Source organism: Dipodomys spectabilis, unplaced genomic scaffold, assembly GCF_019054845.1.
Source record: "Dipodomys spectabilis isolate Male_0828 unplaced genomic scaffold, ASM1905484v1 ptg000613l, whole genome shotgun sequence".
NCBI classification, from domain to species: Eukaryota; Metazoa; Chordata; class Mammalia; order Rodentia; family Heteromyidae; genus Dipodomys; species Dipodomys spectabilis.
This window is the reverse complement of record NW_024871290.1, coordinates 251338-392739: the sequence shown is the minus strand read 5'-3', so window position 1 is coordinate 392739 and position 141402 is coordinate 251338. Positions and strand designations below refer to the sequence as shown.

The 141402-nt window shown below is 47.6% G+C and overlaps 9 protein-coding genes across 9 annotated transcripts; 4 read left to right on the top strand and 5 right to left on the bottom strand.

Annotated features, from left to right (window-relative positions):
* Positions 1-9995: 9995 nt before the first annotated feature.
* LOC122100984 (PRAME family member 12-like) lies at positions 9996-11438 on the bottom strand. Its single transcript, XM_042671362.1, has 2 exons — positions 11192-11438; positions 9996-11098 (listed from the first exon to the last, which is right to left on the bottom strand). Exons 1-2 carry the CDS (start codon positions 11436-11438, stop codon positions 9996-9998), a joined length of 1350 nt encoding a protein of 449 aa, XP_042527296.1.
* Positions 11439-21820: 10382 nt separating this feature from the next.
* Positions 21821-23383, bottom strand: LOC122100983 (PRAME family member 8-like). Its single transcript, XM_042671360.1, has one exon. It carries the CDS (start codon positions 23381-23383, stop codon positions 21821-21823), a length of 1563 nt encoding a protein of 520 aa, XP_042527294.1.
* Positions 23384-31338: 7955 nt separating this feature from the next.
* On the bottom strand, positions 31339-78231 carry LOC122100982 (inositol 1,4,5-trisphosphate receptor type 2-like). Its single transcript, XM_042671359.1, has 14 exons — positions 77867-78231; positions 77598-77754; positions 63905-64000; positions 59538-59730; positions 57623-57748; positions 52739-52914; positions 48053-48217; positions 45024-45219; positions 41940-42032; positions 39197-39327; positions 38010-38175; positions 37342-37502; positions 32133-32294; positions 31339-31758 (listed from the first exon to the last, which is right to left on the bottom strand). The coding sequence occupies exons 1-14, from the start codon at positions 78229-78231 to the stop codon at positions 31696-31698; spliced, it is 2250 nt and encodes a 749-aa protein (XP_042527293.1). The 3' UTR covers positions 31339-31695.
* A 2356-nt stretch (positions 78232-80587) lies between these two features.
* LOC122100981 (PRAME family member 12-like) lies at positions 80588-82066 on the bottom strand. The gene has a single exon (XM_042671358.1). The coding sequence runs from the start codon at positions 82064-82066 to the stop codon at positions 80588-80590; it is 1479 nt and encodes a 492-aa protein (XP_042527292.1).
* A 3738-nt stretch (positions 82067-85804) lies between these two features.
* LOC122100979 (PRAME family member 8-like) lies at positions 85805-86833 on the top strand. The gene has a single exon (XM_042671357.1). It carries the CDS (start codon positions 85805-85807, stop codon positions 86831-86833), a length of 1029 nt encoding a protein of 342 aa, XP_042527291.1.
* A 2753-nt stretch (positions 86834-89586) lies between these two features.
* Positions 89587-91068, top strand: LOC122100978 (PRAME family member 12-like). The gene has a single exon (XM_042671356.1). The coding sequence runs from the start codon at positions 89587-89589 to the stop codon at positions 91066-91068; it is 1482 nt and encodes a 493-aa protein (XP_042527290.1).
* Positions 91069-108726: 17658 nt separating this feature from the next.
* LOC122100977 (PRAME family member 12-like) lies at positions 108727-110205 on the bottom strand. Its single transcript, XM_042671355.1, has one exon. The coding sequence runs from the start codon at positions 110203-110205 to the stop codon at positions 108727-108729; it is 1479 nt and encodes a 492-aa protein (XP_042527289.1).
* Positions 110206-115152: 4947 nt separating this feature from the next.
* Positions 115153-116634, top strand: LOC122100976 (PRAME family member 8-like). Its single transcript, XM_042671354.1, has one exon. It carries the CDS (start codon positions 115153-115155, stop codon positions 116632-116634), a length of 1482 nt encoding a protein of 493 aa, XP_042527288.1.
* Positions 116635-118637: 2003 nt separating this feature from the next.
* On the top strand, positions 118638-120080 carry LOC122100975 (PRAME family member 12-like). The gene has a single exon (XM_042671353.1). It carries the CDS (start codon positions 118638-118640, stop codon positions 120078-120080), a length of 1443 nt encoding a protein of 480 aa, XP_042527287.1.
* The last annotated feature ends 21322 nt before the right edge of the window (positions 120081-141402 follow it).

Genomic DNA, 141402 nt, shown 5'->3' with positions numbered 1-141402 from the left:
CCTCAGGACCAATGGAATGGAACCTAGAAATGAACCTACAGACATATAGCCATCTATTCTTCTATAAGGAAGCTAAAAAAATAGATTGGAAGAAAGACAGCCTCTTCAGTAAATGGTGCTGGCAAAATTGGTTAATCGCCTGTAGAGAGCTAAAGCTAGGTCCTTCTATATCACCCTACACCAGAATAAACTCCAAATGGATCAAAGACCTCAGAGTCAAAGCAGACACCCTGAAAACATGAAGGAATAGGAGAAACTCTAGGGCTCCTTGGCAGAGACCTCAGATCTCAGCCTCCAGAGTAGCTGGGGTTACAAGTGTGAGCCATGGGTGGCCATTTGGAAACGTTTTAGGTATAAAATTGAAATGCTGCTTTGTCTGAAAGGTTAAAGTGTGAGGCAGTGACCACTTGTTGCTTGTTTCTGTCTACCAAAGCAACACATGGTGGTAATCAAAACACCTGGTTGATTGTGTGCCTATATAAGACCTGCAAATCCTTAGCTCAGGGCTCTCCTCCTGGGCTCCACTGTGTCGGAGTGTAGGAGGAGGCCCGAGCTGCAGCCCATTTAAATAAAACAGCTGTAGAGTCTGACTCTCGGTGGTCTTCTTGTGTGTGTGGGGGTCCTGTGAACTTGGCATAGCGTATTAGTGGGGGCTCATCCGGGATAGCCCTCGAAGACCCCTGAGACCTCAGACTCCAAAGGTAAAACAGCGCTGTCTTTGTTAATTTGTCTTGTGCTGTCGTTTGTCTGTTTTACTTTTGTTTTCCCTTGTGAGGACGGCTGCTCTGATTCGTAAAGGGTTGTCGAAGCCGACATGCTTGCACGACAACCCTGGAGGAACTGGGAGACATCCCAGATCCTCGTGTGGGGCGGGGGTCCTTGGAACCCCACCATGTGGAGCGGGATGGGGTCCTTGGAACCCCGTGATGTGGGGCAGGGGGGATCTTGGAACCCCACCCATGTGAATTGTGGGGCGGGGGGTCGGTTTGGTGTTGGGCCGGAACTGACCAAGAGGGCCTCCTAACCGAGGCCCAACTCCACTGTGGGTCTGCTCCTTCTGCTGTGGGGCGTGGGTGTCCCATTACAAGAGTCAGCGGACCAATTCAGGAGATCTCCACTTCATAAGCTTTTTTTTTTTTTTTTTTTCTGTAACTGTCAGGCCTGCGTGTGTCTTGTTTGTACTGTTTATTGTTTTTTGGACTGTATGACTGATGGGACTGGAAACTATCGGCACCACTCCATCTAATCCCCTAGACTTACAAAAAGAAACTAAGAAAGAGGAAAAGAAATAGTACCCCCTGGTTTTTCAGGGAGATAACCTAGAAGAAGAAATGTTTCCTCCCCCATACTCCCCTTCCCAGGTTCCTTTTGCAGAACCTGAGAATGATCAAGAGGAGGAGGGAGCTATGGAACCCTCAGTACCTGCCTTTAAAGTTTCTGAGGGGCCAGTCACTCGACGCCGCAGTGGGATCAGCCCCCCTTCTAGTACAGCTATTTTTCCCTTACACACTGTAGGTCCTGTGGATGCGGATGGTCAACAGCAACTCCAATATTGGCCATTTTCTACCAGTGATCTATACAATTGGCGCACCCAAAATGCCCCCTTTTCTGAGAAACCCCAGGATTTAATTCGTTTGCTTGAAACTATTCTCTTTACTCATCAGCCCACTTGGGATGATTGCAGTCAGCTTTTACAGGTTCTTTTTACCACTGAAGAGAGAGACCGTATCTGAGAGGTGGCCCAGAAACATATCCCTGGCCCCACAGGAGCACCCATCACGGATCCTGCCCAGATCGCTGCCTATTTTCCTGAGATCGGACCAACATGGGCTACAATACGGTTGAAGGTAGGGAGCGACTCCTCATCTACTGCCAGGCTCTGTTGGCAGGTCTCAAGGCGGCGGCTTGCCAACCTACTAATATGGCCAAAGTTTATGATGTTAGACAGGGAGGAAGTGAAAGTCCGGCAGCATATCTTGAGCAGCTCATGGAAGGTTTTAGTCAAAATACCCCGTATGATCTTGAGACCCAGGAGTCGGCTCAGATGATTGTTTGCCTATATAAATCAAGCTGCACCAGACATAAAGAGAAAGTTGCAGGCTCTAGACAAACTTGGTGAAAAGTCTATTAGGGATCTAGTAGCCGTGGCAGAAAAGGATTACAATTAGAGAGAGACAGAGGAGCAAAGACAGGAAAGGAAGGACAGAGAACATGAAATTGAGCTTGAAAAGAGAGACTGGGCCAAGGAAAAGAGGCCAGACTTGTTGGACTATCCACTATAGCATGCTGAGCATACCCGGGTCACAGACGGCATTAGTTTCATTCGAGATGGAAAAAGGTACGCGGGCGCAGCAGTCACCACGGACACTGAGATAATGTGGGCAGAAGCACTCCCCCAGGGAACGTCTGCACAAAGAGCAGAGCTAGTGGCACTAACAAAAGCCCTACAAGTGGGAAAAGGGAAGAAACTAAACATTTACATGGACAGTCTTTACGCTTTTGCCACCGTGCATGTCCATGGAGCCATTTACCAAGAGAGGGGGCTGCTGACAGCTGAGGGAAAGACTATTAAAATCAAACAAGAAATTTTAAGCCTCATCCGGGCCATATGGTCACCAGCAAATATTGCCATTATGCACTGCCCTGGCCATCAAAAGGGAACTGATTCTATAACCAAAGGAAATAACTTGGCCGATCAGGCAGCTAAGGAGGCAGCTCTCCAGCCCAGAGTGAAAGTACTGACTCTAGTAGACCCAGGACCATGAGCTTTGCCTCCTGACCCTCAGTACTCCCAAGAAGACTTGGAGTGGATAAAGAAAATTCCCATGGCCTATAAACCCCCAGACAGAGAAGGAAACAAAGACTGCTGGAAAACTGTTGAGGGGAAACTTATCTTGCCACAAAGATTGGGCAAGGGGATTCTTAATAGAATCCATCGGGTCTCTCACATGGGAACCCGAAGAAAGCAGGACTTGCTCCAACACTCAGAAGTAAAAATTAGGCAAGGAAATCAACTCATTGAGGACACTGTTAAAAACTGTAAAGCCTGTCAGCTCACCAATGCCCCCAATCAACCGGTTCCAAAAGAGCTCGCTTCCGTGGAGATAGGCCAGGTGTGTAATGGGAAGTAGACTTCACAGAAATTAAAACTGGAAAATTTGGATATAAATATTTGCTAGTTTTTGTAGACACTTTTCCGGGATGGGCTGAAGCCTACCCAACAAAGCACGAGACCCCAAACGTCGTGTCTAAGAAGATCCTGGAAAAAATCCTACCCAGGTATGGCTTACCATCCACCAATGGGTTGGACAATGGACCGGCCTTCGTCTCAAAAGTAAATCAGGGAATAGCCGCGGCACTAGGGATAGATTGGAAATTGCACTGTGCTTATAGACCCCAGAGTTCAGGGCAGGTAGAAAGAATGAATTGGACTCTAAAGGAGACCTTACCTAAATTGGCCTTGGAGACTGGTGCAGACTGGGTATTGCTCCTTCCTTTTGCATTGTTTAGAATCAGCAATTCACCCTATTGGCTTGGCTTTACTCCTTTTGAAATAATGTATGGACAGCCTCCATCCATTATCCCTAGCCTTCAGACTGAATTGCTTGCTGATTTGGATGATACTGAATTTCTGTGAAAGCTTGACTATTTATAGCTGGAGCATAAGAGTATGTAGTCCCAGCTTAGAGCATTATAAGATTCTGCTTCTATTCCTACCCCCCAATTGTTTAAACCAGGGGACTGGGTGTTTGTTCGAGGGCAGAACTTGAGATCTCTGGAACCATGGTGGAAGGGACCTTACATAGTGCTACTGGCTCACCTACTGACCTTAAGGTGGATGGCATTTCTGCTTGGATCCACTGCTCCCACGCCAGACCAGCTGACCCCTTTGCCTTGGACGACCGTGGGGAAACATGGGAAGTCTCCAAGCATCCTACCCAACCACTCCCCATACGCCTCAAGAAAAGAAAAATGGACTGATTGTTATTGGTATACTCATTCAAGATCAAGAGCTGTTGGAGTTTAGTTTTGGGCCAGAGCCACAAGATTGTGGCTCAGTACCATAAGTCAAGGGGGGGGAATGAAAGGTTAAAGTGTGAGGCAGTGACCACTTGCTGCTTGTTTCTGTCTAGCAAAGCAACATGTGGTGGTAATCAAAACACCTGGTTGATTGTGTGCCTTTATAAGACCTGCAAATCCTTAGCTCAGGGCTCTCCTCCTGGGCTCCACTGTGTCAAAGTGTAGGAAGAGGCCCAAGCTGCAGCCCGTTTAAATAAAACAGCTGTAGAGTCTGACTCTTGGTGGTCTTCTTGCGGGGGGTTCTGAGACTTTGGCATAACATTTCTTGTGAATTTAATGAATTTTTTTGGTCCCCCACCCCATCCCACCCCACTTCCTGGAACTACAGGAAGATGAAAATAAATTACTTAAACATTAGTCAAATGTGTTTATTCTGCATTTATAACGGAAAAGGAAGTTTGCCTTCATAACTTTCAGTTATGTTTCAGTTTACCTTGAAGCATTCCCAATCATTAATCTGAGTATTGTACTAGACATTTTTTGTGGCAGTATTGGGGCTGGATCTCAGGACCTTGGAGATGACTCAGGTTTTTCACTCAAGATTGGTCCTCTACTGCATTAGCCACAGCTCCACTTCTAACATTTTGATGATTCACTGAGGATAAGACTCATGGACTTTCTTGTTCCTGCTGGCTTTGAACTGTTATCTTTAGATCTCAGTCCCCTGAGAATCTGGGATTACAACAGTCAGCCACCTGGACAAACATCAGCATATATTGATAGATACACACCCTCTCAAAGAATTCTTGCTTGGGGATTATTTTAGCAGCCTATTTCCTACAAGTCTTTTACAATCTTCTCCTGTACCTGTCTTAAAACCCATTCTTCACAACTTATGCAGAGATAAACTTTTGGTTGAGCACTCACAGAATTCATTTGCTTTCTGGCAAAAGCCATCTCATTCCAGTTCTGTGGTCGGCTTAAGGAGCTACGCACCAAATGCTAAATTGGAAACAATTGCACACACTCTCTCTTTCTCTCTGTGTGTGTGTGTGTGTGAGTGTGCGTGTGTGTGCCAGTACTGGGGCTTGAACTCCAGGTCTGATTGCTGTCCCTTATTTACATTTCTCCTTAAGGCTGGTTCTCTACCACTTGAGCCACAGCTCTGCTTCCCTCTGTGTGCTGGCTAGTTGGAGTTAATAGCAGAATGGATTTGTGTGCCCCAGTTGGCTTTGAATCTCATCCTCACATGTCGAGCTCCTGAGTAGCTGAGCTTACCTGAGTGAGCCACCAGCACCTGACTAGCTGAACCCTTTCTCTGCGAGTCTCCAGTGATTTGCCTTAGCAAAACGTGGCCACCAAATTTCTTCCCCTCGACTCTGATGAAAAGGTAATTCCAGCCATATAGTGCCATTTGTCTGTAAGACAAGATGTCACAGTCCCATGGATTAGCAGACAGTGTTTCTGCCATCCCTGAGCCTCTGGCTGTTTGGCTCCTCCACCCTCCACATCCCTGTGAGCAGATTGCCCCCACTTGCACTGAGTGCAGGAGCTGTGTTCAAATTGCTTGTCTTTTTAGCTGCTGCTTCTCCACCATTGAGAACCAGCCACCAATTGTTCCTGAAGCTCAGCCACTGTTTAAACAATAGGCACCGATCATTTCCTCATCTCAAGTCTTCTTTTCAGGGAGGAGGAAGGACCCCATGAGAGAAGCCAGCCCTAATGCCCCCCTGCGTTCAGCATGGGGCAAGTCACGTGTGGGGGCCGGTTTTTGGAATCCAGTAAGTCCAGCCTCTGTTCTTGTTTTGTTCTGTCATCTGGGGAGGAAAAGCCACAGGAGCCTCAGGGCCTGGGTGCTGTGACTGAGCTTTTGTGCTGTGGACTAGTGCTCTACCACCTGAGCCAATGCTCCACTTGTGGGTTTTCTTTTTTTGATTAATTGAAGATAAATGTCTCACACACTTTCCTTCCCAGGCTGGCTTTGAATTGTGATCCTCAGGTTCACTGATTCTTCAGAGCATGGGTATCCAGTAGTTTCTTTACTGAAATTTAGAAACATCATTGACTCCATCAATACCCCCTGAATCTCCAGAAACCATAAGGCAAGGTGGAGGCGACCCCACCTCCTCCCCCACACTCCTCACCTTTGGCCCTGTCCCTGAATCACAGGCTCTTCCCCAGCACTCTCCACCTGAAGAAACTCCCCCTCTGCTCAAGCCCCTGCCCCAACCCTCACCTATCCCTGAAGCTGGGCCAATGGCCTGACAGCTGCATCACCAGGTTCCTGGTGGCCTCCAGCTTCTCCTGAAGGTTCTGAATCTCATTTTGCTCACTGTCACCTTCATTGCTGACAAGGATCATGCCTCATATCTAAGGAAACCTGTGTAAACTTCTTTCCTAACAGCAAAAAACGTGCAGAAATGTCAGAGGCAAAGTGAAGAGATGTTGCTGCTGGAGCCCAGGGATTAACTCAACGCCCCCTGACTTTGTGTCTGTGCTCTGCGATCTGAGATTTTTCTCTGGTGCATCCACTTTGCCATCACATATTTCCAGAAGGCCCGAGAAGATTCTCAGACAAGCATCTTATGGAACACAAACAGCCCCTCACTTGTGCAATGCCTTCTTCTGCACATCTCAAAACAGCCCAAACTCGGGAGCTCACCTCGCTCCTATTCATTCTTCAGACCTTTATCACCTCTGAACCCAAAGTCTCCCTATTGAACACGAAGCCCATGTCTGCACCCCTGAGGATGCTGAAGACGTCTTCAGGCACTGCCTGTCCCTGGCTGCCCTGGAATCCAGCTCCTTTCTCTGCCCTTCACCAGCTCTCTTTATTTGGCATATGGGGATGAATGGCCAGAAATAATGTAAGACTCTCCAGGACTGGGCCTGGGGTCTAGAAACCTGCTTATAGAAACTCAGGAATAAGAATGGAGACATACAATGAATAATCCTGAAATTACACAATTGCATTATTGCATCTATCTATCTATCTATCTATCTATCTATCTATCTATCTATCTATCTATCTATCTATCTATCTATCTATCTATCTATCACCTATCTATAGACCTATTGATCATGCCAGTAGAGGAGTTTGAACTCAGTCTCACACTCATGCTCATTTTTTTGCTCTCATAAGTGCTCTACCACTTGATCTACACATTCGCTTCCAAATTTTGCTGGTTCACTGGAGTTAAAAGTGTATGGGATCCTAGGCTCCCAGCCACCCAAGTAGCCAGGACTATAGGTATGAGCCTTGTGTGCTAATATTACAACATCTAAGCCACACACTAAGGCAACCTCTGTCCAGAGGAGGGGCAGAGCAGGGCCAAGGGAATCAAATGGGGTTTTGACACTGGTCCCCAGGAGTTGGGGAAAGATTTCAAATGTTCACACAAATGTGGTCTTTCAGTTAGGTCCTCGAAAGATCTAGGAGAGAGAATGTTGCTGAAGCATGAGGTAGGATCAGTGGGGTGGGCTGCAGAAATGAGGTCCAAGTAGGGGTACAGCAGAGGTATGCACTGCTTCTCTTTCCCCTGGTATGAGAGAAAAGGCTTCTAGAATAAGAGGATGGTCAAGGAAATGTTTCCACTTGAGCTGCCACAGGCTCTCCTCCAATGTCCACCCCAGGTTTCCTGGCAGCTCTCAGCCTCCTGCTGTACTCAGGGAAGAGCACCGGCCCTGGCTTGCTCTCTATGCTTCCCACAGAAACAGCTGTTATGGAGAAATGATTTGCCCACACAGCAATCACTTGTACAACATCTGTTTTCCTAGGCAGATTGTGTATGTAGTATGGTGTGTGTGTGTGTGTGTGTGTGTGTGTGTGTGTGTGTGTGTGTTTGTGTGTGTCTGGCTGGCTGGCTGTCCGTCTGGCTGGGTGTTTGGGTGTGCTCATATTGGGGCTGAACTCAGGGCCTAGTCACTGGACCTGAGCTTTGTTGCTCAAGCTTAATTCTTCTAGCTTAGCCACAGCTCCACTTCTGGAATTATGTTGGTAAATTGGAGATAAAAGTCTCACAGGATTTAAAGTCCGAGGTGGCTTCTACCTCTGATCCTCAGATCTCAGCCTCAAGAATAGCTAGAATCCGAGTCATCATTTTTTTTGCAATCATTATTATAAAGTTGATGGACAGTGAAATAAATCAGTTCATGAGAACATTTCTTTTTAGACAATGACTACTCTTGGACTCTTGGCATCGATTCTCATTTGATCTGTCAATCACCCCTCATCCAACATGAGACATGCCATCAGTCAATGAAGATATGCCATCCTAGCAATGAGGAGAAGAGACCTCCTAGACCCACCAAGACAGAGCTAGTCCTGGTGACAAGGGTCTACCAGAGGCACTTGGCAAAAACATCCTAAATGGAGTCACTCTGTGCTTGCCCTTTCAAAATTTACCAGAGTCAGGAGATTAAAAGAAAATAGATCATAAGTATGCCTATTTAATGCCCATCCCTGTCTTGTAAGTCGACAGGAACTTACATTCTTGACCATGATACCTGCTATTTCTACTTATAGTGTTTTTCCATCCATACTCTGTAGTTCAAATGTCTGTAATCCAGGCATTTTTGCCCATTTACAGGAATGATGCAGGACTCCCATTAGGCCCTTAACCACTCGATTCCCCCTAGCTTCTAAATTTTTATTCTTAACTAGTCCCTGTGCGGTTGCCAGACCTTAATCAGTCAGATGTACTCAGGGACATGATCCACCAGCTCCAGGATCATCTGGCTTACAAGAGAGAGGAAGTATCCATGCCAGCCAACATCTTTCCTTTCCACTGTGAATTAATGGCTGCCCTTTCATCTGTGTTTGTGTGCCTTCTGATAATGTTTTGTCTTATTGTTCAGTTGCTACCTTATAAGATGTCTATCAGATTTCAGCCAAGGATATATACATGCATTCACCACCCAGGAACGGTTACTGTTACTTTTCCTGGACCAGATGAAATCCCGCCTTCTACCCCTAATGTCCACTCTGCTTGACAAAAGGAAGTAGCTATAGATAGTCAGCGCCCCTTTGTAACTATCAAAATGTTGGAATGTTAAGTCTGCTCAGGGAGAATGGACCCTTCTCTTTTCTCTTCTCCAGGGGATACCGTAAGAAGATGCCCAAATGTTTGTTCTCCCCAAAGGACAGCACATGGACCTGCCGAGAAGCCCCTGCCCAACACCTTAAACCCATGTAAATAGGAGCATAGGGAGGCCCCCACGTCACCAGGTCACTTGAAGCAACCCCTCCTCCCCTCCCTAAGTTGGCTTCCTGCACAACAACATATCTTGCAAGCTGCAAGAGGGGCTCTCCCAAATGAACTCTTTCTACCTGAACCACGTGGCAGTCTCCTCTCAGAAACCTGTACACTTTGGTTCTGAGAAATGATAACCTTCTTATTCTTTTTATTCTTTTGGAAATGACTTTATTGATTCATTGATACAGTAAATTGTGGACAGTCAGGGACTGCCCCAGGCCTGGGGGGATTTCCTCACAATCATTTAGCCAAACAAGAGCATGGTCAAGTTCTTTCCAGGCTGAATTCACTCCAGATTCCTGAGGATGTGTACCCATGTAGAACAAAAGTGCTCAGCATCTCCTGGAGTACCATAGCTACGATTGAAAAGAAAAGCTCAGAAACAGAGGTCTCTCTCTTCCACCCACACTGACTTATTGGGGTCTATGCCCCCCTGGAGAGTGCTTTTACACCAAAGCCTTCATTTCTTTTTTATTTTTATTTTGCCAGTCTTGGGAGTTGGTCTGAGGACAAGGGCACTATCCATGAGCTACTTCTGCTCAGGCTAGTATTCTGCAACTTGAAAAACAGCATCACTTCTTGCTTTTTCTGAGTGGTACTGAGGAAATGAACTCAGCGCTTCATGCATGCTAGGCAAGCACTATACCACTAAGACACAATTCCAGACTCCAACTTTCATTTCTGAGTGCTCAGAAGAGAGCCCAGGAGAGATGCACCTGACTACAGAGGCAGAGCAGAAAGGCCAGGAAGACGCTCCATGGTGACCACCCAGTTGCCTTCGGGCCCCAGGGTATAGAATTGGCATGTTTTGTGACGATGAGAGAAATTGGTACAGATCTGGGCCTTCTGAGTAGTCCCCATGTCTCTCAATGCCTGTGCCAACCTAGCCTGAACCTGGGCAAATCTCTGAGAGTCAAAGTTCCCAACCCTACAGCCTTGAGGGTGGTAGCTCTCCAGAGGGGCAGGGTAGAGCCCTCGTCTCAAATGAGGCAGCCTGGCTATGTGGCTCAGGAGGCTCTGCATGGCAGACATGGAGATGTGGTTTCCATAGAAACTGAAGACGCAGAGCTGGGAGCACAGGCTCAGGGTGGGCAGGATGCACAAGAGCTGGGGATCCGTGATGGCACAGTCCTCCAGGGCCAGGGTCTCCAGGGTGCCGGCCGCGTGCTCCAGTAGGACTCTCAGGGGCTCAGGACTGAAGTTGTCCAGGGGCAAACTCCTCAGACGCAGGTGCTTGAGCTGCCTGGAGCAGGGCCACTGGGACAGGAACCACAAGTCAGCCTCCTTCAGTGGACACGAACTCAGAGACAAGGTCTTCAAAAGGGTGAGGTTCCTGAGGATGGTGGGCAGCTGTCCATAAAGGAAGAAGACGTCATGCACATACAGCTCCTGCAGATGCTGCAGCTGTCCCAGATGTACAGCGTATTTGCAGGAATATGAGAAATTCTTGTGTCTGGAAGTGTTGAAGTTGGCACTCATCCTGGAGAATTTGAGGATGCGAAGGTTCTTCATCTGGCTCAGGTAAGGAGCAAATTTTTTCATGGTTTCTCGATGCCAGAATTTATTTACCTTTAGTTCCTGGATAGAGTCCAGCTGCACTGTAAGGAGAGCCTTCTGGATTATGTAGATGGAATTGGAATGAATCTGCAGCTTCCTTGAGCAGAGTTGGACTCTTTCTTGCTTCTCCCTGGCCCACTGGAGCAGGTAGGCTTGGAGAGCATTCTGGGAGCCATCTTTGATGGTCAGGTTCTTGTGTATAATCAAGGGCTGCTCTTCAGTTATCAACAAACTACAGCTCTCTGTTGGCCTGTCAGTCAGGACATCTGGATAAGAGATTCAGGCTATTGAAGGGTAACCCTTTATCCAGATGTTGGGGTGCTCCTTCCGCAGGTTGATGACTTGCAGTTTCCACCGACTGGGGCGCTCCTTCTTGGCAAGTAGCAGATCGAGCCCATCCAGGACAGCGTTGAAGGTTTCCAGGTCTGGAGACTCTGCCAGGTCCCCCAGGGGGAGGCAGGAGAAGGGCCAGGCCTGCACCAGGGCCTTCAGCACCTCTGTGTGGGCCCTGGCATAGACCTCCACGAACAGCGAAGGGAACAGCAACACCGGTAGATCCTCCAGGGCAGCAATGGCCAGAGCCTGGTTGCTCAGCAGGCTCTGCATGGCCAGATGCTGGAGCGAGGGTGGGGTCCTGTGGCTCATCTTCATGGATGGGATGTGCACCAGATTTGAGCCAGCAGTGCAGGCTCTCTGCTGGACACTGATTGCAGGCCCCAGGATTCTGTTGCTCTCCTCTGGTCTCTGGGCATCTTTATAACTAAAACCCACACTCGCCCTTACATATCTACCAATCAGAGAGCAACCTCTGATGGGATTTCTGAGACACGCCCATCACACCTGGTCTGCTGGATTAATTGAAGCAATGGTTCTACCCAGACTGATAGGATTATAGGTGTGACCGGGTTGGTGAGGCTTCCATTTAAAATTTATAACACAGTCAAACAAGCATTTCCCACACTTACATGTTAATCCGTTGAGAAACATTCACAGATATTTCACTATCCTGAGCCTGTAATGATTCCAATAATATTAACCAGCCCAACGTTATAGCATCCACCAACATATCTCTAAGAAATTTTCTTTTCCTTTCCTTCCTTCTTCCCTTCCTCCCTCCCTCCCTTCCTTCTTTTCTACTTTCCTTCCTTCCTTTCTCCCTCCATCCCTTCTTTCTTTCCTGGCTGCCTTTTCCTTTTTTTAAATCTTGTGCTGGACTGGGACTTAAACCCAGGGCCTACGGGCTGCTTATGTGTTACTTTAAGTCAAGGACAGTGTTCTACCACTTGAGCCACAACAGAAATCCTGAATCCAAAAATGTCTCACTGGGCTGGGAAGGTGGCTTAGTGGTAGAGCATTTGCCTTGTGTGCATGAGGCCCTGGGTTCGATTCCTCAGCACCATATAAGCAAAAAGAAAAAAAGCCGGAAGTGGCGCTGTGGCTCAAGTGGTAGAGGGCTAGCCTTGAGCTGAAGAGCTTAGGGACAACGCCCAGGCCCAGAGTTCAGGCCCCACAACCGGATCCCCTCCCCCAAAAAACAACCAAAAATGTCTCACCTGTTATTGGCCTAGTGTGTGTGTGAACTGTGACCCTCAGATCTCAGACTTCTTGAGTAGTAGGATTCTAGGAATCCTAGAATTTTTGTGAGAAGTTTCTTGGTGATAATATTCTCACATGCATTCTTGCCTGGCTGGTTTCTAACTGACATCCTCAGATCTCAGTCTCTGGAATCAAATTAAAAGCAAGAGACAGCTCTTTTTCTCTCTCTGTTCGTTTCTTGCTCTTGCTCTTGCTCTTCTTTTCTAGCTCTCTCTGCTCTCTCTCTGCTCTAGCTCTTTCCTCTCTCTCTTTCTCAGCCACGTGGAGTGCCAACCTTGCCTGGTCCCAGCAGGTCTACTGAATAAACCTACCCCTTACCTGAATACCACGTGAGTGCTACTGTTCTTACCCCTCTCTCTGCTCTTTTCTAGCTCTTTCCTCTCTTTCCCAGCTCTCTCTCATTCCCAGGTCTTTCTCAGCCACGTGGAGTGCCAACCTTGCCTGGTCCCAGCAGGTCTACTGAATAAACCTACCCCTTACCTGAATACCACGTGCGTGCTGGAGCTGTTCTTACTCGGCTACCTCTTTTTAAAAACCTAACATAAATGGTGCCGTGACTCGGATAAAGGGCTTAAAGTCAGGATAGCTGGGATTTCTCTGTTTTTTTTCCTCTTTTTTCTTTTTTTGTTCTTCCCTTTTTGCTCTGAGGAATACCCACAGTTCTGACGGCCTTTTGCGAACCAGTCTGTCTGTGGCGGAATCAGCGCATCCATACCATTGCTGCCTTCACATCCACGTCCACACCACTTCTCTACTCTGGTGAGTGAAAGTACTCTCTAAGGCTCTCCGTTGCTCAGTCTCTGTTCAGATGTGGCGCCACGCCAGAGAGCTCCTACGGCCTTTAGCTGAAAGGCCGGTCACCTCTGAAGCCGAGGACACTTGGTTTGGGGGCTTGGCCATTTCTCTCTAGAGGGCTCTGGGAGAAGTTGGGATGCCGCTTCTGCCTGGTTAGCTCTCCTTCACTCACCAGACTGACCCCATTACTCATTTAATGGGGTGCTACGAATCACACCTGAGCCGTGAAACCCCTTTGAAATGCCTCCTGCGCTCCCTGGAAAGCCAGAGAGCCTAATTTTATGCCGTTCTCAGAAGTACACAGTTTTTGCTACTGCAATGGTAAATGGTCAGAAGTTTGTTTAATTTCAGGCTCTCTTTGCTCTCTTTCTGCCATTCATGTCCAACTTTCTACCCTTTTTTCTACAACTTTTTGGCTTGTGCCTTGAAGAGTGCGACGCAGGCTGGGTCCCAGGGACCCCCCTCTAGGTTCCCTCTCAAAGGCTAGCCAATGTAGGCTTGGTCTATTTTTTCAGGCTTTCTTTGCATTCTTTCAGAAATTCTCCATCTTGGCCACGTGGTGGATTAAGGGTTTGGCCCCATCTGACCCTTAACCTTCCACTAAGTTTACTTCTTCATCTATTCTAAGGTGCCTTGCTAACAAGTTGCTCTTTTCACAGGCCCTGGTAACTGAGGCCCAACCATCTAATGTGCTTTGTTAGCAAAGATGTCTAAATGTCAAAATTTTAGGTTTTGAGTTTTGCCTTTTTTGTTCTGTGTTGTGTATTCTACTACTGACTACATGGTACTAAAATACTGGGCATACCTATGCTAAAATTCTCATCACATCTAATGAGTTTTGTCATTGCAGAATATTTGTTGGTCAGTTCTTGATAGGAGCGGGTAAGCTCTACTTATTCTACTTGATCTCCTTGTTGCTTTAATTGGAAATAATAAAGGGCTTTTGTGGCAAAGATTGCAGTTCAAAGCCCGCCCGGGCTGAAAAATCCCTAAGACTCCATCTCCCAGCTAAACTTTGCAAGTGGTACTATAACTCAAAGTGGTTCAGTGCTAGCCTTGAGCAGAAGTGCTCAGGGACAGTGCCCAGGCCTTGAGTTCAAATCTTGAATACCAACTGGGACAAGCCATCCCTGCAACGAGCACCTAGACTCAGCCAGTCTGGGGAACAAGGGAACATGGAGAGGAGTAAGAGGAGATGTCACATCAGCTACTTTGTGTCTGCCCTTTCAAAATTAACCTGAGCTGGGAGGCCAGTAGAAGTAAGAAGCCTGCCCATCTAGTGTCCATACCAGTCTACCTATTAACTGGACAGGAATTTATATTCTTGCCTTTGTCACCTGACTTCTCCACCTAGTCGCCCGATGTCAGAAGTAGCGAGGGACATTTCTACCAACATTTTCAGCCCCAAGTCCTTCCTCTTGCCATTTATTTGCTGTCTAGTATTTTTTTTTCCAGCCCCTCAATGCTCATGAGACTTCTCCAGATTTCATCTAAGGACTCACGCCACCAAGGGACAGCTGCTGCTCACTGTCTTCTCTGGGAGGAGACCAAATTCCAGCCTTTTACCCCTATTGTCGACGCCCCTTTTCAGCAGGAAGTAGCCAGAGAGAATCCTTGCCCTATTTCATGATTATTAAAAGGCTGGAATGTAAGGTCCGCCCCTGGATGGCAAGCAGACTCCACCCTCCTCGCAGCAAAGTCTCCACCCAGTACCTGCGTTACCTAGGCAACTGAGACACCTGGAAGAGGTCACATCTGCATCCGCTGAGGTCACATCTGAATTTGATGTGGCCACACCTTTCCCCGCCCATACCCAAGATAAGGCCTAGCCCAGGCCCAGACTCTCTCTTTTTCTCTCTCTGTTCGTTTCTAGCTCTTGCTCTTGCTCTTCTTTTCTAGCTCTCTCTGCTCTCTCTCTGCTCTAGCTCTTTCCTCTCTCTCTTTCCCAGCCACGTGGAGTGCCAACCTTGCCTGGTCCCAGCAGGTCTACTGAATAAACCTACCCCTTACCTGAATACCACGTGAGTGCTACTGTTCTTACCCCTCTCTCTGCTCTTTTCTAGCTCTTTCCTCTCTTTCCCAGCTCTCTCTCATTCCCAGGCCTTTCTCAGCCACGTGGAGTGCCAACCTTGCCTGGTCCCAGCAGGTCTACTGAATAAACCTACCCCTTACCTGAAAATAAATAAATAAATAAAAGCAAGAGACATGTGTCTAGGTGAGCACAAAGTGAATTCTTCATGTAGAAGTGCGAAGGAACTGTGATCTGCATGCTTCAGACACATGGGATCAAATCTCAACCAGCACAGCTTTAAGTACCGAAAATTCTCATCCCCAAATATTGGAGAAAGAGAAAGAATTCTCTTGGCTTTAGTGGGATGTCATTTGGAAAGGAATGCAGGATGGGGTGACACTGTACAAGAAGAAACGTAGTCATTACTTGAATCATGAAACTGTAGTCCTGTACCTCAACTTAAGAAAATAATTTAATAATCTAAAAGAAAGAGTCTCCGATTTTCCTGCTAGACTAGCTTCTAACTGCCATCCTCTGATCTTAGCCTTTGACTAGTAGAATTACAGGCAGCATCTACTGTGGAGCACATGGGCAGCAAAGATGGCGCTGGGAGAGAGTAGAGTGGGCAGAGCCCAATTGACCTGCCGATCAGTGCCTAACCAGCCCGTGAAGGCTCAGGTGCATGATAGGGTGTGACCTTGACAGTGATTGGTTCCTCTTCCTCCTTTACCATGCCACCCACCCTTTTTGTCTTTAAAAGGGGCTGCTCTCAGTTAATAAACGAGTTTTCAACCTGCTGGATTTGGCTCCCCGCTGTGTCTGATGGTCTCCCGGGCTGAGGGAGGCTGGGGAACGGGCAAGCGCCGCACTTACCTTTCCTCGGACCCCGTCCGTCTTTTGTGGGACGGACGAAGACCCAACCATCTACCAGATGCAAGTGTGAATCTTTCTTTCATTTTTTTTTTAAAATTTTTGGTGTTTCTGGGTGGACAGGAATTGAATATTTCCAGTAGAAGAGCAAATGAAGTGTGGCCTGCATTCTCGAGGCAAATTTGGCCATATCTCAATCACTATGGTGTAAACTACTAAGAATACTTACTCCAAAAGGTGTGAGATGTGGAAAGGGTTCTCTTGCCCTCAACGGAGGCCATATGGTAATTGATGTTGAAATTTACCCTGTAACTTTTCCACAGAACATGATCTATATCTGTTTGTCCTTATTCATAGGCTTGTTTGTTTGTGCCAGCTTTGTCACGAGGGGCTGTCCCTGAACTTTTGTGCTCCATGTCAGCACTACACTACTAGAGCCACAGCTCAACTTCCAGGTTATTTGGAGGTTTACCACAGATGATAGTCTCAAGAACTCTCCTCCCCAGCCTGATTTTTAAATGTGATCCTCAGTTCTCAGAATTGCTGAGTAGCAAAGATTCTAGCCACAAGCAATACTCTCTTTGGTGACAAGAAATAACATCTTTCTACTCATAGTTTTCCATTCTTTTTAGTTTTCATTGACTGATACAGTAAACTATACATATTAAGAGATTGTCCCACAATGGAGAGCTTTGCTTACTTAAAACCATTAAGAAAAACAAAATCAGGGCTGGGAAGGTGGCTCAGTGGTAGAGCGCTTGCCTTGCATGCCTGAGGCCCTGGGTTCGATTCCTCAGCACCACATAAGCAAAAAGAAAAAAAGAAAAGAAAAACAAAATCAGCTGGGCGCCAGTGGCTCACGCCTGTAATCCTAGCTTCTCAGGAGGCTGAGATCTAAGGATCACAGTTCAAACCAGCCCGGGCAAGAAAAGTCTGAGACTCTTATCTCCAATAAACCACTAGAAAACCAGAAGTGGCACTGTGGCTCAAGCAGTAGAGCACTCGCCTTGAGCTGAAGAGCTGATGGATAGCGCTCAAGCCCAGAGTTCAAGCCCCATGACTGACCAAAAAAAGAAAAAAAAAGAAAAGAAAAACAAGATCATGTTCTAGTTGTTTCCAGGATGCATTCACTGCAGATTCCTGATGCTGGGTGCAGAGAACAGATGTACCCCATGGGCACTCAGAAACTCCTGATGTTCCAGAGCTACAATTGAACTGATAAGCTAAGAACAAGACCCCCTGTTTTTTCCACCTGTGCTGATCTATGGAGTTTGTGCCCCCTAGAGAATGCACTTCTGTCCAGGCTTTCATTTCTGATGACAAGAAGAGATTCCAGGAGAGAGGCACCCTACTACACTGGCGGAGTAGAAAGGCCAGCAAGACCTCCTCTGTGACCACACAGGAAACATCTGGGCCAAGCTGTAGAAGTGGCATTTGTTTTGTTAATAACAGAAATTGATACAGATCTGGACTTTCTGGGATATCTCCATGCCACGCAATGCCTGGACCAAACCAGCCCAAACCTGGGCAAATCTCTCAGGGTTGATGTTCCCTAGACACCAAGCCCCTCAAAGGTGGCTCTTCAGAGGGGCAGAATAGAGCCCTTATCTCAAATGGCCTCGCCGTGTGGCTCAGGGAGCTATTCTTGACCTTGTTACCTGCTATTTCTGTTTACAGTGGGTCTCCTGTCTGTACACTATAGTCCTGACACCTGTAATCCAAGCTTCTAGCTAGACCAGTTACAGGAATGATCAAGGCCTCTCACCGGATCCTTGCCTGCTCCAGTCCAGCCCTAGCTTCTGAGTGGTTATTCTTACCCAGTACATCATGCTCTTGCTACAAGTTGCCAGGCCTGACCCAGGCTCTGAGGTCACTTCCACATTGGTTGCAGCAACGCTCCTCCCACCCTCTCATATATAATCAGTCTCCCCGAAATATGTTGGCTCTCTACACACCAAGATATCCTGCAGGCCAGAAGATGGCCTCTCCCAAGTGAACTCCCTTCTGCCTGAACCATGTGGTTATCTATCCTCAGAAACCTTTACACTTTGGTGCGGAGAAATAATATCCTTCTACCTATTCTTTTCTTTCTTTTGAAAGTAAGTTTATGGGTTGATTGACAGAATAAATTATGGACAGTTACAGACTGCCCAAGGACTTGGGGGTTTGCTCACAATCATTTAGAGAAACAAGATCATGTTCCTGTTCTATCCAAGTGGAATTCAGCACTGATTCTTGATGGTGTGTGCTCAGGACATATGTAGCCCCCAAATGCCCAGAATCACCTAGCAATCCATAGCTAGCCGAAAAGCTCAGAACCACAGGCCCTGTCTCTTCTACCGACATTGAATGTTGGTGTCTCTGCTGCCTGGAGATTGCTCTTGTGTCCAGCTTTCATTTCATTTTTCCCCCTTTTTTCCAAATCCTGAGGCTTGAAATCAGGGCTAGGCCTGAGCTGCTTTTGCTCAATGCTAGCATTCTCCCACGTGAGCTACAACACCACTTCTGGCTTTTTCTGTGTAGGAGGTACTGAGGAATCAAAAACAGGGCTTCATGCATGCTAGATAAGCACTCGACCACTTTGCCATATCTGATGCCAGCTCTTGGCCATCCTGCTACCCCCTCACACAGTGCTCCCAAACCTGGATTAAAATCGATCAAGCAAACAGCCCATAAACAGGCCAGAACAGCAATACTAAGAGAATATACAATAGACTTCAAATTCAAATTAGTAAGAATGGACTAAGAAGGACATAACACACAAATAAATGGATCTTTCCTACAGGAGTATATTACAATGCTAAATATTTATACTGTAAATGCTGGAACACCCACCTTCATCAGACAGGTACTATTTAACAATACTCTGGACGGGTTCCCAATATTCACATGCTGGCGATTATGTAACTTCTTTTAGAGTTTATTTTGGTTTTTGATTTGTGCCAGTACTGGGATTTGAACTCAGTAAGCAAGTTCTCTGAGCCCCATTTCCCTGATGATCGTTAGATATTTAGATTGTGTGTGTGTGTGTGTGTGTGCCATATGTTTGTGTGTGGGGGGGCCTGGGTATTGTCCTTTAGCTTTTTTCCCCCAAGCTAGTGATTTAACACATGAGCAACAACTCTAGTTTCAAGATTTTGGTGGTTTAATGGAGATAAAGTCTCACAGACTTCTCTGTCTTAATCATGAAACTATAATCCCTCCATTCATCAACTCCACAATAAAATTTCAAAAATTTACCAGAAAGAGACTCAAAGAAATATTGACCTCCTGCTCACTCAGGGACACACACATACTTACAAAAGCGTTCACATTGGGATTCTGTGACTCCTGCTTTTAACTCTACTAGTCAACAGGCTGAGATCAGAGGATGGCAGTTCACAGCAGGAAGCCAGAAATTTCTGTGAGTCTCTTTATTGTAAATTTTTGAAATTTTATTGTGAAGTTGATGAGCAAATGAAGTATGGCTTGTATTCTAAGGGTGTCTTTGATCAAATCTGAACTGGCTTTAGTACTGAGATTTGTCATTCCAAATATACTGTTGAAGCAGAAAGAGTTCTCTTGCTTTCATGGGATGTATTTGCCATTAAGTTTTGAATTTTTTCCAAACTTTTCTCCAAAACTTGATCTATGTATGTTTGATGTAGATCATGTGGTTTCTATTGTTTGTTTTGTTGTGTTATATTGTTCTAGCTGTGGTGCTTGAACTTGGGGCCTGGGAGCTGTCCATGAGCTTTCCTGCTCCAAGCCAGGACTCTACTTCTTGAGCCACAGCTCCACTTCTGGCTTTTCTGGAGGTTCATCAGAGATGAGAGACTTAAGGACTTTCCTGCCCAAACTAGCACTGAACTGTTATCCTCAGATCTGAGACTTGCTGAGTAGCTAAGATTGGAGAAAAGAATAATACTCTCATTCTATGGTGCTGAGAAATGATGTCTTTGCACTTTCTCTTTTCCTTTCTTTCATTTTAAAATAAATATGACTGGCTCATTTCTACAGTAAATCGTCGAAAGTCAGGGACTGCCCTGGAATTTTGGGGTTTAGAAAAACAAGATCCTGTTCCAGTTCTTTCCAGGCTGAACTCACACTAGATTACTTTGGTGTATGCACAGGACACATGTACCCCGCAAAACCGACACTGCCTGACTTCTCTTGAAAATGTATAACAAACTGAATACAAAAGTTCTAAATGTACCCTAAATCCTCAAGTCATTTCCAAGGATGACCCAATGCCCTGAGCCTACAAAGGACCCAACAATAGCAGCCAGTCCAACTTAGAGCGTCCAACAAGATACCTGGAAAATCTATCTTTACTGTTTTTTCCTTCTCTCTCTCCCTCCCTCCCTTACCCTCATTCCCTCTTTTCCTCTTTCCCCTCTTCCTTTCTTCGTTTCTTTCTCCTCCCCAGCTGCATTCTTCCCATTCATTTTTTTCTTCCTTTCTTTTTTTTATTTTGTGCTAATCTGCCATGTGAACTCAGGGCCTTTGGCTGTACCTGAACTGTTTTATGTCAAGGCCAGTGCTCTACCACTTAAGCCACAACACTAATTATTGAATCCAAAAACCCTCACCAATTTAGAGCCCACCTTGAGTTTGAACTGTGACCTTCAGATCATACTTCTTGAGTACCTAGGATTCTAGGAATCCTAGAAATTTTGTGAGGCGTCTCTTGGAGATAATACTCTCAAATATTATGCTTCCTGGCTGGCTTTTACATGAGATCCTCAGATATCAAACTCATGAATAGAATTAGAGGCCAGAGATGCTGGACCCTGGAGTGAGCACATTTTCTTGCTTTTTGTTTTGGATTTGTTGTCTGGTGTGCCGGAGTGGCCCAACGTGAATATTTCTTATAGAAGTTCAAATGGACCGTGATTGGCATTTTTTAAGGCCCATTTGATCAAATCTCAACCAGTACAGCATTAATTACAAAAAATTCGCATTGCCAAATATGTTGGAGAAGTAGAAAGTTCTCTTGGATTTAATAGGATGTAATTTGGTATTGGATGTTTAATTTTCTCTCATACATTTTTCTCCAGAAATTGATCTATGTGTGATTGACTTTTGTTTAGGTTGGTGTGTTTTTAGTTTTTTTTTTTTTTTTTTGCCATTTCTGGCATGTTTGTGCTCTCCCTGAGATTTTGTGCTCAATGCCAGCACTCTACTATTGAGCCATAGCTCCATCTCTAGGTTATTTGAAGGTCACTAGAGTTGAGAGTCTCATGGACTTTCCTGTCCAGGCAGGCTCTGAACTGTGATCCACAGATCTCAGACTTGCTGAGTAACTAGGAATCTAGCCACAAACAATACTCTCATTCTATGGTGCTGCAAAATGATCTCTTTCTACTCATGCTTTTCTGTTCTTTTTATTTTTGATTGATTGATACAGTAAATTATAGATAGTAAGAGATTGTTACATGATACGAGTCTGCTTACAACCATTAAGAAAAACAGGATTGTGTTCCACTTTTTCCAGGCTGAATTGACTCCAGATTCCTGATGGTATGTGCACAGGACACATATAACCCCCCTCGCCCGAAACACTCCAGAACTCCTAAGGCTCCGGAGCTAGGATTGAACTGCAAAGCTGAGGCCAGATGGCCAGTCTCTCCCACCAACACTGAACTTCAGATTTTGTGTCCTCTGCAGACTGCCTTTCTGTCCCTGTTTTCATTTCTGAGGCTAAGAAAGATTCCAGGGAAGAGAGGCACTTGACTTACATAGGCAGAGCAGGAAAGCCAGGAAGACCCTCCTTTGTGACCGCCCAGGAACCATCGAGGGTCAGGCTATAGATTTGGCACCTGTTCTGGCGATGACAGAAATTGGTGCAGATCTGGACCTTCTGATTTGTTCCCACATCTCTCAATGTCTGCACCAAGGCAGCCCCAACCTCAGCAAATCTCTCAGGATCGAAGTTCCTTTCAAACCCAACTTCAGGGCTGTAGCTCTCCAGAGGGGCAGGATAGAGCCCCCTTCTCAAATGGCCCATCTTGGCAGTGTGGCTCAGGAGGTTCTGCAGGGCAGCCAGGGAGATGTGGTTTCCATAGAAACTGAAGAAGCGGAGCTGGGAGCACTGGCTCAGGGTGGGCAGGATCGCCGAGAGCTGCGCATCAGTGATGTAACACTCCTCCAAGGCCAGGGTCTCCAGGGTACCGGCCACTTGCCACAGGAGGGCTCTCAGGAGCTCAGCATTTCGCATTAGCAAAGTCCTCAAACGCAGGTGCTGGAGCTGCCTGGTGCAGGGACACTGGAACAGAAATCTCAGGTCTGCCTCCTGCAGCGCACAGGCGCTCAGAGACAAGGCCTTCAAAGGCCTCAGGCTCCTGAGGATGGCGGGCACGTTTACATTTAAGATGAACACGTCATGCACGTGAAGCTCCTGGAGATGCTGCAGCTGGCCCAGCTGCTCCCCAACCACCCAGGAATACTGGGAGTGAGTGAAGAAGTCACCACACATGCTGGAGCACGTGAGGCTGCGAAGGTTCTTCATCTGGCCCAGGTAAGGAGTAAACATTCTCAAGGACCTTTGAAGCCAGAATTCACTCACCACCAGTTCCTGGATGGAGTCCAGCCTCACCATACGCAGAGCCTTCTGGATTTCAGAGATGGAGCTAGTAAGAATCTGCAGCTGCCTTGAACACAAATGGACTTGTTCTTTCCTCTCGCTGGCCCACTGGAGCAGGTGGGCTTGGAGATCATTCTCGGCGTAACCTCTGATGGTCAGGTCCATGGCGATCATCAAGGGCTGCTCTTCAGTCATCCCTGAGCAGTGGCTCTCTCTTGGCTTGTCAGTCAGGACATCCAGAAAAGATAGTCGGGCCATGGAGGGGTAGCCCTGTATCCAGATGTTGGGGTGCTCCTTCCGCAGGTTGAGGACTTGCAGTTTCCACCGACTGGGGCGCTCCTTCTTGGCCAGTAGCAGATTGAGCCCATCCAGGACAGCCTTGAAGGTTTGCAGGTCTGGAGACTCTGCCAGGTCTCCCAGGGGGAGGCAGGGGAGGGGCCAGGCCTGCACCAGGGCCTTCAGCACCTCTGTATGGCCTCCACAATAGACCTCCATGAAGAGCGAAGGGAACAACAGTAGAGGCAGATCTTCCAGGGCAGAGATGGCCAGGGCCTGGTCGCTCAGCAGACTCTGCATGGCCAGATACTGGAGCGAGGGTGGGGCTCCAGTGCTCATTTTGATGGACCAGATGTGGGCCAGGTGTGCAGGGCTCTCTGAGTCCCAGCAGGGCCAGGCACTGACTGCGGGATTCACAACTCTGCTTCTGTTCTCCATCCCTAGGCATCTTTAAAGCCCAACCCCAGCCTCACCATGCATACCTGCCAATCAGGGAGCAGCCTCTGATGGGATTTCTGAGTCACACCCAGCACACCTTGGTTGGGTGTTGCACTCAAGATTAATTCAAACAGAGGTTTTGAGCAAAAGGTGATCGGAAAAAAGGCTTGACCAACACAGCCTAGCTTCTCTTTGAAATGTACCTTAATCCCTTCAGATATTCACACAGATGGGCTGGGAAGGTGGCTCCGTGGCAGAGTACTTGCCTTGCATGCATGAGGCCCTGGGTTCAATTCCTCAGCACCACATAAGCAGAAAAAGCCAGAAGTGGTGGTGTGGCTCAAGTGGTAGAGCACCAGCGTTGAGCTGAAGAGCTGAGGGACAGTGCCCAGTCCCAGAGTTCAAGCCCCACGGCCACCAACAACAGCAAAAAGATATTCCCACAGATGTTCCACTGCTTCATCAAATAGATACTACTTACCCTAAAACACACATAGATCCACACACATTGACGGCTTCATTGTACCTGACGCTGGTGTCATTCCTAGGGCTTGAGGGCCAGAGGGCTCTCCCTGAGGAGGTTTATATTTTTCCTCACTCAAGGCTAATGCTCTACCAATTGAGCCATAGTTGTACTTCTGGATTGTGTGTGCATGTGTGTGTGTGTGTGTGTGTGTGTGTAGTTAGTCAGAGACCAGAGTCTCACAAATTTTCCTTCTCAGGCTAATATCAAACCACAATCGTCAGATCTCAGCCAGCCTCACTTGTTCAGATCCAGGTGTGAGCCGCAGATGCCTGGCACCGACTAACTCTCAGAAATGTTCTCTTCTTATATTCTCTCTTCCTCTCTCTCCCCCTCCCTCCAGCTTTCCTTTCCTCCCTCCCTGACCCCAAACTTAGGATCTAAATCTGTCCTCAAAACTCTTCCAAGTCCCCCTTCCTAAAACCATTATGTCACTGGCTAGCATTTCAGCCACATCCAAGTATTGTTCACCTCTGTCTTCTATTTGTCTTTCAGAAATGTCACGTGCTCCACTTTCCTGATGGCGGGACACAGCTGACTCTTTGCCAGTGAGGCTGATTTTGTTGTTGTTGTTGTTAATAAAGAAGCAACTTTATTGAGAAGGTTCCTACACTGACCAGCCAGGGCCACAGCACAGGCTCGGGAGCTGATACTGCGACCCTGAGCAGCCCATGTACTTAGGTTTTTAAAGGCAAAATTCACAAGGTCAAGCCTGGTCACGCAGGTGACCAATGAGATTGTCATACACTCAAAAGATTGCACAGTCCTACCAGACCACATGCAGGTGGCCAGTGAGGTTACACTTTGTCACATAATGGCTGTTTAAACCAGCCTATCATTTGGTTTAAATGATTCACGAACTCAACGGTAAAGCGGAGTTTATGGTAAGCTCATGATATTGCCAGTATGAGCCAGATTACAGCCAGCCAGATTACTGGCTATCTGTTTACTCCGTCAGTCCTTAACAGAACAATGAAGGTGGGTTAAGTTGTTAAGGGGAGGGGGACCTAGAGGCATTCCAAGAACTGGGCTGGTTGGAGCCAAGGTCATGTTAACCTTGCTTAGAGGTTTTTTTCCCTAAAATCCCTAAAACAAAGGCAAAGCCTGGAAAGAAGCTGTACTAGCTCGAGTCTCCTCTCAGGGCCTACTTGACTCCCCACTTTGACTTGTTCCTGAGTCAAATCATTGACTCAATTTTTCCATTGGGATGGAATCATATTGAGTTCTCATTACCATTAATTTTATGGCCCCAATCCTCTTTTGTATGAATGACATTAATGCATTAATTACACAAGGGCCAATTTATAGCATCAGGAAGGTAAGAATCAAGGTGGGCAGCAATAGCTGAAATCAGGGTCTTCATCCATGGAGACCTACAGTTAATGTCAGAAGCAAGAGAACTACACCAGCCAGGGCAGTTATTAGGGTTGTTGCCCATGGGGACCATGAGAAGAGAGGCTGATAGCATGACTCAGTCCCTCAGACTCTTCTAACCTAGGCCAAACTTTCCCTAATAGGCTACCTTGCTTCATGAGAAGTCCAGTCCCCGGCGATTTCAGAGAACTACCTGGGCCAATGAGTCTACCTGGGGGCTCTAACTGAACCAGCATCTAGATTGCAGTAGGCATATAGATAAGACAAAGAATATTCCACATCAATACACCAATCCTGACTTTATGTATAGCACAAGCACAGCTGTACTCGTAAGTTCCAATTTCAAGACATACTCATACCATTTGCTACATACTTATACTTTCTGAGGTTTGTCTTCTTTCCTTTTAAACATTTAAAGACAATCCTTACTTTTCAAATCCTTTCTTATCCAGGATACCAATTTTTCCCCAATTCCTTCCCCAAGGCTTTCTTTACCACCCTCCTCTTCTTTTCAGTTTCTTGAGCATCTTTGTGGCTAGAGTTTAAAAATGCCCAATTTTCCTTTGGCTTGCGGAACCTTTATCTTAGAACAGCCATAAGGCACCACTGTGATGCAGAAGCTTGCTAGATTTAAGGCTAAGAGTAGGGCTGGGTCTCATTTACCATACCAGAGTCAAACTAGGCTGTGACAATAGAGTGGATTTCCAGTCAGTATGCACTGAAGTGCCTAAGGCAAGCAAGCCAGTGTCCTTGTCCCCAATATCCACTGTGGGAATAGAGAGGGTTTCTGATATCACCCAAAAGAATGTCCCACAAGATCGTAGATTTCGCAGCTTTCAACCAGGAAGCAGACTCAGGTGATGGAATCAGGCAGGAGTTCCTCCAGGTGACTGTCAGGCCATCGTTGAACTTTACCCATTAGGGTGTATAGCAGCAGCAGCAGCAGGGTCTCTCAGTGCCTCCAAGGGACTGTTACCTTGTGCTGGGCTGCAAATTCCTACACAGACTGGAACTTAAGAGCCAAAGTTACATCTGACAAACTTGTAAGAATCCTCTGTGCTTTGCTCTGGGCTTGCTGGAAATGGAACTCTGTGCTGCTCCCACTCAGCAAGTTGAATCCAGAGTCTGCTGAATGAGCCTGCCATGCTCACCCAAAACTTCCCTACCTCGCGAGGCTTTTCTCAGATCTTCTCTCCAAAAGCTGAGTGCCCACACACTGTCCTCCCGGCTGGGGATCCCGGTCCCCCTCAGGTTGGAGCAGCAAAGAGCTCTATCCCGGATGAGCCCCCTTTAAATGTAGTAGGAAGACCCCTACTCAGGCAGGCAAGCCCACCTAGTCGTCCGGAGTGACAGAGCCCACCGCAACAAAGTTGTTAATAAAGAAGCAACTTTATTGAGAAGGTTCCTACACTGACCGGCCAGGGCTGCAGCACAGGCTCGGGAGCTGATACTGCGACCGTGAGGCTGATTTTTGCACGCACATTTCAATTTCATTTACTGAATTAAAACCCAGAATAAAGAGTCCTTCTGTTTTATTGTCTTAGCTCCTGACAGTTTACATTTTGCTCATGCCTCTCCACTGTGGGTGGTGGAATCCAGGCTGGAATTCACAGTTGATGTGGTAGGAAGAGAACAGAAGGCTTTGGGGTCAGAGTTGGCCACGTGTTTCCATCAGATTGCAGTCTGCTGCTGGGAAGTGTTTCTTCGGTGTGGGCATGATGCGCCCTGGCATTAATAGGCATTGAGGTCTACACTGAGGTGTTCAGGCTTTGCCCACTTTATTGGGCCAGAGCGGCGTTTCTCAGGATTCCCTTATCCAAAGTCACCTCTGTCTCCCTGGGACTTGGAAGGCAGAAGGGGAACAGTAGCTACTAGGCTCGGAAGGCACAGGTGACCCAGTCCAGTGCAGCTCACACCTTGTCCCCTCGATCACCTGGGGACAAGTCAGTAGCTGCTCTACCATCCTCTGAGTCTGCATCCACTCAGTTACTATGGTGAGCTCGGGTTTCTGATAAAACCCTCTCTGGTTGGTAATCCTTCCAAGCAGGGTTCTGCTACATGAACCACAGTGCCATGTGCAGCTATTTACAAGTGGTTAACTGGAGATAAGAAGCTCACTGATTTTTTTCTGTCGGGGCAGGCTTTGAACCATGATTCTCAGATCTCATCCTCCTGAGTAGCTAGCATGACAGGTGTGAGCCACGGGCACCCAGCTTGGGTGTTTTCTTCTGCTAAAATGGGGTAACATTGTCAGTAATTATTTCAGACAAAGCAGCAAATGTGTGACTAGAGCTCCAACAATTTCTAAAACCTGGGGTTGGCTGTGGGGTTTTGAAAACGGAGAGGGAGTGGGCTTTTCAGCCGTGTTCTCCACCAGCGCTCCATGAGGCTCCCAGCTCGGTTACCCATCTGGCTTCTGCAAGCATCTGTCTTCTTTAAATGGAATTACGTGGTAATTATTTTCGTGCCAATACTGGGATTTGAACCTAGGCCCTGTTGAACATTGTCTTTTCACTTGTTTTTACTCAAGGCTACCACTCTAGCACTTTCAGCCTTTTCCTGATAATTGGAGATCAAAGTCTTATGGACTTTCCTGCCTGGGCTGGCTTCAAACTGTGATCCTCAGGTCTCAGCTTCCTGATTTCCTAGGATGATAGGCAAGATACACCAGTGCCACTCTATTAATATGATGGTGAAGACAGTCACCCAGGTCAAATATTCATTACCATAAAAATATGTACATTGGAAACAGACATTTATAGCAAATATCAAATTGGTTCCGTGTTATCTTGCTCATGAGTCTAATGTCCCAGAAAACGTCTCTCTCTCTTTTTTTTTTTTTGCCGTTGTTGTTTGATTGCTTTTATTTTGCTTTTGGTTTATGCATTTAGGCAGGAAATAGAGACATTAAAACACAACGAAAGCCAGGCACCACTGGCTCGTGTCTGTAATCCTAGCTACTCAGGAGGCTGAGATCTGAGGATCGTGGTTCAAAGCCAGCCCGGGCAGGAAAGTCCATGAGACTCTGATCTCCAATTAACTATCAGAAAACAGGAAGTGGTGCTGTAGAGCACTCATCTTGAGCTGAAGAGGCTCAGTGAATGCACCCAGACCCGGAGTTCAAGCCCCATGACCAACCAACCAACCAACCAACCAAGCAGTGAAGAAATTCTAAGTTTTGGTGTCAGTAATGGGGATTCAACTCAGAATCTAGACATTCTTGCTTTTGTTTTCACTCAAGGCTCATGCTCTACCACTTGAGCCACAGCCCCACTTTTGGCTTTGTGTTGATTCATTGAAGATAAGCCTCACAGACTTTCCTGCCTAGATTGCTTTGAACCATGACCCCAGATCTCAGCCTTCTGCAGTGCCCGGCTTGTAACTTTAAAAAAAGAAAAAAGAATCTGGTTTTGCTTCCTCTTTTGGATCTTTCACAAAAGAAGAAGCAGACTGAAAATGATGACTTCCTTGTGCTACCCCTGGGCTGGGAGATGATCTTTGCACAGATGATCTTTGTACCCCGTGGCTTATTCTCTACAGACTGAACCATCAGAGTCAGCAAAGACCTGATCACCGTCTGGGAGACGGATGGGCCACATCTCTACAGATTAATTTATACTCTGGACTTTTCAGATAGGGGAAGTACGATTTGATTTTGCACTTTGAGATTGTGGGTAGGCACTTACTCTCTTCTGTCTCTTCTCAACAAAATTTCCCAGATGGAAAGATTATAGTCCTGGGGCTCTCTGTCCGTTAGCTTCTTTTGCTAGAGTAGCATTTTACCACTTGAGCCACAGTGTTGCTTCTGGCTTTTTTGAGCACGTTATTGGGGATAAGAGTCTCACAGAGTTCCTGCCCAGGCTGGCTTCAAACCAAGATCCTCACACTCAGATCTCAGCTTCCTGAATAGCTAGGATACTAGTTGTGAGCCACTGGTGCCTGCCTTAAAATGCATTTTTGTCAGGCTACTCAGGAGGCTGAGATCTGAGGATCATGGTTCAAGGCCAATGTGGGCAGTATGTCCATTAGACTCTTATCTCCAATGAACCACCAGAAACCCACATGTGGTGCTGTGGCTCATGTGGTAGAGCACCAGGCTTGAGCAAAAGAGCCCAGGTACTGAGGAAAAGCTCCAGCACCAGAAAAAAAGAAAGACAACATGAAGTGCAGATTTAATCAAGATCTGAGATTCAGTGATGACTTCTACACACGTTATATAACTCCTACCTTGTGACTGTTAGGAGTGCACAGTATTTCTAGATGATGGATATCAGGTTTCTTCAACAACTAGTCAGGGAAAAATCATGTCAGAGCGAGCGACCACAGACTTCTTACTTTTGCATGTGTGTCAGTATTGGGGCCTAGGAGCTGCCCTGGAGCTTCTTCATTCAAGTCTAGAGCTCTACGACTTGGCACAGCTCAACTTCTGGCTTTTTGGTAATTGAGAAAAGAATCTCATGGACTTTTCTGCCCTGGCTGGCTTTGCCCGTTAATCGTCAGTTCTCAGCCTCCAAAGGAGGTAGAATTACAGGTGGGGGCCATCAGTACCTGGCCAGAGTGAGAGATTGCAGGGATCCTGTGGGTTTGTGTTGGGGTGTGGGGTATCAGTGGATTCACTTTAGAAATTCCTTGTTCTAGGGTTTAAGTCTATATTTGAATATCATGTGGGAGGCTTGGTTTGGAATTTCCTGTAGATTGTGTAGCGGACAGGACTTGGGATTTCTAGACACCAAGGGCGTGTATATATATAAACTGGGATTTGAACTCAGGGTCTAGTTGATGCCCCTTAGCATTTTGTACTAAAGTCTGATGCGCTATCACTTGAGCCATAGCTCTACTTCTGGCTTTTGGTGGTTCACTGGACATAAGAGTCTCGTGGACTTTTCCACCCAGCCAGTTTGAACTCAATTCTGAGATCTCAGCCTACTGAGTAGCTAGGGTTGCAGGTGTGAGCCATTGGTGGCCCTTTTGAACATTTTTAGGTATGCAATTGAAATGCAGCTTTTCCTTGTGAATGCAATGAACTTCTCCATTCCTCCCCAACCGCCCCCCCCCCCCCCGCGCCACACACACACTGGAACCACAAGAACATGATAAATGGTTACTTCAGCACAACAATCATGAGTCAAACTGTGTTTATTCCACATCTACAGAAGGCCAGGAAGTCCGCTTTTGTCACTGCCTCAGTATTTCATGTCACCTGAAGCATCCCCACTGACCAGTCTCAGTATCATAATATACGTATTTTGTGCCGGTATTGGGACCGAACTCCAGGCCTGGGCGCTATCTCTGAGCTTTTTCATTCAAGATTGGCCCTCTGCCCCTTGAGCCACAGTTCTACTTCTAGCATCTTGCTGGGTCACTGAGGAGACTCTCATGGACTTTCTTGCTCATCTGGCTTTGAACTGTGATCTTTAGATCTCAGTCCCATGGGAAGCTGGTTCACACCAGGTGTGAGCCACCAGGCTCAGCTTCAACCTCGGGATTAGCAGCCTCTTCCCTGCAAGTCTGTTACAGTTTTCACCTGTTCCTCCCTTAAGACCCATTCTTAACAAGTTACACAAAGATCACCTTTTGGGCTGAGCACTCCCAGAGTTCATCTGCTTTCTGACAAAAGCAGTCAGATTCCAGTTCTGCGGTGAGCTTGAGAAGCTACGCACCAAAGTGCTAAGTTCTCAGAGCTGTTTTTCAGGTTATAAATAAAGACCAGTAAAACCCATGGATTGGGAGCATTTAAGTGTGTGTGTGTGTGTGTGTGTGTGTGTGTGTGTGTGTGTGTGTGTGTGTGTACTAGGGCTTGACCTCAAGGCCTGATTGCTTTCCCTTTCCCCTTAAGGCTGGTTCACTACCACTTGAGCCACAACTCTGCTTCCGGCTTTGTGCTGGTTAGTTATTGTTAATAGCCGAATGGATTTGTCTGCCCATGTTGGCTTTGAACCTCACTTCTTAGCTGAGATTTCCGGTGTGAGCCTCCGGCACCTGGCCAGCTGAACACCTTCTCTGTGAGTCTCATTTTGAAGCCATCCAGTTATTTATTTGCCTTAGCAAAGTTTCTTCCCTGACCACAATGAAAGGGAAGAAATTCCAGCCACGCAGTGCTGTCTGTAGTTCAGTCGAGACATCGCCCGTGGATCCAGCAGACAGTGTTTCTGCCATCCCCGAGCCTCCAGCCGCTTGGCTCCTCCACCCTCCACGGCCCTGGGAGCAGATTGCCCCCACTTGCACTGAGCATGTGAGCTGTGTTCAAGCTGCTTGTCTTTTTGGCAGCTGTTTCTGGGCCAGTTTTTTTTTTTTCTCAGCCAGTTTTCAGCTCCTCATCTCAAGTCTTCTTTTCAGGGAGGAGAAAGGACCCCAATGGGAGAGGCCAGCCACGCTGTCCCCCTGCCCTGCGTTCAGCGTGGGGACAAGGGACGGCTCACGTGGGGATGTTGGAGCCCAGGAAGCCCAGCCTCTGCTTGTTCTTCCTCTGTTCTGTCATCTGGGGAGGAAAAGACACAGGGATTCAGAACACCAGCGCTGTCACTGAGCCTTTATGCTGAAGACTAGTGCTCTAGCACATGAGCCACAGTGCCACTTCCAGTTTTCTGGTGGTTCATGGGAGATCAGTCTCCCAGACTTTCCTGCCACGGCTGGCTTTGAACTGGGATCCTCAGATCTCAGGCTCCTGAGTAGCTGGGATGACAGGCGTGAGCCGTTGGTGCCCAGTAGTCTCTTTACTGCAAGTTAGACTCCTCAGATCACACCGCAGCTCCGTGAACCTCCAGGGATCATAGGGTAGGATGGCAGACTCCCCCCCCCCCCAGCCTGTCCCCAGCTCCTGCACCTCCTTAGAACCCAGCCCCTGCTCCGCACCTGCTCCTTCAGCTCGGCCAGCTGCCCGGACAGCTGCTTCACCAGGCTCATGGTGGCCTCCAGCTTCTCCTGCAGGCTCCGAATCTCATTCTGCTCACCATCACCTTCGTTGCCGATGAGGGACATGGCGCGCATCCGAGGAAACCAGTCCAGGTTTTTCTCCTAAAAGCAAAGACACGTGCGGAAGCCTCAGAGGCAAACCTGAGGTGCTGCCGCGGGGCCGGGGTGAGCTCAAGGCCCAGCTCTGCATCCGCGCCCTGCCATCTGAGAGCTCGTCAGAAGCAGTGAGAAGATTCCAGAAGCGTCATGCGGAGGGCATGCCACCCCTCACAGGCCTTCTGAGCTCAGACGCAGGAGTTCCTGCTCACGCTGCACACCTTTCCCACCCTGCACCCGCATTCTCCTGTTTAACCAGAAGCCCGTGTCTGCACCCTGAAGACGTGAAGATCTCCTCGGGCGCTGTCTGCTCCCGGTTCCCAGGAATCCAGCTCCTTTATCTAGCATTCACCAGCTCTGTTTATTTGGCCTATGGAAGTGAGTGGCCAGAACTAATGTAAGACTCTCCTGGACTGGGCCTGGAGTCTACAAACATGGTTTCAGAAACCCGGGAATAAGAAAGGAGACAGACAAGGAATATGCCTGAAATCACAAGCTTGCATCTTGAAGGGAACCTCTCCCACTAGCTGAGATGAAGGCCTTTTTTTTTTTTTGTCGGTCATTGGGCTTGAACTCTGGGCCTGGGCGCTGTCCCTCCGCTCTTCAGCTCAAGGCTGGCGCTCTACCACTTGAGCTACAGCACCACTTCCAGTTTTTCTGGTGGTTCACTGGAGATAAAAGTCTCACAGACTTTCCTGCCTGGGCTGGCTTTGAACCACGGTCCTCAGATCTCAGCCTCCGGAGTGGCTAGGATGACAGGCATGAGCCACCAGTGCTGGCACAGAATAAGGGATGTTTGAAACGCAATTCCCCCAAACTGTGCTGACAGCCTTGCGCTGTCAACCATGGCCACCACTGCTGTAGCTGCAGCTTTCATCCTGCCTGTCCCAGGGTTGCAGATGCCCAGGAAGAATGTAGCAGTCTAGCTTGTTTTTTCAACAAACTAACAAATGTCAAAGCTCTAATTCTGGAAGAAATCAATCAGGAGATGAAAGAGTTAAGAACAGCTGCCATAGGTTATTCGCTGTTCAATCGTTTAGGATGTGAACAATTTAAAGGATTGTCCTGCTTTAATATAACAATTCTCAACATATTCAGCATCAGTTGCACTTGCTCCAGAAGGCGCTGGGCAAGTTAAAATACAGCTCTATCTGGGGCGTCCCAGAGTGGCTTTCCCAGTGCTGGGCTTTCCTGGGCCAATGGTTTCTAGACAGGAACTCTGGGATCTGAAACTGTTAGCGCCCCAGATCTCAGCTACACGGTCGGGCCTGTTCCTGCCTTGCTCCTTCTCACGATGGACCAAGGAGCCGGCAGCAGGCTGCAGCCTCGGTCCACCCACCGAGCATCTGTCCTCAGTGCCAGCACGCTACCAGTTCAGCCACAGTGCCGCCGCTGCTGGGTTATGTGGCAGTTCACCAGAGTTGAGAGTCGCGAGGACTTTCCTGCCCAGGCTGGTTTTGAACTGTGATCCTCAGACCTCAGCCTTGTTGTGCAGCTAGGATTCTAGTCATGAACAAGGATCTCTTTCTTCTCACACTTTTGATTGATTGATACGGTAAATGATAGACAGCGTGGGACTGTCCCACTGTTTACAACCATTGTTCCAGTTCCTTCCAGGCTGAATGCACTCCAGGTTCCGGCTGGCCTGTGGCCATCACGCCAGCTTCCATCCTCAGCTCCACCAGCCCTGCCCTGGAGCTCCGCCGTGCAGCGGCCGCCTCTCCCCGCCCAGACCCACCTGAGCTCCCGCCGGGCTCGCCCACCCCCAGACCCTGCTGCTGCCTGCATGGCAGCGGCCGTACTGCGCTCTCTTTCTGGGGCAAATATGGCTCCTCTTCTAACCCTTGTAACACTGTCCTACGCCCACCCTCCGCGTGGTCCCCTGGATGGACGTGTCCACCGGGACGCAGTCCAAGCCCTGTGGCTCCAGAGCCAGCACAGAGCTGAGAAGCTCGGGACCAGATGCCCTGTCTCTTCTACAACACTGGACTCTGGAGCTCTGTGCCGCTTGCCCCAGCTTTCCCCTCTGATGTGGAGACGTTTCCAGGAGAGAGGCACTCGCCCACCTCGGCAGAGCAGGGAGGCCCTCCTCCGTGACCACCCAGGACCGCCCCAGCCCAGCCCTGACAGCTGGCACTTCTTCTGGAGATGACAGAACTTGGAACCCCGTGTCCCCCCCAGTGCCTGTGCCACACCAGCCCACACCCAGGCAGGTCTGTGAGGATCAATGGCACCAGCCACCACTCCCAAGGGGGGACTCTCCAGGGGGCAGCGTAGAGCCCTTGTCTCAGATGAGGCAGCCTGGCCGTGTGGCTCACAAGGCTTTGCACAGCAGACATGGAGATGTGGTTTCCATAGAAACTGAAGACGCGGAGTTGGGAGCACTGGCTCAGGGCGGGCAGGATGGCCGAGAGCTGGTCATCTGTGATGGCACAGTCCTCCAGGGCCAGGGTCTCCGGGGTGCCGGCCACGTGCTCCAGTAGGACTCTCAGGGGCTCAGGACTGAAGTTGTCCAGGGGCAAACTCCTCAGACGCAGGTGCTTGAGTTGCCTGGAGCAGGGCCACTGGGACAGGAACCACAAGTCAGCCTCCTTCAGTGGACACGAACTCAGAGACAAGGTCTTCAAAAGGGTGAGGTTCCTGAGGATGGTGGGCAGCCGTCCATAAAGGAAGAAGACTTTGTGTACATACAGCTCCTGCAGATGCTGCAGCTGCCCCAGAAATCCTTCAGGCTAGCACGGAGTCCCCGGTCACAACGGGGAAGGTGAGGATGTAAAGGTTCCATCTGGCCAGACTCACTCACCACCAGCTCCTGGATGGAGTCCAGTCTCACCACACGCAGAGCCTTCTGGATTTCAGAGATGGAGCCAGACAGAATCTGCAGCTTCCTGGAGCACAGCTGGACTTGTTCTTGCCTCTCCCTGGCCCACTGGAGCAGGTGGCCTTGGAGAGCATCCTGGGCGCCATGTTTGATGGTCAGGTCCATGAGTAAAATCAAGGGCTGCTCTTCAGTCATCATTGAACCACAGTTCTCTGTTGGCCTGTCAGTCAGGACATCTGGATAAGAGATTCGGGCCACTGAAGGGTAGCCCTCTATCCAGATGTTGGGGTGCTCCTTCCGCAGGTCGAGGACTTGCAGTTTCCACCGACTGGGGCGCTCCTTCTTGGCCAGTAGCAGATCGATCCCATCCAGGACAGCCTTGAAGGTTTGCAGGTCTGGAGACTCTGCCAGGTCCCCCAGAGGGAGGCAGGAGAAGGGCCAGGCCTGCACCAGGGCCTTCAGCACCTCTGTGTGGGCCCTGGCATAGACCTCTATGAAGAGTGAAGGGAACAGCAGCACCGGTAGATCCTCCAGGGCAGAGATGGCCAGGGCCTGGTTGCTCAGCAGGCTCTGCATGGCCAGATGCTGGAGCGAGGGAGGGGCTCCAATGCTCATCTTGATGGACCAGATGTGGGCCAGGTGTACAGGGCTCTCTGAATCCCAGCAGGGCCAGGCACTGACTGCAGCTCAGGAACAAACTGCTCTTTGGCGGCCCACTGGTGTCTATAACTCAATCCCACCGCACCATTGAGTATCTATCCATCTGAGAGCAGCTTCTGATAGGATTTCTGAGTCACACCCATTACACCTTGGTTGAGATTAATTCACAGAATAATTTCAACCCAAAAGTGCTAGGTTTAAAGGTGTGACCCACACAGGCCAGCTTTTCTCTGAAATGTAAAACACACTGGAGCAAAAAGACCTCTCACCCTTAACCTGACATCCCTCCAGACATTACACGACCCCGAGCCTGCAGAGGGTCCAAGAAGAGCAACCAGCGCAAACATATAACACCCACGAGACTGCAGGAACTTCCGTGTATTCCTTCCCTTCCCTTCCTTCCTTCCTTCCTTCCTTCCTTCCTTCCCTCCTTCCTTCCTTCCTTCCTTCCTTCTTATCTTCCTTCCTTCCTCCCTTCCTTCCTTTCTCCCTTTCTCCCTTCTTTCCACCTTTCTTTGTTGTGCCAGTCCTATACTTTGAACTCTGAGCTGGACGCTGTCCCTTAGCATCTTATTTTCAAGCCTAGCGTTCTACCGCTTGAGCCATAACAGTAAATTTTTCTGAAGAATTTCTTGGAGATCAGAGTCTTGACATGGACAAGGAAGTGGCTGCTTACCAGAACAAAGGCCCCTAAGAAGGTAGTAACTTGGCCTGTATGATGAAAACACGAATTCTTAGGAAAAGCCTGCAATAAATGCTTCCTTCTATCATAAGAATGCTGCTACCTAGAGATGCTAAAGCACAACTTGAGCATAACTTCCCCTCGGGCTTGTGAGTTCTCATTTTGCGTAACACAGAAGAAACTCTGAGTCGTAGACAGCTACATTTTCTATTGCTTATCTTAAATGAGCAACTAGAGATGCCAAGTGTCTTACCAACCCTGGTAAATCAACGCAGAGTGCGCAATGCCAGGAAACCAGTGTTCTCCAGTTCATATCAAACATTATGTCTATTCTTCACACACGCACAACTTAATTTTTATTTCTGTGCCCATAGTGGGGCTTGAACGCAAGGCCTCTTACTTGCTTGGCTTTTTAAAAATTCCTAGTTAGCCCTCTGCCACTTGGGCCACAACGTGTACGGGGGCGGGGGCGGGGGGAAGGGGTTGATGGTGAATTAGAGACAAGTCTCTCAGACTCGTCTGCCCAGGCTGGCTTTGAACTGTGATCCTCAGATTTCAGCATGAGCCACCTGGTACACCCTGAAAGTGTGACTCGGCTGCATCTGCTCATAATGGGCAAGTTCCAGGGACTGAGAGCTTCAAGAAGGGCCTGCGGGAAGGCTGGGATCCGCGGGGACGGCCACCACGGGGAGGTGCTGGCACTGCCTACAGAACCAGTCAGCAGGTTGTCACTGCAGATGAATAACCAAAAATCCAATGATTTTCAGCAAGGCAGGGCTTCTCCAGCGACTGGGAGGCCTATTCAAACATTACCAACAGCAACAATAGAGAAAAACATTGCTAGAAACGTCGCCACCTGGGAGCAGCGTTGCGAAAGTCTGATCACTCACCGCAATCATCTGCGCCACGTAGCTCTCGGGGCCGGTGTACTCGGTGGGGTCCTTCACCCTCACCAGGACGACGAAGTACAAGTAATGCCACATGTTGTGCTCTGACTTAATGTGCTCCTCGAAGGAGACGGTCTTATTATCAAACTTGTCCCTCTCGAGTCCTGCAAGACACAGGACACACGAGAGATGCGACCTGCCATCCCGCACCACCTACTTCTAGATAATCGCGACTGTGCACCAGCGCTTCCATTAGAGGGTTATGATAAACGGGGCGCACCAGGCTGGGAAGGTGGCTCAGTGGTAGAGCGCTTGCCCGGGCTGGCCTTGAACTGTGACACTCAGATCTCAGCTCCCCCAGTATCTGGGATGACAGATGTGAGCTGCTAGCAACGCAGCCGGATTTGTCTTTCTTAAAGAAGAGAAATGAGCATTCTCACTCTCGAAACGGAGCATGCCAGCACTGCTATATTATCTGGGTTTTTACCCAGCTTTCAATATGGAAAACAGCTCCCAAAGGCATGGCAAGTAAGAATCATCCCAGCCGCACTTTCCTGAGAAATATCTGCTTCCTGTGTGGTTTCTCCATGTGGAGGGGCCGGGCCACAGATGGACAGCACCACCTGGACAGCACTGTCCCGTGGACAGCACCGCTACACATGGACGCTCACCACAGATAAAGCAGGTCGTCTTCAGGATTTCTTCTTTTTTCTGCTTTTCGCTTCTGAGATCAGCAAAAGTATCGATGATAACGCCAAAAATCAATTTCAGCACGATAATGATCACGATGAAAAAGAAGAGGAGATCGTACACCACTCGAGCCGCGAACAGGGGCTCCTGAAACCAAACCACAACACTTGCACACATTTCCCAGCATAAAACCATCCGTGTTTGCTCCACACATAGAAACAATGGGACGTTATTTATGCATTATGAAAAATACACTACCGAGTGGACACTGACTTCTACTTCAGCAACTTTAGAACGCACACGAAGTCGTTGTTTAATAGCTGAGGGTCTGGGCCTAGACAGGTGAGTGAGAACACCATAACACGGCTGGCCAGTGGCAGGGTTAAGGATCTGCTAAGCTCCGAGTGCAGTAGTTGAGATTTTACACTGACTGAAGACACTGTCTAAACTGCGGCTTTAATATAGGAAATGCATTGGAATTCACTATTCATTGCAGATAAATCATGGAAGTTATTTGTATGCAGAGGCAGAGAAAATGAACATGAGGGGAGAGAGAGAGAGAGACAGAAAAAGAGAGAGCGAGAGCCAGCCAAACATAGCACTCAACTCCTACATAAACTTCACAGCCAGGATTGTGCTGCTGTAGAACCCCCCAGAGCTCAGACATGCCAGTGTCTCCCTGCAATACGCGCTGAGTGATTCCTAGTGGTGCACGTGCTAGAAATCCCAGTACACCATTAATTGTATGAAAACCAGTGAATGTCCACGCCCCCCATGATCCTTCAAACGATACAGTGTGTTACCCTGTAAGGCAACTCGCTGCGTGCATTAAGCCGGGCTGCAGCGCGAGACACTGGCGGCTCGGGTGACTGGAAGCTTAGCTCCTCCAGAGGTTGAGATCTGGAGGGCTGTGGTTCCAAGCAGCCCGGGCAGAAAAGTCTCTGAGGTTCTATCTCTGTTTGACCAGCAAAATTCCAGACTGGAGGCATGGCTCAAGTGGTAGAGTACCGGCTGTGAGCAAGAAAACTGCGAGTGAGAGCAAAGAGGCCTTGAATTTCAGCTCTGGAACGCACATGCACGCACACATATGCACACACGTACACGCGCACACGCACACGCACACGCACACGCACAGAGGCGGAGAAACAACCTCCTCCCTGCGGCTTACGTCCTTGGACGGTCTCCGCAGCACATCCCCCACGCCGCCTCCGTTCCGGAGACCCTGGTTCAGCACCGTGACGATGCACATGAGCAGCGTGTCGCACGCCCTCTCGACGCCGTCTTCATGCTCCTCGCCCGCTGCGGAACACGAGTCACACACACGTGCACTTAGAAAGCAGTTATCTCCATCAACCACCCACGTGTGTTCTTTCCCTCCCTTCTCTCCCGCGTCTCTTGCTTTTCCTTCCCCCTCTCCTCTCCCCTGCCCTCTCCTCTCCTTTCTTCCCTGCACCGTGGTTTCCATTCAAGGTCTCTCGCTCACACAGGCTGCCCGGCTGGTGCTGTACTGCGTCTGTGCGTGCCTCTCGCTCTGGAGTCTCATGGGCTTTTCTGCCCAGGCTGACTTCTGCTATCCTCCAGAGTCTGACAGGCTTCCCGTACTGAGCTCTGCCCACCCATACTGTGTGCCTCGATTCAGTTTAATATGACCTAGTTACTGCGAGCAGTTGCATCACAGGTGGACAGAGGAAAGCCACATATGTAATGGCCTGAATAGCTTTTCTTTTTCCACAGGGGGGAGTGGCAAAATTGCAAAGAACAGACCCTAAGAAGGCTAGCCTCCGCCATGCCTTCACGCAGAGAGAGGAGATGGAGCTAACCCTCTAGAAACCAGCCCAGCCTGCCAGAGACGGCGGGCCTGCAGGAGGGACGGAGCTGGACACCGGTCGGACCCGGTTTCAAACTCTGCTCTGCTCTGGAATGGGCACCAGGGTGAATTTCTGAACCCAGCGTTCTCTACAGAATGGAGAGCACCGGCAAGGCTACCACTGTTCCTTTATCTTGGCCAAGTGTGGGAAGCTCTTTGAAGGATGCTACAGATGGCACACGCAGTGAGCTTATGTGGAGAAATGAGGCCTAGGCACCGGGGGCTCTGCCCGCCATCCCAGCTACTCAGGAGGCTGAGCACTGAGGACCGTGGTTCAGAGCCAGCCCGGGTAGCAAAGTCCTTGAGACTCTGATCCCCAATGAAGTGCTTAGAAAAAGTCCAGAGTTCTGCTACGGCTCAAGGGCGAGAGCTAGCCCTGAGCAAAGAGAAACTCGGGGACAGGGCCAAGCCCTGGGTTCAAGCCCCATGACTGGCACCAAAAACAACGTCAGAGAAATACAGAGAAGAAGATGTGTTACAGGGGAATCGGGACTGGATTAAGTTTGTTTGATGGCAGAATTAACACGTATCTGTCTGATTATTTAAGATAATGATCTGTGCGTGTGTGTGTGCGTGCGCGCGCAGGTGCACGCACGTGCGTGTGCACTGATACTGGGGCTTGAACTCAGAACTGACACTGCCGCTTAGGTTTCTGTCGCTTTTCTTGTTTGCTTTTGCTCATTTTGCTCTGGGTGGGTGCGGTACCAGTTGAGGTGCACCTCCGCCTTCAGCTCTTGCTGGCTAAATGGAGATGACCGTCTCATACTTGTTACCAGGCTGTCTTTAAACCTTGATCCTCAGATCTCAGCCTCCTGAGTAACTAGGGTTACTGGCGGGAGCCACTGCCATCCAGCTTGACTGCGTTTTTCATGTATGTGTTGGAGCTGAGGCTTGAACTGAGAGCCGTACACGCTTGCTGGCTGCTTCCACTGAAGGCTGGCACTGTGCCACTGAGCCACACCTTCACCCCAGGACAGTGGATGTAATATATAAACACCTGAGTATAGAATCGTGCCTTTGAACCAGAGGGAAATGAGCAGAAAGACACGATTTCATACAACAATGAAGAACTTCTTGTGTGCTGATTTGGGGAGTGTGTGGCCCCAGGGGTGAGTCAAGGTGAGAATTTAAAAGCAGTGAGAAAAAGGAACAGGAAGTCTCGTTTCAGTGGCCTGTTCAGCGCTATTGTATGAACTGTAAAACTTCCTCTGAACTGACGGTACTTTCCCATCACGTGATGGAAGTAGGCTGGTGCTTCTACTTCAGTTAGATGTGCTGGGACACCGCCAGCCAGGAGGGCTGGTATCAAAGACAGCAGCAACGTGCGCATGCTCACTTACGGTCAAGTCCGACGCACGCTCTGAGTTAGAAAGCAGGAGAGCTCAGACACCTTTTGAAAGAAGGAGCAGTGGGAAGGAGACAGGCGTGTGTCAGTGGAGTCAGGACACCAGGACAGAGAGACAGCAAATCAATCAGCAGACAGCTCGGCCCATGATGTGCTAGTTAGGTGTCAATGCACAGGGCAGACTTTAATATGGAGCACGTAAGAGGCTGAAGGGACTGGTAGAGAGAGATGTGGTTTACCCAGTGTGCACGCTGTATGGCGGCTACGCGGCTAGAATTAGGCACGCTGCTGGTGTAAGACTGTACCTAGGGCCTTCTCTGCTTCCACTTGTTCCTTAAGCAACAGAAGTCTTGAGCAGTGTCAGCGGGAGAAATGAAGAACATCGCACTGTTCCTTCACTCTCCTTCGCAATCACCCGCATAAAGCCAGGTTGTGCTATAAAGACCAACGGCCCTGGAACTCACTGGGTCTCCAGGGGTTCTGAGCCTGTCTGACCAGGTCATTTGGGAACGCCAGACAGGAGAAAGGGGTTCACTCATGGGTGAATAGAAAGATCTCAGGACACATTTCCTCAACTGTCATGTTTCAACATAAGCTGCACACTCGGTCCTCAACCCTTCCCCTGCATGAACGTCTAAGAGCAACGTTCCTAGAGTGTTCCGGGCTGAGGTGGTCACCGCCCTGGCTCTCCATACCGACCTGCGCTGGAGGCGGGGGCTGCAGGTGAGCAGCTCTCCTTGTCACAGGTCCCCAGGGTGGAGGGCAAGGTCACCGAGGGCACGTCCCGATTCCCTGGGAGAAGGTCGGAGGCAACCCGGAGAGGACAGGAGTCAGAAAGACATCAATGGCCACGCCGAAGCTCAGGCCGAAGCTCAGGCCGGAGCTCCATCTCCAGCACCCATGCCAGAGCTCAGGCCGGAGCTCCATCTCCAGCACCCGCACTGGAGCCCAGGCCGGAGCTCAGGCCTGGAGCTCCATCTCCAGCACCCACGCCAGAGCTCAGGCCGGAGCTCCATCTCCAGCACCTATGCTGGAGCCCAGGCCGGAGCTCAGGCCTGGAGCTCCATCTCCAGCACCCACGCCAGAGCTCAGGCCGGAGCTCCATCTCCAGCACCCGCACTGGAGCCCAGGCCGGAGCTCAGGCCGGAGCTCCATCTCCAGCACCCACACTGGAGCCCAGGCCGGAGCTCCATCTCCAGCACCCGCACTGGAGCCCAGGCCGGAGCTCAGGCCGGAGCTCCATCTCCAGCACCCACACTGGAGCTCAGGCCGGAGCTCCATCTCCAGCACCCGCACCCCCAACCCCCGCAGCGTGGCCTCTGGGAACAGGGTTTCCATATTCACCCCTACTTTAGCTCAGCAGCCTTCATCTTGGGTCATCCAAGAGCCAGGCCCTGCCATAGACCGCTCGGAGCCCCAGCCCGGGCTGCATCAGCAATTCGTCGCTGCCGTCGTCGGGAGCCATCCCCGGCCCCGCGCGGTTTGGGCATCCAGCTGCCAGTGGCCCTTCCCCGGCCTGTGCCGGCTATGCAGTGTTCCGTCCCGGCTACGGGCCAGGTAGAGGACGTCTGCCCGGCTGCAGCCGGCTGCTGAGAGCTGCCCTGGCTGGCTGCTCTCTGTGCCCCGCTGCCCCAGGAGAGGGCTCCAGTTCGCAGCCTTTCTCCTGCCTTCAGCCTCCTCGCAGCTGTATAACCACCTGCCCGCCCGGGGGCCGGCTACTCGCAGGCCCGCGCGCTAGCCTGTCAGCGTCGGCTGACGCTAAGTTCTGTGTCCGTGTGGTTTTCTGGGATGGGCTTACAAACAGGAGCACATAATGCTCCAGGGCAGGAAGAATCCCCGACAGCTAGACCCTCCTGCAGCGTCCACGAACCGGCTGCTCGTCATCTGATTCCCACCCTACGAGGAGCAGAAAACGCGGACCTTCCAGCGCTGAGCACAGTGTGACAGGGGACTTGGGTTAGGAGGGGACTTTGAGAGGAGGAGGAGGCCAGGTGGGAGCAGGGCCAGGGCCCTGGAGCTGCGATTGTGGGAGATGGGTCTCCAGGGGCCGTCCCATGTGAATGACTGCTTACAGCAGCAGCACGGCAGGCCTTGGGGATTTGGAGAAGGGACAGCACGAAGGTGACACAGAGAGGCACGGCGTCACTGTAGCTGGAGGAGGAGCGCAGCTGCCCCCCACCCATGTCCTGTTCCGCCTCCGGCGCAGAGCGATGCGGTCAAGTCATGGCAAACCCTGAGACCACACCAAACCATTTCCTCCTGTGAAGGTCTCAGACCTCCTCATACCGCTTCGGAGCTCGAGGCAAAAGGCCGAGCAAGCAAGGAAGGAAGAGACAAGCACCCTACCTTCCTGAGACTACGGTCACAGCGCCGGCAGTAGATGCACAATTCAGGAGCTCTCAGTTTGTAACCTTCAGTCCCCGTGTTGGGTATTTCTGTCCTGTCTGCATAGATCTTCCAGTTTGTTCTGCCATGCTTGCCTGGGGCTGGCCCCTTCCCCACAGCCTCTCACTCTGCTGGGACGACTTACTCATGAGCTGAGGCGGGGTCTGTCTCTAACCAAACTGCTCTCCCGAGTCTCTGGGATTACAGGTGGGACCCACCAGACCCAGCCTAATGAGAATATTTTACACGTGTCTCTCATACTAAAGTTTCTACTAACTGATGTTCTCCTCATCAAAAGCATGTATCACTGGCGTATTTGTATATAATTAGGATATACGGACATTAAACATATACGGAATACTGGCTGTTAATTACGTTAGATATTATTCTCCAGGGAGAGAAGGGAGGGGAAAAAACTGAGATTTTCAAAGCTGTTTCTCTACACTGGAGTATCTGACTCTAATGTGAAATATGGTGAGAGTTATTAAATCTTTCTGAGACTGAGGTTAGCTGTTATTTTGTTTGTTGTTGTTCTACCCATACTGGGGCTTGAACTCAGGGCCTCGAGTTACTAACTCGGCTTTTTTGCTTAACATGGAGTTCTAAAACTTAAGCCGAACCTCTAATGTAGCTTTTTTTTCTGGTTAGCTGGAAATAAGATACTGTTGGATTTGTTTTTCTGGGCTGGACTCAAATTGCTGTCCTCAAATTTCAGCCTCCTTAGCAGCCAGGGTGATCCACAGGTTTATTGTATAAACATTTCCCAAGACTCATGGACTGATCATCCAGAGCCCAGGAGTAACTGAACACTCATAAATATCCTCAGACCAAACAAGAATGTATTTTCAAAGGAATGAAAGGAAAAGGGCTTTTTGTGTGTATGGGGCACTGGGACTTGAACTAAGGGCCTCACACTCTGCTTTGGCTTTTTCTCCCAAGGCTGGAGCTGAACCATTTGAGCCTCAGTTCCACTTGCTTTTCTTTTTGCCAGTCCTGGGGCTTGAACTCAGCATTTGAGCGCTGTCCCTGAGCTTTTGCTCAAGGCTAGTGCTCTACCACTTGAGCCACAGCGCCACTTCTGGCTTTTTCTGTGTCTGTGGTACTGAGGAATCGAACTCAGGACTTCATGCATGCTAGGCAAGCATGCTCTGCCACTGAGCCATATTCCAGGTCCCACTTTTGGCTCTTTGCTGGTTCACTGGACATAAGAGCCTCACGGACTTTCCTGCCTGGGCTGGCTTCAAAGCTTGATCCTCACATCCCAGCCTCCTGAGCAGCTGGGATGACAGGCGGGAGCCAGCGGGGCGGGGCCTGACAGACACGTCTCTGCAACCCCATGAACAGGCCACGTGCAAGTCACGTGTGGGTGGGTGGAGGCTCCCGGGGCGGCAGAAGTACCTGCGGCCGGGGTCCTGTTCCTCAGTCTGTCCACCTCCATGGTGAAGTCGTCCTTCAGGAAGAGGAAGCCGATGATGGAGAACAGGTAGACGAGGATGAGGGCCAAGACGGCCGCCAGGATGATGGAGCGTCCGTTTCGGGTGACGCTCTTGATGACGTTGAGCAGGGTCTCTTCTCTGTACACCAAGTCAAAGAGCTGCAAAGCAGGGAAGCGGAACACGCCACGGGGCCCGGGTGAGGGACACCATAGCGGCACACAGACACACATCACCCTTCGCTGAGGAACACGCTACCCAGACCACTGCATCAACGACCTGACAAAATGCCCATTGCTTGTCCTACTGCAGTGCATCAAACACGTTTTTTGTGGATGAATCTGGCATCATCTATGAGTTTGTGTGGGGGGGCCAGTCCGGGGTTTGAACCAGGACGTGGGTGATGTCCCTGAGCCTTTTTGTTCAAGGCTGGAGCTCTAACTCTTGAGCCACAGCACCACTTCCAGCTTTTCTGGTGGCTCACTGGAGATAAGAGTCTGGGCTGGCTTTGAACCGTGATCCTCAGATCTCAGCTTCCTGAGTAGCTAGGATGACAGGCGTGAGCCACCGGTGTCCACCTGCACATGTTGGGTTTATGAGCACTGAGATATCACTTTCTTACAGAACTATAGAAATAGAACACTTCGATTTGAGCCAGGTAGAAACTATTCAGGAGGCTAAAATCTGGATCGTGGTTGGAAGCCAACCCAGGTAGAAAAAAAAATGCCATGTGATTCCTATCTCCAATTATCCATCACCAAACAAACAAATCTGGAAGTGGGGCTGTGGATCGAATGTTCCAGGGTCAGATTTGGGGCAAAATAGCTAAGGGGCAGTCCCCAAGGCCCTGGGTTCAAGTCCTGATACAAGCACACACAGAAAAGAATACTTCCATCTGAATTTAGGGAAATTATACATTGGGCACATCTAGCTGATGAGCTGACGATTCATTACCTGTACCTGTGTGTGTGTGTGTGTGTGTGTGTGTGTGTGTGTGTGTGTGTGAGCCCGGAACACGTACATTAAGTGTTTGTGCGTGCAGTGAGCTCAGTTGTGTAGTATAGAGATTGCACCACACATTGTTCTCCTGTATTTTTTTCTTCTATTTTGCTATTCTCATTTCTTATTTGCAAATAAATATATACTGTTGTACTGTTGAAAAAAATGTACATGTGAGTGTGCGTGCATGTGCACGCATGCCAGAACGCAGGGCTTCATGTTTTCACTTCAGGTAAGCACGCTACCACGTGAGCCACAGCACCACCCCTGGCTTTTTCTGTGTATGTGGTGCTGAGGAATGGACCCCAGGGCTTCACACATGCTAGGCAAGCGCTCTACCACTGAGCCACCTGCCCAGCCCTGCTCTGATTTGTAACTTAACAGTGCCCAAGGAAAGGGTCTTACATAGGCTCTGGATTCGTTGTGAAGAAAGCTTATGGCTTTTAGAAACCTCTGTGGCCAGAAACAGATGTGGCCAAAGTCCTGCACAACCAAAGGATACTGATGTCGGACAGATAGACTGTTATTCCCTTTTAAGTCAGTTGTGGGACTTGAACTCAAGGCCTCTCAGTCTCACTTGGTTTTTCGCTCAAGGCTGGCCCTCTACCACTTGATCTACACCTCTGCTCATCTGCCCAGGCTGGCTTTGACCCTTCATCCTCAGATCTCAGTGTCTAATGTGGCTGGGATTACAGGCAGAAGCCACTCTTGCCAGGCTCTGCAGGTTTTATGTCTTTTCCTTTGTATTTATTTATTTTTCTGGTTCTGGGCTTGACCTCAGGGCCTAGGAGCTGTCGCTGAGTTTTTTCAGCTTAAAGTCAGTGCTCTACCACCTGAGCCACAGCTCTACTTCCTGCTTTTTTGGTCACTAACTGGAGGTAAGAGTCTTGTGGATTTTCCTGCCTGGGCTGGCTTTGAACTGTGCTCCTCAGATCTCGGCCTCCTGAGCAGCTGGGATGACAGGCGTGAGTCACTGGTGTCTGGCTCTGTAGCTTTTTATATATCCATCAAACCTCAGTAAAGTATTGGGGGGAAAAAGAGTATCATATGTATACTCAAGTAAAATTGCAGGATATAGCAGGATTTGTGGTCTGGGAATGTGGCTTAGTGTTTGCCTAGCACACATGAAGCCCTGAGTTCAATTCCTCAGAAACACATAGAAAAAGCCAGAAGTGGCATCGTGGCTTAAGTGGTAGAGCACTAGCCTGAAGCAAAAGAAGCTCAGGGACAGCACCTAGGTCCTAAGTTCAAGCCCCAGGACTGGCAAAAATAAAAAAAAAATAAATGAATAATAAGATGGTATCACAGACATAAAAAATATGGATTTTTGTATGTGTGTGAAACAGAAAAGAAAGAACTGATTTGGATGATTGGGACAGAAGCATTCAAGAATGACTACGGGATGCCCAGCTAACCCACCTGGGGTGGGTTACATTAACGTTTCAGGCCAGACGCCTTTGGCTGTCATTCTGTTGGAGACCCGGGAAAGTGTGGCCACATTTTAGCCTTTTCAACATAGATGTGCTAGATCGGAAAGGCAGGGGCTGGGACCCTTTGTACAACTGCAGATAGGCAGATAGGCAGGCAGGCAGGCAGACAGACAGACAGACAGACAGACAGACAGACACACAGACAGACAGATCTCTTTATATATTCATGTTGTTTTGGCCAGTAGTGGGGCTTGAACTCAAGGCCTGTGTGCTGTTGCTGAGCTGGCGCTCTACCACTCGAACCACAGCACCACTTATGATTTTCTGGTGGCTCACTGGAGATCAGAGTCTCACAGAATTTCCTGCCTGGGTTGGCCTTGCACCAGGATCCTCAGATCTCAGCCTCCCGACCAGCTGGGATGACAGGCATGGGCCACAGTGCCAGGCTTTTAAAAATTAAAAACCCCCACCAAGCCGGGGACGCGGCCCCAGCAGAGCCGGGCGGGCCCGGGTGTGCTCCACAGCCAGGAGCGGCCGCAGCTGCACCTGCACAGCCTCTACTCACCAGGAAGCTGTAGAAGAACTCGTGCACGAAGAGGCCCAGCATGCAGACCAGCACGTAGGCCACGTGGTAGAGGAAGGCCACGTCCAGGACCACTGCCCGGTACCCGCGTGTGAACGTGCCACGATTCCCCACAAAGCTCACCAGGAAGACGATCTTGTTGCAAAGCTGAAGGAAGGGAAGGCACGAGGTCACCGCGTGGAAGGCCCTCAGGAGACGCTGCAAAAGTCTAGCATTTGTCCATGCATGACTTCTCCCGTGTAGGAATCTGCTCCACACACAGCCCTCGGAGCCCAGCTGCCAGAGAGACTGGCAGCCAGGACTGAGGTGGATTTGTTGGTGGTGTTGGTGTGGTGTTATTGTTGGTGTTGGTGGTGGTGTTGTTGTTGTTGTTGTTGGTGGTGGTGGTGTGATATTGGTGGTGGTGGTAGTGGTGGTGGTGGTGTTGATGTTGTTGTTGTTGTTGCTGCTGCTGTTGTTGTTGTTGGTGGTGGTGTGGTATTGGTGTTGGTGGTGGTGATGGTGGTGTGGTATTGGTGGTGGTGGTGGTGGTGGTAGTGGTGTTGATGGTGGTGGTGGTATTGTTGTTGGTGGTGTTGGTGTTGGTGTGGTATTGGTATTGTGGTGTTGGTGTTGGTGGTGGTGATGGTTGGTTGGTTTTTTGCTGGTCTTGGAGCTTGAACTCAGGGCCTGAACACTGTTCTTGAACTTTTACTTCTTGCTCAAGGCTAGCTCTCTACCACTTGAGCCACACCTCCACTGCCAGCATGTTTTGGTAATTTATATTTTGGGGTCATTAATTGGAGATAAGAGTCTCATGGACTTTTTCTTTTAACTGGGCTATCTTAGAACTATGATCCTCAGATCTCAGTCTCCTGAGTAGCTAATAATACAGGCATGACCCACCGGTTCAAGGATTGAGATAGATAGATAGATAGATAGATAGATAGATAGATAGATAGATAGATAGATAGACAGACCTACACTCATACATACATATTATATATACATATATGTAAAATTTGATAGTAAGTGTGGGTCACCTCCATTTAATTTTAGCTTATAGCTTCATCTGTTCCACAAGGCAAATGTCTAGGTATAAACTAAATGAACACACGAATACACGATAGCATTGGTTTCTGTTTTCACTGACCTCTGCCTTCTGAAGAATGACAAACCAGGATAATTTTATAAGCTTATATTACAATTACACAATTATTGCATAAATCACTTCCATTAACCCACATCACATTAAGTTTAGAGACACAAGTGTTCCCACCAACTCTACAATATCAAACTGCAAGTATTTCATCAAATTTGTCCAAAATTGGCCATGATTATTTGGTCAAAGTACCCTACACCTAGACCACTGAATCTTATCAGCCAGCATTTGGCTAGACAAAGGTATTTTTTCTCTGTCCAAGCCGCCAGGCACTGGCTGCTTTCACACCTGTAATCCTGGTGACTCTCATACCTGTAATCCTGGCTGAGGAGGCTGAGGTCTGAGGATGGCAGTTTGAAGCCAGCTTGGGCAGGGAACTCTATGAGACTTATCTCCAAGAAACCACTTAGAAAACCTGAAGTAGAGCTGTGGCTCAAAGTCGCAGAGTGTGAGCCACACTTGAGCTCAAAAGCTCAGGGACAGCACTCAGGCCCCGACTGAGTTCAAGCCCATGACTCACAACAACAAAAAGAGTAGCAATGTGTTCATGGAGCATTAAGACAGGTTATATCCACATAGTCATTTCTTCATTTCTGCAGTGTTTACAGCTGAACTCAGTGTTCCATGCTTAGTAGGCATTCGTATTTAGTCTTTCTTATTAAAACTCTGAAGCATGAAGAGGGTGCTAGCAGCTTTTGCCTGCAATCCTAGCTACTCAGGAGGCTGAGAGCTAGAGGATTGTGGTTTGAGGCCATTCTGGGCAGAAAACTTCACTAGATTCCATCTGCAAAGTAATCAGCCAAAAGAGAATGCTTGGAAGCATGGCTCAAGTGGTAGAACACTGGCTGAACAAGTGCAAAGCCCTGAGTTCAAATCCTGGTATGGCCAAAAAAGGTCGGGGGGAAGGAAGAAGAAACTCCATCAGTGTGCCTTCTATTAGAACAGAGTTTTGTTTTGGCTGAATTATCTGCATGGAACCAAGTAAAAGTTATCTCTCTATCCAGACCCAAGAGAGGGCAAAAGAAAAATGTTGCACACACTTCTGGTTTTCCCCATCAGACATGAGAATGTTGTATTTTTATTTCTTTATATATGTGTGGTTCAAATATTAAGAATATGAGAACAGTGAACAGACAGATTGACTTCCAATGGCAGCGTCACATTCTCTGTTTCCTGTGCTTTTTAAAATCGGTATTAAGTAATGGAGGCCCAGGGGATGTTTTGTTATCTCTGGCACAAGTCTAGGAAGCTATTATTTCACTTGACCAAACGTAAGATTTTCCTCACTTGGAGTAACATTCAGTAGCCTGACTGAGGGCTAGTTCCCTCTTTAGAAACAATATTTGCTTCAAATAATAGCGTTTCCACCTGGCTGTTTTGTTTTGTTTTTGTGGCAGCACTGGGGCTTGTCCCGTAGCTTTTTCATTCAAGGCTATAGCTCTCTCTACCACTAAAGCTACAGCTCCACTTCCAGTTCTTGAGCTAAGAGTCTCAGGGAGTTTCCTGCCCAGGCTGGCTTTGAACCACATCTTGCTTGGTAAGATTACAGAACTAGTCCATTTATTTCCAAACTTCATGCTCGCTTCAAATATTCAAATATTCAAATGCCAAGAATTAGGGTGGAAAAGAGTGCAGATTGGTGGAAGAGGATCACACATATAAATACAGCAATCAGCCCCCACCAAGAATTTTACAGGATAGTATATTTGATATAACACCTTCTACTGGGGATGGAGGCATGACTCAGGGGGTAGAGCACCAGCCAGTAAGCAACAGTGTCAGATTCTGGGTTTGAGTCTGGTCTCAGAAAAAAAAAAAAAACCCTTCTACTGATAAGACTTATTTTTCATTACTGGGTTTCACCTCTCAGAGCCGACTCCTTGTTAGCTGGTGCTCTACCACTTGAGCCACACCTCCACTTCTGGCCTTTTGCTGGTTAACTGGAAATCAAGAGTCGCACAGAGTTTCTTAACTGGGCTGGCTTCGAACTGTGATACCCAGATACTTAGCCTCCTAAGTAGCCAGGATGATAGGCTGGAGCCACCAGAGCCCAGCTTGAGTCTCCTTTATATTTATAATATACTTCCCATATTGACAACAGCAAAGACCCGGTGATCTGGCTTCTGGAGCATTCTTTTTTGCTGGAAACTGTCATTTTTATTATTTCTAGTTTTTTGAAACATTATAAGAAAATACAAAAATACTGAACTGTAGCCAGGGGCCTAGCTACTCAACAGGCTGAGATCTGAGGATCACGGTTCAAAGCAAGCCAGGGACGAAGACTATGAGACTCTGATCTCCAATGAGCCACCAGAAAAACCAGAAGTGGAGCTGTAGCTCAAGTGGTAGAGCAGTGGCCTTGAGCCAAAAAAAAAAAAACCAAAAAACCCAAAAACCTGAGTGACAGTTCCCAGGCCTTGAGTTCAAGGCCAGGTTGGCACTTTAAAAAAGGTTAAAAAAAGTTTAAAAACAAGTTAAGACTTTCATGTGCTGTGGGTATATTCAGTAGACAAGAATATTTAAGAATCGCATATTTGTTATTTCATCCATTCACGATTTATGTTTTTTTCATCTAAGAAAGCCCCAGTTTCATGCAGACTCCATTTACACTTTGATTTCTTAAGTGAGATTATTTCTGTAAATGTCCTACTTGGTTTTGTTGTTGTTGTTGTTGTGTGTCATTCTTGGGGTTTGAACTCAGGGCCTGGGTGCTGTCTCCGAGCTTCTTTTGCTCAAGGCTAGTGTCCTACCACTTGAGCCACAGCGCCACTTCCAGCTTTTTCTGAGTAGTTTATTGGAGATAAGAATCTCATGGACTTTCCTGCCTGGGCTGGCTTCTAACCAAAATCCTCAGATCTCAGCCTCCTGGGTAGCTAGGATTAGAGGTGTGAGCCACAACACCAGGCCCTACTTGTATTTTGAAATAGCACATTAGCTCACTCATGCTAAACTTACCTAAGGAAAGCTTCAAAATGCTCAGCCTTATCCTCATATTACAAATGTTGGTTTAAAAAAGTTATCTCCGTCTGTTATTTGTTTATAGAATTTGTTCACGTGGAAAGGAGCCCAATGTCATATTTTTTTAACACAGCAGCTTTTTCTCATAGGCCCTTTGATGAAAATTACTCAATTCTAAAATTCTACTGAATGTAATGTAACCTTTCTTAGATGATTTTGAAGCCTCTTCAGGATGTGAACAGTGGCTCAGTGTAGTTTCTTTTTAATCAGTAGCCCTGGGTATGGGATACAGAAGGGATTAAAATTGCATTAGATGAATGTAATGACTGAACTGGGTCGTGGCCCACATGCCAGTTAGTGACTAAATCAACCTTTTTTTAACCTTTCCCTCCTTTCCTTCCCTCGAAATGAAATGAGTTACAAAGGCTATGTGCTATGTGCTGTGCTCGTGAACTGAAATTCACCTACATCAGAAATCACTGCATCCATGAAGGAAAGCTGCAGAACATCACACACCGAATGCACTTGTAGTCGACTCCGTACAGATACAAAGCCATCAAAGTACTTACGTTCGCAGCGCCGAGAAGGATTAACGTGGGGCCCAGACCTATTGTGTAGATGGATCTGAGCATTATGGACACGAGAAATGGTCGGAGCCCCATGGGCTTGGAGAGGAAGAACAGCATCGAGGTACAGATCGCAACAGCTACCCAAAGAAGGGCCGAGAACAATGGTGAAAGTGTGCCTGCAGCAGGGAGAAGTGAGTTTTTACTGAGAAGAAAACTGCAAAGTGGCCAGGCACCGGCAGCTCCCACCTGTGAGATCTGAGGATCACAGTGGAAGCCAGCCTGCGCAGGAAAGTCCGTGAGACTCTCATCTCCAGTGAACCACCAAAGACCAGAAGTGGCACTGTGGCTCAAAGTGATAGAATACCAGCCTTGAACAAAAGAGCTCAAAGACAGAATCCAAGCCCTGGGTTCAAGATCTATGACTGACCGGAAAAAAAAAAAAAAACAACCCTGAAAAATGGTCTGTACTCTCCATGCTACTGCAAGACAAACTGTAAAGCATGGAACTTGCAAAACAATGCATTTCCTTTTACGTATTTTTGTGTGTGCCAGTACTGGGGCTTGAACTCAGGGCCTTAAACTCTTACTTGGCTTTGTTGCTCAACTTTGGCCCTCTACCACTTGAGCCATACCTCCACTTCCAGCTTTTTTGCTGGTTTATTGGAGATGAAAGAGTCTTGTGGATTTTCTGCCTGGACAGGCTTTGAACCCTGATCCTCATGTCTAAGCCTCATGAACAGCTAGAAATAGGAATGAACCACCAGCAAGCATTCAGCAAAACCACCCCTCTGTACTGTGGATATTCTAAGGAAATGTCTTTGAAAGCGTTACTTATTATTAAATTTCCAGAAAGTTTGTGACTAATTTCAAGGCAACTTAAAAGACTAGCTAGTAGGCCAGGCATTGGTGTTTCACATGTGCAATCCTGGTTGTCAGGATGATGAGATATGAGGATCAAGGGTCAAAGCCAGGTTGGACAGTGGATACCCTCAGCTCTAATTAACCAGCAAAAAGCCAGAAGTCAGGGTCTAGCTCAAGTACTAGAGCACCAGCCTGAGATATAAAAGCTAAGGGAGTGCTGGGGCCCTGGGTATAATCCCAATGACTAGCACACACGCATGCACAGACACACAGACACAGACATGCACACACACACATACACACACACACACATTTTCTTGCTTAAAAAATAGGATAAGCCAAGCACTGGTGGCTCACACCTATAATTGCAGCTACTCAGGAGGCCAAAATCTGAGGATCACAGTTCAAAGCCAGCCCAGGCAGGAAAGTCTGTGAGATGCTTATTTCTAATGTGGCGCTGTGGCTTAGGTGGGGGAGCACCAGCCTTGAGCATGAAAGCGTGGAGGCCTGAAGGGTGAAGAAATGCAGCCGTGGTCCTCACTGGACACCATTTGGAAAATGAACTCTGCAATTGATGGGTGGAGACGGGAGGGAAAAACTGGGAGAGAGCAAGGGAAGGGGGACACTCCAAAAAGAAACGTATTCATGACCTGGCCTGTCACCTTCAGCCTCCTACACATCACCTTAATAATAACAAGTTAAAAAATAAAAACAAGCTCGGGGAAAGAACCCAAGCCCAGAGTTCAAACCCCAGACGGAAACCCAGACCCAGACCCAGAAGGCGGTGTGGTTCAGTGACATCTGCAGCGGCCGGCAGGAGGACGTTGGGTTCTGGCCGCGGCTCTGCTCCCTCCGTCATCCTGTAAGGAGACCCGGAGCTCTGTGAGGACACAGGCGGCTTCCCGTGCTTCCCTGAGCAGGGCCTCACCTGGGCCAGCACACTGTGGCCCTGAGGACACCAGTGAATTCAAGTCTCTCCCAAGAACTCACTTGCTCTCACACAAACTGTGAAGAGTTTCTCTGTCTCTTTCTCTCTCCCTGTCTCTCCCTGTCTCTGTCTCTCTCTCTCAAAACCATTCGCTATCTTGGGTTGTTTGTCCCATCTCTGACTCTGCTTGTGCCAGGGGAAATCCAGGCTGGAACACAGTGGCCATGGCAATCTTCAACTCCTGAGGAGACCTCCAGGACACTTCCAGCATCCACCGCAGCTGAATCAGCCTGGCAGGAATGAGCAAGACAGTCTAGACCCATCCGTCCAAGACAGAGGGGCCCTGCTGGCTGGCCTCGGTTCTTTACAAACTCCTTTCGAATTCTGCTCAATAGCAAGCTCCTGAAGGTGGATACTACTCTTTCGTTAATATTCTAAGCCAAGAATGAACCAGGTATCTGTTGTAATGACCTGGGAGCAAGAAAATCCCCAGAGGCACGGTTAAAGGTGACAAAGGAGTTCTTATTAGTCGGTCTGCAACTGGGCTACCTCAGAACTAGAAGCAACTGCAACCTCCAAAAGGAGGCAGGTTTAACTTTCTTCACTTTTCCTCCTTCCTTTTCCCGCAGACCGCATAGGTCTCTCTCCTCTCCACAGGCCTCTCTGCTCTCCACAGGCCTCTCTGCTCTCCACAGGCCTCTCTGCTCTCCACAGGCCTCTCTCCTCTCCACAGGTCTCTCTGCTCTCCACAGGTCTCTCTCCTCTCCACAGGTCTCTCTCCTCTCCACAGGCCTCTCTCTGCTCTCAGGCCTCTCTGGTCTCCACAGGCCTCTCTGCTCTCCACAGGCCTCTCTGCTCTCCACAGGCCTCTCTCCTCTCCACAGGTCTCTCTCCTCTCCACAGGTCTCTCTTCTCTCCACAGGCCTCTCTCCTCTCCACAGGTCTCTCTGCTCTCCACAGGCCTCTCTCCTCTCCACAGGCCTCTCTGCTCTCCACAGGCCTCTCTCCTCTCCACAGGTCTCTCTCCTCTCCACAGGCCTCTCTGCTCTCCACAGGCCTCTCTCCTCTCCACAGGCCCCTCTCCTCTCCACAGGCCTCTCTGCTCTCCACAGGCCTCTCTGCTCTCCACAGGTCTCTCTGCTCTCCACAGGCCTCTCTCCTCTCCACAGGCCTCACTCCTCTCCACAGGCCTCTCTCCTCTCCACAGGTCTCTCTCCTCTCCACAGGCCTCTCTCTGTTCTCCACAGGCCTCTCTGGTCTCCACAGGCCTCTCTGCTCTCCACAGGCCTCTCTGCTCTCCACAGGCCTCTCTCCTCTCCACAGGTCTCTCTCCTCTCCATAGGCCTCTCTCCTCTCCACAGGTCTCTCTGCTCTCCACAGGCCTCTCTCCTCTCCACAGGCCTCTCTCCTCTCCACAGGCCTCTCTGCTCTCCACAGGCCTCTCTGCTCTCCACAGGCCTCTCTCCTCTCCACAGGTCTCTCTCCTCTCCACAGGTCTCTCTTCTCTCCACAAGCCTCTCTCCTCTCCACAGGTCTCTCTCCTCTCCACAGGCCTCTCTCCTCTCTACAGGCCTCTCCACTCTCCACAGGCTTCTCCGCAGGCCTCTCCGGTCTCCACAGGCTTCTCCACGGGCCTCTTGGTTCTTCACAGGCCTCAGGCCTCTCCGCCTGGCTGCACCACTCTGGGAGGCCCCTCTCTTGCAGCCTCTTGTGGTGTGTCTTTCTCTCTGTATCCCTCCCCGGAGCAAGCAGCCTAAATATATCAGGTGTCTCCCCCCCCCCCCCCAGCGGCCAGCATGGATGGTGGTGACATCGGCATGGGGCAGGACTTCCCGCCCCTCTGGTTTTCACAATTTGCCAAGAAATTCTCAGTAGCTCTAAAGGTTAGCAGGCTGGAAAACACACCTGGAGGAAACACACACAGCCCAAACCCTGTGCCAGCCCATTCCATACTGGGCTAGATGACTTTGAGAAAAAGAGATTAAAGTCTGTGTGTTCATCTGAGATCTTTTACTGGTTATTGATTCAGGATGTACCATATTATTTCTTTGTGTGTGTGTATATGTCAATCCTGAGGCTTGAACTCAGAGCCTGGGCACTGTCTCTGAGCCTCTGTGACAAGGCTAGCACTCTACCATTTTGAGCCACAGTTTCACTTGCAGCTTTTTAGTGCTTCATTGGAGAGAAGAGTCTTACAGACTCTCTTGCTCAGGCTGTCTTTGAACCACAATTCTTAGATCTCAGTCTCCTGAGTAGCTGGGATTATAGGCATAAGCTACTGGCACCCGGCTAGTTTCTCTTAATTTAGGCATTTATCTCATCTTTGGCTTTCATATGTTTCATAAATTTGAAAAACACTCTTCTACTATCTTGTAGAATGACACATTTGGGGTCTGTCTGAAATTTCCCAAATTGAAATTACGCCAAATTTTTTTGGCAGAGTCCTGGCTAGAGCTATGTATCAGGATTCAATGATTACTTCATTAAAGCAATTTCTCTATTTCAAAACTACTCCTTGTCCTTTTCTTAATAGGTAAATATATTGTGAGGAGATGCTTTAAGACTACAGTCAATCTCTTCATGTTTTTCATTATGTGATCAACCATTATTTTAGTATCTGTTGATGAGTCTGACAACTGTGGTATTTGTCAAATGGCAACAATCTATTTCCATTATTGCTCACACAGTTTATTAACTAGAATACAATTATTAAAAAACAAAAATCTCTCAGCTAAGCACAGGTAGCTCATGCCAGTAAGTTTCTCAGGAAGCTGAGGTTTTAGGATTACAGTTCAAAGCCAGGCTGAGGATATAAGTAAATAATACTCTTACCTCCAATGAACTAGCAAAAAGCAAAACTTGGAGGTGTGGCTCAAGTGGTAGAGAACCAGCCTCAAGTGAAAAAGACAAGCAAGAGAGCAAGGCTGTGAGTTCAAGTCCTACTATTGGTGCACACACACGCACACACGCACGCACATGCACATGCGCACACACACACACACAAACGGAAGTCTCTCGTCTGGACGCTCTGTGTAATTTCAGGATTGCTTTAGAACACTGTGCTATGCATCCTGTGAGGAAGGGTGAGCTCTTACCTTCATCTCCATCATCTCCAAATGGGTAGAACAGGGCGACAGCGAGATTGATGAACACGGCCAGGTTGAAGGAAATGCTTCCCCACAGGGAGATGTGCCTCGAGAACCAGAACAGGGTGGGGTTACCTGAGAAACAGCCAGGGCGGGGCCAGGACAGAAAAGAAACTTTCATTTCAACTCATGGTGTACTGAATGCAGCTTCATGCACTGTAAGAAAACACTTCCAGGAACATCAACGGTGGCTTACGTAGGAAAGTTTCTTAAAATTAATCACTTCTGCCAGGCACCAGTGGCTCACACCTGTGATCCTAGCTACTCAAGAGGTTGAGATCTGAGGATCCTGGTTTGAACCCAGACAGGAAAGTCCGTGAGACTCCTATCTCCAGTGAACCACCAGAAAACTGAAAGTGACACTGTGGCTCAAAGTAGTAGAGCACTAGCCTTGAGCAAAAAGAGCTCAGGGACAGCATCCAGGCCCTGAGTTCAAACCCCACAACTGACCAAAGTAATAATAATAATAATAATAACTTTTGTATTGCTTTTCTATCTGACTCCTTCTTAATCCTATGTCCACTTTTCTGGCTGTTGTTTACTTTTATTTATTTATTTTGGGGGATGGATAGTAGGGCTTGAATTCAGGGCCTACCTGGGCTCTGTCCCTGAGGTTTTCTTGCTCAAGGCTGGTGCTCTACATTGAGCTACAACACCACTTCCAGCTTTTTTGCTAATTAATTGGAGGTAGGAGTCTCCTGAACTTTTCTGCCCAGGCTGGCACCAAACCATGATCCTCAGGTCTCAGACTCCTGAGTAGCTGAAATTATAGTCATGAGCCACCAGTGCCAGACTCAGAAAAGATACTTCTATAGTAATTTCCTCTTATGTGTCCCCAGAGCTAATGAGGACCCAGTTTAGCAGCTGCCTATGACTCCTTTTAGTAAAATGGTGTCCCTGTATCCATGGTAACATGACCTCTAAACTGGCTGTAATCCCATGCTTTAAAGACAGAAATTACTAGCAAAGGTGAGCTGCTCATAAGAATTCCTGTAACAGGAAGAGACTCCGTGGGGGAGGGGGGAGGGGGAGAAAAATGAGGGGGGGGGTAACAATGTTTGGCAAGAAATGGACTCATTGCCTTACATAACAGTGATCCCTCTGTACATCACCTTGACAGTAACATTAATTTTTTGTTGTTGTTGGTCAGGGGCTTGAACTCTGGGCCTGGGTGCTGTCCCTCAGATCTTCAGCTCAAGGTGAGTGCTTTACCACTTGAGCCACAGCACCACTGGTTTTTGTGGTTTTCTAGTGGTTTACTGGAGATAAGAGTCTCACAGACTTTCCTGCCAGGGCTGGCTTTGAACTGCGACCCTCAGGTCTCAGCCTCCTGAGTAGCGAGGATGACAGGCGGGAGCCACCAGCGCCTGGCAAAATTAAAAAAATACTTTCAACTGAAAAAAAATTCCTATAACACAAATTCTCATGGAAATCTGAGTCTCAGCACTGGAGCACAGAACTGCTTGCCGGGAGCTGCTGATTTATGATGTTTGTCCACTTCCAATTGTAACAGTTTGCCAACAACCTGGTGGGTTTGGAAGAATTCACATCTGGGCTCTGTGTCGCGCCTGTCATCCCAGCCACTTGGGGCTGAGATCCGAGGGCCACAGGATACACCCAGTGTGGCAAAAAGGTCTGGGAGACTCTTAGCTCCAATGAGCCAGCAAAAAGCTGGGAGTAGAGCCGTGGTTCAAGTGACAGAGCACTAGGCTTGAGCACAAGAAGCTCAGAGACAGCGCCCAGGCCCAGGGTTCAAACTCTAGAAAACACACAGGTTTACATGGCTTGCTGTCATGTATCTAATGTGCTGAGCTACTACCATTTACGCACAAACCCATGGCTTCAGCTGGATGAGTACACTCACTCCTGATTTTCTTCTGCCACTTCATCTCGTTGTAGAGATCCTCCGTTTGCTGGAAGAAGTCGTTCACCTTGCTTCCTTGCTCATCCCGCTCTGTCGTGTTGAACACGCGGGACTTGGACTCTCGCGTGAGGAATTCACAGATGCTGGGCACAGGGAAAACTATCTGCTCCATGGTCCGGTCAGGCCGAACAATCTGAAAACATCCATTCATTTATAGTTGATAAACTGATTTTCAGTAATATCAGTTATCATAATTATGTTCCATTCACCCTGCGAAGCGGGGGGGGGGGGGGGGTTGTTTGGGTGCTACTCCTGAGGCTTGAACTCAGGGCCTGGACACTATTCCTGAGAACACTTTCAATTAACTAGCACTCTACCATTTGAGACATAGCTCCCTCCACTTCTGGCTTTTTGTTTTGTTTTGGTGTAATCGGTTGTGGGGCTTGAACTCAGGGATTGGGAGCTGTTCCTGAGCCTTTTTGTGCTCAAGCACATGTTACCACTTGAGCCACAGCTCCACTTCCATTTTTTGAGTGGTTCATTGGAAGGACTTTCGTGGCCAAGTTGGCTTTGAACCGTGATCCTCAGATCTCAGCCTCCTGAGTAGCTAGGATTACAGGCATGAGCCAGTGGTGCCCAGCTCACTTCTGGGTTTTTGATAGTTACTTAGAGAAAGGAGTCTCCACGGTCTTTCGTGCCTGGGCTGGATCTGAACCACAATCCTCAGATCTCAGCCCCTTGAGTAGCTAGGATTGCAGGTGTGAACCAATGGCATATGGCCCATCTTGTTTAGGTTTTATAAATACAAGGATGTAAATATAAACACCTGATCCTGTGTCACGTTGGAGAGTTGATGTACATGAAGCTCACAGTATTTCATTGTGATCAATATTGGTAAATTACTACAGGCTGGAAGTGGGGAGGGGAGAGTCACTGAAGGGCACCTGTGAGCTGTACTGTGGACAAACACGAGAACTAGTGTCTGTGGAGAACTTGTGGGCACCAAAGCCTTTTAACATTCAATAACTTCTCTTTAGAAGTTATTATGGCAGGTAATTGGTTATAATCTATCAGAACCAACTAATGAGACTATGCAATCTAGCCAGGCATAGGGGCTCATGCCTGTAATTCGAGCTGCTCAGGTAGGCTGGATGCTCACATAGGAAGGTCTCCCTGGCCTGTCTGCTCTGTCTGTGTCGTTGGGCACCTCTCTCCTGAGCTCTCAAAACAACAGCCAAACAACTCAAAAGCTTGACGGTTTTCACAGCAAAATCCGCCCAGCACTCTGGGGCAGTAACGGAGAGTATGGAGACCACTGCAGGGGCAGTGTGTACAGCCACTCTGAGTGTCAATAGCCATGGTCTCTGCCCACAAAGCCTTTCTTTAATATTCTCGCATTATAATAATATGCTCATCTTCCAAATAATCCCACTGTGCCAGGATATTTCTCCCTTACCAAGCTCTCGTTGCCTGAATCAACTAAAGACAATTTGAGGACAAGACTAGGATCTTTCTGAATATATATATGTATATATATACATATATATATATATATAGTGTATGTATGAGAGAGAGAGCATGCATGTGCACACATCACACGTGTACTGGACATGAACAGCATTTAGGTGCTGCCCTTAGCTTTTTATACTAAAGGCCGATGTTCTACCACTGGAGCCATAGCTCTACTCGTGGCTCTTGGTGGTTCATTGGAGATGAGAATCCCATGGACTTTTCTGCTAAGGCTGCTTTGAACCTCAATCCTCAGATCTCAGCCTTCTGAGTAGCTCGGGTTATGGGTGTGTGCCATCAGTGGCCATTTTGAATGTTTTTAGATATTCAATTGCAATGCTGCCTTTTCTTGTGAAGTTAATGAATTTCTTGCATTCCTTTGCCCTGAACCACAGGAAGATAAATAAAAACTTAAGCACAATGATCATGAGTCAAATTGTATTTATTCCATGCTTATAAAAGGCAAGGAAAAGCCGGACGCTGGTGGCTCATGCCTGTCATCCTAGCTACTCAGGCGGACGCTGGTGGCTCATGCCTGTCATCCTAGCTACTCAGGAGGCTAAGACCTGAGGATCACACAGTTCAAAGCCAGCTTGGGCAGGAAAGTCTGTGAGACTCTTATCTTCAATTAACCACCAGAAAATCGGATGTGGCACTGTAGCTCAAGTGGTAGAGCACTTGCCTGGAGCTGAAGAGCTGAGGGACAGCACCCAGGCCCAGAGTTCAAGGCTCAGGACTGAACCAAAAAAAAAAAAAAAAAAAACCAGACAAGGAAGTCCACCATCCTAACTTTTCAATATTCCAGGTCATCTTGAAACATTCCCAATAATTAATCTTAATATAATATATATACATTTTTGTGTGTTAGTATTAGGGACCAAACTCAAAGCCTGGGCACTGTTGCTGAGCATTTTCCCTCAAGATTGGCCCTCTATCTATCAATTAAGCCACAGCCTGACTCCTAGCATTTTGCCAGTTCCCTGAGGATGAGAATCTCATGGACTTTCTTGCTTGTGCTGGCTTTGGACTATGATAGTTAGATCTCAGTCCACTGTGAAATAGGGATTTTGGGATGGGCCACAAGGTCCAGCTTCAGTATATTTTAATAGATACACACTCTTTTAGAATTCTTGCCTGGGGATTATTAGTAGCCTCTTTCCTGCAAGTCTTTTGCAGTCTTCACCTGAACCTGCCTTAAAACCCATTCTTAACAAGTTACATGAAGATCTCCTTTTGTGCTGAGCTCTAACAATTCATTGATATTCGGACAAAAGCCGTCATATTCCAGCTGAGATTCAGGCGTGAGCCACCAGCACCTGGCCAGCTGAACCCTTTCTCCAAGAGTCTCCTTTTGAAGCCATCCAGTGATTTGCCTTAGCAAAACGTGGCCACCAAAGTTTCTTCCTCAGACCACGATGAAAAGAAAGAAATTCCAGCCACGCAGTGCTGTCTGTAGTTCAGTCGAGATGTCACCCGTGGATCCAGCAGACAGTGTTTCTGCCATCCCCGAGCCTTCGGCCGCTTGGCTCCTCCACCCTCCATGGCCCTGGGAGCAGGTGGCCCCCACTTGCACTGAGCGCGTGAGCTGTGTTCAAGCTGCTTGTCTTTTTGGCTGCTGCTTCTCCACCATAAAAAGACAGTTACCAGTCGTTCTTGGAGCTCAGCCACTTTGTAAACAATAGGCACCGTTCAGCTCCTCCTTTCAAGTCTTCTTTTCAGAGAGGAGAAAGGACCCCAATGAGAGAGGCCAGTCACGCTGTCCCCCTGCGTTCAGCGTGGGGACAAGGGACGGCTCCCGTGGGGATGTGGCAGCCCAGGAAGCCTCTGCTTGTTCTCCCTTTGTTCTGTCATCTGGGGAGGAAAAGACACAGGGCATTCAGGGTCTGAGCGCCGCCACTGAGCTTTTGTGCTGAAGACTAGCGCTCTACCACCCGAGCCACAGCTCCACGTCTGGCTTTGTTTTTGTGAGATTAACTGGAGATAAGAGTCTCACAGACTTTCCTGCACAGGCAGGCTTAGAACCTCCATCCTCCAATCTCAGCCTCCTGAATAATCTGGATTTCAGGGTGAGCCACCGGTGGTTTCTTTGGTGTAACTTAGAATCCTCAGAGATGCCATCAAGCCTCCTGGACCTCCCGGGCCCCTGGTGCAAGGTGGGGGAGTCTCCTCTCCCTGGCTCCCCACCAGAGGCCCGGCCCCCACCGGAGGCCCGGCCCCCACGGGAGGCTCGGTCCCTGGTGCCCAAGCCCCTCACTCACTCCACCCCTGCTCCTTGAGCTCGGCCAGCTGGCTTGACAGCTGCTTCACTGGGCTCATGGTGGCCTGCGGCTCCTCTGCGGGTTCTGACTTTCATTGGGCTCACTCTTGCCTTTGCTGCTGACAAGAGACATGGCTCACATCGGAGGAAACCAGTATACATCCTTCCCCCCTCCCCCCCCAAAAAGCAAAAAAACATGCAGAAATATCAGAGGAAAACCTAAGAGATGCCCTTGCTGGGGCCTGAGTTAACTAGAAGGCCCCCGACTTCGTACCTGCCTCCTGCGATCTGAGATGACCTCTGCTGCAGCCCCTTTGCTATTTCACAAGCTACACAAAATTCTAGGAGCAGCATCTCCTGTGGCAGGCAAACTTCCCCTTACAAGCCATGCCTCCTGAGCATCTCAAAGCAAACAGCCCAAACTCAGGAGCTCACCTAGCTCCTGCTCCATCCTGGGAATCAAGGACAGCGATCCCACAGATCTCCTCCCAGGACAAAGGCTGCATCAAAGACTGCGATGGTCACTCTGCAGACCTTTCCCACCCAGTCCCCCCACCCCACCCCCAATTCTCCCTGTTGAACCTGAAGCCCGTGTCTGCACCCTGAAGACGCTGAAGACGTCCTCAGGCGCTGTCGGCCCCCGGCTGCCCTGAATCCACCTCCTTTCTCTGTCCTTCACCAGCTCTCTCTCTTTGGCCTATGGGGGAGAGTCGTTGACACCAATGTAAGACTGCTTCAGAAACATGGGAAAGAGAAAGGAGCCATGGAAGGAAGAAGCCTGAAAATATAGACTTACATTACTGCCTCTCTCTGTCTCTGTCTCTATCTCTCTGTCTCTCTGTCTCTGTCTATCTCTCTGTCTCTGTCTCTGTCTCAGCCTCTGTCTCTGTCTCAGCGTCTGTCTCTGTCTCTCTGTCTCTCTCTGTCTCTATCTCTCTGTCTCTGTCTTTTTGCCTCTGTCTCTCTGTCTCTGTCTCTGTCTCAACCTCTGTCTCTCTGTCTCTCTCTGTCTCTATCTCTCTGTCTCTGTCTTTTTGCCTCTGTCTCTCTGTCTCTGTCTCTGTCTCAGCCTCTGTCTTTCTGTCTCTCTCTCTCTGTCTCTGTCTTTCTGCCTCTGTTTCTCTGTCTCTCTATCTCTGTCTCTCTCTCTGTCTCTCTGTCTCTGTCTCTGTTTCTGTCTCTCTGTCTCTGTCTCTCTGTCTATGTCTCTGTCTCTCTGTCTCTGTCTCTATCTCTGTCTCTTTCTCCTAGCTACATACTGATCGTGACAGTAGTGGGATATGAACTCAGGGCCTCACACTCTTGCTCATCTTTTGTGCTCAAGGCAGGTGCTCTACCACTTGAGTCACACCTACACTTTTGCCTTTTTTTCTGGTTCATTGGAACTAAAAGTCTCTGGAATCCTCATCTCTCAGCTACCTCAGGAGCCAGGATTATAGGCGTAATCCTTGTGTGTCATTGGTACAGTGTGTAAGCCATGCCCTCGGGTGGCTCTGTCTAGATGCGGGGTAGATCCAGGGTGCGGGGATCAAATGGTTTGACCCTGGTGTCCAGGGGCTGGGGGAGAGACCTCAGACTTTCACACAGGTGTGTGGTGGGACTTCCAGCACGGTCCCAGAGGAAACATCTATGATAGAGAATGGGGCTGAAGCATGAGGTAGAACCTGAGGGCCCGAAGAAAATAGATCCAAGTATTTGGGGGTACAGCAGAGGTATGCACGGCGTCTTTGTTCCCCTGGCATGAGAGAAAGGGCTTCTAGAATAGGAGGGTGGTCAAGAAAGGTTTCCGCCCCCACCAACACAGGCTGCTCCCCAACTTCCTCCATAGGTGCTCCTGCGGCTTGCAGCTCCCTTTGTTCCCAGGGAAGAGGAGATGGCCGGCCCCGGGGTGCCCTCTCTGCTTCCCACAGAAGCAATGACTTGTCCACACAGCCACTGCTTATACCACTTCTGTTTTTCTAAGCAAACTGTGTGTATGTGTGTGTGTTCACACACGTGCATGTACTAGTCCTAGGACTTGAACTCAGGGCCTAAGCGCTGGCCCCGAGCTTTTCTGCTCAAGCTTAGCATTCTGCTAGTTTAGCACAGCTCCCCTTCTGGAATGTTGTTGGTTCCTTAAAGATGAGTCTCACAGACTTTCCAGCCCAGGCTGGCTTCGACCTGTGATCCTCAGCTCTCAGCCTCGAGTAGCTACAAGTATAGGCATCCATTTCTTCCTTTTTTTTTTTTTTTTTTTTTTTAATGTTACTATAAAGGTGATGGACAGAGAGACCACAGTGCCGTAAGTCAGATCATAAGTACATTTCTTCTTGGACAATGTCCCCCCTTCCCGTGCTCTCTCCCAGTTGTTCCCTCCGGCCCCCACCCACCAGCTGCAGAGTTCACTTCCCTTATCATGTGCAGTGAGCACCCTTTGTACTTCATTTCTGTGTCACTGTCTACCCTCCCGAAGACAGATAAATGACCATACAAGACAAAAACAACAACAGCTACAGAAACCTCTTGTTTCCATTTCCTGGAGTTAATTTTGATAAATATTATTCTGTCTGATCAGAGGCACAGAGGGTTTTTCTCTAAGAGTATTATACACATCCATTTCTTACCTTACATTTCCCACCCTTTGGAAAGCTCTTCAAGTTAAATAAAACCGTCACCACTGAGGACAAAATGGATCTGCCCCATTACAGGTGGTTAAAGTTGAGAGTGCAACAGGTGAATTATGAATTGATAACAGCAAGTGAGCGTGTGGCTGGAGGTGAAGTCTTCGCATCACGTGTGGCTCTGTGGTCTGTCTCCGCCCTTCTGCCCATTGGCTTCACCAGTCATCTCCCCGTCCCCGGTGGTATGTATAGGAGCAGAGGAAGGCCTGGTGCTAAGATTAGGTCCTTAGGCCCTGTCTATGGATGGCTGGGCCTTTGTGGTGAATTCTAGTTTGAAGGTGACTCAGTAAAGGTTTACACATCACAGATGAAAGTTAAGACACCTGCCAGAGTTTCATTGCTGCCATTAAACAGCTGTGTCTCCTTAGCATTTTCCCCTCTGGATTGCTAGGTTGGGGAACTCCATCTCAGCACCTCCAGAAATGTATTTAAGGATGAAAGGTAGATAGGACTTGGCTCTGCACTCTGTGATAGTGGCTCACATCTTCTCAGGAGACTAAGATTGGGGGACCACAATTCCAAGCCAGCTCAGGCAGCTCATGTTTAAGCCTGGAGATTCTATTAAATTCTATTAAATATTTTGTTGGCAAAAGTATTTGTTTTTAAGCTTTTGTTGCTTTGGCATTGACCATGTGGTTCTATCACACATTGGGGAAAAATGCCTTTGCCACTGAAATTCCAGAACATTATGGCCAACTTGTGTTTTTAAAACCCAGGTGTAGGAAATGGACTTTTTAACCTTGCTCATGTAACTGTAACCCCTCTGTACAGTATTAGCAAAATGAATCCCTTTCCATAGCTTAGTCCATTCCTTCCCCTCTCCACAGCTCAGTACGCTCCCTTCCTAGGCAACACCAGACCCATGTGATAAAGTCAGTAAATCATCAGCCTCCAGCCCCCGTACCTTGGGATGGCACTCCTCTAGGGTAGCTACCACCCTAGAAGGCCGCCAGAGCCCCTTAGAGTGACTTCAGGTCTGGGCAGCTGCAGGACCCTTGTCTACTATACATCCTAGTCCGCCATGATGAAGCCCCTGGCCCGCACGTCCACACCAGGGTCTCCACCTCCTGGCCCCTCCCAGCCCCTCCTAACCCCCTAGGTTATATAGGTCACCCCAGACAATAGCTGGTGCTTCTTCTCACTTCTCCCTTGTGAGAAGGGGTCTTGCTGGTCCCCCTTTCCTGGCAATAAACCTGTTCATTGTTCTTTGTACCTGAATGTCTGCATGCTTCTCTGGCAAAGTCTGACTAATCTAATTGAGCTAACAAGTATCTTTACCAAAAAACAAAACAACTCTAAGCATGACTCAAAACGTTTGTGCCCAAGTAAGTATGTGTGTGTGTGTGTGTGTCGTGAACTTGCTGAAAACAACCTCATTTTAATGCATAAAAACTCATCATGGTGTGAGAAGAAGTCTTTTTTACCAAACTAGAGTGTTTCTGTCATATCTTTGCTTAACTGGCTCTGCAGGCCAACAGAAAAAACGTGAGCTTTAAAACTCAAACCACGAAGAAGCTCAGAAGATTGGGCACCTTACAAATGTGCCAGAGCTTTCCACTTATGTGAGTGCTCATGTAATGGCAAGCGTGTAAAGCGTTGCAGGACTACATCAAAGCTCATTCTGTTTGTTTACGTCAAGGTCCTTCAAATAAGAACCTTTTATTTCTTTACTGAGATTAAGTGAGAAGTAAATTTCACAGTATTGTGTGTGTGTGGGGGGGGGTGGTCTTACCTAAAGTCACAGACACATTTTAACCATTGTCACGGTCTACAAAGCTTAGGAACGCTACAAACTTTGACACTACACCTATCTTTTCCAAGTCGGGTGATACGTACATTTCTTTCCTTCTGCTCAGTGTCAGCCATTCCCTCGTTCTTGCTCATCCCCTCCCTCCCATCGCTGTCCTCGAGTTGCTTAGTTCACGTTCATCAAGGTCCGGTGCAGCCGATGGACTCCTGTGTTGTATTTTTTCATCCATTGCCCTCTGGTGCTTTGCCCTTCTCCTGGCTTCCCTCAGGTGTGCAAGTATATATACCATGAGGTCAGGAACATGGAATCATCTAACAATGATGCAACAAATTAAGAAGAGGTCCTTTGCTTCTTGAGTCCTGTTTATGTTGTCCTATCTTGTTGCACTTCGAATTTAACATCTGCATATCAGGGAGACCATGTGCCGTTTGTCTCTCTGATCTTGGCTTATTTCACTCAACATGATTTCTTCTAGTTCCATCCATTTCCCTGCGAATGCTATTATTTTGTTTTTTCTAATGGCTGCATAATATTCCATTGTATATAGGTACCACAGTGATTGGATCCATTCACCTGTAGTGGGGCATCTGGGTTGTTTCCATAGCCTGGCTATTGTAAACAGTGCTGCAATGAACATGGAGGTGCACGTGTCCTTGTATCCTGGCTCCTGTTGCTCAGGATAGATACCTAGGAGTGGTATGGCTGGGTCATAGGGGAGGTCTATACTTAGCTTTCTGAGGACCCTCCAGACTGCTTTCCAGAGTGGTTATATTAGTGTACATTCCCACCATCAGTGCAGTAGTGTTCCATTTCTGCTAGGTTTTCCTTGTTTAGTGAATAAAGGTTCTGGAAATAGTTCTTTATGATCATTTTGATGTCTTGGATGTTTGTTGTAATTTTTCCTGTGGCATCCCTGATCTTGTGGATTTGGGTCTCCTCTCTTCTTTTTTTACTATGATGTGTCTAGAAGTGTTCCTCCTGGATCCTGTTTGCTAGGTGTTCTGTATACTTCTGATATGTAGGTGAAATTTTATCTTTTAAGATTAGGGAAATTTTAGGTAATAATCTTGTTGAATAAGTATTGCATCCCTCTATTCTGTATCCCTCTCCTCCATCAATTCCAGTTATACAAAGTTTGAATTTCTGGGCATTGTCTGCCTGTTCTTGGACTTCTCTTTGGTAAGTTCTGAGTATTTTCTCCAAATCTATGACTTTTTCTCCAGCTGCTGCATTTTGTCTTTGGCTCCTGATATTCTAGTTTCCATCTCATTCATTCTGTCAACTATGGCTTCCATTGTGTTTTGCATGGTGGAAATGGAACCATTTATGATATCTATATTGGTTCACAAAGTGTTAATTTCATTTTTTTTTTTTTTTTTAAATTTTATTTTATTTTATTTGAGAACATACAGTACAGAGGGGTTACAATTACATGGGCAGGATAATGCATACATTTCTTACCAAGCATTGCATCCTCCTCCTTTGTTTACCCTTCACCTCCCTTCCCAGCCTCCCCCCTCCCTCCCACCCAATCATACCCCCCCTCCCCCCCCCCCCCCACCGACATTGTAAAGCTGGTTTTGACATGACATTTTGTACTTTTCATTGTTGCAACAGGTCCACCTGAATCCTTAAACGACTTGTTTGTCCCCGTCTCCTCCACATGTTATACTGACATCAAATATAGTGAAAACAGGGGTTACACTGTGGGGGAGGGACACACAAAGCAACAAAGAAATAATCTTATAAATGCATTAGAAACACATGCATGAAAGAAACAAAAACATTAAAATACATATTTGAGGTTTTGTTTTCCTAACATCACATTATGTGACTTTTTCCGCTTGACTCATACCTATACTAGATATTGCAAATAAGGGAAACCATGGGACCTATGTTTCTTTGGGCCTGGCTTACTTCACTTAATATAATTTTTTCCAAGCCTTTCCATTTCCTAACAAATGGGGCAATGTCATTCTTTCTGATGGAGGCATAGAATTCCATTGTGTATATATACCACATCTTCTTGATCCATTCATCTACTGAGGGGCATCTGGGTTGGTTCCATGTCTTAGCTATGGTAAATAATGCTGCAATAAACATAGTTGTGCTGGTAGCTTTAGTGTGGCCTTGTTTGTGATCATTTGGGTAAATGCCCAAAAGTGGGATTGCTGGGTCGTTGGGGAGCTCTATGTGGAGTCTTTTGAGGAACCTCCATACTGCTTTCCAAAGTGGTTGAACAAGTTTACATTCCCACCAACAATGAAGTAAGGTTCCTTTCTGTCCACATCCCCTCCAGCATCTGTTGTTGTTAGGGTTCTTGATTTTTGCTGTTCTAACTGGAGTGAGGTGATATCTCAATGTTGTTTTGATTTGCATTTCTTTTATGGCTAGGGATGTTGAACATTTCTTCATGTGTCTATTGGCCATCCTTCTTTCTTCTTCAGAGAAGCTTCTCTTTAAGTCTTTCGCCCACTTACTTATTGGGCAGTTGTTTCTTTGAGGATTTGTTGTTGGGTGGTTTAATTTTTTGAGTTCCAAGTATATTTTAGATATGAGACCCTTGTCCGTTGTATGGCTAGTAAAGATCTTCTCCCAGTCCGTGGGCTTTCTATTGATCTTGCTAGCTATGTCATTTGCCCTGCAGAAGCTCTGCAACCTTATACAATCCCATTTGTCCAGCCTTTCTTTGATTTGTTGTGTTTCCGGGTCTCTATTCAGAAAATTTCGGCCTGAGCCAAGGAGACCCAGGGTTTCTCCTATTCCATCCTGTAATGTTTTCAGAGTGTCTGCTTTGAGTTCAAGGTCTTTGATCCATTTGGAGTTGATTCTGGTGCAGGGTGATATATAAGGATCTAGCTTTAGTTTTCTACATGTAGTTAACCAGTTTTGCCAGCACCATTTACTGAAGAGGCTGTCTGTCTTCCATTCTATTGTTTTAGCTCCCTTATCGAAGATTAGATGGCTATAGGTCTGTAGGTTCATTTCTGGGTTTTCAATTCTATTCCATTGGTCCTGAGGTCTGTTCTTATGCCAATACCAAGCTGTTTTGATTACTATGGCTTTATAGTAGAGTTTGAAATTTGGTATTGATATTCCTCCAGCAGTATTCTTTCCGTTGAGGAGCGTTTTTGCTATTCGGGGTCTTTTATTGTTCCATATGAATTTTTGGATTGCCTCTTCTATTTCCTTGAAGAATGAGGGTGGAATTTTGATAGGTATTGCGTTGAATTTGTAGATAGCCTTGGGCAGTATTGCCATTTTCACGATGTTAATCTTTCCAATCCAGGAGCATGGGAGGTTTTGCCATTTTTTAAGTTCTGTGTTGATTTCCTTTTTCAAGATTTTAAAGTTTTCATCATAGAGGTCCTTCACTTCTTTAGTTAAGTTAATTCCTAGGTATTTTATTTTTTGTGAGGCTATTACAAATGGAGTTGCTTTCCTAATTTCAGCCACACTTTTCTCATTGTTGGCATACAGAAAAGCCATTGATTTTTGGGGGTTAATTTTATAACCTGCTACTTTGCCAAAGTTTTGAATCAGCTTGAGTAATTTGGGAGTGGAGTCTATGGGATTCTTTAAATACAAGATCATGTCATCTGCAAAGAGGGAGAGTTTTATTTCTTCTTTCCCTATTTGGATCCCCTTTATGTCTGCATCTTGTCTTATTGCTGTAGCTAGGCATTCTAATACTAGATTGAAGAGAAGTGGAGAGAGTGGGCATCCTTGTCTTGTTCCTGAGCTAAGAGGAAATGGCTTTAGTTTTTCACCATTGAGTATAATGCTGGCTGTAGGTTTGTCATATACAGCCTTTATTGTATTGAGGAATGTTCCATGGATTCCTAATTTTTCCAAAACCTTCATCATAAAGGGGTGTTGGATCTTGTCAAATGCTTTTTCTGCGTCTATTGAGATAACCATGTGGTTCTTATTCTTGCTCCTGTTGATGTGATGAATAATATTAATTGATTTGCGTATATTGAACCAGCTTTGCATCCCTGAAATGAATCCTGTTTGATCGTGGTGTATGATTTTTTGGATGAATTGTTGAAGTCGATTGGCCAAAATTTTGTTGAGAAGTTTCGCATCAATGTTCATCAAAGAAATGGGTCTATAGTTCTCTTTCTTTGATGAGTCCCTACCTGGTTTTGGGATGAGGGTTATGATGGCTTCATAGAATGTGTTCGGTAGTGAGCTTTCTCTTTCAATTTCATTGAAGAGTTGGAGGAGAATTGGTGTGAGCTCTGCTTTGAAGGCCTTGTAAAATTCCGCTGTAAAACCATCTGGTCCTGGACTTTTCTTAGCTGGGAGGTCTCTTATTGCTGTTTCTATTTCAATGCTTGATATGGGCCTGTTAAGATAGTTTACCTCATCTTGGTTTAGTTTTGGCATGTCAATATTTGCTAGGAAGAGGTCCATTTCTGTCAAGTTCTCAAACTTATTAGCATAAAGTTTTGAGAAGTATTCCCTTATAATGTTCTGAATCTTGCTTGTTTCCGTGGTGATGTTTCCATTCTCATCTCTGAGTTTATTAATTTGGGTGTGTTCTCTTCTTTTTCTGATAAGATTTGCTAAGGGTCTGTCAATTTTGTTAAGTTTTTCGAAGAACCAACTCTTTGTTTTGTTGATTCTTTCTATAGTTTTTTTGGATTCTAATTCATTTAATTCTGATTTAATTTTGATTATTTCTTTCCGTCTACTGGATTGGGGTTTATCTTGCTGCTCTTTTTCAAGGAGGTTTAGATGTGTCATTAAATTGTTAGTTTCAGATCTCTCCAATTTGTTGATGTAGGAGCTCAGAGCTATAAACTTGCCTCTGAGTACTGCCTTTGCTGTGTCCCAGAGGAGCTGGTATTTTGTGTGTTCATTTTTGTTGAATAGCATGAACATTTGAATTTCCTTTCTAATCTCTTCCATGACCCACTCATGATTCAGCAGTGTGTTGTTCAGCCTCCATGTGATACCGGACTTTCTTTGGTGGCTTTTGGTGTTGAGTTCTAATTTTATTCCCTTGTGGTCAGAGAGAATGCAAGGTATAACTTCAATGTTTCTGAATTTAGACAAGTTTGCTTTGTGGCCTAAAATGTGGTCTATTTTAGAAAACGTTCCATGTGCTGCTGAGAAAAACGTGTATTCTGATGCTGCTGGGTGAAATGTTCGGTAAATGTCTGTTAAGTCTAGTTGATCTATGCAGCTGTTTAGATCTGCGGTTTCTCTGTTGAGTTTTTGCCGAGTTGATCTATCTAGTGGGGAGAGTGGTGTGTTAAAATCCCCAACGATTAATGTCTTTGGATCTATATGGGATTTGAGGGAAAGTAGTGTTTCTTTGATAAATTTGGGTGCTCCATTGTTTGGCGAATAGATATTTAGAATTGTAATATCCTCCTGAAGGAGAGATCCTTTAATTAGTATGTAGCGACCTTCTTTATCTCTTTTCATGAATTTTAATTTGAAGTCTATTTTATCTGATATTAGGATTGCAACTCCCGCCTGTTTATGCGGTCCGTTTGCTTGGTAGATTTTGTTCCAGCCTTTAACATTGAAAATGTGTTTGTTTTTATGGGCAAGATGTGACTCCTGCAGGCAGCAGATAGAAGGGTCTTGTTTTTTAATCCAACTAGACAGTCTATGTCGCTTAATTGGAGAGTTCAGTCCGTTAACATTAAGAGATAGGACTGAGAGGTATTTGGGAGTTCCTGCCATGTTATCTACCTTCTTGGGGGCTGCGAAAACTGGGTTCTTCCTATGGTTCTTGGATTCTCAGTTTGGGTGCAGTTTCTTGGCCTTTATTGCGGTCTTGTTGGTTTTCTATGTGTAGGACATCTTTAAGAATCTTTTGTAGGGCTGGTTTGGTGGAGATGTATTGTTTCAATTTTTCTTTGCTATGGAAGGTTTTTATTTGGCCTTCAGTTATGAAGGAGAGTTTAGCTGGGTACAGTATTCTTGGTTGATAGTTGTTTGTTTTTAGGGCATGGCATACATCATTCCAGGCTCTTCTTGCTTTGATTGTCTCTGCTGAGAAATCTGAGGTGATTCTAATTGGTTTCCCTTTATAAGTGATTACCCTTTTCTCCCTGACAGCTTTAAGGATCTTTTCCTTGTTCTGAGTTGATCCTGTGTGGATTATAATGTGGCGGTGGGATGTCCTATTCTGGTCTGGTCTATTTGGGGTTCTAAAGGCTTCTTGTATCTGGACAGGCCTATCTTTTTGCATGTTTGGGAAGTTCTCTGCTAGGATCCTGTTAGACAGATTTCCTAGACCATTAACTTCTGTTTCTAGGTGTTCCTCTACACCCATTATCCTTAGATTAGGCCTTCTGATGGTGTCTTCCAGGTGTTGGATAGATCTATCATATTTCTTGGACTTGTCTTGGATGGTTGTATGTTCTTTCTCTATAATATCTAGGCTGTCTTCAATCCCTGAGATTCGATCTTCTGCATGGTCTAACCTGCTGTCAAGACTCTCTACTTTGTTTTTTATCTCTTTTCCTTCTAGTTGATCAGCTTTGATGGCTTCAAGTTCTTTGTTGAAGCTCTGTTTTAGGTCTTGTATGAATTTCTTTACTTCCTTAATTTGGTGTTCAGTGTTTGTCCTCAAATCACTTAGTTGATTGGTTATGGTTTCTTTGGGCTCCCATTCCTTCTGTTGGGTTCCATTCAGCATTCCCTTTGTGGTCTCCCTGACTTCCTTCAGCTCTTTGTTAATGGATTCCATGAATGCCTTTAGTGATCTTTGTGTGTTCTCTACCTGGTCTCTCAATTCCTGTATTACTCTTTGATTAGCTTCCTCCCGTTCGTGGGATTCCTGCAGATCTCTTTGAGTGTTCTCAGCCTGCTCACGCCATTCCTCCCTTTCTCTTTGAGTATTCTCAAGTTGTTCACGCAAATCCTGTATCAGTTTTTGAGTAGCTTCCTCACGCTTATGATATTCCTGTATAAACTTCTGGGATGCCTCCTCTCTCTCCCTATCACGCTCATACAGAGTCCTTTGTACGTTGTCAAACTTTTCATTTATCATGTTTGCCACCAGTGTTTGTAGAGCTGTTTGGGAACTCTCCTCTGGATTATTCATTATCTGTTCTAACCCCTGATTATCAGGATTGGGAATTGAGATACCCGAATTTGCCATTTTTCTTGTGTTTTTCCGGCTTACTCTGCCCATTTGAGATGAAGATAGCACCAGTTTTGTGCTAGAACACTATCTTAAGGCAAGCATCAACCAAAGTTTGCATTTGTACAGTCAATAGTCTACAGATACAATCTAGTTCAACAGATACATCTATTCGACATCAAACAACTATATGTTAAAGAACTTCGAACCGCAGAGAAGAATTTGGAAAGCCAGAAATTATTAGGGTTAGGAAGAGATGTGGGTAAAAAATAGGAATAGATTGGTGTGGGGAGGCACAGGGAGAGTTAACTATGTCCTAATCACAATGCAGGAAATAGGTTGGGTAGGATGTAAGTAGAGAGAGAGAGAAAAAGAAGAAAGGGGAAGGGGAATGAAAAGAGACCAGAAAAAAAATAGAAACGTAAAAATTAATGTTATTTTAGAGATTAAAAGACTATCTATTTATAGAGGAATATGAATATGTTGAGAGAAAGGGAGGGACATAGAGGAGATGAGAAAAACTTTAAAAAAATGCTTAAAATATTGTATAGGTATAAAGTACTGCTATTAGTGAATTTAAGTCTCAGAGGTTTTGAATTGAGTAATAAGTTTGTGGATTAAGTGTGTACACAATGGGGGATAGGGTCTACTGGTTAACTACGGGTTTATCTGAGGATGTGCGGGACAAGAGTTAAGTCACATAAAGATGAACAAAGAGGAAAAGATGAAAAGGATAGGAAAGTGAGAAGAAAAGATCAGAAGTTCAGTAGAGCTAGAAAAAAAAAAACAAAAAGATAATTAAGAATGAAAGAAAAAGAGAAAGAAGACAAGAAAAGAAAAGAAAACACACATTCACGTATTCCTAAAATAAAAATTATAAGAGGAGAAAAAAAAAAAAGTTAATGGAAAACAATTATTTTTTCAGAAGAGTCAAAAATTAAAGATTAATAAAAGTTTTAGAAAAGCAAAAAAATTTTTTATATATATATAAGGTAACAAAAAACGAAAAAAAACAAAACAAGAAAAAGAAAAAAAGAAAAGAAGAAGAAGAAAAAAAAAGTTCTTTGATTTTTTTTTTTTTTTTTTTGGGAGGGGTGGGAAGAGTCCTGTATCTCCCTTTTGTCTGTAACCAGAGTCTGGTTGGAGTCTCTGGTCAGCTTGAGGTCCTGTGGCTTGATTGGTTTCTTAAGTCAGTTTGTTGGAACAGGCAGGAAAATGCTCTGCTTTACCCAAGATTTTGAGATCCCCCTCCCAGGTTAGTTTACTGGGAGGGTGATCTGCTTTGAGAATCACAAAAGAGGGGGATGCAGTGATGAGGCTAGGTTCTGGGTAGAGTTGAGGCCTTTCAACGAACAGTAGCTTTTCCCTGGGGCTATTTTGTGAAAAAAAACTCACAGCACCCAGCCTGGAGCCATTCTCAGGGTTTCTGTTTTTCAATTGATTGTGGTGGCTGCTAGAGGGAGGGGCAGCCTCTGGCTCTGGCCACCCAGCGAGGAGAGCCACTCCAGTGGCTGGTGCCTGAGCTGGGCGACCCCTCCCTGGATGGAACTGAGTCTGTGAGGTCACCTCGCCGCCAAGTTCCTGTGACCTGCCAAATGACTAGCTCTATTCCAAGGCCTGAGCTGGAGCTAGCCGCTCCTCCGAGCTTTGTCGGTATCCAAGATGGAGATCACCGGTGCTGGGGGGGGAGGGGTGGCCTTCCCTCCTCTGCTCCCAGAGGAGTGAGGAAGTGGGGCTTCTACTCACGCGGAGTCTTGGATCTCGGGTCGTCTCTGGTCTGCAAAGTGCAGGATGAAGTTGTCCGCTCCTTGTCGGTTCTTGCTGGTGTTGAGTAGAATCTGCTCGTCCGCTGGGTCTGGCTCCTTCGTCCCGGACTGCGTCTCAGGTATGCCTCCGCGGCGGTGGTCACTGCTGCGACCCTGCCGCCGCAGCGGCAGCTGCTCAGATGTGTCTGCTTGGCTTCCCCTCTCTTGACTAACTCTCTGTCCTGTGATGGCACACTTGGTGTGATTCTCTGGCTTGGGACTGTTCACTGGAACTCTGAAACTGTTTTCTATGCAAGAGCTTGTTCAGATTCCAGCTTCTCCTCCGCCATCTTCCCGGAACTCCTAATTTCATTTTTAACAGCTATGTACCATGTCTATTCTTGACTGCATCTCTTGAAATTCTTTGGCTATCTCTTCTTTGTATTTGAATCGCGGATCTACTCATCACCCTATTTCTTTGGCCAATTCCTTCATCATCTCTTTCATTGATCATTTGTCCTCCATTTCTTCTTCACTCTCACTAGAGTTCTTTCCTGAGTTGCTGCTGGCTATGGAGTTGTTTTTCTGTCTTGACTATTCATGCGTTTTATAATTTTTTTTGCTGCGATGTTCACCCGAGGATCTGGGGATTAGTAGTCAAAGCCCAAACTCTGACTGTTTTTGGTCAATAGGTGGCAGCCTTTGCTTGGTTCTGGGTTTGTTCCCGGTTGGTTGTCAGTGGTGGTCTCCAGTCACAGGCTGGCTGAAAGGAATTCTGCCCGGTCTGCAGCCAAGAATGAGCGGGTTGATGGGTTTTCCAAAGTAGTAATTACTTTCAGAAGGGTTGGGCTTGTGATGGGTGCACTGGGTGTGGTTTTGGTTGTGTATGCCTTGGCCCTGGGTGGTTTCTCTCCTCTCCAGGGTTTCTTGATCCCTTGCTTCTTATGCATACGGGAGTGCTCCGCCCATGGTCAGCACTCACACTCATGGCACCCCAGACCGGACAGGGATTTCAGCACACACCACACCTGTGGGGGTGTGCTGGCCGCGGGGTCAGGTATGCTCTTTCCCTGCAGGAGCTGGAATTCAGGTGCCTCGGGTGGGCAGATCCTGTGAGGAGAGAGGCCCAGGCCTCCAGCCACGGGGTTGCTGCCTGGCGTGGCGCACACATCGGTGCCCTGGGTGCTGGGGAGGGGGGTAGGGAATGGACGTCCTCTGCTGCTGGGCATCCCAGCTAGCAGGGGAGGGGTGGACACCTGCCTATGAGCTTTGCCAGGTGTAAGTGGAGCTCAGCTACCCAGCTTGGCAGGTTTGGGTGGGGGTAGTGGTGGAGGAGGATTCTGTCCTCTCTGTTCCCTTACAGTGCGGCAGTCCTTCCTGGGCAGGGCAGTGGGGGTCCAGTAAGCCCTGCTGGTCACCGCCAGTGTTGGCCTCTATGGAGGAGGCCCCTCCACCCCCCGGCAGGATACGCAGGGTCCTGGGACCGGTTGTGGACTGACCAGTGTGCTGTGGGAGGTGCTGCGCTCCTAATCTCAGCCTGTCTGCACCATCCAGGTGGGACTCTTCTACATCAGGGTTCCCGCAGATCCCTGATGGTGCTGAGATGCTGAGCAGCTGCGGGGCGCTGTCCAGGCCTGGGGTGCTGAAACATGTTCCCGCCATGTGTACACAGGGAGGTCCCTCTTTGTGAGCACAGTTTACTTGCTCCCCCACCCTTCTTTTCTCCATCTGTTCCTGTGATTCTCTCTTACTCAGTTGTTTTGCTGTTGGAGGTCTCTTGGGGGCTTAGGGGGTGTGGATTCTCCTTTCTCTCTTTTTGGTTGGAGAGACTTAGGGTGAGTCTTGGGGTCCTCCAAATAAACACCTATAACTCAAATGTTATTTTCCATTGTTTAAGGTCTGTTTCCCCGAGTATGTAAGGTACAGTGGATACAGTGCCAACAATGGTTTCAATCTTAATTAGTAACCTACAGGGCTATATTCAGCTAAATTTAATCAGTTCAATAAGTTGTGGTTTCTAAACTCTCATCATGACCACGATTGAGATTTGTTGTCACAGATTTGATCCTCTGCAGCATTTACAGTCAGACCCACAGAAAGATAAACAACTCTTACCAATATTTTTTGGTCAAACTTAACTTTTATTGTTAATAAGTTCCAGGTAAGCCTTGCTTAAAAAATGATTTATGAAGTTCTCCTCGTTGCTTCAATTGGAAATGAAAAGGGCTTTTGGCATCGATGCTCACTTGATCTGTCAGTCACTCCCTATCACCATGGGACATGCCATCTCAGCACCTAGCAAGAAGAGACCTCCTAGACCCCCGGGACAGAGCTAGTCCTGGTGATGAGGTCTACCCCGAGGCATTTGGAAAAAACTTCACAGATGAGGGTGGATGGTGCGACATCCTAAATGGAGTCACTCTGTGCTTGCCCTTCAAAACTCACCAGAGCCAGGAGGTCAAAAGAAAATATTTATAAGTATGCCTATTTAATGCCCATGCCCATCTTTCTTGTAAGTGGACAGGAACTTACACTCTTGACCTTGATACCTTCTACGTCTACTTATACCGGGTCTCCCATACATATTCTGTAGTGCAAACATCTGTAATCCAGGTATCTATAGTCCAGATACGGTAAGATCAAGGCCTCCCACTGGGATCTTAACCACTGCAATCCAGCCCTAGCTTCGGAGTGGTAATTCTTAACCAGTCCATTTTGCTCTCCCCTATGCAGTTGCTGGATGTTAATCAGTCAGAAGTAGTCAGGGACCTGATCCACCAGTCACAGGGCCACCTGGATTGCAAGAGAGAGGGACTGGCTAGATCATCCACCATTTGTCCTTTCCACTGTGACTGGATGGCTGCCGGTCCCTTTGTGTTTGTGTGCCCTCTAGTAATGTTTTGACTTACTGTTCAGTCTATGCCTCATAAGACTTCTTTCAGAATTCAGCCAAGGATGCTTACATGTGTTCACCACCCAGGAACGGTTACTGCCTCCTCCTGGACCACATGACGCCTCTGCCTTCTATCCCCAAGCTTAACTCCACCTGCTAGCAGGAAGTAGCTATAGATATTTGGTGCTCCTTTTTAACTATCAAAAGTTTGGAATGTTAAGCCTGCTCAGGGAACAATGGAACCTTCTCTTCTCTCTTCTCCAGGGAAAAGCATATGTGGATGCACAACCCTTTGGTATCCCCAAGGAACAGCAGGCAGACCAACCTAGAAGTCCCTGCCCAGCACCATAAACCCAGGTAACTGGTGTACCTGGGAGTACCCCATGCTAATGGGTCACTTCTACATTGGTAGCCACACCCCCTCGTCACTGCCCTAAGTTGGCTCTCTGCACACCAACATATCATGAAGGGTACAAGATGGGCTCTCCCCAATGAACTCCCTTCTGCCTGAACCACGTGGCAGTCTCCTCTCAGAAAACTGTACACTTGGGTGCTGAGAAATGATAACCTTCTACATATTCTTTTGGAAATGACTTTATTGATTCATTAATACAGTAAATTGTGAACAGTCAAGGACTGCCCTAGAACATGAGCCAGTTGCTCACAATCATTTAGAAAAACAAGGTCATGGTCCAGTTCTTTCCAGGCTGAATCCACTACAGATTCCTGATAATGTGTGCCCATGTAGCCCAACATAGTTATGATTGAAATGAAAAGTCCAGAAACAGAGGTTCTCTCTCTTCCACCCATTCTGAATGTTGGGGACGGTGCTCCTGGAGAATGCTCTTATGTCAGATCTTTCATTTTGTCTTTTATTTCTTAACTTTTTTCCAGTCCAATGACTCTAAATAAGGACCTGGACACTGTCTCTGAGCTTCTTTTCTTAAGGTTAATACTCTGCCACTTGAACAACAGTGCCACTTCCAGCTTTTTCTGTGTATGTGGTACTGATGAATCAAACAAGGGCTTTGTGCAAGCCAGGCGAGGGCTCTACCACTGAGCCACAATCCCAACTCCAACTTTCATTTTGGAGTGCTCAGATGAGAGCCCAGGAGAGGCTCCTGACTACAGAGGCAGAGCAGAAAGGCCAGGAAGATTCTCGACGGTGACCACCCAGTAGCCATCAGGCCCCAGGTTGTAAAATGTCCAGTATTTGTAATGATGACAGAAATTGATACAGATCTGGACCTTCTGAGTAGTCCCCATGTCTCTCAATGACTGCTCCAACTGAGCCTGAACGTGGGCAAATCTCTCAGGTTCAAAGTCCCCTACCCACCGTTCATGACAGGGGTAGCACTCCAGAGGGGCAGGATAGATCCCTTGTCTCAAACAGTCCAACCTGGCCATGTGGCTCAGGAGGCTCTGCAGGACAGAAATGGAGATGTGGTTTCCATAGAAACTGAAGAAGCTGAGCTGGGAGCACAGGCTCAGGGCGGGCAGGATGCCCAAGAGCTGGGGATCCGTGATGGCACAGTCCTCCAGGGCCAGGGTCTCCAGGGTGCCAGCCGCGTGCTTCAGTAGGACTCTCAGGGGCTCAGGACTGAAGTTGTCCAGGGGCAAACTCCTCAGACGCAGGTGCTTGAGCTGCCTGGAGCAGGGCCACTGGGACAGGAACCACAAGTCAGCCTCCTTCAGTGGACACGAACTCAGAGACAAGGTCTTCAAAAGGGTGAGGTTCCTGAGGATGGTGGGCAGCTGTCCATAAAGGAAGAAGACTTTGTGCACATACAGCTCCTGCAGATGCTGCAGCTGTCCCAGATGTACAGCATATTTGCAGGAATATGAGAAATTCTTGTGTCTGCAAGTGACGTTCACTCTCATCCTGGAGAATTGGAGGATGCGAAGGTTCTTCATCTGACTTAGGTAAGGGACAATATTTTTCATGGTTTCTCTATGCCAGAATTTATTCACCTTTAGCTCTTGGATGGAGTCCAGCCTCACCACACGCAGAGCCTTCTGGATTTCAGAGATGGAGTCAGACAGAATCCGCAGCTTCCTGGAGCACAGCTGAACTCGTTCTCGCCTCTCCCTGACCCACTGGAGCAGGTGGCCTTGGAGAGCATCCTGGGTGCCATGTTTGATGGTCAGGTCCATGAGTAAAATCAAGGGCTGCTCTTCAGTCATCATTGAACCACAGTTCTCTGTTGGCCTGTCAGTCAGGACATCTGGATAAGAGATTTGGGCCATTGAAGGGTAGCCCTCTATCCAGATGTTGGGGTGGTCATTCCGCAGGTCGAGAAATTGCAGTTTCCACCGACTGGGGTGCTCTTTCTTGGCCAGTAGCAGATTGAGCCCTTCCAGGACAGCGTTCAAGGTTTCCAGGTTTGGAGACTCTTCCAGGTCCCCCAGGGGGAGGCAGGAGAAGGGCCAGGCTTGCACCAGGGCCTTCAGCATCTCTGTGTGGGCCCTGGCATAGACCTCCACGAACAGTGAAGGGAACAGCAACACCGGTAGATCCTCCAGGGCAGAGATGGCCAGAGCCTGGTTGCTCAGCAGGCTCTGCATGGCCTGATACTGGAGCGAGGGTGGGGTCCTGCGGCTCATCTTCACAGCCAGAAGTGGAGCAGATGTGGACCAGGTGTGCAGGACTCTCTGAATCCCAGCAGGGCCAGGCACTCAAGGCAGACTCCAGGACTCTGCTCTTTTCTTGCTCTTTGACATCTTTATACCCCAGTCCCACCCCCCCTCTAAGTATCTACCAATGGGAGAGCAGATTCTGATGGGATTTCTGAGTAACACCCACCACACCCTGGCTTGGTCTAAGCATCTAGCTTAATTGAAACAGAGATTCTACCCAGACTGATAGGATTATAGGCAAGACCCACTGGGCCCAGCTTCCATTTCAAATGTGTAACACACACACACACACACACACACACACACACACACACACACACACACACTACCACACTTCGGCCCTTATTTGTTAACCCTTTGAGAAATTTCCACAGATATTTCACTTCCTTGAGCCTGCAAATATTCCAAGAACATCAGCCAGCCCAATCTTATAGCATCCACAAACACTTCTCTAGAAAATTATTTCCCTCCTTCCCTTCCTTCCTTCCTTCCTTCCATCCTTCCTTCCTTCCTTCCTGTCTTTTTTTTATTGTTCATCTCACAACTTGAATTGAGGGCATGGCCAGTGTCCTTGAGCTTCTTTTCCTCAATGCTTTTGCTCCAACATTTGAATCACAACAGTACTTTCCTCTTTTTTCTGTGGAGTTTATTGAAGATAGGAATCTAAGTCATGGCAGAGATATGGCTGTTTATCAGAAAACCAGAGAAATACAGTGAGAAATGTCAAGGCAGAATCCCTAAAAAGGTGGATAACATGGCAGGATTACCAAACACTTCTCAGTCCTCACTCTCAATGTTAACTCTTTAATTCAATGACATAGATTCACTAGTAGCATAAAAGAGCAAGATCTACCCATGTGCAAGACACACCTTGCCAAGAAAAACAAACATTTTGAATGTTTGCATTTTGAATAAATCTTTTCAAGAAAATTGCTCCCATAAACAGGTTGGAGTAGCAATAATAATATCAGAAAAAAATAGATTTCAATTTAAAATTAGAAGAGACAAAGGGCATTACAAACTAATAAAGGGATCTCTTCTAGAAGTTTCTAACAATTCTAAATATCTATTCACCAATACCAGAACACCCAACTTCATCAAACTAAAACTACAGGACCTAAAAAAACCCATAGAATCAAAAATAGTAATTGTTGGTGATTTTAACACACCACTGTTGCACTGAATAAATGAACCCATAAAGTGTAACAGAAAAAGCTCAGAACTAAATCCCCTAAATATCTGCATTGACTGACTAGACTTCACAGACATCTACATAATATTTGATCAGGCATCATCAGAATACATATTTTTCTGAGAAGCACATGGAATATTTTCCAAAACAAATAATATGTAAGTCTGTGCAGAAAGTCTACACAAGTTCTGAAATATTAAAATTATTCCTAGCATTCTGTCAGACCACATGCTGTATTATTATAGTTCAATATAAACAGTCATCATGGGCTGGGAAGGTGGCTCAGTGGTAGAGCACTTACTTACCTTGCATGCATGAGGCCCTGGGTTCTGTTCCTCAGCACCAGATAAGCAGAAAAAAGCCATAAGTAGCTCTGTGGCTCAAGTGGTAGGGTGCTAGCCTTGAGCTGAAGACATGAGAGACAGCGCCCAGGCCCAGAGTTCAGCCCCCCATGATTGACCAAACACACACACACACACACAAACACAGTCACACACCAACCAGTCATCATAAAATCTCTATAACTCATGGAGACTGAATAATATATTGTTGCACAAGAAGTGGTTCATTGAAAAGATCAGAATGGAAGTTGAAACACAGGATGGAAGAAAGACAGCCTGTGCCACAAATAGTGCTAGCAGTATTGGTTATCCACATGCAGAAAACTGAAGTTAGATCCTTCCATAACACATCGCACAAGAGTCAGTTCCCATTAGATCAAAGACGTCAATGGAACACCAGACCCCCTGGAAATATTACTGGAAGGGATAGGGCAAGCAGGAAGGCTCCTTGGCATAGGCCAAAACTTCCTAAATAAAGATCCAGAATCACCACAAGTTAAATAATAACTAGATGACTGGAACTGAAAAAACTGAAGAGCTTCTGCACGGCAAAGGACACAGTAGCAAGACAAATAGCCCACAGAATGGGATAAAATCTTTACTTGCATTTCATCTGACAAGTGCCTCCTATCTAAAATGTAAGTACAGCTAAACAAATTAAACCTACCAAAAACAAAACCTCAAAGAAACGACTAGCCAGCTAGAGATTTAAAGAGCAATTTCTATGAAAAAGAAACATGAATGGCCCATAGACACATGAAGAGGTGTTCCACATCCCTAGCCATAAAAGAAATACAAATCAAATCAACTTTGAGATTCCACCTCATCCCAATTAGAATGGCTATTATCAAAAAACAAAAAAAAATCCAAAAATCCCTAACAATAACAGATGATATTGAGGATATGGCCAAAAGGGAACAATACTACAAATGTTGGTGGGGAATTTAGACTTGTGTAACTACTAAGGAAGGCAGTATGGAGGTTCCCCAACTAACCATCCATTAAACTTCATTCTTATGCAAATGGCCCAAACCAGGCCACATTAAAACAGCACAACCCTGATCTCTGCGGCATTGATACTGTAGCTAAGATATGGAATCAACCCAGTTGCTCCTTAGTGGATAAATGTATGAGGAAAATGTGGTATGTATATCCCATGGAATTTATGCTTCCATCAGTAGGAATGTTATTTCCCTACTCATGTGGAAATGGAAGACTTTGAGAAAATTACACTAAGTAAAGTAAGCCAGACCCATAGAGACAGAATGCATGGTTTCCCTCATTTGTTATCATTCAAATGTGCCTTTAAATCTACGGTAAATCCAAAGGATAGTAAAAGACTTGGACATGATTAATCAAACAGCCTTGTAAATACTCACACAGTGAGACGAAAGGAGGATATGCTTAGAAAAGGATCACAAGGGTTCAATTTGCATGATGGGATCATATAAAATGATGCTAATCAAAATGAACTCTAAGAAATGGAAGCTAGCCCGATTTTATTGCACTTTCAGTTCTTTTTATTTCATTTTTCTTTTCTTTATTGCCTCTTTTCATTGTTTTTTATTTCTGTGCCTTTGTCTTGTATGCACATTTATCTCATTTGGGAGAGGATGGGGAAGCATGGAAATGGTGGGAAATGAACTTTACACCTTGGAGGGGAGGTCAGTGGGAAGGAGAAAAAGTGGAAGGAATGAAGGACACCGTTTTAAAGGAAATGTACTCAAATTGTAATCCTTCTGTATATCACCTTCACAATTAAATTTAAAGGTTAACAGAAAGCTTCTCAATGACTTTCTGGTCAGACTGGCTTTGAACTGCCACCCTGACATCTAGTCTTCATGACTAGGAGAGTTAAATGTGTGAACCACCAAAGTCCTGTGTAAGTCAATATTCTTTCTTTGTCCCTCCCTCCCTCCCTCCCTCCCTCCCTCCCTCCCTCCCTCCCTCCCTCCCTCCCTCCCTCCCTCCTTCCCACTCTCCCTCCCTCCTTCCTTCTGTCCCTGCCTTCTTTGCCTCCCTCCCTTTCTCCCTCCCAGTCGGTGGAAACTGCAAGTGCTCAGTCTGCGGAAGGAGTACCCCAACATCTCGACATGGGGGTACCCTTCGATGGCCCGTATCTCTTATCCAGACATCCTGACTGACAAGCCAACAGAAAGCCACTTATCAAGGATGACTGAAGAGCAGCCCTTGATAATCACCATGGATCTGACCATCAAAGATGGCACCCAGGATGCTCCCCAAGCCCACCTGCTCCACTGGGCCAGGGAGAGGAGAGAAGGAGTTCAGCTGTGCTCCAGCAAGCTGCAGATTTGGTCTGACTCCATCTCTGAAAACCAGAAGGCTCTGCATGTGAGTGAATTCTGGAATCCAGAGACCATGAAGATCTTTGCCCCTTACCTCAGCCAGATGAAGAACCTTCACCTCTTGAAGCTCTCCAAGATGTATGCCGACTTCTACACTGCCAGCCAAAAGAACTCTTGGTATTCCTGGAAAATCGGGGCCCATCTGGACCAGCTGCAGCATCTCCGGGAGCTTCATGTGCACGAAGTCCTCTTCCTTTATGGAAGGCTGCCCGCCGTACTCAAGAGCCTGAGGTCTTTGAAGGCCTTGTCTCTGAGTGCCTGTGCACTGCAGGAGGCCGACCTGAGGTGTCTGTCCCAGGCTCCCTGCACCAGGCAGCTCCAGCACCTGCGTCTGACCAGTTTGTTCATGGATAACTCCAGTCCTGAGTCCCTGCGAGACCTGCTGGAGCACACAGCCAGCACCCTGGAGACCCTGGCCCTGGACGACTGTGCCTTCACGGATGCCCATCTCTCGGCCATCCTGCCGGGCCTGAGCCAGTGCTCCCAGCTCCGCTTCTTCAGTGTTGATGGGAACCACATCTCCATGGCTGCCCTGTACAACCTCCTGAGCCACACGGCCAGGTTGGGCCACTTAAGCCGAGGCCTCTATCCTGCCCCTCTGGAGAGCTACCGCCCTCAGGAGTGGGGGCTAGGAAACATCGACCCTGAGAGACTTGCCCTGGTTCTGGCAAGTTTGGAGCAGGTATTGAGAGACCTGGGGCCAACCCAGAAGGTCCAAATCTGTACTGATGTCTGCCATCACCAGAACAAGTGCCAGTTCTACAGCCTGGGCCCGGATGGTTCTTGGGTGCTCACAGAGGAGGGGCTTCCCAGCCTTTCTGCTCTGTCTGTGTAGTCGGGCTCCTCTCTTCTGGAATCTCTTCTCAGCATCAGAATAAAAGCCAGGACATAAGAGCATTCTCCAGGGCCACAGACCCAAATGTTCAGTGTGGGTGGAAGAGACAGGGCTTATTGAGCAACCTGAGCAACTCCCTTTTTACTTAAGACCCCAGCTCAGTTCTGCAACTTAGCCCTTGCCCTATGCCAGCCACAGACAGTCCTGGGATCCCTGGATGCCAGGATGTCGAAGTATCTGAAATAGCCTTGCACAGACAATCCTGGGAACCAGAGATGCCAGGATGTCAAGGTATCTGAAATTCCAGAACAGCCCTTCCTGGGATCTGGTGACCATTCTCTGAACTGGACACCTTGCAGTTTAGCACGCATCCTCTTGAAGACTGCCCTGTGCAAGCCGACCAGTGCAAATTACGTCAGCCCCCTGGATCTAACCAACAACCTGTTTCTGGTCCTTTCTCTCTGTGTAGTGCGCCAATCATACTATGGAGTTGTTTTTATGATTTTCCCAGGGTGTGTAGTGATTTGTTCCCAGATGCTATGATGTATGCAAAGCCCCTGCCTTCCCTAAAAAGTGTACAACAGCTGCTGTAACGCATGGCTTGGGGCCTCTCAGCATTGTAGGCTGCTGACTTGTACACAGCGGGAGGGAGGAGAGGGGTTGAGAGGGGGAGGGGAATAGGGAGACCAAGCTTCAGTTTGCAATAAAGACTCCTTTGCTTTTACATTGGTGATGGTCTCTCGTGGTCTTTTGGGTAAGGATTCCCGAATCCAGCTTTACCTTATGATCCTGAGAATTTCAGGTCAATTGTAGCTCTGGAGCCCAGGTGTTTCTGGGTACTTTCGGGGTACATGTGTCCTGTGCACCCACCATCAGAAATCTCAAATAAATTCTGCCTAGAAAGAACTCAAATACAATCTTCTCTTTCTCAATCGTTGTAAGCAAACCTCTGACTGTGTACAGTTTTCTATGTCTACCCATCAATTAATTCATTTCCAAAGAAAAGAGAACAGTAAGCAGAAAGATGTCATTTCTCAGAATCCAAAAATCAGAGTACTGCTTCTGCCTAGAATTCTAGCTCCTGAACCACTTAGAAATATGAGAATCACAGTTCAAAGACAGCCTTCTTAGGAAAGTCCATGAGACTCTCATCTCTAGTGAACCACCAGAAAACCAGAAGTGGAGCTGTGGGTCAATGTGGTAGAGTACTGGCCTTGAGCAAAAGAACTCTGCATTCAAAGTCAGGACCAGTAACAACAACCCAAAGAGTATAAGTCACCCTTCAGGCTCAGGCTGGTGGCTCACACCTGTAATTATAACTAGTCTGGAGATCACAATCTGAGCATCACAGTTTACCTTCAATCTGGGCAAGAGCCTCTTAGACTCTTATCTCCAATTAGCCACCAAAAGCTGGAAGTGGAATCTGTGGGTCATGTGGTAGATTGCCAGCTTTGAATGGAAAGCGCTGGGGGACAGACAGTGCCAGACTGTGAGTTCAAATCCCCCTTTGAAGCACACACACACACACACACACACACACACACACACACACACACTGAAAGAACAAGAGAAAAACAGAAAGCATTCAAAGAAGAAATAATCTTGCCTTCTTAGACACTGAAAGCATTTTTTGAATGAATAAATAAAATAACTGAATTACTGAATATGTGTGTTCTGCTATGTGGACGTTACTTACAAAGAGCAGTCAAATGCCCTTTCTTATCTTCAAAATCAGATGTTGAACAGCTGGGCCGGTTATATCAGCTGGGCCCTCGAATATACTGAACACAACAGGTTAAGACCTTAGAAAGACAGAGGGCCTCTTTGTCCTAACCTACAAAAGAAACTTAGCTGCTGATGCCTAGTGTATCACTACTGTAATCCTAGGCAATCAGGAGGCTGAGCTCTGAGGTTCATGGTTCAAAGCCAGCAAGGCAGATGAGTCCAAGGGACTCTTGCCTCAAGTAAGCCTACAACAAATCAGAAGTGGAGCTGTGGCTTGAGTGGTAGGCCATTTGCCTTGAGGGAAAAAGCCAAGTCAAAACAGGAGGCCCTGAGTACCTTCATACAAGGAGAGGGGGAGGGGATAGGGAGGGAGTGCGAGAGAGAAGGTGAGAGAGAGCACAAAAAGGGATAGAGAAAGAAAAAAGAGAGAGAGGATGAGAGAAAAAGCAAGAGCAAGAAAGAGGGAGAGAAAAGAGAGAAAGGGCAGGAGGGAACTAGGGAGGGGCAATGTAAGCAAAGAAAGATAGGAAGGAAGGAAGAGAAAGAATTTTCTAGAGAAGTGTTTGTGGATGCAATAAGATTGGGCTGCCTGATGTTCTTGGAACATTTACAGGCTCAAGGCAGTGAAATACCTGTGGAAATTTCTCAAAGGGTTAACAAAAAAAGGTCGAAAATGTGTGTGTCTGTGTGTGTGTGTGTGTGTGTGTGTGTGTGTGTGTTACACATTTGAAATGGAAGCTGGGCTCAGTGGGTCCTGCCGATAATCCTATCAGTCTGGGTAGAATCTCTGTTTAAATTAATCTAGATGGTTAGACCCAGCCAAGGTGTGGTGGGTGTCACTCAGAAATCCCATCAGAATCTGCTCTCCCATTGGTAGAGACACAGAGGGGAGGGTGGGGCTGGGTATAAAAATGTCAAATTGCCAGAAAAGAGCAGAAGCCTGGAGTCTGCCTTGAGTGCCTGGCCCTGCTGGGATTCAGAGAGTCCTGCACACCTGGTCCACATCTGTTCCACTTCTGGCTGTGAAGATGAGCCGCAGAACCCTACCCTCACTCCAGTATCTGGCCATGCAGAGCCTGCTGAGCAAACAGGCTCTGGCCATCTCTGCCCCGGAGGATCTACCGGTGTTGCTGTTCCCTTCGCTGTTCGTGGAGGTCTATGCCAGGGCCCACACAGAGATGCTGAAGGCCCTGGTGCAGGCCTGGCCCTTCTCCTGCCTCCCCCTGGGGGACCTGGAAGAGTCTCCGGACCTGGAAACCTTCAAGGCTGTCTTGGATGGGCTCGATCTGCTACTGGCCAAGAAGGAGCGCCCCAGTCGGTGGAAACTGCAAGTCCTCGACCTGCGGAATGACCACCCCAACATCTGGATACAGGGCTATCCTTCAATGGCCCAAATCTCTTATCCAGATGTCCTGACTGACAGGCCAACAGAGAGCTGTGGTTCAATGATGACTGAAGAGCAGCCCTTGATTTTACTCATGGACTTGACCATCAAAGATGGCGCCCAGGATGCTCTCCAAGGCCACCTGCTCCAGTGGGCCAGGGAGAGGCAAGAACAAGTCCAGCTGTGCTCCAGGAAGCTGCGGATTCTGTCTGGCTCCATCTATATAATCCAGAAGGCTCTGCGTGTGGTGAGACTGGACTCCATCCAGGAGCTTTTGGTGAGTAAATTCCCATGTCAAGAACTTCTGAAAACATTTGCCCCTTACCTGGGCCACATGAAGAACCTTCACATCCTCAACTTCTCCAAGATGTGTGGCAGCTTCTTCACTTCCAGCTCCAGGAATGGCTGGTGTTCCTGCAAATTTGGGGCACAGCTGGGGCAGCTGCAGCATCTGCAGGAGCTTTATGTACACGATGTCTGCTTCCACTATGAACAGCTGCCCTCCATCCTCAGGACGCTGAAGTCCTTAAAGACCTTGTCTCTGAGTTCATGTCTGCTGAGCGAAGCTCACCTGAGGTTCCTGTTCCAGTGTCCCTGCACCAAGCAGCTCAAGCACCTGCATCTGAGGAGCCTGTCCACGGTCTGCTTCAGTCTTGAGACCCTGCTAGACCTGCTGCATGGAGTGGCCGGCACCCTGGAGACCCTGGCCCTGGAGGACTTAGCCTTCACGGATGTCCAGCTCTCGCCCATGCTGCCCGCCCTGAGCCAGTGTTCCCAGCTCAGGTTCTTCAGCTTCTATGGAAACCACATCTCCATGGCCGCCCTGCAGATCCTCCTGAGCCACACGGCCCAGATGGGCCATTTGAGACGAGGGCTCTATCCTGCCCCTCTGGAGAGCTACTACCCTCAAAATCAGTGGCCATGGGACATCCACCCGGAGAGATTTGCCCAGGTTCTTGCTGTCTTGGCACAGACTTTGAGGGACATGGGAGCAAGCCACAAAGTCCAGATCTGTACCAAATTCAGTCATTACCTGAACAAGTACCGATTCTATACCCTGGAGCCAAATGGCTCCTGGCTGCTCACAGAAGAGCATCTTTCTGGCCTTTCTACTCTCTCTTTGTAGTTGTGCACCTCTCTCCTAGAATTGCTTTCTACCATCAGAAATGAAAGCCAGGAAGAGCATTCTCCAGGGCCACAGACCCAAATGTTCAGCGTGGGTGGAAGAGACAGGCTTATTGAGCAACCTGAACAACTCCCTTTTTACTTAAGACCCCAGCTCAGTTCTGCAACTTAGCCCTTGACCCATGCCAGCCACAGACAGTTATGGGAACCCTGGATGCCAGGATGTCGAAGTATCTGAAATAGCCTTGCACAGACAATCCTGGGAACCAGAGATGCCAGGATGTCAAGGTATCTGAAATTCCAGAATAGCCCTTCCTGGGGTCTGGTCAATATTCTCTGAACTGGACACCTTGCAGTTTAGCATGCATCCTCTTGAAGACTCCCTTGTGCAAGCCGACCAGTGCAAATTACGTCAGCCCCCTGGATCTAACCAACAACCTGTTTCTGGTCCTTTCTCTCTGTGTAGTGCGCCAATCATACTATGGAGTTGTTTTTATGATTTTCCCAGGGTGTGTAGTGATTTGTTCCCAGATGCTATGATGTATGTAAAGCCCCTGCCTTCCGTAAAAAGTGTACAACAGCTGCTGTAATGCATGCCTTGGGGCTTCTCAGCATTGTAGGCTGCTGACTTGTACACAGCGGGAGGGAGGAGAGGGGTTGAGAGGGGGAGGGGAATAGGGAGACCAAGCTTCAGTTTGCAATAAAGACTCCTTTGCTTTTACATTGGTGATGGTCTCTCGTGGTCTTTTGGGTAAGGATTCCCGAATCCATCTTTACCTTATGATCCTGAGATTTTCAGGTCAATTGTAGCTCTGGAGCCCAGGTGTTTCTGGGTACTTTCGGGGTACATGTGTCCTGTGCACCCACCTTCAGAAATCTCGAATGAATTCTGCCTAGAAAGAACTCAAATACAATCTTCTCTTTCTCAATCATTGTAAGCAAACCTCTGACTGTGTACAGTTTTCTATGTCTACACATCAATTAATACATTTCCAAGGAAAAGAGAACAGTAAGCAGAAGGATGTCATTTCTCAGAATCCAAAAATCAGAGTACTGCTTCTGCCCAGAATTCTAGCTCCTGAACCACTTAGAAATCTGAGAATCACAGTTCAAAGACAGCCTGGTCAGGAAAGTCCACGAAACTCGTATCTCTAGTGAACCACCAGAAAACCAGAAATGGAGCTGTGGGTCAATGTGGTAGAGTACTGGCCTTGAGCAAAAGAACTCTGCATTCAAAGTCAGGACCAGTAACAACAACCAAAAGAGAATAAGTCACCCTTCAGGCTCAGGCTGGTGGCTCACACTTGTAATTATAACTAGTCCGGAGATCACAATTTGAGGATAACAGTTCACCTTCAATCTGGACAAGAGCCTCTTAGACTCTTATCTCCAATTAGCCACCAAAAGCTGGAAGTGGAATCTGTGGGTCATGTGGTAGATTGCCAGCTTTGAATGGAAAGCGCTGGGGGACAGACAGTGCCAGACTGTGAGTTCAAATCCCCCTTTGAAGCACACACACACACACACACACACACACACACACACATGCACAAACAAACACACACACACACACTGAAAGAACAAAGAAGAGAAAAACAGAAAGCATTCAAAGAAGAAATAATCTTGCCTTCTTAGACACTGAAAGCATTTTTTGAATGAATAAATAAAATAACTGAATTACTGAATATGTGTGTCCTGCTATGTGGACGATACTTACAAAGAGCAGTCAAATGCCCTTTCTAATCTTCAAAATCAGATGCTGAACAGCAGGGCCCAGCATGTACTGAACACAACAGGTTGAGACCTTAGAAAGAGAGAGGGCCTCTGTCCTGTCCTACAAAAGAAACTTAGCTGCTGGCGCCTAGTGTATCACTCCTGTAATCCCAGGCAAACAGGAGGCTGAGCTCTGAGGTTCATGGTTCAAATCCAGCGAGGCAGATGAGTCCAAGGGACTCTTGTCTCAAGTAAGCCTACAACAAATCAGAAGTGGAGCTGTGGCTTGAGTGCTCGGCCATCAGCCTTGAGGGAAAAAGCCGAGTCAAAACAGGAAGTCCTGAGTACCTGCATAAAGGAGAGAGGGGGGCGAGGGATGGAGGGTGAGAGAGAAGGTGAGAGAGAGCAGAAAAACGATAGAAAAAGAAAAAAGAAAGAGAGGGTGACAGAAAAAGAGCAAGAGCAAGAAAGTGGGAGAGAAAGAGAGGAACAGAGAAAGGGCAAGAGGGAAGGAGGGAGGGGCAACTTAAGCAAAGGAGGACAGGAGGGAAGGAAGAGAAAGAATTTTCTAGAGAAGTGTTTGTGGATGCTATCAGATTGGGCTGGCTGATGTTCTTGGAACATTTGCAGTCTCAAGGCAGTGAAATATCTGTGGAAATTTCTCAAAGGGTTAACAAATTAGGGCAGGAAATATGTGTGTGTGTGTGTGTGTGTGTGTGTGTGTGTGTGTTACACATTTGAAATGGAAGCTGGGCCCAGTGGGTCCTGCCTTTAATCCTATCAGTCTGGGTAGAATCTCTGTTTCAATTAATCTAGATGGTTAGGCCCAGCCAGGGTGTGGTGGGTGTTACTCAGAAATCCCATCAGAATCTGCTCTCCCATTGGTAGATACACAGAGGGGAGGATGGGACTGTGGTATAAAGATTCCAAGGGGCCAGAAAAGAGCAGAGGCCTGGAGTCTGCCTTGAGTGCCTGGCCCTGCTGGGATTCAGAGTCCTGCACACCTGGTACATCTCTGCTCCACTTCTGGCCTTATCATCTATAATTTTCTGTATCGATCAAAAATAAAAAAAAAAATGAAAAAGCATGAGTAGAAAGATATCATTTCTCAGCACTAAAGAATGAGGAGTGTGCATAGCTGGAGCCTTAACTACTCTGCAAGTCAGAGATCTGAGCGTTTCCATACATAGGCAGTCTGGGCACAGATATCTTTGAGACTCTTATCTCTAGTGAACCTCCAAAAGTGGCCAGAAGTGGAGCTGTGGCTCAAGTAGTAGAGTGCTGGCATTGTGAACCAAAGCTCAGAGATAGCACCTAGATGCAAGAACTGACACAAATACACAAACAAATAAACCCTTACCCGAGGTCTAGAATGGGGATTAAAAAGAAACTTGCAAGAAAGGAAGGGAGGGAGGGATATAGGCAGAGAGGGAGGGAGGGAGGAAAGGAAGGAAGGATGAAGAAGAATAGGAAGGGATTCAGAGAGGGAAAGAACTCCAGAGAAAAGATTTCCTGCAGGCTTTGTGGATGTTATCAATTCAGATGACTTCTCTCCTTGCATGCTTAGCAGTGGAACATCTGTGGGAATGTCTGGAGGGATTAAGGAATAAAAGTGGAGGTCATTTTGTTAAAGTGTGATTTACAATACAGAGAGAAGCTGGGCTGTGTGGGACAGGCCTTTAAACCTATCCCTTTTTGGTTAAAACCAATATTTGAATTAATCTCAAGTGCAAAAGTCAACCAAGGTGTGCTGGTTGTGTCTCAGAAATCCCATCAGAAGCTGCTCTCTCATTGGCAGGTATGCAATGGTGAGGCTGGGGTTGGGCGTGAAGGATATCCAGGGATCAGAGAACAGAAGAATTCTGGATTGCACAGTGAGTGCCTGGGCCTGCTGTGATTCAGAGAGCCCTGCACACCTGGCCCATATCTGGTCCATCAAGATGAGCGTTGGAGCCCCACCCTCGCTCCAGCATCTGGCCATGCAGAATCTGCTGAGCAACCAGACCCTGGCCATCTTTGTTGTGGAAGATCTTCCTGTGCTGCTGTTCCCTTCACTGTTCATAGAGATCTATGCCCAGGGCCACACAGAGGTGCTGAAGGCCGTGGTGCAGGCCTGGTCCTCCCCCTGCCTCCCCCTGAGGGATCTGGCAGAGTCTCCCGACCTGGAGACCTTCAAGGCTGTCCTGGATGGGCTCGGCCTGCTACTTGCCAAGAAGGAGCCCCCAGTCGATGTAAACTACAAGTTATCAATCTGTGGAAATATGGACATGGGGTACGCCTCCATGCCCGAATCGCTTCTCCAGATGTTCTGACTGACAGGCAAACTGAAAATCACTGCTCAGCAAAGACTGCAGAGAAACCCTTGGTGATAATGATGGATCTGCTCATCAAAGATGGCACCCACGATGCTCTCCAAGCCCACCTGCTCCACTAGGCCAAGGAGAGGAGAGAATGAGTCCAGCTGTGCTCCAGGAAGGTGCAGATTCTGTCTGACTCCATCTCTGAAATCCATAAGGCTATGCTTGTGGTGAGGCTGGACTCCATCCAGGAACTGGTAGTGAGTGAATTCTGGCATCCAGGAATTAGGAAAGAACTTGCTCCTTACTTGGGTCGAATGAAGAAACTTCACATCCTCAACTGTCCCAACACAGGTGGCGACTTCAACCCTCACCCTCCCAAGGAGTTCTGGTATTCCTGGATGATCGGGGAGCATCTAGGGCAGCCGCAGCATCTCCAGGAGCTTCACGTGCATCACATTGTCTTGCTTATTGCAAATATACCCGCCATCATCAGGAGCCTGCCACCTTGGAAGACCTTGTCTCTGAGTTCATGTCTGCTGAAGGTGTTATGCCAAGGTCACAGGACCCCTTCCAAGAAGACCACCGAGAGTCAGTCTCTACAGCTGTTTTATTTAAACGGGCTGCAGCTCAGGCCTTGTCCTATAGTCCGACACAGCGGAGCCTAGGAGGAGAGCCCCCAGCTAAGGATTTGAAGGTCTTATATAGGCACACAATTAACCAGGTGTTTTGATTACCACCACAAGTTGCTTTGCTAGACAGAAACAAGCAACAAGTGGTCACTGCCTCAAACTTTAACCTTTCATTTTCCCCCTTGACTTATGGTCCTGAGCCACAATCTTGTGGCTCTGGCCCAAAACTAAACTCCAACAACTCTTGATCTTGAACGGGTATACCAATAACAGTCTATTTTTCTTTTCTTGAGATGTATGCGAAGTGGTTGGGTAGGATGTTTGGAGACTTCCCATGTTTCCCCATGGTCATCCGGGGCAAAGGGGTCAGCCGGTCTGGCATGGGAGTAGTGGATCTAAGCAGCAATGCAATTCACCTTAAGAGCAGTAGGTATAACCAGCAGCACCATGTATGGTCCCTTCCACCATGTTTCCAGAGTTCTCAAGTTGTGCCTTCGAACAAACACCCAGTCCCCTGGTTTAAACAAATGGGAGGTAGGAATAGAAGCAGAATCTTATAATGCTCTAAGCTGGGGCCACATACACTTATGCCCCAGCTGTAAATAGTCAAGCTTACACAGAAATTCAGTATCATCCAAATCAGCAAGCAATTCAGTCTGAAGGCTAGGGATACTGGGTGGAGGCTGTCCATACATTATTTCAAAAAGAGTAAAGCCAAGCCGATAGGGTGAATTTCTTATTCTAAACAAGGCAAAAGAAGGAGTGATACCCAGTCTGGGCCAGTCTCCAAGGCCAATTTAGTTAAGGTCTCTTTTAGAATCCCATTCATACCTGCCCTGAACTCTGGAGTCTATAAGCACAGTGCAATTTCCAATCTGTCCCCAGTGCTGCGGCTATTCCCTGACTTACTTTTGAGACAAAGGCCGGTCCATTGTCCGACCCGATGGTGGATGGGAAGCCATACCTGGGTAGGATTTTTTCCAGGATCTTCTTACCCATGATGTTCGTGGTCTTATTCTTTGTTGGGTAAGCTTCAACCCATACTGAAAAGGTGTCTACAAAAACTAGCAAATATTTATATCCAAATTTTCCAATTTTAATTTCTGTGAAGTCTACTTCCCATTACACACCTGGCCTATATCCACGGAGGTGAGAGCTCATTTTGCAACCGGTTGATTGGGGGCATTGGTGAGCTGACAGGCTTTGCAATTTTTAATAATGCCCTCAATGAGTTGATTTCCTTGCCTAATTTTTACTTCTGAGTGTTGGAGCAAGTCCTACATTCGGCCAATGGACTGGCCTTTGTCTCAAAATAAGTCAGGGAATAGCCGCGGCCGTGGGGACAGATTGGAAATTGCACTGTGCTTATAGACCCCAGAGTTCAGGGCAGGTATGAATGGGATTCTAAAAGAGACCTTAACTAAATTGGCCTTGGAGACTGGCCCAGATTTCCTTGCCTAATTTTTACTTCTGAGTGTCGGAGCAAGTCCTACATTCTTCGGGTTCCCATGTGAGAAACCCGATGGATTTTCTTAATAATCCCCTTGCCCAATCTTTGTGGCAAGATAAGTTTCCCCTCACCAGTTTTCCACCAGTCTTTGTTTCCTTCTCTGTCCAGGGGGTTTATAGGCCATGGGAATTTTCTTTATCCACTTCAAGTCTTCTTGGGAGTACTGAGGCTCAGGAGGCAAACCTCGTGGCCCAGGGTCTACTAGAGTCAGTACTTCTGCTCTGAGCTGGAGAGCTGCCTCCTTAGCTGCCTGATTGGCCAAGTTATTTCCTTTGGTTATAGAATCAGTTCCCTTTTGATGGCCAGAGAAGTACATAATGGCAATATTTGCTGGTTCCTGTATGGCCCGGATGAGGCTTAAAATTTCTTGTTTGTTTTTAATAGTCTTTCCCTCAGCTGTCAGTAGCCCTCTCTGTTGGTAAATGGCTCCATGGATATGGACAGTGACAAAAGCATACCGACTGTCCGTGTACATGTTTAGTCTCTTCCCTTTTCCCATCTGTAGGGCTTTTGTTAGTCCCATTAGGTCTGCTCTTTGGGCAGATGTTCCCTGGGGGGAGTGCTTCTGCCCACACTATCTCAGTGTCCGTGGTGACTGCTGCGCCCGCATACCTTTTTCCATCTGGAATGAAACTGCTGCTGTCTGTGAAACAGGTATGCTCAGCATGTGATAGTGGCAAGTCCAACAAGTCTGGCCTCTCGTCCTTACCCAGCTCTCTCTTTTCATGCTCAATTTCATGTTCTCTGTCCTTCCTTTCCTGTCTTTGCTCCTGTCTCTCTCTTATTGTAAACCTTTTCTGCCGCGGCTACTAGATCCCTAATAGACTTTTCATCAAGTTTGTCTAGAGCCTGCAACTTTCTCTTTATGTCTGGTGCAGTTGATTTATATAGGCAAACATAATCATCTGAGCCAACTCCTGGGTCTCAAGATCATATGGGGTATATTGACTAAAAGCTTCCATGAGCCACTCAAGATATGCTGCCTGACTTTCACTTCCTCCTTGACTAACATAATAAACTTTGGCCATATTAGTAGGTCGGCGAGCCACTGCCTTGAGACCTGCCAACAGAGCCTGGCGGTAGACAAGGCGTCGCTCCCTACTTCAACCATATTGTAGTCCCAGGTTGGTCAGATCTGAGGAAAATAGGCAGCGATCTGGGCAGGATCCGTGATGGGCGCTCCTGTGGGGCCAGGGATATGCTTCCTGGCCACCTCTCGGATACGGTCTCTCTGTTCCGTGGTAAAAAGGACCTGTAAAACCTGACTGCAATCATCCCAAGTGGGCTGATGAGTAAAGAGAATAATTTCAAGCAAACTAATTAAATCCTGGGTCTTCTCAGAAAAGGGGGCATTTTAGGTACACCAATTGTATCGATCACTGGTAGAAAATGGCCAATATTGGAGTTGCTGTTGACCATCCACATCCACAGTCCCTATGGCGTGTAAGGGGAAAACAGCTGCATTAGATGAGGGTTGATCCCTTGGCGGCGTCGAGTGACTGGCCCCTCAGAAACTTTAAGGCCAAGTGCTGAGGGTTCTATAGCTCCCTCCTCCTCTTGATCATTCTCAGGTTCTGCAAAAGGAATCTGGGAAGGGGTGTATGGGGGAGGAAACATTTCTTCTTTCAAGTTATCTCCCTGAAAAACCGGGGGATACCTTTTCTTTTCCTCTTTCTCAGCTTCTTTTTGTAAGTCTAGGGGCTAGATGGAGTGGTGCCCATGGTTTCCAGTCCCATCAGTCGTTCAGTCCAAAAAACAATAAACAGTACAAACAAGACACATGCAGGCCTGACAGTTACCAAAAAAAGAAGTGGAGATCTCCCGAATTGGTCTGCTGGCTCCTGTAATGGGACACACGCCCCACAGCAGAAGGAGCAGACCCACAGTGGGCGAGTTGGGCCTCGGAACTGACTCTTGCCCCACAATTCACACAGGCAAGGTTCCAAGGACCGCCGCCGCACACGGCAGTTTACCAAGATTCCCCCGCCCCCCCCCCCCCCCGCCCCACATGGCGGGGTTCCAAGGACCCCTGCCCCACACGGCAGGGTTACTCCCACCCCAAAGAGGATCTGGGACATCTTCCAGTTCCTCCAGGGTTGTCGTGCAAGCATGTCCGCTTCGACAACCGTTTATAAATCAGAGCGGCCCTCCTCACAAGGGAAAACGAAAGTAAGACAGACAAACAACAGGACAAGACAAATTAACAAAGACAGCGCTGTTTTACCTTTGGAGTCTGAGGTCTTGGGGGTTTTAGGGGCGATCCCGGATGAGCCCCCACTAATATGTTAGGCCAAGGAAGCAGAACCCTCTCCAAGAAGACCATCGAGAGTCAGACTCTACAGCTGTTTTATTTAAACGGGCTGCAGCTTAGGCCTCGTCTTACACCCCGTCACAGCGGAGCCCAGGAGGAGAGCCCCGAGCTAAGCATTTCCAGGTCTTATAAAGGCACACAATCAACCAGGTGTTTTGATTACCACCACATGTTGCTTTGCTAGACAGAAACAAGCAACAAGTGGTGGTCACTGCCTTAAACTTTAACCTTTCAAAGGTTAGCTTCAGGTTCCTGTCCCAGTGTCCCACGACAAGGCAGCTCAAGCACCTCCGTCCGAGTAGACTGCCCATGGACTTCTGCCAGCCTGAGCCCCTGTGAGCCCTGCTGGAGCACATGGCCAGCGCTGGAGAGGACTGTGGCATCACTGACATCAACTCCTCAGCCCACTCTGAGCCAGTGCTCCCAGCTCAACCTTTTCAGTTTCTGTGGAAACCGCATCTGCATGGCTGTTCCTAGAACCTCCTGAGCCACATGGCCAGGCTGGGCCATTTGAGACGGGGGCTCTATCCTGCCCCTGTGGAGAGCTACCGCCCGCAAGAGTGGAGACAACCATTGGCCATGAGAGATTTGCCCAGGTTCAGGCTGGGTTGGCACCGGCATTGAGAGACACGGGACAACCCAGAAGGTCCAGATCTGTACACATTTCTGTCATCACCAAAACAAGTTCCAGTCCTACAGCATGGCATGGCATCTAAGGTTTCCTGGGCAGTCACAGAGGAGAACCTTGCCGGCCTTTCTGCTCTGCCTGTGATGTTTGGCAAGTCTCTCCTGGAATCTCTTTTCTACATCAGAAATGATAGCAGGAACAGTAGTGCATTCTCTAGGGGTACCAAACTCCAAAGTTCAGTGATGTTGAGGAGGCAGGGCATTGGTGCCTAAGCTTTCCAGTTCAAATGTAGCCCTGGGGTCCCAGGACTTTCTGGGTGCTTTGGAGCTACATGTGTCCTGTGCACACGCCATCTGGAATCTGGAGTGAACTCAGCCTGGAAGGAACTGGAACAAGGTCTTGTTTTTCTAAATGGTTATAAACAAATCTCTAAATTGTGAGACAAGTCCTTACTATTTATAAATGACTGTATCAATCAATCACAAATAAAAAGAAAGGAAATACTTGAGTAGAAAGAGATCATTTCTCAGCACCAAAGAATGAAAGTAGTGTTCCTGACTAGAAGCTTGGCTGCTCAGGACATATGAGGTCTGAAGATCACAGTTCAAAGCCGGATTGGGCAGGAAAATCTTTGAGACTCTCATCTCTAGTGAACCTCCAAAAAAGCCAGAAGTGGAGTTATGGTTCAAGTAGTAGTGCTGGCACTGAGCACAAAATCTCAGGGATAGCACATACGTGCCAGGATTTGCACAAGCACAAACCTATGACAAGGAACAATCAGACATAAATCAAATTCTGGGGAAAACTGAACATCAGATTCCAAATGGCATTCCATAGAATCATGAAAACTCTATTTCTCCAGCATATTTGGGGATAAGAATTTTCAGTAGTTAAATCTATAGTGGTTGAAATTTGGTAAAATGTGCCTTCAAAATGCAAACCGCAGGGGCTGGGAAGGTGGCTCACTGGTAGAGTGCTTGCCTTGCATGCCTGAGGCCCTGGGTTTGATTCCTTAGCACCACATAAGCAAAAAGAAAAAAGCCGGAAGTGGTGCTGTGGCTCAAGTTGTAGAGCGCTAGCCTTGAGCTGAAGAGCTGAAGGACAGCAACCAGGCCTAGAGTTCAGGCCCCAAAACCGGCCCCCCCCAAAAAAAAAAAACCAACAAAACAAAACAGAAAATTTTGCCGCATGCCGGTGGCTCACTCCTGTAATCCTAGCTACTCAGGAGGCTGAGATTTGAGGATCGAGGTTCAAAGCCAGCCCAGGCAGGAAAGTTCATGAGACTCTTATCTCCAATAAACCGCTAGAAAACGGGAAGTGGTGTTGTGTCTCAAGTGGTAGAGCACTCGCCTTGAGCTGAAGAGCACAAGGACAGTGCCCAAGACCAGAGTTCAAGCCCTAACGACCAACAACAACAACAAAATAATAATAAAATGCAAACTGCAGTTCCTTTGCAATTCTATAAGGAATATTCACTTTGTTTCCACACAGGCCCAACAACAAAAAAAGCAAGAAAAAAAATACTCACCCTGGGTTCTAGTATCTCATGCCTGTCGCTCTATTCAGGTGTAAAGTCAATTCCAACCTACTGTGTGGTGAGTATCACAGATGAATCGGGTCATCCTTTATCCCAACATTTCTCTGCTTCCTCTTCCCTCCCCAAATCAGATAAACACAAATAAGACAAAAGATACAGAAATCAAACCGGGCGCGGGTGACTCACATTTGTCATCCTAGCTACTCAGGAGGCTGAGATCTGAGGATTGCGGTTCAAAGTCAGCCAGGGCAGGAAAGTCCGTGAAACTCTTATCTCCAGTAAACCACTAGAAAACAAGAAGTGGTGCTATAGCTCATGTGGTAGAGCACTCGCCTTCAGCTGAAGAGTGAGGGACAGCGCTCAGGCCCAGAGTTCAAGCCCCAAAACCGACAAAAAAAAAAAAAAAGATACAGAAATTAAAAAAAAAAAAAACACAAAAAATACAGTGCCAAAAGGGGGGTGGGGAACTGCAAATGGTAAATTCCATTTCTTGGAGTTAATTCCATATGTTCCTTCCCTGCCCCCCTCCCACTTGTTGCAGTTGAACTAAGGGCCTGAGATTTGTCCCTGAGCTCTTTTTGCTCTAGACTAGCTCTCTACCACTTTGAGCCATGGGCCACTTCTGGTTTTTGAGTGCTTAACTGTAGATTAGGGTCTCATGGAAACTTTTCTGGCCAGGCTGGCTGGGAACCGGATCCTCATAGCTCGGCCACCTGAGTAGCTAGATTACAGGTGTGAGCAATCAGTGACCACCTGCACAAGCATCATTTTATATAATGATTTGCACATGCTTATTGAGCCCCTGTGATCCTTGCCTAGGAATATCCTTCTTTGTTCAGTGTGAACATTTACAGTGCTCTTTGCATAATCACGCCCAATTGTAATTATGTATCTTTTACTTTCAATTAGGTTTCCTTGTACATTTATATGTATGCTCTCATTATTACCAATGAGGGAAACCCTTCAGCATAAGTCTTTTTGGGTCTGTTTTATTTGCTTAGTATAATATTTTCAGGCTTTCCATTTCCTTGTGAATGGGACAATGCCATTCTCTTTAATGGTAGCAATTATACACATGCAGAAAAGCCATAAGGAGTTTGAGTGACATTCAAGTCCATGAAAGAATTCACATCAGAGAGAAACAGTATGAGTGTCAGCAGTGTGAGAAAGCCTGCACTACCTCCAGTCACCTTCAAGAGTGTGAAGGAACTCACACTGGGGAGAAGCCCTATGAGCGTCAGCAGTGTGGAAAAGCCTGCATTTTTCTTCCAGTGCCCTTCGAAGACCTGAAAGAACTCACATGGGAAAGAAACCCTACAGAGTCTTTCAATGTTTTCTGGGTATCTTGTGCTAAATCTGCCGTGCAATCAGAGGCAGATCTCATGTAGCACTGCAATAATTTAACTTGGTCTGGTGCTAAACAACTCTACAGCAACCACCACATATTCTTTTTCATGAGCCTGGTATTTTGCAATTAGCCTGCCTACTACATAATTTGCCTGACTGATTTTACTTCCATTCATACTGCCGCAGTATTTTCCCTATGCCTGACTGATCTAGCTTGTCTATGGTTATTTTAAAGCCCTGAAAGTCTATTTTGAACTTGTTTCAATTTATTCTCAAGACTTGAGTGATGTTTTCATTTGGTCTATTTCCTGTCCAAAACATTAAAAAAAATCCAAAGAATTCTATTCAGATTCTTTTATTTTTGGTACTGGGGAACTGAACCCAGAAGGATGCTGCAGTTGCTAGAATAGCACGTTACCACTGAGTTACATCCCAGCCCTCTATTCAGACTGCGCATTATTACCTCATTCCGGGCATTTGTGGCTTCCTCTCTGTGTTCCATCAGCTGGCTCTTCATTTGACCTGTCAGGGGCTTGCACATCTCCTTAATCTCACTGACCTTTACCTTGTGAGTCCACTGCTTAGGTTTTCATCTACGTCCCTTTCCTTCAATTCCGGCACGGTGGAACTTTTGTATGGCAGGAGACAAATGTCCTTGTGCTTCCGTGACATTAATATTTCTGTATGAAAACTTCTGCATCTCTGTGCGAGGTTTTGGCTGCAGAGTTTCATCTCCCAGGATCTTTCAGATGGCAGTTTCTCTATGGATAGGTACAACTGGATGGTGGCAAGGTTGTGGTCAACTTTCTGCTGCTATCTCAGAAGCACAAAGTGTAGCTCAGTAGTCAATCATTTGGCCACCTTGGTGGGTCCAGCACTTATCCACACAGAGAGCTGAAGTGAGAGCCTACATGTCTAGCCATTTCCCCAGCTTTGTTTGCAGGAGCTCTCCCAGGTCTGCCCGGGATGTCCATGTCACCACCAGTTTCCAAGGATGGAACTGAAACTGCAGGCATGGTCTTGCATGGTGGCTATGTGCATGGGATTCAGCAATGTAGCCAGCATGCAGACAGTAGATTCTCCTCCTGGCTTTTCCTCTGTGGACCGGGCTTGCTTGGGAGGAGCCCAAGATGTGTTGCACTCATAAACTGATATGTTGAATGGAAACCCCTTTGAACAATGACTTAAATTTCTTTTAAAAAATCATTCAAAAAACCAGTAAATATTAAACACACAGAGATAGTTTCTCCACGCCAGAATCTCTGCATATCTTCCAAATGGCTCTTCGATTTACTATTTCTGTCCACACCACCTCTCTTGTGTCTGTTGACTGAAGTGAGCAAACTACAATCATCAGAAAAGGCATTTCCTTGATGAGCATTCTGTCCATGCTGCATTCTGAGAATATCTAGAAAGGTCTGGTGTAGAAACAGTTCCAACATTCCACATTGATGGTTACAGTGCACAATGTATGTTTCCATATTGATCAAAGAAAGCTGTATGGCTGAAAGCTTTCTCTCATTGCTTCAATCACAGAGTTTCTCTCATGTCTTGTACACACACTGGAAAAAGTGGGTGCTTTCGCACACTGCTGACACTGAGAGGGTTTCTCTCTGGAGTGAGTCCAACTGTGGCTTCGAAGGCTGCTGGAAGAAGGGAAGGCTTTCGCACACTGCTGACACTGGTTGGGCTTCTCCCCCGTGTGAGTTCTTTTGTGCTCCTGGAGGTGACTGGAACAAGAGAAGGCTTTCTCACACTGTGCATATCTGTAAGGCTTCTCCCCAGTGTGAGTTCTTTCTTGATTTTGAAGGTCAGTGAAACAAATAAAGGCTCTCCCTCATTGCTTACATCCTTCTTTCTTTTGTCTTTCTTCTTTGCTGTTCAAGAGACAACTGTTACTGTGCATTATTGACCTTTCCAGGCCCTGGTTCATTTGTCTGTTTGATCTTGTCTGTATTCTGCACTGAGGTTTAGGCAGCCAATGTAAGTCCACTGGCTGGAAGTGTTCAGCCCTGTGGTCCTGCAGTTAAGGTGGTGTTACCAACACTTTCCTTCCTCTCTGGCCTTCAGCTTGCTGGAATCAGAGCCTTCCATCTCTATGTGAGCTTGCCATTACAGTCTTTGCCCAAATACTATGGCTGCATAACCCAGAAATCCCTAAGCCCTAAGTGACCTCTGAGTGCCAAGTTCCCTGATTTGGGGTGAATCCCACCGCCTGCTGGGGTCAGGCCATTTACAAGCAGTCAGGGTGAGGACATTACTTTGTGGTTTGAACTATAGCTACCCATGGAAGCTAGTTCCTTTCTATCTTCCTTTCTTTCTTTCTTCCTTCCTTCCTTCCTTCCTTCCTTCCTTCCTTCCTTCCTTCCTTCCTTCCTTCCTTCCTTCCTTCCTTCCTTTCTTTCTTTCTTTCTTTCTTTCTTTCTTTCTTTCTTTCTTTCTTCCTTTCTTTCTTCTTGTTTCCTTGCTGGTGGAGGAGAAAAGAAGAAACAGGCTGGAGAATTTATTGAGCAACAGTGAGGGGTAGCAATCTTACTGTGGGATTGGAGATTGTGCAAGTAGATGGGGCTGGAATTAGGCTTTTATACGGTCTGAGCAAGGAGGTAGAGGTTACTTTGGTTCTGTACAGGGGCGGTGACTGCAGATGTGGACAGAAGATAAGGTAGGTGCGCATAGAGAATATTGGCTGCCTTATCTTTAGGGAGCAGAGGGGAGCGATCTTACTTCCAAAGTCTCAAGCTTTGTACTGTTCACACAGCTCTCCATCTGTCTTGTCTTGGCTGACTTTCTTGGGGTCCAGTTCCCAGCCTTCTGGCATTCCAACCTCCTAACCCTTTCCTGCCTCACAGCTCAGCCTCAGCGTCCCCTACAGGTTAGGCCTACAATAGAATGTGGATGGCCAAGCTTAGGTCCCATTGCTCAGCCTCTGTCAAGCTTGTCCATGCACACCTGGGGTCTAACCTGGCATCTGGATGCACCTGAGATAATACACTGGATCTCATTCCTTCAATAAGAGTTTATCACAGGGCCTGGGTGCAGTCCCTGAGCTCTATTGCTCAAGGCTAGCATTCCGCCTCTTGAGCCACAGGACCACTTCCAGTAATCTAGTGGTTTGTTGGAAATAAGAGTCTCATGGACTTTGCCACCCAGGCTGGCTTGGAACTGAGATCCTCATCTCTCAGTCTCCTGAGTAGCGAGGATTACAGACATGAGCCACCAGCTCTTGGAAGTTCCTTTCATTTCTCATACAGCCATTGGGGACTGAAGTTCTGGGTGGGTCAGCCAGACTGGAGTTGTGGGACCCCCTTCCCCATGTGGAATTTGGAGGGTGTGAGATCCTGGTGACTCTGGTGGAGTCCTTGCTGCTGGGCTGGCAGACCGGTTCCCCTTCACCGGCCCATCCCCTGGGGCTGCATTCACTGATTCACCCTTTTGCTGCAGTGAAGTTTCTAAAAGTAACTGGAAGATTCCCTCCCTGGAGCCTCATTCTCCTGGATGAGGTCACAGCACTGGATGTGCACGGGCAGATAACCAAGCATGTTTTCCAGCTCGTGCTTTTCTGCTGATGAGAACCTCAGCTGCAGAGTCTGAGGGCATGCTCTCCAGACCTCCAGGGGAGTCTGAAAGAAGGAGAGGGACACAGTGGCCACTGCAGCATAATAAGGCTTGTCACCCACAACACATCGTCTGCCTGCACTCCTGACATGTATGCTACCAGCCGGAGTCCCCGCTGAGCTGAAGCTTCAATGATCTTCTTCCTCCTCTTCTGCCTTCCCATGCCTGGAATTTCATCGCTCGATTCCAGTTCCTTCTCCAGAATGAAAGCCCTGGTCCGGGTAGATGGAGACGTGATGATTGTGGGGTTTTTCCCCCTCAACGTTTTGGAACTGGACTGTAGGGAAGATGGCTCTGCCCAGGATGAGCACAGGACACCATGGGACATGCCATCTCAGCACCTAGCAACAAGAAACCTGCTAGACCCTCAGGACAGAGCTAGTCCTGGTGATGAGGTCTACCCCGAGACACTTGGAAAAAACTGCACAGATGAGGGTGGATGGTGCGACATCCTAAATGGAGTCACTCTGTGCTTGCCCTTCAAAACTCACCAGAGCCAGGAGGTCAAAAGAAAATATTTATAAGTATGCCTATTTAATGCCCATACCTGTCTTTCTTGTAAGTGGACAGGAACTAAAACTCTTGACCTTGATACCTTCTATGTCTACTTATAAGGGGTCTCCCATACATCCTCTGTAGTGCAAACATCTGTAATCCAGGTATCTATAGTCCAGTTACAGTAAGATCAAGGCCTCCCACTGGGACCTTAACCACTGCAATCCAGCCCTAGCTTCGGAGTGGTTATTATAACCAGTCCGTTTTGCTCTCCCTTATGCAGTTGCTGGATATTAATCAGTCAGAAGTAGTCAGGGACCTGATCCACCAGTCACAGGGCCACCTGGATTGCAAGAGAGAGGGACTTGCCAGATCATCCACCGTTTGCCCTTTCCACTGTGACTGGAAGGCTGCCGGTCCCTCTGTGTTTGTGTGCCCTCTAGTAATGTTTTGACTTACTGTTCAGTCTCTGCCTCATAAGACTTCTTTCAGATTTCAGCCAAGGATGCTTACATGTGTTCACCACCCAGGAACGGTTACTGCTGCCTCCTCCTGGACCACATGACAGCTCTGCCTTCTATCCCCAAGCTTAACTCCACCTGCTAGCAGGAAGTAGCTATAGAGATTTGGTGCTCCTTTTTAACTATCAAAAGTTTGGAATGTTAAGCCTGCTCAGGGAACAATGGACCCTTCTCTTCTCTCTTCTCCAGGGGAAAGCATATGTGGATGCACAACCCTTTGGTATCCCCAAGGGACATCAGGCAGACCAACCTAGAAGTCCCTGCCCAGCACTGTAAATCTAGGTAACTGGTGTACCCGGGAGTACTGGGAGGACCCCATGCTAATGGGTCACTTCTACATTGGTAGCCATACCCCCTCTTCCCTGCCCTAAGTTGGCTCTCTGCACACCAACAGATCATGAAAGCCGCAAGATGGGCTCTCCCCAATGAACTCCCTTCTGCCTGAACCACGTGGCATTCTCCTCTCAGAAAACTGTACGCTTTGATGCTGAGAAATAATAACATTGTACATATTATTTTGGAAATGACTTTATTGATTCATTAATACAGTAAATTGTGAACAGTCAAGGACTGCCCTAGAACATGAGCCAGTTGCTCACAATCATTTAGAAAAACAAGGTCATGGTCCAGTTCTTTCCAGGCTGAATCCACTACAGATTCCTGATAATGTGTGCCCATGTAGCCCAACATAGTTATGATTGAAATGAAAAGTCCAGAAACAGAGGTTCTCTCTTCCACCCATTCTGAATGTTGGGGACGGTGCTCCTGGAGAATGCTCTTATGTCAGATCTTTCATTTTGTCCTTTATTTCTTATTTTTGCCAGTCCTATGACTTGAAATAAGGACCTAGACACTGTCTGAGCTTCTTTTCTTAAGGTTAATACTCTGCCACATGAAGAACAGTGCCACTTCCACCTTTTTCTGTGTGTGTGGTACTGATGAATCAAACAAGGGCTTCGTGCAAGCCAGGTGAGCACTCCATCACTGAGCCACAATCCTAACCCCAACTTTCATTTTGGAGTGCTCAGATGAGAGCCCAGGAGAGGCTCCTGACTACAGAGGCAGAGTAGGAAGGCGAGGAAGATTCTTGACGGTGACCACCCAGTAGCCATCAGGCCCCAGGGTGTAAAAGGTCCAGTATTTGTGATGATGACAGAAATCGATACAGATCTGGACCTTCTGAGTAGTCCCCATGTCTCTCAATGACTGCTCCAACCGAGTCTGAACCTGGGCAAATCTCTCAGGTTCAAAGTCCCCTACCCACCGTTCATGATGGGGGTAGCACTCCAGAGGGGCAGGATAGATCCCTTGTCTCAAACAGTCCAGTCTGGCTGTGTGGCTCAGGAGGCTCTGCAGGACAGAAATGGAGATGTGGTTTCCATAGAAACTGAAGAAGCTGAGCTGGGAGCACAGGCTCAGGGCGGGCAGCATGCCCAAGAGCTGGGGATCCATGATGGCACAGTCCTCCAGGGCCAGCGTCTCCAGGGTGCCGGCCGCGTGCTCCAGTAGGACTCTCAGGGGCTCAGGACTGAAGTTGTCCAGGGGCAAACTCCTCAGACGCAGGTGCTTGAGCTGCCTGGAGCAGGGCCACTGGGACAGGAACCACAAGTCAGCCTCCTTCAGTGGACACGAACTCAGAGACAAGGTCTTCAAAAGGGTGAGGTTCCTGAGGATGGTGGGCAGGCGACCATAAAGGAAGAAGACGTCATGCACATACAGCTCCTGCAAATGCTGCAGCTGTCCCAGATGTACAGCATATTTGTAGGAATATGAGAAATTCTTGTGTCTGCAAGTGACGTTCACTCTCATCCTGGACAATTGGAGGATGCGAAGGTTCTTCATCTGACTTAGGTAAGGGGCAACTTTTTTCATGGTTTCTCGATGCCAGAATTTATGCACCTTTAGCTCCTGGATGGAGTCCAGCCTCACCACACGCAGAGCCCTCTGGATTTCAGAGATGGAGCCAGAGAGAATCTGCATCTTCGTGGAGCACAGGTGGACTCGTTCTCTCCTCTCCCTGACCCACTGGAGCAGGTGGCCTTGGAGAGCATCCTGGGCACCATCTTTGATGGTCAGGTCCATGAGTAAAATCAAGGGCGGCTCTTCAGTCATCATTGAACCACAGTTCTCTGTTGGCCTGTCAGTCAGGACATCAGGATAAGAGATTCGGGCCATTGAAGGGTAGCCCTGTATCCAGATCTTTGGGTGCTCATTCCGCAGGTCGAGGACTTGCAGTTTCCACCGACTGGGGAGCTCCTTCTTGGCAAGTAGAAGGTCGAGACCAGCCAGGACAGCATTCAAGGTTTCCAGGTCTGGAGACTCTGCTAGGTCACCCAGGGGTAGGCAGGAGAAGGGCCAGGCCTGCACCAGGGCTTTCAGCATCTCTGTGTGGGCCCTGGCATAGACCTCCACGAACAGCGAAGGGAACAGCAACACCGGTAGATCCTCCAGGGCAGAGATGGCCAGGGCCTGGTTGCTCAGCAGGCTCTGCATGGCCAGATACTGGAGCGAGGGTGGGGTCCTGCGGCTCATCTTCACAGCCAGAAGTGGAACAGATGTGGACCAGGTGTGCAGGATTCTCTGAATCCCAGCAGGGCCAGGCACTCAAGGCAGACTCCAAGCTTCTGCTCTTTTTTTGTCCTTTGGCATCTTTATACTCCAGTCCCATCCTCCCTTCTGTGTATCTACCAATGGGAGAGCAGATTCTGATGGGATTTCTGAGTAACACCCACCAAACCTTGGCTGGGTCTAATGGTTTAGATTACTTGAAACAGAGATTGTACCCAGACTGATAGGATTATTGGCAGGACTCACTGGGCCCAGCTTCCATTTCAAATGTGTAACACACACACACACACACACACACACACACACACACACACACACACACATTTCCTGTGCTTATTTTTTATCCCTTTGAGAAATTTCCACAATATTCCACTGCCTTGAGCCTGCAAAAGTTCCAAGAACATCAGCCAGCCCAATCTTATAGCATGCACAAACACTTCTCTAGAAAATTATTTTCCTCCCTCCCTTCCTTCCTTCCTTCCTTTTTTTCATTCTTTCTTTCCTTCCTTCCTTTGTTCCTTCCTTCGTTCCTTCATTCATTCATTTGTTCGTTCATTCGGTCGTTCGTTCCTTCCTTCCTTCCTTTCTGTCTTTTTTTTATTGTTCATCTCACAACTTGAATTGAGGGCCTGGCCAGTATCCTTGAGCTTCTTTTCCTCAATGCTTTTGCTCCAACATTTGAACCACAACAGTACTTTCCTCTTTTTTCTGTGGAGTTTATTGAAGATAGGATTATAAGTCATGGCAGAGATATGGCTGTTTATCAGAAAACCAGAGAAATACAGTGAGAAATGTCAAGGCAGAGTCCCTAAAAAAGATGGATAACATGGCAGGATTACCAAACACTTCTCAGTCCTCACTCTCAATGTTAACAGACTTAACTCTTTAATTCAATGACATAGATTCACTAGTAGGATAAAAGAGCAAGATCTATCCATGTGCAAGACACATCTTGCCAAGAAAAACAAACATTTTGAATGTTTGCATTTTGAATAAATCTTTTCAAGAAAATTGCTCCCATAAACAGGTTGGAGTAGCAATAATAATATCAGAAAAAATAGATTTCAATTTAAAATTAGAAGAGACAAAGGGCATTACAAACTAATAAAGGGATCTCTGCTAGAAGTTTCTAACAATTCTAAATATCTATTCACCAATACCAGAGCACCCAACTTCATCAAACTAAAACTACAGGACCTAAAAAACATATAGAATCAAAAATAGTAATTGTTGGTGATTTTAACACACCACTGTTGCACTGAATAAATGAACCCATAAAGTGTAACAGAAAAACCTCAGAACTGAATCCCCTAAATATCTGCATTGACTGACTAGACTTCACAGACACCTAGAATATTTGACCAGGCATCATCAGAATACATATTTTTCTGAGAAGCACATGGAATATTTTCCAAAACAAATAACATGTAAGTCTGTGCGGAAAATCTGCACAAGTTCTGAAATATTAAAATTATTCCCAGCATTCTGTCAGACCACATGCTGTATTATTATAGTTCAATATAAACAGTCATCATGGGCTGGGAAGGTAGCTCAGTGGTAGAGCACTTACCTTGCATGCATGAGGCCCTGGGTTCCATTCCTCAGCACCAGATAAGCAGAAAAAAGCCATAAGTAGCTCTGTGGCTCAAGTGGTAGGGTGCTAGCCTTAAGCTGAAGAGGTGAGGGATGGCGCCCAGGCACAGAGTTCAGCCCACCATTATTGACCACACATACACACACACACACACACACACACACACACACACACACACACTCACACACCAACCAGTCATCATAAAATCTCTATAACTCATGGAGACTGAATAATATATTGTTGCAGAAGAAGTGGTTCATTGAAAAGATCAGAATGGAAGTAGAAACACAGGATGGAAGATAGACAGCCTGTGCCACAAATAGTGCTGGCAGTATTGGCTATCCACATGCAGAAAACTGAAGTTAGATCCTTCCATAACACATCACACAAGAGTCAGTTCCCATTAGATCAAAGACGTCAATGGAACACCAGACCCCCTGGAAATATTACTGGAAGGGATAGGAGAAGCAGGAAGGCTCCTTGGCATAGGCCAAAACTTCCTAAATAAAGATCCAGAATCACCACAAGTTAAATAATAACTAGATGAATGGAACTGAAAAAACTGAAGAGCTTCTGCACGGCAAAGGACACAGTAGCAAGACAAATAGCCCACAGAATGGTATAAAATCTTTACTTGCATTTCATCTGACAAGTGCCTCCTATCTAAAATGTAAGTACAGCTAAACAAATTAAACCTACCAAAAACAAAACCTCAAAGAAACGACTAGCCAGCTAGAGATTTAAAGAGCGATTTCTATATAAAAGAAACATGAATGGCCCATAGACACATGAAGAGGTGCTCCACATCCCGAGCCATGAAAGGAATACAAATCAAATCAACTTTGAGATTCTACCTCATCCCAATTAGAATGGCTATTATCAAAAAACAAAAAAAAAATCCAAAAATCCCTAACAATAACAGATGATATTGAGGATATAGCCAAAAGGGAACAATACTATAAATGTTGGTGGGGAATGTAGACTTGTGTAACTACTAAGGAAGGCAGTATGGAGGTTCCCCAACTAACCATCCATTAAACTTCATTCTTATGCAAATGGCCCAAACCAGGCCACATTAAAACAGCACAACCCTGGTCTCTGCGGCATTGATACCCTAGCTAACATATGGAGCCAACCCAGTTGCCCCTCAGTGGATAAATGAATGAGGAAAATTTGGTATATATATCCCATGGAACTTTATGCTTCCATCAGAAAGAATGATATTTCCCTACTCATGTGGAAATGGAAGACTTTGAGAAAATTACACTAAGTAAAGTAAGCCAGACCCAAAGAAACAGAATGCATGGTTTCCCTCATTTGTTATCATTCAAATGTGGCTATAAATCTATGGTAAATCCAAAGGATAGTAAAAGACTTGGACATGATTAATCAAACAGCCTTGTAAATACTCACACAGTGAGAAGAACGTAGGATATGCTTAGAAAAGGATCACAAGGGTTCAATTTGCATGATGGGATCATATAAAATGATGCTAATCAAAATGAACTCTAAGAAATGGAAGCTAGCCCGATTTTATTGCACTCTCTGTTCCTTTTATTTCATTTTTCTTTCTTTTTTGCCTCTTTTCATTGTTTTTTATTTCTGTGCCTTTGTCTTGTATGCACATTTATTTCATTTGGGAGAGGATGGGGAATCATGGAAATGGTGGGAAATGAACTTTACACTTTGGAGGGGAGGTCAGTGGGAAGGAGAAAAAGTGGAAGGAATGAAGGACACCATTTTAAAGGAAATGTACTCAAATTGTAATCCTTCTGTATATCATCTTCACAATTAAATTTAAAGGTTAACAGAAAGCTTCTCAACGACTTTCTGGTCAGACTGGCTTTGAACTGCCATCCTGACATCTAGTCTTCCTGACTAGGAGAATTAAAGGTGTGAACCACCAAAGTCCTGTGTAAGTCAATATTCTTTCTTTTTCTGTCCTTCCCTCTCTCCCTCCCTCCCTCCCTCTCCCTCCCTCTCTGTTTCCCTCCCTTCATCCCTCCCTAACTTCCTTCCTTCCTTCCTTCCTCCCTCCCTCCCTCCCTCCCTCCCTCTCTCCCACACCCCTCTTCTCCTTTCTTTCCTTCCTGCCTTCCTACTTTTTGGTGTGCTAGGTGAAGAGGAGGTGAATATTTCTTATTCTCAAGTCATGTTTCATCAAATCGCAGTGACTACAGTTTAACTACTGAGAATTCTCATCCAAGAGTACACAGGAGCTTAAGAAATAGATTTAATGTTCTCATGAGGGAGCATTCAGTATTTGATGGCAATTCCCCTACACAACATCTTTTCAGCAAAATTAGATCTATGTGTGTTGAACCTTGATGCTGGCTTGTTTCAGGTTTTTTTGTGCCAGTTGTGATTATCTGTTTAAATCTTAGAGAGAGGGCCTCTTTGTCTTGTCACTCAAAAGAAAATTAGCTGCTGCTGTCCAGTGTATCACACCGGTAGTCATATGCACTCAGGAGGCTGAACTCTGAGTTCATGATTCAATGCCAGCAACACAGATGAGTCCAAGGGACTCTTGTCTCCAGTAAACCCACCAAGAAACAGAAGTGGAGCTGTGGCTTGAGTGGTAGGCCATCAGCCCTGAGGGAAAAAGCCAAGTCAAAACAAGAGGACCTGAGTACCTTCATATAAGGAGAGAGACAGGGAGGGAGGGGGGGGAGACAGAGAAAGAAGAGAGAGAGAGGAGAGAGAGGGAGGGAGGGAAGTAGGAGGGAGGGTAACATAAGAGAAGGCAGACAGGAAGGAAGGAAGGAAGGAAGTGAAGAAAGGAGGATGGAAAGGAAAGAAAGAAAAAAGGGAAGAAGACAGAATAAAAAGAAGGAAGGAGGGAAGGAGGGAAAGAAATAAGGAAATTAAACTCGTTGTGAATGCTATAAGGTTGGACTGAGAGATTTTCTTTGAGCCTTTTGCTGGCTCAGGGCAGAGTAACATCGGTGGGAATGTCTGGAGGGAACAGGATATAAAGGAGGGAAGTCTCTGTGTCCATTTTATTTCAGCTTTGAAAGAGAAGCTTGACTGAGTGGGTCTGGTCTATAATGCCATCGGTTTTGTCCCGGAATCCCAGTTTGAATTAATCTCGAAGCTGGCACCTTTCCAGGTGTGCTGGGTGTGTCTCAGAAATCCCATCAGAGGCTGCTCTCTGATTGGTGGATCTGCAGTGCTGAGGGTGGGGTTGGATTATAAAGATGCCCAGGGTCCAGAAAAGAGCAGAGTGCTCTGGAGTCTGCAGTGGGTGCCTGGCCGTGCTGGGTGGCAGAGAGCCCCTCACAACTGGTCCACTTCTGATCCACATCTCATCCATCAAGATGAGCCTCAGGAACCCACCCTCCTTCCAGCATCTGGCCATGCAAAGCCTACTGAGCAACCCATCCTGGGCCATCTCTGCCATGGAGACTCTGCCGGTACTGGTCTTCCCTTCACTCTTCATGGAGGTCTATGCCAGGGCCCACACAGAGGTGCTGAAGGCCCTGGTCCAGGCCTGGCCCTTCTGCTGCCTCCCCCTGGGGGACCTGGCAGAGTCTCCAGACCTGGAAACCTTCAAGGCTGTCCTGGATGGGCTCGACCTGCTACTGGCCAAGAAGGAGCGCCCCAGTCGGTGGAAACTGCAAGTGCTCAGTCTGCGGAAGGAGCACCCCAACATCTGGACATGGGGGTACCCTTCGATGGCCCGTATCTCTTATCCAGACATCCTGACTGACAAGCCAACAGAGAGCCACTGCTCAGGGATGACTGAAGAGCAGCCCTTGATGATCACCATGGATCTGACCATCAAAGATGGCAACCAGGATGCTCTCCAAGCCCACCTGCTCCACTGGGCCAGGGAGAGGAGAGAAAGAGTTCAGCTGTGCTCCAGGAAGCTGCAGATTTGGTCTGACTCCATCTCTGAAATCCAGAAGGCTCTGCATGTGGTGAGGCTGGATTCCATCCAGGAACTGGTGGTGAGTGAATTCTGGAATCGAGAGACTATGAAGATCTTTGCCCCTTACCTCAGCCAGATGAAGAATCTTCACCTCCTGAAGCTCTCCAAGATGCGTGCCGACTTCTACACTGCCAGCCAAAAGAACTCTTGGTATTCCTGGAACATTGGGGCCCATCTGGGCCAGCTGCAGCATCTCCGGGAGCTTCATGTGCACGAAGTCCTCTTCCTTTATGGAAAGCTTCCCGCCTTCCTCAGGAGCCTGAGGCCTTTGAAGGCCTTGTCTCTGACTGCCTGTGCACTGCAGGAGGCCGACCTGAGGTTTCTGTCCCAGGCTCCCTGCACCAGGCAGCTCCAGCACCTGCGTCTGACCAGTTTGTTCATGGATAACTCCAGTCCTGAGTCCCTGCGAGACCTGCTGGAGCACACAGCCAGCACCCTGGAGACCCTGGCCCTGGAGGACTGTGCCTTCACAGATGCCCATCTCTCAGCCATCCTGCCGGGCCTGAGCCAGTGCTCCCAGCTCCGCTTCTTCAGTGTTTATGGGAACCATATCTCCATGGCCACCCTGTACAACCTCCTGAGCCACACGGCCGGGTTGGGCCACTTAAGCCGAGGCCTCTATCCTGCCCCTCTGGAGAGCTACCGCCCTCAGGAGTGGGGGCTAGGAAACATCGACCCTGAGAGACTTGCCCTGGTTCTGGCAAGTTTGGGGCAGGTATTGAGAGACCTGGGGCCAACCCAGAGGGTCCAAATCTGTACTGATTTCTGCCATCACCAGAACAAGTGCCAGTTCTACAGCCTGGGCCTGGATGGTTCCTGGGTGCTCACAGAGGAGGGGCTTCCCAGCCTTTCTGCTCTGTCTGTGTAGTCGGGCTCTTCTCTTCTGGAATCTCTTCTCAGCATCAGAATAAAAGCCAGGACATAAGAGGATTTTCTAGGGCCACAGACCCAAATGTTCAGCGTGGGTGGAAGAGACAGGGCTTATTGAGCAACCTGAGCAACTCCCTTTTTACTTAAGACCCCAGCTCAGTTCTGCAACTTAGCCCTTGACCTATGCCAGCCACAGACAGTCCTGGGAACCCTGGATGCCAGGATGTTGAGGTATCTGAAATAGCCTTGCACAGACAATCCTGGGAACCGGAGATGCCAGGATGTCAAGGTATCTGAAATTCCAGAACAGCCCTTCCTGGGATCTGGTGACCATTCTCTGAACTGGACACCTTGCAGTTTAGTATGCTTCCTCTTGAAGACTGCCCTGTGCAAGCCGACCAGTGCAAATTACGTCAGCCCCCTGGATCTAACCAACAACCTGTTTCTGGTCCTTTCTCTCTGTATAGTGCGTCAATCATACTATGGAGTTGTTTTATGATTTTCCCAGGGTGTGTAGTGATTTGTTCCCAGATGTTATGATGTATGCAAAGCCCCTGCCTTCCCTCAAAAGTGTACAACAGCTGCTGTAACGCATGGCTTGGAGCCTCTCAGCATTGTAGGCTGCTGACTTGTACACAGCGGGAGGGAGGAGAGGGGTTGAGAGGGGGGAGGGGAATAGGGAGACCAAGCTTCAGTTTGCAATAAAGACTCCTTTGCTTTTACATTGGTGATGGTCTCTCGTGGTCTTTTGGGTAAGGATTTCCGAATCCAGCTTTACATTATGATCCTGAGATTTTCAGGTCAATTGTAGCTCTGGAGCCCAGGTGTTTCTGGGTACTTTCGGGGTACATGTGTCCTATGCAACCACCATCAGAAATCTCAAATGAATTCTGCCTAGAAAGAACTCAAATACAATCTTCTCTTTCTAAATCGTTGTAAGCAAACCTCTGACTGTGTACAGTTTTCTATGTCTACACATCAATTAATTCATTTCCAAGGAAAAGAGAACAATAAGCAGAATGATGTCATTTCTCAGAATCCAAAAATCAGAGTACTGCTTCTGCCCAGAATTCTAGCTCCTGAAACACTTAGAAATCTGAGAATCACAGTTCAAAGACAGCCTGGTCAGAAAAGTCCACAAGACTCTCATTTCTAGTGAACCACCAGAAAACCAGAAGTGGAGCTGTGGGTCAATGTGGTAGAGTACTGGCCTTGAGCAAAAGAACTCTGCATTCAAAGGCAAGATCAGTAACAACAACCCAAAGAGTACTTGCATAGCATACAAGGAGAGAGGGGGAAGGAGGGAGGGAGGGAGGGATGGTGAGAGAGAAGGTGAGAGAGAGCAGAAAAAGGGTTAGAAAAAGAAAAAAGAGACAGAGAGAGAGGGTGAGAGAAAAAGCAAGAGCAAGAAAGAGGGAGAGAAAGAAAAGAGACAAAGGGCAGGAGGGAAGGAGGGAGGGGCAACGTAAGCAAAGGAGGACAGGAGGGAAGGAAGAGAAAGAATTTTCTTGAGAAGTGTTTGTGGATGCTATCAGATTGGGCTGGCTGATGTTCTTGGAACATTTGCAGTCTCAAGGCAGTGAAATATCTGTGGAACTTTCTCAAAGGGTTAACAAATAAGGGCCGGAAGTGTGTGTGTGTGTGTGTGTGTTACACATTTGAAATGGAAGCTGGGCTCAGTGGGTCCTGCCTTTAATCCTATCAGTCTGGGTAGAATCTCTGTTTCAATTAATCTAGATGGTTAGACCCAGCGAAGGTGTGGTCGGTGTTACTCAGAAATCCCATCAGAAACTGCTCTCCCATTGGTAGATACACAGAGGGGAGGGTGGGACTAGGATATAAAGATGCCAAAGAGCCACAAAAAAGCAGAGGCCTGGAGTCTGCCTTGTATGCCTGGCCCTGCTGGGATTCAGAGAGTCCTGCACACCTGGTCCATATCTACTCCACTTCTGGCCTGTGAAGATGAGCCACAGAACCCTACCCTCGCTCCAGCATCTGGCCATGCAGAGCCTGCTGAGCAACCAGGCTCTGGCCATCTCTGCCCTGGAGGATCTACCGGTGTTGCTGTTCCCTTCCCTGTTCATGGAGGTCTATGCCAGGGCCCACACAGAGATGCTGAAGGCCCTGGTGCAGGCCTGGCCCTTTCCCTGCCTCCCCCTGGGGGACCTGGCAGAGTCTCCAGACCTGCAAACCTTCAAGGCTGTCCTGGATGGGCTCGATCTGCTACTGGCCAAGAAGGAGCGCCCCAGTCGGTGGAAACTGCAAGTCCTCGACCTGCGGAATGACCACCCCAACATCTGGATACAGGGCTATCCTTCAATGGCCCAAATCTCTTATCCAGATGTCCCTACTGACAGGCCAACAGAGAGCTGTGGTTCAATGATGACTGACGAGCAGCCCTTGATTTTACTCATGGACTTGACCATCAAAGATGGTGCCCAGGATGCTCTCCAAGCCCACCTGCTCCAGTGGGCCAGAGAGAGGCAAGAACAAGTCCAGCTGTGCTCCAGGAAGCTGCGGATTCTGTCTGGCTCCATCTATAAAATCCAGAAGGCTCTGCGTGTGGTGAGACTGGACTCCATCCAGGAGCTGGTGGTGAGTAAATTCCCATGTAAAGAACTTGTGAAAACATTTGCCCCTTACCTGGGCCACATGAAGAACCTTCACATCCTCAACTTCTCCAAGATGTGTGGCAGCATCTTCACTTCCAGCTCCAGGAATGGCTGGTGTTCCTGCAAATTTGGGGCACAGCTGGGGCAGCTGCAGCATCTGCAGGAGCTTTATGTACACGATGTCTGCTTCCACTATGAACAGCCGCCCTCCATCCTCAGGACGCTGACGTCCTTAAAGACCTTGTCTCTGAGTTCATGTCTGCTGAGCGAAGCTCACCTGAGGTTCCTGTTCCAGTGTCCCTGCACCAAGCAGCTCAAGCACCTGCGTCTGAGGAGCCTGTCCACGGTCTGCTTCAGTCTTGAGACCCTGCTAGACCTGCTGAATGCAGTGGCCGGCACCCTGGAGACCCTGGCCCTGGAGGACTTAGCCTTCACGGATGTCCAGCTCTGGCCCATGCTGCCCGCCCTGAGCCAGTGTTCCCAGCTCAGGTTCTTCAGCTTCTATGGAAACCACATCTCCATGGCCGCCCTGCAGATCCTCCTGAGCCACACGGCCCAGATGGGCCATTTGAGACGAGGGCTCTATCCTGCCCCTCTGGAGAGCTACTACCCTCAAAATCAGTGGCCATGGGACATCCACCCAGAGAGATTTGCCCAGGTTCTTGCTGTCTTGGCACAGACTTTGAGGGACATGGGAGCAAGCCACAAAGTCCAGATCTGTACCAAATTCAGTCATTACCTGAACAAGTACCGATTCTATACCCTGGAGCCAAATGGCTCCTGGCTGCTCACAGAAGAGCATCTTTCTGGCCTTTCTACTCTGTCTTTGTAGTTGTGCACCTCTCTCCTAGAATTGCTTCCTAGCAGCAGAAATGAAAGCCAGGAAGAGCATTCTCCAGGAGGCACAGACCCCCGTGTTCAGTGTGGATGGAAAAGACAGGGTATCTGGTCCTGAGTTTGTCAGTTCAATTGTAACTCTGGAACCCCAGGAGTTTATGAGTGCTTTGGGGTTCCATGTGTTCTGTGCACACAGCAGCAGGAATCTCGAGTCAATTCTGCCTGGAAATAACTGGATCATGATTTTGTTTTTCTGAATGGTTGTAAAAAAAAAAACCCTAAGTAGTGGAATAATCCCTTACCATCTATAATTTTCTGTATCGATCAAAAATAAAAAAATGAAAAAGCATGAGTAGAAAGATATCATTTCTCAGCACTAAAGAATGAGGAGAGTGTGCATAGCTGGAGCCTTAACTACTCTGCAAGTCAGAGATCTGAGCGTTTCCATACATAGGCAGTCTGGGCACAGATATCTTTGAGACTCTTATCTCTAGTGAACCTCCAAAAGTGGCCAGAAGTGGAGCTGTGGCTCAAGTAGTAGAGTGCTGGCATTGTGAACCAAAGCTCAGAGATAGCACCTAGATGCAAGAACTGACACAAATACACAAACAAATAAACCCTTACCCGAGGTCTAGAATGGGGATTAAAAAGAAACTTGCAAGAAAGGAAGGGAGGGAGGGATATAGGCAGAGAGGGAGGGAGGGAGGGAAGGAAGGAAGGATGAAGAAGAATAGGAAGGGATTCAGAGAGGGAAAGAACTCCAGAGAAAAGATTTCCTGCAGGCTTTGTGGATGTTATCAATTCAGATGACTTCTCTCCTTGCATGCTTAGCAGTGGAACATCTGTGGGAATGTCTGGAGGGATTAAGGAATAAAAGTGGAGGTCATTTTGTTAAAGTGTGATTTACAATACAGAGAGAAGCTGGGCTGTGTGGGACAGGCCTTTAAACCTATCCCTTTTTGGTTAAAACCAATATTTGAATTAATCTCAAGTGCAAAAGTCAACCAAGGTATGCATGGTGTGTCTCAAAAATTCCATCAGAACCTGCTCTCTCATTGGCAGGTATGCAATGGTGAGGCTGGGGTAGGGCGTGAAGGCTTTCCAGGGATCAGAGAACAGAAGAAGAATTCTGGATTGCACAGTGATTGCCTGGGCCTGCTGGGATTCAGAGAGCCCTGCACACCTGGCCTATATCTGGTCCATCAAGATGAGCATTGGAGCCCCACCCTCACTCCAGCATCTGGCCATGCAGAGTCTGCTGAGCAACCAGGCCCTGGCCATCTTTGCTGTGGAAGATCTTCCTGTGCTGCTGTTCCCTTCACTGTTCATAGAGATCTATGCCCAGGGCCACACAGAGGTGCTGAAGGACCTGGGGCAGGCCTGGCCCTTCCCCTGCCTCCCCCTGAGGGATCTGGCAGAGTCTCCCAACCTGGAGACCTTCAATGCTGTCCTGGATGGGCTGGATCTACTACTTGCCAAGAAGGAGCTCCCAGGCGATGTAAACTACAAGTTATCAATCTGTGGAAATATGGACATGGGGGTCCGCCTCAATGCCCGAATCGCTTCTCCAGATGTTCTGACTGACAGGTGAGCTGTAAATCACTGCTCAGCAAAGACTGCAGAGAAACCCTTCGTGAAAATTATGCATCTGCTCATCGAAGATGGCACCCAGGATACTCTCCAAACCCACCTGCTCCACTGGACCAGGGAGAGGAGAGAATGAGTCCAGCTGTGCTCCAGGAAGCTGCAGATTTGGTCTGACTCCATCTCTGAAATCCAGAAGGCTCTGCTTGTGGTGAGGCTGGACTCCATCCAGGAACTGGTAGTGAGTTAATTTTGGCATCCAGGAATTAGGAGAGAACTTGCTCCTTACTTGGGTCGAATGAAGAACCTTCACATCCTCAACTGTCCCAACACAGGTGGTGACTTGGATCCTTACCCTCACAAGGAGTTCCTGTATCCCTGAATAATCAGGGAGCATCTAGGACAGCTGTAGCATTTCCTGGATCTTCATGTGCATCACATCGTCTTGGTTAATGCAAATATACCCGCCATCATCAGGAGCCTGCCGCCTTTGAAGACCTTGTCTCTGACTTCATGTCTGCTGAAGGTGTTATGCCAAGGTCACAGGACCCCCTCCAAGAAGACCACCAAGAGTCAGACTCTACAGCTGTTTTATTTAAATGGGCTGCAGCTCGGGCCTCTTCCTACATTCTGACACAGCTGAGCCCAGGAGGAGAGCCCCGAGCTAAGGAGTTGCAGGTCTTATAAAGGCACACAATCAACGAGGTTTTTTGATTACCATCATATGTTGCTTTGCTAGATAGAAACAAGCAACAAGTGGTCACTGCCTCACACTTTAACCTTTCATTCCCCCCTTGACTCATGGTCCTGAGCCATAATCTTGTAGCTCTGGCCCGAAACTAAACTCCAACATCTCTTGATGTTGAATGAGTATACCAATAACAATCAGTCGATTTTTCTTTTCTTGAGATGTATGCGGAGTGGTTGGGTAGGATGTTTGGAGACTTCCCATGTTTCCCCATGGTCATCCGGGGCAAAGGGGTCAGCCGGTCTGGCGTGGGAGTAGTGGATCTAAGCAGCAATGCAATTCACCTTAAGAGCAGTAGGTGTAGCCAGCAGCACCATGTATGGTCCCTTCCACCGTGTTTCGAGTTCTCAAGTTGTGCCTTCGAACAAACACCCAGTCCCCTGGTTTAAACAAATGGGGGGTAGGAATAGAAGCAGAACCTTATAATGCTCTAAGCTGGGGCCACATACACTTATGCCCCAGCTGTAAATAGTCAAGCTTACACAGAAATTCAGTATCATCCAAATCAGCAAGCAATTCAGTCTGAAGGCTAGGGATAATGGGTGGAGGCTGTCCATACATTATTTCAAAAGGAGTAAAGCCAAGCCGGTAGGGTGAATTTCTTATTCTAAACAAGGCAAAAGAAGGAGTGATACCCAGTCTGGGCCAGTCTCCAAGGCCAATTTAGTTAAGGTCTCTTTTAGAATCCCATTCATACCTGCCCTGAACTCTGGGGTCTATAAGCACAGTGCAATTTCCAATCTGTCCCCAGTGCTGTGGCTATTCCCTGACTTACTTGTGAGCCTGTCCATTTTCTGACCCGATGGTGGATGGGAAGCCATACCTGGGTAGGATTTTTTCCAGGATCTTCTTAGACACGATGTTCGTGGTCTCATGCTTTGTTGGGTAAGCTTCAACCCATACTAAAAAGGTGTCTACAAAAACTAGCAAATATTTATATCCAAATTTTCCAATTTTAATTTCTGTGAAGTCTACTTCCCATTACACACTTGGCCTATCTCCACGGAGGCGAGCTCTTTTGCAACCGGTTGATTGGGGGCATTGGTGAGCTGACAGGCTTTACAGTTTTTAACATTGTCCTCAATGAGTTGATTTCCTTGCCTAATTTTTACTTCTAAGTGTCAGAGCAAGTCCTGTATTCCTCGGGTTCCCATGTGAGAGACCCGATAGATTCTATTAAGAATCCCCTTGCCCAATCTTTGTGGCAAGATACGTTTCCCCTCACCAGTTTTCCACCAGTCTTTGTTTCCTTCTCTGTCTGGGGGTTTATAGGCCATGGGAATTTTCTTTATCCACTCCAAGTCTTCTTGGGAGTACTGAGGCTCAGGAGGCAAAGCTCATGGTCCTGGGTCTACTAGAGTCAGTACTTCCACTCTGGGCTGGAGAGCTGCCTCCTTAGCGGCCAAGTAATTTCCTTTGGTTATAGAATCAGTTCCCTTTTGATGGCCAGGGCAGTCCATAATGGTAATATTTGCTGGTTCCCATATGGCCTGGATGAGGCTTAAAATTTCTTGTTTGTTTTTAATAGTCTTTCCCTCAGCTGTCAGCAGCCCTCTCTCTTGGTAAATGGCTCCATGAATATGCACATTGGCAAAAGCATACCGACTGTCTGTGTAAATGTTTAGAGTCTTCCCTTTTCCCATTTGTAGGGCTTTTGTTAGTGCCACTAGCTCTGCTCTTTGTGCAGACGTTCCCTGGGGGAGTGCTTCTGCCCACACTATCTCAGTGTCCGTGGTGACTGCTGCACCTGTGTACCTTTTTCCATCTCGAATGAAACTGCTGCTGTCTGTGACCCGGGTATGCTCAGCATGCTATAGTGGATAGTCCAACAAGTCTGGCCTCTTTTCCTTGGCCCAGTCTCTCTTTTCAAGCTCAATTTCATGTTCTCTGTCCTTCCTTTCCTGTCTTTGCTCCTCTGTCTCTCTCTAATTGTAATCCTTTTCTGCCATGGCTACTAGATCCCTAATAGACTTTTCACCAAGTTTGTCTAGAGCCTACAAATTTCTCTTTATGTCTGGTGCAGCTTGATTTATATAGGCAAACATAATCATCTGAGCCGACTCCTGGGTCTCAAGATCATATGGGGTATATTGATTAAAACCTTCCATGAGCTGCTGAAGATATGCTGCCTGACTTTCACTTCCTCCCTGTCTAACCTCATAAATTTTGGCCATATTAGTAGGTCGGTGAGCCACTGCCTTGAGACCTGCCAACAGAGCCTGGTGGTACATGAGGAGTCGCTCCCTACATTCAACCGTATTGTAGTCTCATGTTGGTCAGATCTCAGGAAAATAGGCAGCGATCTGGGCAAGATCGGTGATGGGCACTCCCGTGGGGCTAGGGATGTGCTTCCGGACCACCTCTCAGATTTGGTCTCTCTCTTAGGTAGTAAAAAGGACCTGTAAAACCTGACTGCAATCATCCCAAATGGGTTGATGAGTAAAGAGAATGGTTTCAAGCAAACGAATTAAATCCTGGGGTTTCTCAGAAAAGGGGGCATTTTGGGTGCGCCCATTGTATAGATCACTGGTAGAAAATGGCCAATATTGGGGTTGCTGTTGACCATCCACATCCACAGTCCCTACGGCACGTAAAGGGAAAACAGATGCATTAGATGGAGGTTGATCCCACGGCGGCGTCGAGTGACTGGCCCCTCAGAAACTTTGAGGGCAGGTGCCAAGGGTTCTATAGCTCCCTTCTCCTCTTGATCATTCTCAGGTTCTGCAAAAGGAACCTGGGAAGGGGAGTATGTATGAGGAAACATTTCTTCTTTCAAGTTATCTCCCTGAAAAACTGGGGGGTACCTTTTCTTTTCCTCTTTCTCAGCTTCTTTTTGTAAGTCTAGGGGGCTAGATGGAGTGGTGCCCATGGTTTCCAGTCCCGTCAGCCGTTTAGTCCAAAAAAGCAATAAACAGTACAAACAAGACACATGCAGGCCTGACAGTTACCAAAAAAAGAAGTGGAGATCTCCCGAATTGGTCTGCTGGCTCCTGTAATGGGACACACGCCCCACAGCAGAAGGGGCACACCCACAGTGGGCGAGTTGGGCCTCGGAACTGACTCTCACCCCACAATTCACACAGGTGAGGTTCCAAGGACCCCTACCCCACATGACAGGGTTCCAAGGACCCCTGACCCACACGGTGGGATTCCAAGTACCCCCAACCCACACGGCGGGGTTCCAAGGACCCCGGACCCACATGGCAGGGTTACCCCGCCCCACAAGAGCATCTGGGACGTCTCCCAGTTCCTCCAGGATTGTCGTGCAAGCGTGTCTGCTTTGACAACCCTTTACAAATCGGAGCAGCCCTCCTCACAAGGGAAATAAAACGTGAAACAGACAAACAACAGGACAAGTCAAATTAACAGACACCGCTGTTTTACCTTTGGAGTCTGAGGTCTTGGGGATCTTTGGGGGATATCCTGGATGAGCCCCCACTAATATGTTATGCCAAGTTCGCAGGACCCCCTCCAATAAGACCCCTGAGAGTCAGACTCTACAGCTGTTTTATTTAAACAGGCTGCAGCTCGGGCCTCATCCTACACTCCGACACAGCGGAGCGCAGGAGAAGAGCCCTGAGCTAAGCATTTCCAGGTCTTATAAAGGCACACAATCAACCAGGTGTTTTGATTACCACCACGTGTTGCTTTGGTAGAGAGAAACAAGCAACAAGTGGTGGTCACTGCCTCAAACTTTAACCTTTCAATGGTCAGTTTCAGGTTCCTGACCCAGTGTACCACCACAAGGCAGCTCAAGCACCTGCATCTGAGGAGACTGCCCATGGACTTCTGCAATCCTGAGCCCCTGTGAGCCACTAGCACCCAGTTGACTTGGCTTATCTTGCTCAAGCTAGTGACCATTATGCAAATGATTTCATTTTCTCTATGGTTGTGTAGTATTTTGTTTGCATTTTGACAGAACATATCCTTTGTTTATTCATTTGTTCTGAAGCACCTTGTCTGATTCCAACATTCAGCTATTGAGCACAGTACTGAGCTTGGGCATGGAAGTGTCTTTCTGTTATATTGGTTTAGGGGCAAGTCACGGACGTAGGTAGTTTGGTAATTTGTATTTTGAAGAGCTTGCATACGGAAACTTCACCGGCATTTGTTTTTTTCTTGATTTGCATTCTGACTGGAGTGAGATGAGATCAAAGCGTAACTTGGGTTTGTATTTCTTTTGTGGCTAAGGATGTTGAATATTTCTTTAGACATCAGTCATTTATTATTTTGAGAATTGTTCAATTTTTTATAGTCATGAGCAAACTGTACCCTGCACGAATTCTGTTTTACATACATATATAGTGTAAATATTTGTGTACCTTACTTGTTAAAATAGCCAGTGATGCTGGGTGCCGGTGGCTCACGCCTGTAATCCCAGCTACTCAGGAGGCTGAGGTCTGAGGATCACGTTTCAAAGCCAGCCTAGGCAGGAAAGTCCCTGAGACTCTTATCTCCAATGAACCACCAGAAAAACAAACAAACAAACAAAAAAGAAGTGGTGCTGTGGCTCAACTGGTAGATGGCTAGCTTGACCTGAATAGCTCAGGGACACTGCCCAGGCCTAGATTTCAAGCCCCATGACTGACCAAAAATAAATAAATAAATAAAGGCAGTGCTATTTTATTCCATGAAATCATTGTCACAAAAAAAATGGACCACTGAAATAAGAGAGAGAGATTGGAGTGGGATCTAAAGACAGTATGGAAACCTGAATCTATAGAAGGATCTGGGTACAGGCCAGGAGGTGGGAAGTGAGTCCTGTGTAATGTAACAATGCTTTTGTTCAAGGCAGGGCAGAGTGATCACATGGCTCCTCAGAGATGAAGTTGAAGAGCTGTGGACACAGGAAGATGGCAAAAGTAATGAAGGTATCACAGCAGATTTGGTTCCACGTGGATATTAAATAGACAGCCTCAGTGGTTCTGTGGAGAGTGAAGGTAGCTCACTCAGCAGGCTTTATCAGAGACAGAGCCAAAGATGGCCATGTGTGTGTCCAGCTTCAGACACCCTGGGTTCTGGAGGGAGAGCCTTTTCACTTCTTAGAGGAAAGATGGGGTAACAGGATAGGAAGTGAGGCTCTGCAGACTCACGGACAGGAAATGCTGTCTGTGCCTGACAGGAGAACACTTGTCACATCCATGCTGACTGATACACAAATGACACTAGATTCCAACATCAGAATGTTTCAACTCACTAGAACGTCATAAGTGAACACAAATAACTATAGGATGGGGAAATGTGTTGCTATTGAAAATTCACACCGTTCTTGTTCTATATTGTCAAAATACATTGTTCACATTAGTGGAGCGTGGGGCTGGAGCCAGGGCCACAAAATGTATGTCATGGATTGGCATATCTTTACACCAGTGTTTGTACAAATCTCTCTGTGTGTGTGTGTGTGTGTGTGTGTGTGTGTGGTGTCTTTCCTTCTGACACAGTGTACTGCATCTGCTGGTTTCCACATGTTGAGTAGTTGCCTCTCTTGGGCAGATTCCACCTGCACCCAGTGAGCAATGCTCTTGATGCTTTGCAGTGATCGCTTGTATTTTGTCAAGGGTATTTGCAAGCATCTTCATTATAGATATTGGATATGGTTTTCTGTGTTTTTGTGTCCTTATCTGGTTCTGATATCAGGGTCATTCTGACTTCATCCGATACTCTTTGAAGAATTCCTTCCACTGCTGTGTGTGTATGGGAGTAATGGAGAACTGGTCTTCACTGATTTTGAAATTGTTTTCTGGAATCTGGCAGTGAAGCTCCTTGTTTTGGGCCTTGGATGGGAGACTTTCTTTTACTACTGTCCTGTCCAAGTTTTCTATTCTCTCTGATCGAGATTGGGTAAGCTGTAAAACCCTAGGGGTTTGTCCATTTCTTCTGTTATCAAGTTTATAGACATCAGTTATTTGTCCTGAAGAATCTCCCTCTTGTCTTAGACTAAACATGGTTCCTTTTGTGTACCTTTTGAAGAATCACTGCTTTGTTTTGTTTACCTTTGGTAGTGTGTGTATGTGTGCTGCTTGCATTAGAATTTGAACTTGGGGCCTGGGCGCTGTTCTTGAGCATTTTTGCTCACAACTAGCATTCTACTACCACTTGAGTCACAGCTCCATTTCCATATTTTTGGTGGTTAATTGGACATAAGAGTGTCATGGGCTTTCCTGCCTAAGCTGGCTTTGAACTCTGATCCTCAGATCCCAGCCTTCTGAGTAGCTAGATTACACATGTGAGCCACTCATATCTGATTCTGATTGTTTTGTTGTTAGCCTATTTTAACAATATGTAATTGTGATGTTTGCAGGCATGCGTACAGTGTATCCTAATCAATTTTCACCCCAACCTCCCATAATGCTCAGCTTCCCCTCCCCCTTCCCAATTTTTGTTCTGTTTTTATGTCAGCCACAATTTTTATGTTTTATTTTCTTGTATTAGTTTTGGGTGTAGTTTGTTTTTGCTTTTCTAGTTTTGCTTGAGATGATGCTAAAGGTTATTTGGACATCTTTCTATTCCTTTAATTTCAGCATTGATCATTATCTAGCTGCTTGGTTTTCCTTTTCTGTATCCCATGATCTTCATTATGCTTTGTTTCCATTTTGGTCTCAAAAATAATTTTCTTCTCAATTTTTGCTTTGCTCCATTGGTTGTGCAAAAACAATGTATTTAGCTATCATACATTTCTGCTGCTTTCCAAGGTTTTTGTTTTGTTTTGTCAGTCCTGGGGCTTGAACTCAGCGTCTGGGCACTGTCCCTGAGCTACTTTCACTCAAGATTACAACTCTACCACTTGAGCCACAGTGAGCTTTCTCTGTTTATGTGCTCCTGAGAAATTGAACCCAGGGCTTCTTACGTGTTAGGCAAGCAATCTACTGCTAGGCCACATTCCCAAACCTCAAAGATTTTCACATTCAGTGATTTCTAGCTCTTTTACAGTATGGCCTAAACATATGTCTGATATGATTCAATTTTATGAAAATATTTTAAATCTTTCTTGTGGTCTGTCACATGATCTAAAGAGATAAAAGAAACATAGCTTTGCACTTCACATGTGTGGCACCAGAACCCAGTCCTGAGTGTTGGTCTCAGAATGGCCAGTTCATGTTTCATGGATGGCAGTCATTCTTCTGTGTCCACATCTGGCAGAGAAGAGACGCTCCCTGTCTGTCTCTGGGCTGTCACAAGGAGATGAGCCTCATATAGGAAAATCCTCTTTTATGACCTCCCATTGTCCCAGTGACCAACATTCAAAGTTTGACAGCAGTGTGCACAGTGGTTAATGTTTCATTATTGACTGTGTGGAGTAACTCCTTCATAGTCCTGTCATTGGATCTGAAGGGAGTCATCTGTAATTCCTTCTCCTCTCTATTCCCACGGCCTCTACCAGGTTTAACTTCAAGAACTACCAGTTTGTCTTGGCCTTGGCTTTTGCCGTTGAGGAGATCAACAGGAACCCCCATCTTTTGCACAATGTGACTCTGGGATTTGAGATCTACCAGATGGATCACACTGCATCGTTGGTATTGGAAAGCCCCTTCCTCTGGTTCTCGGGGAAGCACGGGCTCCCAATTACACCTGTAGGGGCACGAGCAAGTCGGCAGCTGTGCTGACGGGGCCGTCAGCCCTCACCTCTGCCATGATCGGCATCCTGCTGGCACTCTACAGATTTCCACAGGTGAGGGCTCCGGGCCAGGGAGACGTGAACTTGGCTGATGTGCAGGGGTGTGAAGAGAGCAAAGGGAAGATACTGCATTTAGATGCTGCATCAGGGTGTGCAGCCCCAGTGGGGCATCCACAGTCCCTTCGTTTGGAAAAGAGGAGAGGGAGAGGATGTGGCACAGGTTCTTACCCTGATGATTCACTTCCCAGAAAGCTGTCAGGAATTACAAGATGAGCTAAAACGGGATGCAAACACCTTCCTTCCTATCTCTCCCAGATGTGATTGTGGTTCAGGCTGACCCTCCTCCTTTCATGTTCCCTTTCCTTTTAGCTCACCTTTGGGCCCTTTGACCCTGTCCTGAATGTCCATGGCCAGTTTCCTTCTCTCTACCAAGTGGCCCCGAAGGATTCCTCTCTTGCTCTGGGCCTGGTCTCCCTGATGCTCCACTTTGGCTGGACCTGGGTGGGGCTGTTGGTCTCAGAAGAGGAGAATGGGATTTTGATTCTTCCACAACTGAGAGAAGAGATGGGCAGACATAGGATCTGTGTTGCCTTTGAGGCTTTGATCCCAGTGAAATTTCTGTCAAATATAATAAAAGTCTTGGTAATACAAACAGAGATTATGAAATCCTCCACAAATGTGATCGTCATTTATGGTGACACTGAACTCCTGGTTAATTTCACGAGCTATTCGATGGATTTTCTTGTGACAGGGAAAATCTTGGTCATGAACTCTCAGTACAATGTATCGGTCAAAAGGAGGTATTTCATGTTTGACACATTCCACACCCTTCTGACTTTTTTACACCACCATGAAGAAATCGCTGGATTCACTAGTTTTATGCAGTCAGTCGGTCCTTCCAAATATCCAGAGGATGTTTACCTTGCTCAGTTGTGGTTTCTGAATTTTAACTGCTCCGTGTCTGAGTCTGCCGGTGTGGCCGGGGAGAGCTGTCCTCGCAAGGCCTCCCTGGCCTGGTTGCCCGGGCACCTTTTTGACATGGCCATGTCTGAAGAGAGTTTCAATGTCTACCAAGCCGTGCATGCTGTGAGCCAGGCCCTCCACCACATGTTCCTTCACCAAACAGTCCTGCCACCGGTGGGAAATGGGAAAAGAATGGTGTTCTCCCCTTCTCAGGTAACTTTCTAGGGGGGTTGCTTTCCTAGAGGAAATCTGTTTTACATCCCCATTGGTGCTTTGTGTTACAAATCACCCCCATATCCTCATTTTTTCACTGTTATAAGTTAAATCTTTTTTCAATAAATTTCTTAATTCAGAAAAGAGGATAATTAGTCCTTTGTTATTTTTTTGGTTGGTTGTGGAGCTTGAATTCAGGGCCAGCACCCTGTCTCTGAGCTCCTTTGCTCAAGGCTAGGGCTCTATCACATGAGCCACGGCTCTACTTCCAGTTTTCTGGTTTTGTTGGACTTAAGAGTCTCATAGACTTTCCTGGGATCCTGGCCTTCAACCCCAATCCTTAGATTTCATCCTCCTGAGTAGCTAGGAGTACAGGTGTAAGCCACTAGTGCCCAATGATAACTGTTTAATAACCAGTTTCCATGGAGCACATTTCCAACTTCATTTAAAACTCTGGGACTATTCCCAAAATTAATGGTGACAGCTAGCTTTAGTTAGGCTGGCCTGAGACCTGTGGTCTTTCTAAATAGGTGGGTGTACTTCCTCCTGAATGTAGGTCTTCAATCCTCTCCTGAGTCACCAGGACTTAGAAACACGCTGTTTCTGTTCAGGTTTTCATTGATTCTGTTGCCCTGGCTGCTTGTCTTGCACTTGGACAAGGCTACTGGAGTAAGATTATGGGGCGTCCCCTCCTCCGGGTTATCTGATTCGTTCTGGGTCACCCTTCACCGTGAGCTGCATCTCTTTCAGCTGCAGCCCTTTCTGAAGAACCTCCACTTTGAGACTCCCACTGGAGACCACATCATTCTGGATGATGAAAGGAAGCTCGAGGCCAAGTATGACATTGTGAATTTTCAGGATTTTCCAGGTCTTGAACTAAGGGTAAAAGTGGGAAGGTTTTCTCCATATGGTGTACGTGGTCTACAGCTGTCCTTGTGTGAAGATGTGATCGAGTGGCCCCAGGCATTTACACAGGTGAGTGCTTCTAATCATGATGCTGGAACTCAGCCAGGTTTCTCCTGGATTTTATGCTGTTGTGCTCACTGCTTAGCGGTGTACATGTAGCAACGTCCAAGCAAATGAATTTTGTCATTAATTGATTCTTGGTGGGAAGCTTACTTACAAATGTATTTCTATATCTTCATGTGTCGCATATTGTACAATATAAATGACAGCTGAGTTCCTGAGCGATCTCTCCCTGAGGCAAATCAATTTACACAGAGGAAAGGGTGAACTTACAAAGTCTGAAGGTTGATTTGCTCACAGGTGTGGGCGCTTCAGTCGTGGTTGTCTGGTCCTTGCCTCAGTGTCTTGGGTGAGATAACACTATGGAAGGGTGTGTGCAGAGGAAGACCTCATTTCTAGTAGGGAAATAACAGCTATTGGCCTGAGGTATCTATAACCACCAAAAGAGGAAATCGGTGCTTCAGGGTCTGCTTTTAAATGCTCTGGAATCTAGGGGCCACTTGCTGGAGCCTCTCAGGCAGTGTAGTGATAAGAGAGTCCTGGGCCAAAGCAGCCCAGGCAGAAAAATCTGTGAGACTCCATCTTGTTGTGGCTCTAGTGGCAAAGGCTGGCCTTGAGCAAGAAGGCCGAGCAAGCTTGAGGCCCTGAGTTCAAGCTCCAGTAGCACCAGATCATTAGATACATACATGCATGCATCCAACCATCCATCCATCCTTCCTTCCATCCATTCATCCGTCCATCATCCATCCATCCTTCCATCCATCGTTCATGTCCTTTCCTTATATATTTAGGGGGGGAAGGATAGACGCTAATGACGACAAAAAGCAGCATGATAGGTTTGCTTCTAGAATCAACTTTCCCTCCTCCTGAAGCTTCCAAGATTTCCCAGGGAGCTCACACCTTAGGATTCGATGAAGATTTTAAGCCAAGAGCCCCCAGGGGCCACGTCACCTTCATCTGAGAAGAGAATCTAATGTCTAGATGTCTGTGGCTGCCATAACCAGGGGTAAGACAGTCATGAGAGACCCGGCCAAAGAACTGATAACGTCAAGGCATGGAGGGAATCCAAAAGCTCATTGTGCTTTGATAGCCTGGCCTTCTGAGCAAGTTATGTGATTGAGTTTATTACAGGGCGAGGAGTGACCGCAGATTAGCGCAGAAACTGGGGTACGGGTTTGTCTTGTGGTTACAGCCATTCCTAGGAGATGTAATTTGCACACATAGAAGTAGTTGGCCCCTTGCTGTCGCAGTAACACATTCCGTCTGTATCCCGCCCCCTCATCTCCACGGCCTTCAGCATCTCTACTGTAAACCCACCTCCGTCGGCCTGTGATCCGCGGGGTCTGAGGCCGCCCGGCCTGGGGGCTCCGCGGCCTCCCGCCTCGGGGTGCGCTGCGGGCTGCGGCCCGGGCGCAGGCGATCCCCGCGGGAGGGACGGGCTTCCCGCTGCTCCGCCGGGCCCGGGCCCTGAACTCGGGGCCTGCTCCGCGTCCCTGCGCGGCCTTCGCGCCCCGGCCCCGCTCGCGTCCTCCCCTGCGCGCGCTGGGTGGAGGCCTCCGCCCCGCACCCCGCCGGCGGCTCCTGAGTCCCAGGCCGGGGCTGGAGAACAGTCCTCAGGGGCGATAGGCCTTGCCCAGGACGCGCGCACAGCGCACAGCGCACGCGCAGCCTCCCTGGGACCCCATGCGCATGCGCGTGCGCCGAGGGGAGGCGGGGACTGCGGAGCCACGCCTCCCCCAGCTTCCTGCCGCGGCTCCCGGCGGGCCTCGGAGGCTCGGGCCCGGGAGGGCGGCCGCCGGCAGGGCGCAGGTCCCGCACAGGCCGGGACGCATTCCACTGCGGCGGGCGAGCTGCCCCAGGGCCCAGGCTGGAACCTGGTCTTCCTGGGTGGGGCGCACGCCTGTCACTCACCTGAGCTGTCCAATCAGAGGCCGGCAGCTGGAGCGGCTTCCGGTGCCGTTGTGAGGATTGCGGTCACGTGACTGCCCCCCCCATCCGGAGCCTTGGCACCCACGGCGGGCCCGAGGCCGGCGGAGAGGGTGAGCCCTGGGCGCGTGGTGCCGGCCCCGCGGGGCCCAGCGGGCCTCCCTGCGGGCGGTGCGGGGCTGGGGGGGGCAGGCGAGTGGGCCAATGGCTTCCTAGAAGGAACTGGCCGGGGGGCGGGGTCGCGGGGGGCGTGGTCAGTGCCACGGTGGGGGGCGTGGTCACGGGCAAGGCCCGCGTGGAGGGGCGTGATCAGTGCCACGGTGGGGGCGTGGTCACGGGCAAGGCCCGCGTGGAGGGGCGTGATCAGTGCCGCGGTGGGGGGCGAGGTCATGGGGCGGGGCCCGCGTGGAGGGGCGTGGTCAGTGCTGTGGGGGCGGGGCCGCACTGGGTGGGTCCTGGGGCGGAGCCAACGTGGAGGGGCGTGGTCAGTGCCGCGGGGTGGGGTCCTGAGGGCGGGGCCCGCGTGGAGGGGCGTGGTCAGTGCTGCGGGGGCGGGGCCCTGCCTCCGGAGGGCGTCCTGAAGGTAGGCTGGCGGGAAAGGCGGCCAGCTCCGTGCTGGGAGTGGAGTCGGACATCTCAGACCTGAAGGAGGGAGAGAGCCTGAAGGGAATTTTCTTCTTTTCTGCCAGTCCTGGGGCTTGAGCTCACGGCCCGGACGCTGTCCCGGAGCTGCTTCTGCTCGAGGCTGGAGCTCTACCCCTGTAGCCACAGCTGCACTTCTGGCTTTTTGCTGGTTAATTAGAACTAAGAGTTTCAGACTCTCCTACCCAGGCTGGATCTGAAGCACGGTCCTCCGACCTCAGCCTCCTGAGGAGCTAGGATTACAGGGGTGGCCACCGGCTCCCAGCTGCATGGTGAATTACTCATGAGCAGCTGATCCTCCGCTTGGGAACATGCATCTCCCATGCCTTTGGTTTCCATGACATACAACCTCAGAACGGTGGGTAGTTATCTGCCTGATGCGTGGCAGGGTCCCTGAGCTCTTCATTTCCCACGGATTCACAGGTGAGTGGGAGAGACAACCTGCATTCAACATCCTACAAAACCCTTCCATGAGCACCTGCAGAGATGGATGGGGAAAGTTGGCTATCACCACGATGTCGCATGTGGTTAGCGTGTTCTGTGCAGAATCATGAGAGTTAATATGATATCATGAAAACAAAACCAGAAACCCTGTGGAATACATTCTTAGCACAATAGAAATGAAGCAATGGTAGATTACCAATACATGTTATGGTCATGTGTGAGATATAAAGATGACAAGGCTGGGTGCCAGTGGCTCACACCTGTCAGCCTAGTTCCTCAGGAGGCTGAGATCTGAGGATTGCAGTTCAATGTTAACCCAGACAGGAAAGGCCATGAGACTCTTCTCTCCAATGAACCACCAGAAAAGTGGAAGTGGTAGGGCGTTAGCCTTGAGTAGAAAAGCTCAGGGACAAGCCCAAGCCCTGAGTTCAAATCCCATGACCAAAAAGAAAGGGAAGTACTGAATGGTACCTTATTGTCACCAGACATGGACCAGTGCACAAGATGTGCAGATCATCAGTATGCCAACCCTGAGAGAAGCCACTGCCTGCTGAAAGCTGAGAGCTTCCTGGCTTATGAAGAGCCCTTGGGCGCGGCTCTGGCCTGCATCTCTCTCTGCGGCTCTGCACTCACAGCTGCTGTGCTGGGGGTGTTTGTCAAGCACCAAGACACCCCCATTGTCAGGGCCAATAACCGGGCCCTCAGCTGCCTCCTGCTCATCTCCCTCACCTGCTGCTTCCTCTGCTCCTTGCTCTTCCTGGGCCGTCCCCACACAGCCTCCTGCCTCCTGCAGCACAGCACATTCGCAGTGGTCTTCACCGTGGCTGTGTCCACGGTCCTGGCCAAGACCCTCACTGTGGTTCTGGCCTTCACGCTCACGGCTCTGGGCAGAAGCACCCGGCAGTGGCTGGTGTCCCGGGCTCCGAACCTCCTCATCCCCGTCTGCACCCTCATCCAGGTGACTCTCTGTGACCTCTGGCTGGGGACCTCTCCTCCCTTCATGGACACAGATGCACACTCTGAATACGGCCACGTCATCATCCTGTGCAACAAGGGCTCCCTCACCACCTTCTACTGTGTGCTGGGATACCTGGGTGGCCTGGTCCTGGCCAGCTTCACGGTGGCTTTCCTGGCCAGGAACCTGCCTGACACCTTCAATGAGGCCAAGTTCCTCATCCTCAGCATGCTGCTGTTCTGCAGTGTGTGGCTCAGCTTCCTGCCTGTCCATCACAGTGCCAAGGGGAAGGCCATGGTGGCCGTCGAGGTCTTCTCCATCCTGGTCTCCAGTGCGGGCCTCCTGGGCTGCATCTTTGCCCCTAAGGGCTCTGTTATCCTGTTAAGTCCAGAGAGAAATTCTCTGCATGGACTCAGGGATAGACCTCATTCTGGGAGAAACATAGGCTTAAAAACATAGGCTTCCTAAAATTAATGAAGGGTCTAAGACAAATCTGTTCTATTGCTCCAGACAGGTGTTTATGCTATGGGATATCTTTGAACTTCTTTTCTCCAGTTGTAACCCACATTCCTGTAAGTTTGCATTGTATTCTAGGTAGTAGCTGTGCCTCTAATTTAAGCTATGTCTAATCCTGCCAATCCCTTCCATGCATCTGTCTTGTCTTCTTTTGTCTTCCCCTTTGCTCTCTTATTTTTTTCCTAAACGTTATCCTGATCAAATTCCTGTCTAAGCCTTAGTAGTGCTGAGTTCTCGAACTCACTGACATTTTTCTCCCTTAAAAAGTTCTGTCTTGCCTGGAGTCGGTGACTCATACCTGTTATCCCTGATACTCAGGAGGCTGAGATCTTAGGATCATGGTTCAAAGCCAGCCTGGGCAGGAAACTCTTTGAGACTCCGAGAAAACCAGAAGTGGTGCTGTGGTTCAAGTGGTTGAGTGCTCGCCTTGAGCTGAAGAGCTCAGGACCAGCACCCAGGCACAGAGTTCAAGCCCCATGACTAACAACAGCAATAAAAAGTTCTGTCTTGAATAAATGTGTTGACAATAGCATGTTTTGTTAGTTACTAGTGTATTTCTACTTACACATTTGCGTTTTGGAGTATTTTCTAGCCTATTTTTGCCAAATCTCTTTATAATAGGCCTTCAGACTTGAAGAACAGTACAATTAGCTGGTTATATGTAACCAGAGTATCTGTATGTAGCTGTGTGATAGGCCGGATGGCTTAAGGAAAGTAAGGCAAAAACTAAAAGTGGACCCCAGCCTGTCACCATGCATTAGCATCAACTCAAAATGCATTAAAGACCTTAACATCAAACCGGAAACTCTGAAACTACTGCACAGGCAGGAATTTCCTGAATAGAGTCCCAGGGTCATCATAAATTGGAGAGATTCAACAAATGGGACTACCTTAAAATAAAAAGTTTCTGCACAGCTAAAGACATAGCTACCAAAGTAGAAAGACAACCAACTAATTGAGAAAATATATTTACCAACAATATATCAGATAAGGGTCTAATATCCATTATATACAGAGAACTCCAGAAACTAATCCCTCCCAAATCTATTAAACCAATCATTAAATAGGCAAAGGAGCTAAAGAGAGGCTTCTCAGAAGAACAGTTAAAAATGGCAAAGAAACACATGAGGAAATGTTCATCATCCCTAGCTGTAAAGGAAACGCAAATAAATACAACCTGTGATACCACCTTACCCAACTCACAATAACCCATATCCTACATTCAATCAATGAGAAATACTGGAGGGTTCATTGCTGGTGGGACAGCCAGTTTGGAAAGCAGTCTGGAGGGTACCTCAGAAAGCTAAATATAGATCTCCCCTGTGATCCAGCCATAGGCTGGAACCAAGAAACAAGGACACATGCACCTCTATGTTTATTGCAGCACTATTCACAATAGCCAAGACATGGAAACGACCCAGATGCCCCACTCCAGATGAATGGATCCAAACACTGTGGTACCTATATACAATGGAATATTATGTGGCCATTAGAAAGGACAAAATAATGGCATTCATGGGGAAATGGATAGAACAGAGAGACAAATGGTCTCCCTGATATGTGGATGTTAAATACAAAATGCAAGTCGATTACACAAAGTAGACAAGACTGAAGAAACAAAGGACCTCCATGCAATTTGTCATATCATCTCAAAATGACTCCATGTTCTTGACCACATATATGGTGTGTGTGTGTGTGTGTGTGTGTGTGTGTGCGTGCACACACACACAACTGAGGGAAGGTAGGTGGAGGGCACAGAAATATAGAAGATAGGGGCCCATCAACTGCACTGGACATAGATGAAAATGAGCTAAGCAACTCAAGGGCAGCAATGGGAGAGAGAGAATGAGAGGGAAAGAGGGAATAGCTTACACTAAGCAAAAGGAAAGAAATGTGCATATCACCTGAGGTGGAAGAAATAGTTGTATTCTCAAAGCTTATAGAATTCACAAACATTATAGACCATGATCATGACAATTTGTCTTGTGAAGTTTAAAATGTGCTTGTGACTTTAAGTGAAATTTGTGAAATGTATGTAATTAATCTCAATTAAAAATTATTTTTAAAAGGTTCACTGATATTTGACTTGGTTTGCATTTGAACTATGACCCTCAGATCTCAGAATTACTAAGTATCTAGGATTCTAGGAATCCTAGAATTTTTTGAGAGGAGTTTCTTGGAGATAATATTCTCAGATACATTCCTGCCTGGTTGGCTTCTAACTGACAGCCTCAGATTGCAGCCTCCTGAGTAGAATTACAGGCATGAGACACTAGTAGCAGATATATTTCTTTCCTGCTTTTTGTTTTGGATTTTTTTGTGTGTGTACCTAGGTGGGCAGAAAGTGAATATTACTTATAGTAGTACATAGGAACATAATTGGCATTTTGAACACATATTTGATCAAATCTCAACCACAACAGCTTTAATTAATGAAAATTCTCATCCCCAAATATCTGGGAGGAGTAATAGTTTTCTGGCTTTAAGGAGACGTTATTTCGAAGGAAATGAAGGATAGGGTGACAGTGTGCAAACAGAAATGTAGTCATTACCTGAGTCATGAAACTGTAGTCCCTCTGTACATCACCTTAAGAAAAAATTAAAAATATGAAAGACTCACAGACTTCTTGCTAGACTGGCTTCTAACTTCCATCCTCGGATCTCAGCCTTTGACTAATAGATTGACCAACAGGATTGCAGGATCCCAGTGTGAAGCTTACTTTCTTTCTCTTTTTTTTTTGGTATGCATGGGTGGCCAAGAAGTGAATATTTCTATAGAGCAAATAAAGTGTGGCCTGCATTCTTAAAGCAAGTTTAATCAAATCTCAACCACTGTGGTTGAACTACTGAGAATCCTTATCCCAAAGATGTGAGAGACATAGAAATGGTTCTCTAGCCCTCAGTGGAGGCCGTTTGGTATTTGGTGTTGAAATTTCCCCTTATATTCCCCCAGAATATGATTTATGTATGTTTGATCTTGGTCTACTACCTGAGCCACAATTCCACTTCAGGGTTATTTGGAGTTTCAAGGGCTCTCCTGCCCAGGCTGGCTTTGAACTGTGATCCTTTGTTTTCAGACTTGCTGAGTAGGTAGGATTCTTGCCATGAACAATACTCTCATTCTTTAATGCCAAAAATGGTATCTTTCTACTCATGCTTTTCCATTCCATTACTGTGGGATAGTCCCACAATATAGACTTTTGTTTACAACCATTAAGACAAACAAGATAGTAACTGGGTGCAGGAGGCTCACACTTGTAATCCTACCTACTCAGGCTGAGATCTGAGGATCACGGTTCAAAGCCAGCTTGAGCAGGAAAGTCCATAAGACTCTTATCTCCAATAAACCACCAAAAAACCAGAAGTGATGCTGTGGCTCAAGAGGTAGAGTGCTTGCCTTGAGCTAAACAGCTGAGGGACAGTGCCCAGGCCCAGAGTTCAAGCCCCACAGCTGCCAAAAATGAAAGAAGAAAAACAAGATTGTTGTCCAGATCACTCCAGGCTGAATTCACTCCAGACTCCTGATGTTGTATGCACGAGACCTATGTAACCCCCCCCCCCCCCCAAGCACTCAGCAACTCCTGGATCTCCAGAGCTAAGGACTAAACCACCTATCTCTTCCATGAACCCTGATGTTTGGAGGTTTTGCCCCCTGGAGAATGCACTTCTGTCCCTGTTTTCATTTCTGCTATTGAGAAGAGATTGCAGGAGAGAGCCACCATACAACATAGGCAGAGCAGAGAGGCCAGCAAGATCCTCTTCTGTGACCACACAAGAACCATCTGGTTCCAGCCTGTGGATCAGTAGTTGTTCTGGTAATGACAGAAAGTGATACAGATCTGGACCTTCTGGGTTATCTCCATGTCTCTCAATGCCTGTGCCAAGCCAGCCCAAACCTTGGGCTACCTCTAAGGTAGCTCCACAGAGGGGCAGGATAGAGTCCTCATCTCAAATGGCCCAGCCTGGCCATGTGGCTCAGGAGGCTCTGCAGGGCAGAGATGGGGTTTCTGTCAAAACGGAAGAATCTGAGCTGGGAGCACTGGCTCAGACTGGCAGGATGGCTGAGAGATGGGCATCAGTGATGGCACAGTCCAGGATTGCAAGGGTGCCAGCTGGCTACTTAATTCAGGATGGCTTGCAGAGGCTCAAGAACAAGTATGTTCATGTATAAACTCCTTAAACAAGTGCTTGAGCATTGGGACAGGAACCAAATGTTGGCTTCCTTTAGCGGACATGAACTCAGAGACAAGGTCTTCAACAGCTTCAGGCTCTTGAGGATGGAGGGCAAGTTTTCATCAGGGAAGATCATATCATGCACATGAAGTTCCTGGAGATGTTGCAGATTCTCCAGATATGCCCCAAATTTCCAGGAATATGAGAAATTCTTGGGACTAAATATGTTGAAGTAGCCACCTATCTTGGAGAAGTTAAGGATGCGGAGGTTCTTCATCTGCCCCAGGTAAAGGGCAAGTTTTCCCATAGTTTGTGGGTACCAAAATTCACTCACCCCTAGTTCCTGGAAGGAGGTCCCTCACCACAAGCAGAGTCTGCTGGATTTCAGAGATGGAGCCACAGTGAATCTGGAGCTTCCTTAAGCACAACTAAACTCATAGTTTCTTTTTTCTGGCTGACACATGGGAGCACATAGGCATGCTGATCATCCTGGGTACCATCTTTGATGATCAGGACCATGGTGATCCTCAAAGGCTGTTCATCATTGCTCAACCACAACTCTCTGTGGGATT

Coding starts and splice junctions, on each gene's coding strand:
- LOC122100984 (XM_042671362.1), bottom strand. CDS start 11,438: ATGCAGAGCCTGCTGAGCAACCAGGCTCTGGCCATTGCTGCCCTGGAG. Junction 11,099..11,191: donor TGCCAAGAAGGAGCGCCCCA/GTCGGTGGAAAC, acceptor TCTCTTATCCAG/ATGTCCTGACTGACAGGCCA.
- LOC122100975 (XM_042671353.1), top strand. CDS start 118,638: ATGCAGAGCCTGCTGAGCAACCAGGCTCTGGCCATCTCTGCCCTGGAG.
- LOC122100977 (XM_042671355.1), bottom strand. CDS start 110,205: ATGAGCCGCAGGACCCCACCCTCGCTCCAGTATCTGGCCATGCAGAGC.
- LOC122100983 (XM_042671360.1), bottom strand. CDS start 23,383: ATGGAGAACAGAAGCAGAGTTGTGAATCCCGCAGTCAGTGCCTGGCCC.
- LOC122100976 (XM_042671354.1), top strand. CDS start 115,153: ATGAGCCTCAGGAACCCACCCTCCTTCCAGCATCTGGCCATGCAAAGC.
- LOC122100978 (XM_042671356.1), top strand. CDS start 89,587: ATGAGCCGCAGAACCCTACCCTCACTCCAGTATCTGGCCATGCAGAGC.
- LOC122100982 (XM_042671359.1), bottom strand. CDS start 78,231: ATGGCGGGAACATGTTTCAGCACCCCAGGCCTGGACAGCGCCCCGCAG. Junction 45,220..48,052: donor AGTTCTTCTACAGCTTCCTG/GTGAGTAGAGGC, acceptor CCTGCTTTGCAG/CTCTTTGACTTGGTGTACAG. Junction 32,295..37,341: donor ACGTGGCGCAGATGATTGCG/GTGAGTGATCAG, acceptor CTTTGCTTTTAG/GAGAAAAACCTGGACTGGTT.
- LOC122100981 (XM_042671358.1), bottom strand. CDS start 82,066: ATGAGCCGCAGGACCCCACCCTCGCTCCAGTATCAGGCCATGCAGAGC.
- LOC122100979 (XM_042671357.1), top strand. CDS start 85,805: ATGACTGAAGAGCAGCCCTTGATAATCACCATGGATCTGACCATCAAA.